This window comes from Papilio machaon, chromosome 2 (assembly GCF_912999745.1).
Source record: "Papilio machaon chromosome 2, ilPapMach1.1, whole genome shotgun sequence".
NCBI classification, from domain to species: domain Eukaryota; kingdom Metazoa; phylum Arthropoda; class Insecta; order Lepidoptera; family Papilionidae; genus Papilio; species Papilio machaon.
The window spans coordinates 6,460,910-6,605,088 of NC_059987.1; the positions used below are offsets into that span (position 1 = coordinate 6,460,910).

Sequence of the window (144,179 nt, forward strand, 5' to 3'; positions counted from 1 at the left end):
TCTCACCGCAAAGTCCACACATAGTCTTCATAAATGTCTTAAAATAAAAACTAAAATTGAAATATTACAAATAATTCTAATGAATAGATGAAGTAGATTGAACAATAATTTTAAGTCACAATAAGTAACAAAGAATAATTGTCAATGATGGTTAATACATTGAGCTATCGCCTTTTTGCCAAAAAAATCATACATTTTAAGATGCAATCGCCAAATCTAATTAAATAGACGGGGTTGAGATATGTATAAAATATTATAATTCCTTTCAAACTATAAATTTTAACATACAACGTAGCCATTTTACATGTTTTTAACAAATAACATATTTAATCAAAGATTCAATATACTGTAGTAAAATCTATAGATTTGACAGAAGGCATCTATTTGAATATCATATATTTTAGTAAAGATCATTTTCAATCAAATGTAAATTTGGTACAACTAGCGTTGTCAAAAGGCTATTGTTAGGCTATTTAGTTAACTATATCATTAGAAAGCGCAAAATAATTTACGACACTCCTAATTCGTATTTGTCTACAGTAATTAAAGTTTGTATGAGATATGAGGGTACTCAAAATTTAACATATATTTACGATTTGGCATGCATTTGGTAGCGGTGGGTATTTCTAAAAAAAAAATACTACAATACAAATTGTGAGTATACAACATTGAAAAAATGTGATTTATTTCTAAATTAATTTGGTGAAAATATCTTCATTATTTACGTTGATATCGTATTTTGACTACTTTTATATTTACTTGTAATATTAAATTAATTACGTTGATGTGGGTATATATGAAAATTGTGAGTAATAAATCTAAAATTTGTCTCATCCTATTTTGACTTTTACAGTAATTTGCCGTAGTCAAGGTAGAGGGGACAGTTAAGTCAGTATTTGTCAATGTGCTCTTCCTAATATGTGCTTTTCTATCACTTCGCTAGTAGGTATTGTGCTGAGTCAAACACTACAGCTAATAAAGGACAAGTAGGATTTATTCACACTAGGATGCTGCGCCTCTCCCTTTCATAGGCTAGTAGTGTTACGCTGGTCTAGTAGTTCTAGTCTCAGTCTAGTTAACTTCTGAGAAACGTTTTAGAATAACGCGACTACAAGCTTTATTCCCCAAATGTTTGATTTTGTCTGTTGATGTTGTATGTGGTGGGGAGTGGTGGGTTGGAGACAGTATCTAGTGTTTGGGCGCGGCGAGTGCTGCGTGTGCGGCAGGTGGGGAGGGCAAGGTGACGGCAGGCAGAGGGTCGCGCCAGTACACGGCGTGCGAGAACTCGCCGCTCGGCTCGCACTGCGCCGGCGGGAACACCTGGTCCACCAGCACCGACATGTGCGAATACCTGATCAAATATACATACATTAATGATAAAATGATAAATATAATATAAATAAATTTGTATTTAATTATTAGGTTATGTAAAAGTTATAATCCAACACCAAAGTTATAGAAATAGTGTGTTTGCTGGCGGAATAGTATAGATGTATAAAGAGTTTGTTAGCATTAGTGGCTGTTTATGTATTTGACTAGTTTGTATGAAAGAGATGTAACACGTCTTTATTGAAAATACCAACACATAGACAGCCTCTGAGAGACAATTGACAGATAGACACACACACACACCAATGACAAGTCGATGATTACTGATCTTTATTAGTGGAAATTATAAGTTAAGTTATTTTGTCAGGCTCAAATGGAACTGATGATATCGCGGTCTCAAAGTGATAAGCCCCTATATTCATGCCAACAGGCTTACCGGGGGGGAGGGGGGATGCGGCGCGAACTAATCCAATATATATTTTTTTAATTAATCTAGTAAATCTATCGTCGCTAGCTTTTAACAACGTTATCACGTTTCATAGGCGGGAAGAAATCATCGACCATGTCACTTTGCACGTGGTAACTGAAATAGAAATAGCTCACTTATTACATTGTACGTTCGTTAATGTTAGCCATTCACACAAACATAATACACTATGACATACATACAAACATAGAATATATTATAATTTAGACTGGATATTACAAGTACATAGCAAGTAAAGATACATTTTTAAAACGCCTTGTTAAATTACACTTAGAAATACTTGCAATTACGAGTATTTACGTATGCAATAAACTTTACTCGTGAGCTTTCAATGTTTCAGGAATGTGCAATATGAAGGGTGCAGTCTCTATATATATTCTTAAGCATACAACTGGTTGGTGTAAGCAAAATATAAAGCATATTGTTATTTAATGAGAAAAGCTATTAGCTAACAAGGGTTTATAAGAAATAGCTATCGCGAGCGACTCCGTCCGCGCGGAATTAAATAACTTAATAATAAACTAAATAAACAATTTAATTCCAGACTATGTTTTACATTCATCAATATCTGTTGAGGCGTTCCGGAGATAACTTCAAACAAACATTCATCCATCCATCTAAATATTCGCATTTATAATATTAAGTAAGATATGGCCTGTAACAATCACAGCAAAATAAGCTAGGATTTGATGCCTGTATGGTTATTAATAATGATATAATTTTGTTGTTGTCTATGTTTCCATGTGTATGTATGAAGTTGTATAAACTTGTATGACAATGTATGTGTGTACTCACGTGGATTGGAATGTCTGCGTGAGCTCGTGCTTCAGCTCGCCCTTGTAGTTGATGGTGAAGATCCTCACGATGGGAATGCCCACAGCTTGGTAAGCGCATACGTCCTTTTAGAACAAATTTTTGTATTATATACCTTTAAATACCCAAGTGTTACATACACTTGTTAAGAGAAGCGGCTATTAATAATATATTTTTTTTAAATAATTTATGTAAATTGATGCACAATATTAATAAATCAAAGATCTCTGAGCAAAACATAACAACAATTAAAAAAAATAGTGCTTTAACTCACATTGACCCTGTTCCCGTATCCAGCATAGAAGGGGTTGGAGTTGTGAGGGAAGAGAGCCTTGATATCCGCGAGGCACTGGATCTTGAACTCTTCGGGCTTCTTCTCTATGACCTCGCGGTGGAAGGCGCGCAGCAGCGACGTGGGGTTCAGCAGCAGCGGTCCATCCGGCAGACACACCTCGCCCTGACGGATAGACCGCAGGTACTCGCGAGTCACCTGACACAACATACAAATATATATTAATTTAACTAACAAAAGACTCTATTTTATATGTGAGCAAAAGAAGCAGGGCACTCACCCTGGCTTGTCCTATGGCCCTCGCGGACAGGTAGAGCAGCTGGTAGCCGTTGTTCTTGATCTTTGTGAAGAGCTGTGCGACACCCGACTGCGCCCAGTCCTTGCCCACCAGCGGGAAGATGTGTCCCAGCACATCAGACCTACACACGAGGAAAACGTCAAGTTTTAAAGAGTTTTAATAAAAGTTTTGACATTACGTAAATTAATTAGAAAGTCCGAAAAAATAATATTTATAATAACTGTTTTTATGCGTTGTTAATAAGTAAAGTGATACTGTTAATATTGACTAGTATTTATGAACAGTCATTTAATATCGGTTATTTTTCATTGTAAGAAAGTCTATACGTGTAAGCGTGTACGTGCACGTATACGTATAATGCGTACGTCTGTTTGATGTACTCACTTGGTGATGGTGCCGTCAATGTCTGAGATGACGATCTTGTCGTCGTGCCGCCAGCGGAACACGTTGCACTTGCAGCGCGTCGTGCCCTGGTACGCCGTCGTCACGCTGAACACCATCTCGTTCATACCCTCGCGCAAGTTCAACTTTTTCTACAAATATATGTTTTTTTTTGAAAAAAAGCTTTATAAAACATGATAAACTTCATTCATAATCACTTTTTACTAAAAATCTTCGATTTTTAAACTGACAAAGAATAAAAAAAACATGAGTAATGGACGTATACATATGAAAAAAAAAATAGTTCCATATTATCTGTCTGGGTATAAAAAATTAAATATATATTTTTTGAATTAATTACAATTTGATCGGAGGAAAGTCGCAACGTTTTGCGGAATGTGGAATGACGTCTGGAAGGTTTCTGATGACTCTCCTGCTCCGAATCAGACGAACTTTGCTCCCTTTGATCATCTAAAACAAATATAACCTCATTTAAACATTATCAATGTTACTAGAAAACAACGACCTTACAAAACAGTTACTGGTATTTCCAATTAACATTCAACCAAAATGTGGTTAGCGATATTTTACCGTGTAAAATTAAATTGTACCTACATACTTCTAACCAAAACATATTTATAGAGCAGTTCGTAAAGACTTTTTGTAAACTGGCTGAAATATGAATTTTAAGAGATCAATAAAAGAGATGATGTAATAATAACGATGGGAAACCCAAAAATACATGATTAAGCAAAAAGAAGCGAAAATTTTTATTACCTTTAATATGTGTTTGTTTCGTAACTGGCAACACTTCTGCGACATCTTCAGTCGGGGTCAACTCTATGGGTTCTATGACGTCATTAATGTTAGTCTCTTCAGTATCCCTGTCTTGTTCCTCTCCCGGGGAGTCAATTTGATCCTCATTGATGGTCACTTTCAGCTCTTTAGCTGTGTCCGGTGCTTGCTGTGACACTGTGAGATCTTTGACAATTTCTTCTTTTGCTGGAGATGGTTCAGTTCTAGAGAATAGAACGTTTTTGTACAAATTAATTTACACGAAACGAAACTGAATATATTTTGTGAACACACAGAAGGATTTAAATAAGAATTTAATTTAATATTTTTTACTTTATTTTTATAAATCTAATTCTATTTTTTTTTCTGTACCTTATCTTACAAAATAATATGAAGATTATCGAATTAAAACAATTCTTTTGTTCTTTGTTTTAATCGACCGATTACAAATTACGATGATAATCGTATCCATTGACATAATCATTATTTGTATTTTTTTTAAATTATATTATCATTTATAACATACTACTTGTTTTACTTTGTTCAGAAAACATTAATTTTGTCGATTCATACCATCAAATATGTATCATTTTTAGTGAACGTTGACAATGCTGTAAATGTTAAAAAAAGTATTTACGTTCATATCATGACTAAACTTTTGGCATTTCAATTGGAGTGTTGCCAGTATCAACAACAAAACTATTATTATTAAAACCCTTATACTTCAAAAATAACAACATACACATTTATCATTATGAAAATTTTCATTATTGGCAATATGCAATAATACTTTATTTTTTTAATGGAATGATAAAGTTTTTGGCACATCGGAAATCATTAAATTATATATGTATGTATATTAAATATAAACGAGGAAAACGAGTCCTCACAAGATTTAATCCCTGCATAAAAAGCGTACTAAAAGCGTACACGTGGCCGCAGTTTTGCGCTAAAAGTACTAACATCTAAGCCCTTAGTCCCATCATGTCTTACCTCTTGGCTTCAGCGTTGGAGCGGCGCCAGCTCCACCAGGAGTAGGAGCGCGGCTTGGCGCCCGCCTCCGCGCTCTCGCCGCCTGCGCGTGCGCCGCCCTCCACCTCGCCCGCGCCCCCCACACCGCCCCCCACCTTGTCCAGCTCCTCTAGGATACGCTGTGCACGGAAAATTTGAATGTGGCAGGAGGTCAACATTGAGCAGTAAAGCAGAGGTTCTTCTACATTTGTTTATAATGACCAATAACTTTTTACAATTACATTTTAAAATTATGATAGCTCACTAGCGCCCTCCTATCCGATGTTAAGTGTCACGAGGTTCATTTGGTAACGTGGCTGCCTTGTTTTTGATTTTACGTCATTTTCTATGCCCATATAGGTTTTACATATTTTCTGACAGAAGTAACCGCGACATTAGCGACTCTATCAACGAGCCAGATATCCTCGTTTCACTATATTCAAGTTAATATCATTGATCTATTTCATACAATCAACTTTCTTGTTTTTAATGTGACACTATTTTTTATACTCAAGTGTCCGGTTCATTCGGGACGCATGATTGTATCGTGGTGGAGACGTGCAATATTTTACGTTCGGTTTGTTCAAATTTTCAGTGATAAAGTTACCACGCAACAAACACGAGCTTGATGTATAATTGACACGTGCTATATAGATATCATTTACTGATTTTAAAAACAAAAATGGAGATTACAAAAGTCAATGCACTATTGTTGACCACATCTATATTAAAATATGTGCATCTACGAGGCTACAATGTGTCTTATCACAACCCTAATAAATTATAAAAAAAATTACAGACTTAACCGTGTTATTTATAAGGAAAATTTTTAGTGAAGCAATCCGTTTCGCAGTTTCCTGTAAGAATGTCCAGATACCTTAGGCAGAGGTCGTCTAAAGGCGAGCAGGGAGAGTATGAGCAGGCCGGCACTGCGCCAGGGCAGCCGGCGCTCGCCCACGCGCACCTCCAGCCGCCCCTCCGCCAGCAGCGAGTCGCCGCGCGCGCAGAACTCCTCGAACGTCAGCGAGCGAGACACCGCGCCCTCGCGCAGGTACACTGACACCTGGCCCCTGAACATATGCAGCACATCATTTAACAGAGGCTTAGACAAAGGAGAAGAAGAAATCTTTAACCTAGCCTTTGGCAATCATTTATAAAAGATAACCTTAAATAAATGTATGTTAAAGATGGAGAGTTATAACGCATTCTACAAAACCTCTTAACAAAGTTGCTTTGACTTTATGCAATTTTGACTCAAATTAACATTTGGCAAATAAATTGAAATATTACGGATTGTTTCTCTTGTGTTCAACATTGATAAAATAGAAGTTGCAGTTCGTCTTTATTGCATTGAAGTAGCGATGACGTCAATTGCAACGTGTGAGAACATCGCGATTGCACAATTTCACTCAGTGAAATAAGATGCGATTGCATTTCGCTGAGTCATCCAGTCCGCATTTTAAACGAGAGATGTCTAAATAATATACAAGCTATCTTTGGTTTATTTCATGGTAGGAATTTGTAGACTAACTGGAAAGTCTATTTTCATCATTTCCAAGAAATATTCTATTAATTAAATTATTAATAGAAATATTTGTATTCTTAAGCATGCTAGACATTTTTTACCACTGAATATACTTACTTGCTCAGTATCTTGTCATCATCATCAGAGTCGATAGCTGGGGGTTCTAACGAGGTCGGGGACTGCGGCAGAGAGGGCCCATTCCCTGATTCATATTCCTCCTCTGTTGGACCCCCCGTTTGCGGAACAGCTCCACTTACTGCAAACACGGTTAACTTATAAACGATAAACTACTGCTAGTAAAAATGAATATTATTATGCCGTCCAAAATTAACGGCACCTCGCAATTTCGAACGAAACACGGCTGACTTCGAACCCCATAACAGCAAACCCCTGCTTATGTTCGCCTAATTTTGTCACAATTTTCGACATTAAGTTTACGTACGTACGTATTACAAAATAATTTATACGATACTTGAAAATTAAAAATAATGTATAAGGATAGACTGAAGTGTTCGTAAGGAAAATTGTTAACATTTTCCTTCCTCGTGCATCGCACGATTTATTAATCGACATAAACGAATATCTTTTAGACAACACCTATTTTTGTGTATCATTTTAGGTCATCAACTAGCACATCAAATTATTGATTAAATCGTATTTACGTTCGAATTTAAATTAACATTTAAAATGGCAGGTGGAGCAACCATTGACCTTTAAATGGCGAAGTCAACTGTTTTTATACGACCCTACAACAATGTAATGATATACGGAGTAATGCCAGAGCTACTGAATAATTACTTAAGGAGAAACACTATGTGTAACGTTAATGAAAATTATATGTTAGTGCTGCAATTTTAAATTTAATTTGAATAATGAATACATATGACTATTTATTTTTAACAAGAAAATAATGTATGTGAATCACAATTATTATAACATCCGGCTTGTTACTTAAAATGAATGAGTCAAATATGACTAAAATACTGATATCTTTTATAAAAAATTCTACAATTGATAGTACATACAGATCTACTTTATCATATTTGAATACATAACGAAAATCAAACAGATAAGACTATATTGTAAAATACTCAGAACTTGCTTTTGGTTTTTGCTTCGACTATTTAGATTTTCAAGTCCACTAACATGTGACCGTTTCTTAAACATCGTGGAGTAACTAACAATGAGATAGTGACAGTTTTAGTATAAAATATTCTAAAAGCAGCTTACCTGAGCGATACCTTTCCGTGTGATGTTTAGGAAAATAGAGATCGGGATCGACTTGTCCACGATCCAGGTCGTCAAGGTAAACCCCTTCTGTGGTCGCTTCGTTCGCATCCTTAGTGGACATGAAGCGGAACATGCCACTGAGAACTCCTCGTCTTCCTGGCCGCTCTTCATCAGAACTGAGCGGCTCAGCGTGCGAGGCGGGTGACGCTGGGGAAGCTGGTGATGCAGAGGATTCAGGGGATGCGGCACTCGCCCCTCTCAGTGGCGGCTCGGGCAGTTCCCCCCACCGCCAGGATTGTGACGACTTGTCGCCAGATGTGGCCCGCGACAGTTCCACTTCGGTGTCGGACTGCACGGGCGTGCCGCTCCGTGACCCCTTGCTGCACATTGTATTGTACGTTATTACTACGTCACTAATTAAAAAAAGAACTTACAGAATCCTACCAAATATTTTTTCTGTTTGTGAATAATTATCATGTGATTAATTAGACATTGATAATATATTTATGGAGGATTTCTTCAAATTGATTATAAATTAACTTAAAGATAATATTAATTGTAAATACGCCATAACAATACCATATCGAAATTTAATTTCAATTTAATTTTTTTTTTACTTTAATTCTGTTTAATAATTCACGTTGATAGTGAGTAGCATCTTAAGTAAGGAAGCAATTCTTCATCACAGACTAAAATATTGCGATGTTAAGTTTTTTGTACGACATATAATAGGCATTGTGCGATATATGGAAACAAAGTTAGTGCAAGTACGAGTATACACAAGCTATGCGTTAAAATATTCTGTTTTTAGAAAAATACATACTTTTATCTTTAACACCCTAAATACAGTTTAAACTACTTTATTTATTGATATTTGCATATTTTGTTCTGTTGATAACATAAAGCAATTCGAATAAGAGCGATAACTACAATATTAAGAGCGACATACTTTTGTTTTTAATTACTTGATTTTGTACATTACGTTTAGCAATAAAACAAATATTTTCTAAATACTTCCAATATACTCAATGATCCAATAGAGATTTAATGAAAGCTTATCAAAACCAAGTATACTTTTACACGATTTAATCATACAGTGTGAAGGTGATAGCAAGCGAGGCAAGTTTGTGAGGTTATGGTAGAACAATGTTTACGCATGTCTGGAGGCTGCGTGGACCTCGAACGCTGTATCTGACAACGCCAGTGGGATGCGGTTGTCTCCGTTTAGCTTCAAATTTGACATCTCTTCGCTGCAATCAACCCCAACTCAATCAACAAACATCCAACACACACTTTAAAAACACATCGTGGCCATGCAAGATTCAACTCACCTAAGCGCAGCTGCATTCGCTTCTGTGTCACTGAAGAAATTAATATCCGCGTTATTCTGAATGGAAGCGGGTTGAGAACTGCGCGGCTCCGAACTGGCGAGATCCGACTGACTCGAAACTGAGCTTGTCGATGATTTTCTTTGGTGCTTCTTCTTCGCGCTGACCTTCCTCGTCTTCTTTTTCTTCTTTCCGTTGCCGTTCTGTTTTACTTCTTCTTGATTAGCGGGCGCAGCGTCTATCGGACGGAAGTCGTTGTTAGCGCTTATCTTTTGTACCACCTGATTCGCTTCGCTTTGCGCTTCTCCGAGCTTTGTGGCTGCGAAAGTCTTCGGCTTCGCGTCGACCCAGTCTACCGAAACCTCGTCTAGGCCGTCCATTTCAAATAGAGCTTCATTTTCATTGTCATTTTTCGTTTCTTGAACATCTATAGTTTTAAGTTTACTTAAATTGGGTTTCTGCATAGTTTGTCCATCAGCTGTGTATCTAAACAAATAAAATTAAAACTATAAAAACATGCAATCTTAAATATAAAAGCATTGAAGATCGATGAATTTCTTAGTACACTATTATTGATGTCTTCTACTATTAATAAATAGGAGGACGCTGTTACGGTGGGTTGTTGGCTCAAGTGACTTTCTCCTATAAGCGGTAATGCTATTGGTAAATCATATCATAGCGCACTTGAGGACAATGGGGTAGCTTCTTGATATCATAAGTTTGCACAAAATGCCATTGTTTACTATTTACACAAGTCATATTGTTTATGTAAATCGCAAGCATTTGTCGCTGCATGCGATTCGACTAACTTTCTACTTTTAACAGCAGTTAAGTAGGAAGTAACGTAATCGATGGCTGTTGTCGCATTGAAAGAATAAATCGATCTTTTTTTTGTGCAAAAACCCGACTTGAGATTCTGTTAAATTTATGTCGCCTTGGTAGTATTTATTCTTTAGTTTTCCAGTTTAGTTTTTGCGGTAATTTAATTCTGTCAGTGTTGTAAAAGAGTAAATAGAAAACTTTGTATATTTTTGACACACTCGTCAATATATTTTAAGGCGACATCTACCAGTTACCAGTCTTAAGGCGCTTATCCTTACGTTCTTAGGTTAATCTTCAGTAGTGACTTACCGTCGCTTCGTGTAGTCCGAGGCCTGTCCGTGATCGGGCTCGACAGCAGAGAGGGAGTTTCTGCGGCGAGGCTCGTAGAGGTCGTCGAAGCGCGAGGCCGGTATGGGCGAGGTGGCGAGGTGCGCCGAGCACTCCGCCTCGTCTTCCCCGACCTCCTCTACAAAAAATGCTTCGCCCGACTCACCGAGCTTCATATGTATGTTCAGCTGCTCACCGTTCAACTCTAAATCGACCTGGGAAACATACATTTTATTGTAATGCTTTGTGGCATCGGTCATTTATATCTGCAAGTGTCTAGCGAGAATATAGAAGTGATCACTTTTTATTTTATTAAATATTTCAGCTCAACCTCTTATACTAAATAAAAATATAATACTCGTATATGCATAGAAGAAAAATAATATTTATAAAAAATTCAAAACAGTTAAAATTTTGCATAACATTTGCAAACATTTTTAAATAGACATTTATATTAAATCAATCACATTCAAGCTTATGTTATTGTAATAATATTTTGCACTTAAGAAAGGAGAAGAAACGTTGGACTAAAAAAACAAGATGAGAAATATTCGTGCCAATTTTTTGTAGGCATCGTTCCAATTTGCACGGCGAGTCGTATTGGACGTAGTTTTACTATTCCATTTTGGCAATCGTTTTCGCGCCAAAAAGTTTTACAGTACACCTAAAAGCATATCGTCTGCAAACCTTGGCATCTAAAATTTTATAAAAATACACAGAAATACATTTATAGCCTGTTTAATTTGCAAAAAAAAATCATAATTTTAAATTTAATGCACAATATATTACATCTTCCTTAACTTCTTATCATTCTTTGCAGCGAAATTGTAACCATCTCACGGTTAAATAAAATAAGACAGACATACTTCAAGCTAGCAAGATAACTCTTTCACTGCAGAACATTCTAGACACGTATGGACTATACGGTATGATTCCGGCGAGGCGAAGCGTCTACATTTCGCTCGGTCTCAGATCGTGTCTCGTACGACATATTACGTATACTTCTTAATATCGCAATCGGTTACACACGCTTCATTTATATGTAATTTACGAAATCGATGAACTCGTCTCGTCGACATCGTTTTAGATATTGGCATACCTTCTCAAATGGTCTAACAGAAAGGAAGTTTTTTTGTTGAAAGTATTCTATTTTAGAACGTTGTAAAATTATACAGTAATATGATCGTTGGTTAGGAAACAATTTACTGATATTTATCAACTCCATTGTCGGTATTTGAATCAAGAATAATTTTAAGATTACTCAAAAACAACAAACACACCTGAGAAGTTTTCGAAATTAATAAAATTCTTTACTTCGTTCTTCGATTTATAAAATACGTTCTTTTAACTAAAATGTTTGTAACATCTTTATAAACTCATTCGATCAGAATATTAATGTTTGCGAAAAACCATGTCCCTGACGCGACGCGACGGCGAGTTCTTGTGAGGTCGGTTCCTGTTCTATTTATACGTAGGTATGTCGGACATTGACAATGGATGCTCGTCGTAAAATTATTTACTATAGATAATTTCACTATTGATATTAACTTTAACATAGATTATGATGTTAAAACGCAATTAACATTACATGTGGACGCCATTTTAGAAAAAATCCAGGAGACCTTCCACCTTGAATGTGTCTAAATAAACTGGTTATTGTTCAATTTTGCCTTGTTCTATTATCATAATATTCGTACTAAGCATACTAATAAAAGATTTTAAAGCTATCTATAGATGCTGTCATTCTAAAATTGAATTGTAGCATGATAATGCAAAAAAATATTAAATTTAATAAATAAATAAGTTCAACGTTTTAAACCACCTTTGTATTTTTATCATATCTGTGTGAATTCGACTAATATAATAATTAACAAAGCGAACGATCACTGAACCTTCCCTGTATATTAATTTTTATTCTAAGTTAAAACCAACTTGTTACATATAATTCATATTTTAAATAAACAATACCATTTGTTGGAACCGGAAAAATTAATATGTAATTCTCATCAAAAGTTCTTCGCAAGCAGAGATTGCAATCATCTTCAAAATTTTATATAAATATGAAATCAAATAAATTTAAAATTTAAACGACGACGTCTGGCAACAAACAGAAATTTAATAAACTTCCGGCCAAAAGGATTAGTATCCAGGCCAGAAAATATTAATTAAATAAATAATAAAGTCATGTGATATTTTTCTACTATACTTGTTCAGAAAATTTATTAAATTGTATAAAATTCGTTAAAATAAGATAATAGTAAAACTGATGGCTATTTGGAGAACAACAGAATCTTATATAGTAACGGAGTTTATTAAAACGGTATATAAATACATTGGCTCTAACGAGCGCATAACCTAAATATGAAGTTGGAAGTAAAGACAATGCATCTTAATTCACTATTCATAATTTTATTTGAAAACATATTAAAGTGATCTCATCCCCAACTTAATAAAGACGCGTTTTCTTATTTGTCAAAAGAACAGTGGTTATTTTCATTACTAATCACGTGTCTTTGAAGTAGTCATATAATTAAATCTCTATTCTTAATTTAAAACCTGCACATTTATTTTGTATGTGCCTATAACTAACTAAAAAAACGCGTAATACAAAAGTTTTTTTACAATAACTATAAATCGTCTCTAGCAAATGATTACGTAACACTTAGCATTACTTGAGTGAACACGACAAAGTTATATGTGAACAGTTCATTAGCGGCGAATGGTAACGTGTTTTTATTCCATGTTAATGAGTAGACATTGATGTATGTTATAATCACAAAAAAATACATTCGAATCGTTTTTTTGTCGTTCTAACGATCGAGTTTGAGATTCGTTATTATTTAAAAAAGCAAACACTCACGTCTAATGACGATGATATCCGCTTTTTATTTTTGCAATACGCATCTAATTTTCAATAACATAGAATGCTATAAAAAGTTAACACACAACTTTCTGTACATGACATTGATGAATTCTTAAAGCCGCGTTCACATTTGCCTGACGTGTTGTGTCGTGATGCGTCAGAAAGGTATCGGTCTCATACAATTAATATGGTTGCGTGCACACTTCTCTGACGCAGTGTGTCGTGATGGCTTGTGTCATGTCGCGTCAGTAGCGATCCCGGTCCGCGTCAGTTGGGTGAGGTGCGGGGGACGGCGCAGCGACACGACACAGCGGGTCGGACTAGTGTGCACGCGCACGTGTCGTGTTGTGACGCGTCAGAAGGTATGGACGACGAGCTGATCCAGTACGTACGACAATATAAAGCGATTTATGATACAAAATGTAAACAATATAAGGATCAATCTATTAAAACTAAACTATCTTTTTGTATTTACTGGATGTATCCAATATCTTCTTCTCTTTTTTTATTTTATTAGAAGTGTTGCCAGTGCCAATAACTGCATATCTTCTTCATAATCTGAATCCGAATCGGATGATTCATGAAAAAACATTGCGAATGTGTAAACTCTCCGAGAGCTATAACGGAACTGATTAAAAATGCGTCATAACGCGTCACATAGATGTGAACAGTAGCCATCACGACAGAAAGCATCACGACACGACACGTCAGGCAAATGTGAATGCGGCTTAAGCCGCGTTCACATTTGCCTGACGTGTTGTGTCGTGATGCGTCAGAAAGGTATCGGTCTCATACAATTAATATGGTTGCGTGCACACTTCTCTGACGCAGTGTGTCGTGATGGCTTGTGTCATGTCGCGTCAGTAGCGATCCCGGTCCGCGTCAGTTGGGTGAGGTGCGGGGGACGGCGCAGCGACACGACACAGCGGGTCGGACTAGTGTGCACGCGCACGTGTCGTGTTGTGACGCGTCAGAAGGTATGGACGACGAGCTGATCGAGTACGTACGACAATATAAAGCGATTTATGATACAAAATGTAAACAATATAAGGATCAATCTATTAAAACTAAACTATCTTTTTGTATTTACTGGATGTATCCAATATCTTCTTCTCTTTTTTTATTTTATTAGAAGTGTTGCCAGTGCCAATAACTGCATATCTTCTTCATAATCTGAATCCGAATCGGATGATTCATGAAAAAACATTGCGAATGTGTAAACTCTCCGAGAGCTATAACGGAACTGATTAAAAATGCGTCATAACGCGTCACATAGATGTGAACAGTAGCCATCACGACAGAAAGCATCACGACACGACACGTCAGGCAAATGTGAATGCGGCTTAAGCCGCGTTCACATTTGCCTGACGTGTTGTGTCGTGATGCGTCAGAAAGGTATCGGTCTCATACAATTAATATGGTTGCGTGCACACTTCTCTGACGCAGTGTGTCGTGATGGCTTGTGTCGTGTCGCGTCAGTAGCGATCCCGGTCCGCGTCAGTTGGGTGAGGTGCGGGGGACGGCGCAGCGACACGACACAGCGGGTCGGACTAGTGTGCACGCGCACGTGTCGTGTTGTGACGCGTCAGAAGGTATGGACGACGAGCTGATCGAGTACGTACGACAATATAAAGCGATTTATGATACAAAATGTAAACAATATAAGGATCAATCTATTAAAACTAAACTATCTTTTTGTATTTACTGGATGTATCCAATATCTTCTTCTTTTTTTTGTTTTATTAGAAGTGTTGCCAGTGCCAATAACTGCATATCTTCTTCATAATCTGAATCCGAATCGGATGATTCATGAAAAAACATTGCGAATGTGTAAACTCTCCGAGAGCTATAACGGAACTGATTAAAAATGCGTCATAACGCGTCACATAGATGTGAACAGTAGCCATCACGACAGAAAGAATCACGACACGACACGTCAGGCAAATGTGAATGCGGCTTTACATTGTGGTACGGTCTGATTGTTTTAACGAAGATTATTTTTATTAATATTGATTTAACTTTCACCTGCATAGATGGCGTCCTAATCAACTTACATACTAAACTGTTGATATCAATAAACAATATCAACTGCAAAAAAAACAAGCATCCAATAATTAGTTGAGAAAAAAAAACATCCAACTCTCTCTAAGAATATGAATAAATCGACACTTCACTTTCCAAAATCAGGCAAACCGTTTGTTATAGGTCACATAGAAGAATATTGTAAACATTATATTCAAAGTAGGCCTAGTTAAAAGGTACTTACGACTTTGAACCTGGACCGAAGCACGCCCAGCTTGCCAAAGCGCACGTGGAATGGTGAGCAGGTGAAACTGCCGTCGGGTTGCTCCACAACCACGACGTCGATGGCGCCCGTCAGTGTTGCGCTGTTTATCTCATTGTAGAAATCGCGAAAGTTCGCGATGAACTTGCCGATATAGTTCATAGAATACATGGCGCTGAATGTCTACACTCGCATACACTACAAACAATCTGTCACTATCACTTAAAATACACTCAAATGTCAATGTTTCTGTTTGATCGTCTCACCGATTACCCCATTATGTATGTTTGCTTGAAGTTGAAAATATTAAAACTCCTGAAACAAAGAAATTACTATATAAAGAATGAGTTGTGAAAATTCAATATTATTCTCGCGGAAAAAAGATAAGCCCCTGCATAATTTAGCGATTATGTATCAGTGCTAAGTGCCTAAATCTTTTTTACAAGTAGAAAGCACAAACCTCACATTTATAAATATGAAACTTTTGCTAAAATCTTAATCTGCTTCTATTTTGTTAAATATGATAGCTTATATAAATTACATTTAAATTCCGATTAATTTTAATTCCTTTACAAAAGATACAAGAAGATTAATTATTATCTAGGACGATAAAAGGATTAACGAAAATTCTTAAATAATCAATTACAATTATATTTAAAAAACATTTATGCGATGAAATATTTATCTTTATCAAATAGTTATAAATTGTTATCTGTCATGACCGTATCACGGAATAAGGTCAAAATTTCCTGCGAGACGTAACAAATTACGCACAAAGCTGTGATAACAGAATGATGAACGTTGTGTTGCTTGTGCGTTTTCCTAAACACAATAAAATTGATAAGACAATACATATAAAACGAAACAAGTAAAAAATTTCTTGGCGGTACTCATTTTTGTTGAGTTCTTCATATAAGTATCTGTGCCTAGTTGTTTTATTTTTTTTACGACTCTTTTGCTATTCTGTTGTCTTTTATCTTGCACAGTAATGTAGTTATCAATTATTGTATAAAAATAGATTTAAGTATGAGATCTGATCAGCACTATTTATGAATAATGACCTACTTCTTACCTATTTTATCAAAAGGCACAAATTTAAATATCATTAAAAATAAATTTAAGGCAACCTTATAAATAAACTTCATAAACGTGGTAAATTCTTAGTGCGGTTTTAAAATTATTTACAGTTCGGTCATGGTCGCAGTGCAATATCTGCGCGCAATATCACACAGCTCCCTGTTAACGCCCGACAGTGACAAGTGGGTCCAATGCTCTAAATTCTTTATATGACGTCATCCCTCTTGTTTATATGCTTTATATATTCATACCTAAAAGTACCATTGTAAACACTGCTTACACTTTCAAAATAATCACAATCGCATCTTTACACCATCTGTTCAATGTATCGCTTATTTCCCTTTTGGCGTATACCAAAACTCTTTAAAATGTTTCCAAACAAATCAGTGGTGAGGAATGGAGTCGAGTCATTGCACTCGGCGTATCGGGCTTCGGGCAACATATACAGGATGTTGTTACACAACGTTGCACGCACCGCGCGAGATGCAAGCGCGAATAGCACTCGACTACCGACTGCTGACCCAGACGTAAAAACCTCAATTAGTAATGAAACTATCGTGCGTGTGCATCGTACAAATTGAGGTTATACTTACTGAAATCATATTTGTAAGTGGCGTTAGAATAAATTACAACTGCAACTGAACGCAACTTGATTACGAATCACTAAGTACACCAATGTAAATTAAGCAACGGAAATGAAATCATTTAAAGTATCTCACAAACTTGTAAAAATAGCTAAACGTTACTTTTTATGACAATCGCCTAGTTTGTGTATGAATTAAACTGTTCCTATATTGTAAAAAGGACCTCTGACTAGGGTTGCCAGGTCGCCAAACCGGACATTTGGGTAGAAAGGTCGGACATCCTATATTATTTAGGATTTTGTCTCAGTAGTAATAGGTGCACTCTCGTTTGGGAAATATAAAAAGCCTAACAAAAGCCAAAACCGTTTATTTTGGCCGGACACGCAATCAAAAAGCCTTACTATGTCCGGCTTTATCCGGACACCTGGCAACGCTACCTCTGACACGAATGAAAAGAGTTCATTTCCTTTCTTCCATAAGTCTTTTTGCACCTGTTTAGAAAGATAAATTTAGATACAAATGTTTATAGGTGAATACGGATGTAAGGCAAATGCCCGGATGTAACATAAAGTAAAATGATGAATGTATTGTGGTGCAATAGCGCAAATGTGTAAATATCATTTGTAAAAGCACGTGGCAGAGACATGCGTGACGACTGTCGCAAAAAGCGGACTCTGCCCCCGCTGTGCCGCCGGTCTCGACGGGAATACGTGTAGCTCGGACAATGACTAATTCACAAGAATAGCAAACAGATAAGTTGTATGCACATTTTATACAATTACATATTACAAATCATATGATATCATAGAAAACAATAAAACAATCATAATACTCTGTGACGCAACATGTTGGAAACGAATGAAGTCGATGTTTTTACTATCGTTGCAATGAAATCAAGATACACACTGTCTTAAGAAGGCTACAAAATGTAAAAACGTGTCGTCTCGTCAGCGCTTTAATATAAACAGTACACAATTACCGCGTCGAGAGACGTCTATCAAGACGTGAAAGAATATAATTACAGAGGCGAATGTATGTTATTGCATATTTTACTGTATAATATTCTGGGCTTCATTCACAAGCGAGTTGAGAAGGGCAGGTGTCCCTGGCTCATGCGTCAAATGTTTCAAGTGCCAAATTTTATTTTAGTCCCCAAGGATTTCAAGTTCAATGTGTTATGTGTCAGAGATCAAACAATACATATACAAGCATACACAATATAGCTAATTTCATTATTGTTTGCTCATTACCGCTCGAAATAGATTATAACAAAACTTTAAAAGAATTTAGGCAAAAATTAGGAAGCTTTTGGATTTAAAAACTTTTTTCGTACTATGATTTTACATTAGAACAGAGATATTGAGCACAGAAAGCTAAATGATTTTCAATAAATTTACGTTTAATTTTTTTACAGATACAAATGTCTAGCAGCTGGTTGCCACTGAACCAGACTAAATTGACCTTCACTTTATAATTCACGTAAAAAAACGACCCACATTTCATTGGGTTGTGGCCAAATGATTTAAAGAATTTAACAATTAAAAAAAAATCGCAAACCTCCTACGTAAAAGTTATCTTAGCAACTTGTATTGATACTTTATGATATACAGGTCGATACAAACCGTATTATACGATGGATTAAAAAAATGCCCGGATACATTTTATTTTAGCTAACGAGGCAGTGAAAACAACAATTAGCCTTCTTTCCATATCATCACGGATGAATTGTGTTGGAGTATATATCTAGTGAAACGTTGCAATAAAATGAAGTCTATTATAAGTAAGACAAAAAAAAGGCAACGATATGCCACAAAGAGGCGCATGAACCGGCCAACTGCCGCTTCTTTGTTGTGAACAAATAAAATAAATCGACAAGCCGACGTGTCAACTGTATGATAACATTGTAGCCTTGAAGGTGTGGACTACAGGCATATTACAAAACCGACCGTTGCGCCGGCATAATCTCGAACGTTAGTATATTTGCACCTTTTTATGTTCTAGAAACATTTGTATACGCAACTAAAAATATATCTTGGTAGTATTATTTGTACGACGAATAATCTCGTTAACCGTTGGTCTTCACTATGGACTGTTAAAACAACCTTCCAAAAGATATTACCTCTGTTTTTCATAGACAATGAGAGCCAATAGAAACCCACGGTATAAGAGAAAAATATTTAAAAATGTCCAGCGTTGAAAATTTATGTTTCTACTGTTTTTTTTTTTTATATAAGAGAAGGGGGCAAACGAGCGGCGCGAACACCGAAGTGATCATCGACGCCCAAAGTTAACAAACAAAGAGATAAGCAGTGTGAATGATTTTTTTTTGTTATTTGATACAATAGTAGAACAACGTTATTGTAATAAGAAAATGTCATTTATCCCACCACAGTTTTACATTAACGCCAGCGAATAAATATCAGAATTCCCTTCAAAATGGAAGCCGTACAGCAATGAAATTGTAATGATAAATATATATGGCATAGAATCAGATACAGTTGCGAGTATCTGCTAAGTTGCTGTCTTCAGCTTACACGTCCCCAACTAGTGGTTACAGACTATCTCAACTTAGGGATTCTTAGTCAACCACACTGGACTAGTGTAGTAACTGTCATCTCATTAAAGTAAACTTGGCATCAACTTAATCCTATGACATAACAAAACATACGATTACTCGTGTAGATGATTAATATAATTGAATTTGAATTGCCCTGTGCGTGTCGCTATTATACAAATACGTTAATACGAAAAATAAATATTTTCATGTAGAACAAATTACCATATCAACGCTATAACACAGCAACGTCTACTCTTTGTTTCTAATGGAAAACACGATGACTTCGGTTTAATTAATGTTTGGTATTTACGAACTGAAACAATTCATTACAACTTAGTAACAATATCGACAATCGTTCTAAAAAAATAAAGACGTTATTGAATTTTATTATTTGTGTAATAAATAAATAATCAAGTCTATAAACCTATAAAGTATTTAATCACGGTCTTGTACATTGTATAATATCAACTTACTCTAATTGAATTAGTGTCTCCATAACAGAATCAAGTTACACAACGAAATTATTAATTAAATTATTTATACAACAAAGATATTTGTCATTATTTATTCTGAGTTGCCTAATCATGTAAGAGCAATTAAAGTTATAAAAGGAAATAGGTACATTTCTTACGTGCCATTCATATGTTATGTTAGTAATTGGAAATGCGCCACCTTATGATTCATTTGTCAGTAATAACAAAAACAAATGACGTTCGACGATGGTGTTTATCTATTATCTTGTTTATTTCTTTGCTGTACAACCGCGTATTCGTTGAGCAACATGGTGCGTGTCTAATAAGTTACCGAAAACAATAAATATTTACTTTACAAAGACAAAATAATAATATTGTTTCCAAAAAGTAAATAAGTCTATAATACACAATATACAAAAATGGTATATGTACGTTTAGGTTTTTCCTAGGAGCAGACAGGACTTAATGTGCTTAGGATGAAAATGTTTGAAAGAGCATTAAATAAAATGAAAGAAAAATCGCGTGAATAATCACAGATATTTGTTGATACAATTGCAGCATTGTTGAATTAAAAGCATTGTATAAAACATATGCGAAGAAAGTTACATACCCAGAAAACAATAACCAATGTTGATCACTTAAAAACACAAAGTATAACAGTTATACTTCAGGAAAACTATTGAGGCTTAAAACGTTTTCAAAGTCGTGAAATATAAACCGTCATGAGATTTCCAATTAATTGTTCGTGAGGTAAAAACTTTGCGGTGCAAATGACGAAAGACGCGTGATTACTGTACTGAATACGTTGCTATACTGGCACGATCTAGTACTCAGTTGTGAGTTGCGACAGATTGTCGAGTGTAGTTCGAGTTTACACACCCACAACACAAGGAACGTTCAACGTGGTAGTGGTATCGTCGCGACTGCCACGGCCGCGGAGTGGCGTGATGTCGCACCACCTCGTTGCGAAAGTGCGTTCGGCATAAGGAAGTGTATGTCGCGTTTACAAAACGAATTATTCACATGTGACCCGATAACAGTTGACACACTGCGTATATGACCATCGGTAAACAGTGATAAATGTTTTAATCGCCGTATATACGAATTTAATTGTATAAACGTAATTGTCAAGCACGTCTTATGTAACATAATAAAATTAATAATAACACTTAAATCAATTTGATAAGAGTTTTGTCTTTAGCATTTTAACTCAATGTGTGCTTCACATCGCAGATTACGATTCTAGAACAAAGGAACAATGCTTAATTTAAATAAAAAAGAAATTAAACTTCAATATTGCTACCTAACAAGAGTCGTTCATCTTACTCTCTTTCGATGGAGTCGTATAACACCAGAAGTTTGACATTTCTAAAAAAAATTCATACATTTTCAATGTGGAACATCCAGTTTTAGCGCAAACATGACATCAAATAACTATGGCGTAATTAACTTTACGATGAAATTATTAAGCGGTTTCATTAATGGTGCCTTAGAATAATAAAAACTAAACACACTGCTGTTGTAAAATATTTTGCAAAATTTGTCCATGAATAAAAGTAGCTTATTTTACGCGAATTATTTAACTCCATTGTTTATTCTAAACATTTACAAATAAATTTGTTGCTAACCTTAACGCCTTTAAATTTTAGATTCAAATCCAAATGTCACTAAACCAGTTCTACAATTTAAAGATTAATTTGCTTTACAAATGGTATTTATACGAAATTAAATACGTGTTTGTATGTATTCACAGCCACCTTATTTGTCTAGCGATGGGTGTGTCGTGACGTAGCCTGTTGCGTATTATTTAAGACGTCAAGGTTACTCTTAAATTACCAACAGACTTCGAAATGCTTTGAACCGTAAAACGATTTACTAAAGGTCACAATTGCCTAGGCATCTACGTCGAAAGCTAGATGCGTATGCGCGTAAACAAAATGTTATCGTCCCGATGGCCTTCTATTAATGCACATTCTTACGATAACATTCTAATGCGGAGTTATCAGAAAAAAATACTTCTAATCAATATTTGAATATAATTTTTTTTATAAAATTAAAAATAAATTGAACATACTTGAAGTGTATCAGGAAGTAAAGAGAAAACTCAGTTCAGTGAAAGCTGGAAATCGCTCCACCGACAAGTCGGAAGAATTCTTAAATAATGATGAAGATTATATCTATACTAGCTATCGCCGGAAACTCGGACTGCGCCGGAAAAAGTAAAGAAGTGGCCTATGTGTTCTTCCACGCTACGTTCTACATAATATGCCAAATTTCAGCTAACAAACATCCATCCATACATCCAAACATTCGCATTTATAACATTCGTATGATTAACTTAATCGTACAATATACTCTACCTCGATATTCCAGGTGATGTGCATAAAATATTATAATATACAAGGTCAAATTATATTGAATGGAGAATTGATCCTTGAATTAACTTAAGCATTGAAAATAAAAAATATAGCGTATTTAAATCAATGTGATAATTAATGATATCTTGAAACTAAAAAGAAACCAAAAAAATACATTTTTCTTTAATGAATATTCTGAGAATAGTGGCATTTATACAAAAGATAATCTATTAAAAATATATTTCACGTACCATTACAACGTGACTGACAATGATCTAGACAAGAAAATACAAAAAATAACCAACTTGATAAATTATAATGATAAGAAATGTAAGTAATCTAAAATTCAAATTTGATACAATTTATTATATTGTTGTATATTTATCAATCTGTCCATAGAAAAGGTATTCGACTATATTTAAGAAAAAGACGAAGATATACAATAGACCAGAAAATAGATAATTACAATTCATAGACAATACATATAAAGAAAATTACCTCACTTTTTCAAGATTCATCTACCAAAACTTATAAAGAGGAAAGATTTGATTGTCTGTTTGTAAAGTAGTGTAAAGTCAGCTGTCCACAAACCTACATACCTAAAACAGACGTATTTAAAAAAACAACAGTTTTATTACAGGCCAAACCGTATTTTATACTGATATCCTTTCTCTGTGTAAATATTTTCAATGTCAAATGATAACAAATGTGATACAAATCTATAACTGTTTCATCAACCCGGAAGTTTGGACATTAAAAGTAATAAATATATTATTTCTAATACAAACGAGAGTTTTAACAAAGAAGGACCAATGATCAGAAAAGTCTGCCTCTATGGTGTGAATACTAACTTGGATACTTGATTGGTACACTAGCTTTTTCTTGCGACTCCGACCGCGAGAAATTTAGAAAAAAACTTTATAAGTAACCTATGTGTTCTTCCAAACTTTGTTGTACATCTGTGCCAAATTTAATCAAGATCTGTTGCGGTGTTCCGGAGATACCCTCAAACAAACATCTGTCCATCCATCCAATTATTTAAACTTTCGCATCTATCTATATATATAAAAGAAAGTCGTGTTAGTTACACTATTTATAACTCAAGATCGGTCGAACTGATTTAGCTGAAAATTAATGGGGAGCTGGCTTAGAACTAGGAGATGGACATAGGAACTTTTTTATCTTGTGTGCATTTTTTTTATTCCGCGCGGACAGAGTCGCGGGTAAAAGCTAGTTTATAATATTTGTAAGATTTAATCTATGTTTAGAGAATAATGGAAACCATATTCCGTTACTTCAAAGTGGCTTTAAGTCAATATTACTCCATAATAGCACATAATGGAATTAAATGAATATTACATATCTTATTTATGTAACCATACCTTAATAATAGATTCTATGCAATCTAATTAAATTAATTGTATAATAAAAAAATATGTAATTTAGGTACACATGGTATGACAGTGGTAATGGCAATTGCACCTGCAATATTAGACAACATAAAAGTTTCAATACATTCAGTTAATGTAAGTTTTTTATAAAATCACAATGCTTACTTTAGTGTGTAGTGTAATTACAGTAGTAGTGTAATTCTTAACTTTTTTTTAATTATCATAGATAACAAGTAAACTTTGATAAAAGTTACCCTAAAGAGTCAGATTTAATTGCAAAAAATACAAAATTTATAGGTATTTTAAATTTACTATCCACAAAAAAATGAGCTTCTACAGGCAGTTACAACAATATTATTGAATATTGTTTGTACATGTGTATTTTCAAGCCGCCTGTTGATTTCATAACAAAGGCTTGTTCTACAAAAATGTGTGATTGTTAACTAAAACTATAGTTTCAATATGTTTAAATATTAAAGAATTATCAAGATATTCAAATAATTGTAAAAAAATATTAACTTTGGAGGCCTCTAGCACCTAAACTATGCAGCTTTTGATAGAGGTAAGTTGGATTAAATCATCATATTTTTGACTAAGGATTCTATTGTATAAGTTTTTTTCTCAGTATTAAAAGAGTAACTGAGTGATACATCAATGAACAGACAAGACTACTGGGCCTAGAGACTTAAAATTCTACACATAGATTTTTATTACTTCGTAGGCAAGCATTAAGAAAATAATTTAGATCTCACCGGCCTTTTCCCACTCATGTGGGCTCGGCACACAGGGTTTTATAAACCTTCAAGTTTTGGCCTAATTTTTTACAGCTTGCCACCTGCCTGTTGCCAACCCTACTCGGGAGAAATATCTTAAAATTAAATATAATATAAGCTAAATAGTTAAAAATTACTTCTAAAATACACCAAAAATATAAATTAGTAATAAAACATTGTAAATATAAAACAATTTCAAGTTCTTGTCTTGATAATCGTCCTGTATTGGTCTTTCAAAACATTATTCACTCCAATAGATGAGTTTGATCTGGTAATAAAAGTAAAATGGGGTTTCACCTCCCATCTATGGAGCAACATTATTCCTTTGGCAGAATTATATAGTTAGAAAAATATTGTTGACGTAAACACTCCTTTAAAAAATTTACTATAGGTTTTTTTGAGGCTTATTCAAATTTGTACTGTAAAGGTTTTCTGATCATAATAGATTTAATAAAATACTACACTATTCCAGAGTCCAGTGTAGGTTAACATATATCTATTGATATTGTTTTTTGAATGAATAATTGTATCATAAAAAAAAATCAATATTTAGATTGCTTTCATAGATTAAATAGCTTTATCCTACGCTCATTAGTAGCATTTGCAATGACATAAATGAGAATTGCTTTACATCATGTCTAACAAGAGAAAGTATTTAAATTTGATCTTACAAAAAACATTGTTGCATTCACCAACAACTTTTTTGTGTAGTTCTTTTTGCAGACTTGTCAAGAGGTCTGTGCCCCAGATTGAATATCTGACCTTATACACTAATGAATTTTCCAAACTTATAGGATTTTGTTAAAATATTTGCCTAACAACTAACTTTAGAATGTAAGTAGATGTAGAAAGTCTGTGTAAAAATTGTTTTTATTTACTTTTAATATGTATTATACCAAAAGCATATTTATTTGAGCACTTCTTAACTACCAATGAAAACGAGTACCAAATAGGTAATATCTTAATTTATTAATAGGCACATAAATAATTATTGAAATTTTCTTTGCTCACGCAACTAAAAAATTGATTTACTAATAACTGGAAACGTAACAAAGATTTTTTTCAGTCGCGTAAAATAAGTATCTTATTTATGTATATAATTAGTAATTGAAGGAAAGAAATCTAAATGTATTATTGACCTATAAAATTTTAAATTTTGCTTAAAATATTTTGAAAAAACAAATACTTACAGAATCCAAAAAACTTCTTGTCTCGTAATGGTGGGTAACAGGTAACAATTATTTTATATTATTCTAATTAAAATTCACTGATCGTAAAACAGCTTTTAGTTCCTATTATTTAAAATTAATAACATCAAAATACTGTAAATGAGACAAAGCACTCATCAAAGAATTACACGAAACTTGAATGTCAAATTTGGTCAAATCAAACGTCAATTTTGATTGAGGAGCGTATTGGCGTTTCTCAGTTTCCTTTGTTCCGAAGTTCCGTTCCGACTAGTTTCGAATTTCCGTCAATCAACCTCGAATCCCAAATAACTAAAATAAAACTTTTAAAATTATTCCTCAGTCATGATTTACCTAATCTTTGGATACGATATAAACTTTAATTAAATATACAACTTTTCAACTAAACTTCCTATAATTTGGTAAAGCAAATTTAGTGTTTGTCTGTATTTACGAATTAATAACATGGCAACAAGAATCTCTTGAATTTTTTTGGTCTACCAACTTTTCTTGCTGTCTTTGTCAATTTTCAATTTTCTTTCAAACTTCTTTATTGTATGACGAATCGAAAAGAAATAATAAAACTGATAATAATGAATAGATATGGTTCATAATTCATTAAGAAATAGTAATAAGTTATTTGATTTAGGAGCATTTCATTTAATATTATCACAAAAATATTTGGTGGTCGTTTCGACATTGTGCTAACTAGTTCTGTTTCGTCATTAAAGCTGGTTGAAGAAGATTGATCCAATGTATTCTACAATTGATTAATAATCGTCGTAGGAAATGTAGTTTTATAAGTAACGCATAATTATTTCATTTGTATTTTTATTTAACTCGAAATAATAAAATGGTTTGTACATACGTAATTACATTTTACAAGTAACAAATGAAGTGTTCATTATTTTATGGTTCATTAATTTTGTTCTAGAGCTATCAAGACGAATCCAGTTGTTACGTAGGGTCTTTCCCTAAGGACTTCAGCTATGGGCCATTTGAACAGAATGGCGAGAGTGACAATGCATCATTACAGGAAGATCATAAACCACGAATTTTACTTATGGGATTACGAAGGTAAGGATATTTTGAACAATTTTTATAGTGTTTATAAAAAACCTAATGTTCAGTGAAAAAAAACTGTTTTTTCTTTTCTTTAAGATCTGGAAAGTCATCAATACAAAAGGTTGTATTCCATAAAATGTCACCCAATGAAACATTGTTCTTAGAATCCACAAACAAAATAGTTAAAGATGACATCAACAATAGCAGCTTTGTTCAGTTTCAAATATGGGATTTTCCAGGGCAAATAGACTTCTTTGATCCTACTTTTGATTCCGATACCATATTTGGAGGCTGTGGCGCACTGGTTTTTGTCATTGATGCCCAGGTACTTAAGTTTAAATATTTTATGAGGTAGTCAAGAATCAATTTAATAGTTATATAAATAACCAAAGTAAATTAATTGACCTTCTATTTTACCTACTAACATTATAAATGCAAAAGTTTTTTAGTATGAATGAATGATTGTTACTACATTATTTTAGAATGACTTAAATGGTTTTTAATAGACTTTGAAACAAAGTTAGATTACCAAGTAGAATAATAAAGGCTACTTAATTTTTTTATTGCTTTTGTTATATTTGTTATAATAGTATTGGTGGTTGGTATTGTATTAAAGTAGTGCTTTCAATTTACCAAATGACTCAATGTCACTTTACCTCTTTATCAGCAATATTATTGTATATCATAATGTCAGTGTACTGTATTGAATGTGTAGGTATTTGTAAATATAAATCATATAAACTAGTAATTGATTATTTTGTTACAATGTAGGTATCTATCAACAAAATTATTAACAGTAGCCTCTTGCATTGTAATAATTTATGTTAACTATTATATTCACAAATAACTCTAATGTAGTTTAAATATCTCTAGTATATTTACATTATTTTTTGATTAAGTTATAGGATCAAATGGTTTATTATTAATAATTATAAATAATTTATAATCCAAGGATTTTTTTAATTAAATAGGTTGATGCACTTCTTTTTACATTAACTTCAACTTTGTCAAATTTTATGTTCATCTGTTCTTGCAATTTCCTTTAAAAGAGGGTACAACATGTTTGCTTCACATATTAATAAAATGATTTCATTATCATAAATAAACCTATAATACTGCATTCAAAACAAGTCTATATCAACAGTTTCATAGCAATAAAAGTCTGTTTTCTATACAGCCAGAGGTCAAATGTTATAATTGCATGTTTGTATTCATTATATCTAATTTGCAATATTTCCAATGTTGCCTCATATTACAGAATGATGACATTCAGTAAAGTACATAGTTATGTTCATGAGGTAGCAGACATTTACATTATTCATTTTGAAATTTCCTTTGATATTGCCTCAACATCAACCGTCTATAACTTTACTGCTAGTTGTTAACCAATTTCTACCATCTATTTGTTCACTATTTCCTTTGGGATGGGATGGGAAAGGGATGACCCTTTTATTCTCTCTCATATTAGTAAATATGTGTCATGGCAGTAGATTTCTACCTGTAGACTATGTGTAGTATTTTTCCAATATATTGTTGGCTTGTTGCATGAGTTGCTGCACAGAACACACTTTTAGATATAGCAAGGTGTAATGAGATAAGTGTACTGCGCTCCACGCAGCTCAAGGTCAGCCGCAAAGATATTTGTAATATGTACATAATATTGTTCCACTCTATGTGTAGTCAATTTTTTTTTATTCTGATGATTTATATGATATAATTTACTTATTATAGGATGATTACCAAGATGCTTTGGAGAAATTGCAACTGACAGTAACAAAGGCTTACAGAGTAAATAGCAATATTAAGTTTGAAGTCTTTATTCATAAAGTGAGTATATTATTTTAAAGATGTTGTTATACATTTAGACAATGTTGAATTACCTGAATTAACCTCCATCATTTTTAATCTTTTTCTAAAGTAATAGACAGAAAAGTGATGGACTCTTTCGTCCAATTAAAAAAGCATTAAGTATTTATTCTTACTCAATAAAGTTTTTTGTCAACAGTTCGCTATAAAATGTACCCACCCTTGGGGTTCGGTCCCTACCCTAAATTAGGGATTGTCCACTATCTGTGCAACAACAACTACCAGAACTTGTGTTCTATAATTATTTTCTGTTATTTCTCTTTTTTCAGATACAGGTGTTCTAAATAATATTTGTTTTCTTTTGAAATTTTGTTGTCACAAATACAATTAATCAATTTAATTAATATTTGATTTATTACAGGTGGATGGTCTTAATGATGATTACAAAATGGAATCTCAAAGAGATATCCATCATCGTGCAAATGAAGACTTGGTTGAAGCGGGCTTGGACCATGTTCACTTATCATTCCATTTAACATCTATTTATGATCACTCTATATTCGAAGCCTTCAGTAAAGTAGTACAAAAATTAATACCACAACTACCAACCTTAGAAAACCTTCTCAATATATTAATTTCTGTAAGTACAATAAATTCATAATTGTTTAATATTATATTTAATACATATACATTTGAAATTTCTTAACATGGCATAAGTGGCTGAATAACTTTTAAAGAATACAAATCAGTAATACTGAATATTGTTGGTTCAGTAACTTTTTAAAATGTAAATTCTTAAAAATTTGTTTTTGATGTCTTTTTTTTAATAGAACTCTGGTATTGAGAAAGCGTTCCTGTTTGACGTGGTGTCCAAGATCTACATAGCGACAGACAGCTCGCCCGTAGACATGCAGAGCTATGAGCTTTGCTGCGACATGATAGACGTTGTCATTGATATCTCATGTATATATGGGTATGTAACAAATTCATACGTATTTATTGCTAATCTGATGTTTATTGTGGTTTTTTCACGTAATATTTTAGGCCGTTTCATTTTGACCACCGAAGGTGACTGATTTTGAATGAATGTTCTTCCTCAAAGTGTTTTTAATTTAACCTATGTAAGGTCCCATTGAAGCAGGCAATTTGACTATAATATTTATCCCCTCTCTATTGTTTACAGAATGGTGGATGAAACTGAAGTGAACACATTCAACAGTCAAAGTTCGAGTCTTATCAAACTCAACAACGGCACGGTGCTGTATCTGCGTGAAGTCAACAAATTCCTCGCGCTCGTCTGCATCCTGCGTGAGGAAAACTTCCAAAAACAAGGTATTTTTATCATTTTATTATATACTCTCTTCATATCAATATTTGAGGTTAATTATTATAGTTAATGACGCTTTATAGCCGAAAGCTAAAGACAGCTTTTTAAGTTTTTTTATGACGCAATAATTTATTTATTTAATTCGTCGTATATATAAATAGTTTAACGGCGGCAACGGAGAAAAGTAACAAGTTGCCGTTTCTGCTTAGGAACCTAAATATGGATAAAATCCGAGGTTATTCTTCCCGATGTTTATGTTTAGCTTTTACGTTCCGATATAATTTTGCAGGTGTAATAGATTACAACTTTTTGTGCTTCCGTGACGCGATCACGCAAGTGTTTGAGCTGCGCAACAAGAGTCAAGGTGCGCTGGCGGCGGCGCGCGCGCGCGACTCTGACGTCATCGCCAATGGCGCCGGCGACTCCGTGGAGAGCACATCCGACTCGCAGCTACAACTTCTATAGCACAACACTTCTCTATGTTATTTCTATGTCAACCGTAGAAAAAAAGCTTATTACGTGTAATTTGTATTATGTTCGGTTCAATAAAATATTCATTATAATATATTGTTAATAAAAACATATTTTTTATCACAATGGAACATTTATTGCGAGACTCGACGGTTAATAGCAAACATAGGTTATCTTACCGATATTTTTGTTGGTAAGATTAAACAAATATTCATTTCTAATCGAGTCTTTATAGAAAAACATTGCGAGAAGTAACTCGGAATCTCGTCACATTTCAACATAAAATTACGTAGGCTGTATGTAAATTAAAGAACCATTTCATAAAAAAATTTAATACTTAACAATAACCAAACATTTAAACTGTTTAATTTTCATAAAAAAAACAACAAAATTTATAAATAACAATAGTAGACATTCACAAGTGATTACAATAAACATAATATTTCCATGATTTTAATATTCGTCAGATTTTTCAAAACAAAGTAAAAAAACATACACAAATAGCAGTTAAATAAATTCAACTACATTCTAAAGTATTTAAAAATGATTTTTAAATTCATAACATGATTTTATTGCTTGAGAAAAAAAAATTGCGTTCAAAAGTCATTCAAAGATGAAATATCAAAATGTAAGAATATACTATAAATGTATGAAAATAAATTACAAGAAATGAACAAATTATAACGAGGTATGTCAGGTACAAGTGGGAGGATTTTCGAGTTTACAATAGCATTCAGTTTTGGGTATAGCATGGCCAGAGGTCTGTTGGAAATAGTGAGGCGGCTGTAAAGGTCTCGACGCCGCCGCAGTCAGACGGTCGATGCTATTTTTGATTTCTGAGATCTTGTACCGGCGCTCACGTTCCAGTCGAAGTCTCTCTACGTGCTGCGCGTGCGCAATGCTGCGCTGCAACATCGCCAGACTGTCCGTGCGAGCCGGGAACCGCTCCACATTACACGACACTTCTCCCACTTCAGCGGTTTCCGTGTCCACTATCTCTTTATGGTCTAAAATCATACCCAAATTCAATTTCAAATTCGTCGTACCATCTCTAAAAGTAAGATACACGCTCGCTTGATCTAAAACTCGCAACGAAAAGTTTTCGTTCACTTTCAATGCTTTCATTTTAATTTGAAACGGTTTGAACTTTTGCGTCAGCTTTTTGCTTTTCTCCTTAATAAAGTTGTCGAACTCGATCGCTAGCATTTCTTCATTGTCAGGTCGCACAGTTTGCGTGTCCCTACCTCCAAGTTTAAGTATTTCAGGATCTTTGACAGCCATTTGAGTGTCCAACATAACTTTTTGTAGTACCGGAGGATCGTTTAGTTCGTGCCACTTCCAATGTGATACCGGGCCAATGCTTGTATCTAACACGACTCCTTCAGTTTGATTATATTTGAGTCTTGAAAGCGAACAAAAAGACAAAATTGTTTTATCCTGTCATCTAAATGTACCCTTATTAACAAAATAAAATAAAAGGTAAACTATGACAATATTACCTTGTTTTCCCAGTATGATCAAAGACAATTCCGTTGCCGAGATAGTCAAATGTCGCTAGAACAGTTATAGGTCGAGGGCAACCTTTCTCGTCCGGCTCTCCATTGCTGTACACCACATACCGTTGACCGGCATTCATCTCTACAAAATGTAGTCTATAAGTTGACGGGTAAAGTACATACATATATCGTCATAAACATTCCGTTAACAAAGTTGATGTATTCACGATCGTCTAAGACTTATCGAGTTGGTTGACGGCAATATGGGTAATTTTTTGTGATTAGTCACAATTGAATTCTAACAGATTCTCGAGATTACCTTCCGCGTTATAATAATCCAATGCTAATCTGCCATTCCTGTAGTACCAGCGCCCTCTACCGTCTTCATGGAACTCTGCGAGAATCTCACCCGTGTCGTAGTACATCACCTGTTTGCTCTTGTTGTTCTCGAACCAATCGAATTCAGGATGTGAAGGCCGCATTCGGTATACGTTCAACTAATTTCAAAAAAGAAAAAATTGTAGATCTTGTCTAAACTGTTGAGATCATTTGTTTTGAGCTGTTCTATAATGTAGCAATTTCAGAATTCGTTCATATCGCCGTAACTACCATTTTTAATTCCTTAAAATACTGTGAAAAAGTTTTGCGCCAAAAGCAGTCGGTTTAACGAAATAATCTCCTAAGGCAATAATGCTAGGTTTTTATTGACTAATATTTTATTTAACATTAAAGCCTTCTAATTACCTTCCGGACTATTTTCTCAGTGGGCAGCATAGTCCAGCCCTTGTCAATAAATGAGCGATTTGACAATGCATACCGCACAGTACCTTTAGCAGCTTCCTGATCGCTCTAAAATAGATTTTATAAAGGTTAAAGTCATGACACTTTTAGATTACTTTTAGACACTCTTAGATTTTGAGTTCCTCATTTATTTTTGGTCTACCTACTACGTAGCTTAATAAGGGTGCAATTCGTGTCCTTACATACTTGTTATTTGATCAATATTTTAAACTTACGGTTACAGATTCAGATTTTTTCTTAGACATTTGTAAATAATAATACAAAACTAATAATCTTCAAAATACATCCTACGAAATAAATTAATTTAAAAAATTATCGTCACACCTGTTATGACAAACAGTCAAGTGACAATTAGTGTCAATCTTTGTCATAGTCTCGCCTTTATTACCTGCCAATTTTTCTTATGCAATAAAACACTATAAAAACCAGTTCAGGTTCGTGCGGCAAATAGAAATATTTTCGGCGATTTCGATGGGACGCAAACTCGCGGTCATTTTTATAATGTGCAAAAAAATTCGCCATTTTGAAATACTCAAGCGCGTCAGATTAAGATATATATGGTTTATCTTTATGTTCTAAACGTACTGTCTCATAATCTGACGATTATGTAGAGGGATTCGCCTGATTTGACAAAAAAAAAATTAGAAAAACGGTTCGGCCTTATACATGGGCCCCATGTTTTGTGGAGGTACTTAACCGGGTACAAGGTATCCCCCTGTATATTAATCTGCCGTGCTTTAGGAAATCCCGAAATCCCCGCTTGGGCTCCCCTACTATAATTATGTGGTCACCTAAACTGGGATGGTCACGGATCAAACATTCCTAAATAACATTTAAACTTGTTTGAAAAAAATATTACTTACAATTTTTCTTTTCTTTTTACCTTCTGTATAAAGAGAAATGGACGTTTTTTTATCCATGACTTCTTTCTTAACTTCTGTATCAACCGCATAAAATGTAGATTCAAATAACAAAGGTCGAATTTCTTTCCTCTTATCCCTTTTATCTCGTAGTTTTTGTTTTAAGATTTTTTGGCCTATGATGATTTCATTGACTTGGTTTAATTTGCTTTTATTTAATAACTCTTCAATGTCAGTATCTAAATCAGAATCTTCGCGGCTGCCCGAGTGGGTTCTTTCAATTTTGGGAGGTGGTTGACGCTTCACAGGCGGAGGTAAAATATAAAGTTCTGATTGCGTTAATTTTTTTGCTTTTTCTTGTTGCATTGAATCTTTTAATTTGAGCAAACCTATGTTAAGATCGTCAACAGAGCCTTTCCTAATCTTCACTTGGTTTACATTTATGTTTTCCGTGTAAGCAGATTTACTCCTTTTTTCCTTCTCACTTTCTTTCGGAACTTTAGGTTCTTTTGGAGCTGTTAAGGTATCTTTAGCATCCTTCGTAGCCTTGGTGTAAGACTCGCTTACCGTTACTTTATTTTCTTTTTGTGGTTTCGGCTGAGGGGTCGGTTTATCTTCCTTCTTTTTCAGTAATTCTTTTGAAGCTTTTTTAACTGACATTATTAAACCGTCGCCGCTCTCTTCTACTTGTTTGATCTTTTCTGGCTTTACTTCCGCATATTTCATTTCAGTTTCAGGCTCTTTTTTACCAGGTTGACGATCTTTCTTACTACGCTCTTTGACATTTTCCTCCAATCTTTCTGAAGTGATTTCTTTATCAGGTTTGCGTTTTGTCTTTTCAGCTTTATCAATAGTTTTCGGACTCGGCGTTTCAGGGGGCATTTTAGGCCGCTTGCTTATGTGTTGGGCGGTACTTTTTCTTGATGAAGCATCTGAACTTTCGTAGTCTTTGTCTTGTTTTGATTCCTTTATTAATTTACCACGTCTCACTTTACTTTGTTCCACACTTGCAGGAGACGAAACATCCAATACTTCTTTGTCTTTATCTAAAGTTACCCGTACAGCCTTCTTTTTCTTTTGTTTTCTCTCCCCTGACGAGGGTTTCTGCTTTTGTCTTTTTTTTAATAACATAACTTTCTGTTGGATTTCTTTAAGCAGCTCGCTTGAACTGGCATACTCTTTTAAGTCGTGAAAGTCGGTGTCAGTTTTAGGAAAAACATATTTGAATGCTTCTTTAGAAACTCTTGTTATAATGGGTATAATTGACTTTAATTCTCCATATTCGTCGAATTGCTGGGAAAGTTCTGACTCTAATAGTTGTCCCTCTTGCTTCGTGACTTCCTCTATATCTAAATGGCTTCGAACTTCCCTGTTAAACATAACTGTATAAAATTTGTTTTAATAAAAAAAAAATAACATTTAAAAAAAAGACTAACATTTTTGGGGCATCCGTTATTTGTTTTGGTTCATAAATACGCTCGGGTGACATACATAATAAACTTGACTCATTTTTATTTATTTCTGCTTCACTGTCGAATAAAGTACCATAATAAAAATTTGTTTAATAATAAGTGACCTAACCTTAGTTAAAAAATAAAAAACCCGACTGAATGAGGCTTTAATGGATGAAATGGAGCCATCTCACCATTAGAGCCTTATACACAATGATTTTTTCAACGAAAATTTAAAAATTTAAGTAAAACTCTAATGATCTAATGTCCGAAAAACTGTCTTATTTTTGAAAACATACTGGCAAAAATCGAAAAATTGATTTAGCTATGTCTATAAAGACATGACAAGTGGGATTCGAACTCGTTTTTCATTTTCTACGTCCACTTTTTGTGTTTTTATACCCTTTGACACTCCGGGGAAAAAGACGAATCGAATGACACGTCACTCGTACAAATTAGTTTATTCGTTTAGGCCGTCACAATGAAAGTTACATACAAACCCACATATATTAAAACAAATTTAAATACGCCCGAAAAACCCTCTTGTCAGTCGCGTAATAAATAATGTCAAAATAACGAACTTTTTTAAGACATCATTGACTCGTCGTTCATACTTAATCCGCTTCTGCGGCGATAATAAATCCGGAGAATCCGGCCCGTGTGACGCTTTCCGTCGAAGAGCTAGCAATTGATGTGTGGAACTAAAAATTATTATTTAATTAGTATTTACCTTAAACACACTAAAATAATATGATGGCATAGATATATAGGTATATCAAAAAACCTTTTTTTATCCAATATCTGACGAATTTGCGAGATCCATTTCCCCGTGTACTCTTTCGTTAAACTATCTTGTAATGATTTGTTTAAATTAAATTTATCATAAATATTATGACAATATTTCCATGGTTCCACTTCACTTACTTTATCACTTATACAACAGTCACAAATTACTATTATTTCGTTTTTCTTTATAGTCGTGTTTTTAAAAACATTAGCAAGTCTTTTAAGTATAGCTCTACATCGTTGACATGTAAAATCGCTTGATTCTGGAAAATCCATATTTTTACAAAATCATTTAAGAAAAAAAAAGTCAACAACATGTTTTCATTAACATTTGGCGGTCCGCTGCTCTTTTGCTTCGTATCATTTAGAAGTATCTTTAACATAAAAAGAACAGTTACCAATTTTTCTCAAAAATTCATTGGAATTTATTGTATCATCTTGCGTATTTTGAAAAATAAAACCTTCATGTTCTAACAAATCGTAATTTTTATTACGCTGAAAAACAAAAAAGAAATAAATCATTCAGGTAATTTAGGCAATAATCAGAAATAAAATCTCTCTCGGGACGGGACTATAACTTTTTTCTGATTGCCAATAAACTTTTTAGTCTAGGGCATCGTACGATTGTTAAGTTTGAGCTGCAAAATTTAAATTTAAACTCACACATTCCGTATCTTGTACATACAGATACACTTCAAAGCCAGTTTCTGAAATAATTTTCTTAAACTCCTGGCATTCGGTACAATTTTTGCAACAAAGGCACTGTCTTCTGAAATTTTTGTATAGAAATAAAAAAATATTCAGTAACAGACTACTCATAATGACGGGATATATTGTCGGATAATGAATGCTTCTAATGTTGACTTATGACTTAAAAAGCGATATTCATAAGTTGTCTCGGTAGGGATATCGTCGGTACTTCCCAAGGCAATACTTTCTATTCGTAACCGCCTATATAGATATAAAGGTATCCAAGAATTGTGAGATCTAACAATTTGTTTTTATTATTATTAATGTTCGCTTGCGTTTGATGAATTGTAAATATAGTCTTTGTCACCTTTTCAATCACATGTACTGTGGAGCATAAGGACCTAAGCAACCTTAAGAATACATACCCAAGAATCATTTTGTATTAAATCTAGCCTTATATCTTTGCCTAATTTCCGGGACTAACATTGGTCTTTATTTTGGAATTCCAAATCACTGAATACAATTTCTCAAGCTTCTCATGTATAATTTAATTTGACATCTAGGGATTTAAAATTATTGTCAATATTATAGTGTGACAAGCTGCTAGTGAAAGAGGCGCTGCTATCGCCTGATATGACATTTGGCATAGAAAATGACATAAATGATAAAACATGATAAGACAATTACAATACAGTAAGGATCGTGTGTTAACAGGAGGGCGCTAGTGAGCTATCATAACTTAGGTTGAGTTATGCCCACTGGGTCAGATAAGTTTGTCTATCCATTGGTTTCTGAGACCAAATTCTGTATAAAACATATCATCACCCTGTCCGTCCCTGTATATGAAATAATAATTATAGGGAATAGATGAAAAATAGCAATAAAATTCATGTATTCCCAAGATTTTTCTACCAATTGAATTAAAAATTCAGACATATTTGTCTGATAAATTACTTATAAATTTTTATAGAATAAGAATTAAATAGTGATAACAAAACATTCACATCTGTAAAGCCGGGGGTAGGGTAGCGGAGATTACAGGTTTGGCTAAATCCTGGGACGCCTTTCTTATTTCATCTGAGTCTATATAGTGCACATGAAATAGCAAACATCGAAAAACACCTGTAGAATATTTTATAATTAAAGGTTAAAATAAAATCACCATTGTTAAAAACTTACCATAAGTTTATTAAATAAATATTTGGTAACCTGTAACTAATAACAATAATACTAATCCTGCTTCTTTTTAAACAAGTTCATTATCTTTTGTCGTAAAGAAATAGGGCTTCCTACAGCTTTTAATACAAGTTCTTTAGTACAAATATTATGTAGAGGTCCAAAGGCCAAAGCTACAACTGTACATGCAAGACATATCACATTATATGGCATACTGAAGTCAGGAGTTGGCAAGGAAACCATTGCCCCATTAGTTCTGAATATTGCTGGATACCCTAAAAACAAAACAATGGTAAGAATATTGAGGAAAAAGGAATTACATACAAATATTTTGTAAGTACTTACATGGTTTTGATGCATTTATTATTGAATCCATAGTACTTCCAGTGACAGGTAAGCTAGTGTAATTTCTGGCAGTGGGTAGATTTGCAGAAATCAAAGCGGATCCAATATAAAACCCATGATTAGCATCCGGAGGATATTCTTGCCATTTCAAGAACACAAATTCAAAATCGATTGTTATTGTTGTGGTAGACTTTGAAGGTAAATGCATAAGAATTTCTAAATGATAAGGCTTCTGTCGACTTCGCCCAGGAGAATAATACAAAGATTTGACTAGTTTACTTTGTGCTTCCCCATTTATTCTTAGAGAGCTCAATTGGATAGGCAACCACCAAGGAGCATTTTCTAATAAAACAATATCAATCGGTGCCCAGTAGTTGTTTTTTATTTCAGTAACTATACCACCAAACTCCTTGCCATAACCAAGCACATATCGGTTAAATGTTAGTGGTGGTGGTATTGTGACTAGTACTTTGTCTTTTGTACCATAATCAACTCCAATGTTTATCATATGACTTGTTGGAATGATATTATAAATAGCAAGTGTTGTATCGCTACCTCCTCTTTGTGAAAATATTACACTATCAGGCAAAGGATATAACTTAAACGGAAATGTATCATTTGAGGAGACATCTACATAGATTTTGCTAGATGATGATAGTGGACATGGCCCTGGCAAACCTTGACCAAACAGTTTTGCAAACGACCAATCCAATCTGTTAATAATTTTTAAATCATATACTAATGCAACAGTTTGCTTTATTTCTAGGTTTATTTCAGAGCAGTCTTCAACCTTACATATTTTTCTAACATGTACTCCTATGGAATGGTAATTGGTATTGTGTATCATTCTTGAGTTAAGAAGTGTTGCAAAACCATGGCTTGACTCACATGGTAACAATTTTTTCCATGGAGTCAAGTTTTCAGTGCAAACAATTTCTCTTGGCAATGTAGCATATCTGAGCTGTGATGTAACATTCTTATTGACCTTTATTGCTCCCATAGGCCACATGGCCATCTGAGGTGTTACAGTATTAAAGTTATCAATAAAATTGAGTGAAGCACAGAAAAGTCCAGAGAGAGTAGCACTCAACTTCCTCCAATGAGTATCAACATCAGTGACACTGGGCGAAAACCAAGCATAAAGTTCTGCACCAGAAGATGCATCTAATATAGGATAGCCCCATTTGTTGTGTCTCCATTGGCCTTCAGTCAATGTTAGATGCAGCTCGTCAACTTGATAACGAGACATAATTTCCCCCAGGGACCGTGGTGCTAAATGGGAATGTTCAACTGAAAATTTAAAAACATTTCATTTATCATAGAACATAATATAAGTACAAGATATTTAGATATGACAAATAGTAAAATATTATATTCGTACATGATGTTTCTTCATTTTGAGTAATAAATTGGAAGTAGACGTAAAGATTAGTCGGCGGTAAAGGTTTAATAAATATTTCTTCTTTAAAATCATCCGCAGCGACGTAAACAATTATTATACATACTAATAAAAGTATCTTTCGAAATCCAATCCACATTGTAGACGATTACTCTAATTGTGAATAAAGGTATGAATTTAAAATTTGCAGAATTTCAAATTATTGTAAACCCAGTAACAACAATTGTTCAATGTTTATAAGTTAGTTCAAGTAATTAAAAACATATTTTTCAGTTTTTCAGAAACAGAAATGTGATATTGATAAGCAAATGTCAACAAAAATTGCAGTGATTTTACAATGCAGATAAAAAGATGACAGTTTATTTATAGTTTTTTTAAACATCTATAAGCCTATCTATTTTTGTCGTGATGAAACTAATATATCATAGTTAATCCAATCCATCAGCCAAAAAGTCGTAGAAGATATCATTTCATAACGTTTTGATTAAAATCAAATGTTTGTGAGGACTGTTGTTAATCTCAAAACATTAAATAAATGTTTTGGGATTCTGAGTGAAATGGAAGTTAAGAAGGTGTACATTTAAGTGTCAACTTGACAATAAAAGTCTATTGTCAACATAGGTTTGTAATGAGGCGGCTTTATTTCTTTATGTGAATTAAAATTTGGCTAATATGTTGCTAAAAAGTAAAAAAAACCCAAAGCTTTTTTTCTAAGTAATACACAAAGTAATTTTCATTTCAATAAATCTAATTACAGAAAAAGGAGTCAAAAGGCAGTTTTTTTTCTTTCTGTCTAGTACTGAAACTGTATTAAAAATATTTTTTTAAAATGGATAATGAGTTTTATGATAGATCAACAAGTTTACGCCTCCAATTAGGTTATGGAATTGGTCATGTTTTAAATGATGTGTGTGCCAGTTTATGGTTTACATATTTTTTGGTATTTTTCCATTTGGTTCTTGAATTTACCTCAACTCAAGCAGGAAATTTGATGCTCATTGGTCAAGTAGTTGACGCGTTAGCTACACCCTTCGTTGGCTATCATTCAGACCACACTGATAATTATTTAAGTGCAAAATATGGGAAAAGAAAACTGTGGCATTTGTTTGGTAAGTAACACTAATATTCAATGATGTAGATACACTATTAAAGACTATTCTGACTATAATGTTGTTACAGGTACTGTTTGTGTCCTGTTATCATTTCCATTTATATTCATGGACTGCATTGGATGTTCAATGGCTCACAAATGGGCTCAGATGTATTACTTTGCATCATTTATTTTAATTTTTCAAATTGGATGGGCGGCTGTACAGATTTCACATTTAAGTTTGATACCTGAGCTTGCAGAAGACCCACATGTTAGAACACATCTTACGGCTATTAGGTAAAAAAAAATATTTAAATTTAAATGCATTTCAGTTCATATTTATAATTGCATTTAAAACTTTACAGAATTTTTAATTTTAATTTTTTTCCAGATTTGGGTTTACTGTATTTTCAAATTTATTTGTCTACATTATCACATGGATTGTTTTACACATGACTGGTGAATGTGATAAAGAGGTATGAGTAATATAGTTTATTAATGTCTTCCAAAATTTTTCAAAGACTTTCCTTAAATTTTGTTAAAAGAGGGCTATTTACTGTATTCAAATATTTTAATTTTGTGGAAATTGTGGTTAAGAGTGTACTATTATTATTCTTAAATCTTTTCATTTTAGCAAAACAAAGTTTACCTTACAAAATTAATATTTTGCATTTTGTAAGGTGTTTATAAGCTCATTAATTTATTGACATCATCTAATGTATTGCATCTGTTTTTTTGTATTGCAGCAAGTGGGACCAAGAGATGCATGGAAGTTCAGGCATATTGTTTATATAGTACTTGGTGTGGGAACAGTAGCATCTGTTTTGTTCCACATATTTGTGTCGGAAGGTAGAGGATTGAGACAACAACAACCTTTAATTGATTATAATGATAATAACAGAGTTCATTTCAGTATATTTCGCAAAGGTATATTGTACCAGGTAAAGTATAAAAACATTTATATAATAAATGTAAAAAATCTACATAATGAATACATAATTGTTAGTATTTTTCAATTAGATATTTAAATGAGATTTTAATGAATTGTGTGTTAATTATTCTTCTTAAAATTATTTTTTTATTCATAAAAGATGATTATTTTTTAGAACATTAGAGAGAACATTATCTTAATATACAGACAAACCTGATTAAGCAACAATTGGATAAGCGAGAGTTGTTGCCTGGTCATGATGGACAATCTCCATAAGCAAGAAAAATATTATGGTTGCTTATCCAAGTTTCACTGTATTTAATATAATAAAAGCGTGATACAATAGCTGTTTTTATATATAAATTAAATGAGGTTGTATGCTGTATATCAATTCCATTTCGTTGTCATGTCGCTTTAACAGTTCAACCAATTTTTATTAGTTCGGTGTTACTTGACATCGTTTTAACAAGTATTATAGGTGTACTATTCATTTCAGGTAGCAAGTATATACATGAGTACAAGGCTTGTAGTCAATATATCTCAGGTGTTTATACCTTTGTACTTACACAAGACGTTGGGTTTAGCGGCTAGATCATTAGCAGTGATACCTCTAGCCATGTACCTGGGCAGTTTACTAGCCGCTGGGGCACAGAGATTGGCTCCCAGATCATTTACCCGCAAACTTAATTATTTTCTTGGATCAGTATGTTCTCTAGCTGCATTCATTTGGATTTATCTAGATATAGATTATGATTACAAAGTCTATTACATTTATGTTGTTGCCGTGCTTATTGGTCAGTATACATTGAAGATAATAATTTTAAAACACTTGTTATATCTCATTAGCATAATGAGATGCATGTAATTATTAATAATTTGTTGACTATTAGAATTGTTACGATAAATATATTTGTTATATTTTATATGATAAATAATTATGACGCAAAAATATATTTTTACTATCCAAAGCAAACAATGTTAATAATATTATAAATTTGAGTGTTTGGATGGATGGGTGGATGTTTGTTTGAAGGTATCTCCAGAACAGCTCAATGGATCTTGATTAAATTTGGCATGGATGTAGATCAAGGTCTGGAAGAACACATAGGCTAATTATTATGTTTTTTAAATTCCGCACGGACGGAGTCACGGGCGACAGTTAGTTATTAATAAAAATAATAATTTATTTTTCTATGAGATTACTGTACACATATATATATTGTTTTAGGTTTTGGTGGATCTCAAATGCTTGTAACAAGTCTGTCACTGACAGCTGACCTGGTGGGCGACAGAACCGAGGCATCTGCCTTTGTATATGGTCTCATGAGCTTTACAGACAAACTGTCATGCGGAGCTGTAATTGCTATAATACAATTGTAGTAAGTTGACTACTACTACCTTTCTATTACTAAACTTAGTATAGGTTTCTCATGTTAAGGGATCACTAAGAGGCACGACAACTGCACGTATTACAATGTTCATAATTTCAGTGCCGATGGTGCGAGTTCTGATTACTATCGCAGTGTACTCTCCGGGGTGTGTGGAGGGGCCACTGTGCTAGGACTTATTTGTACGCTAACGACGCCAAAGTTAACGCCCGATCAACAAGTAACTGATGGTAAGTTGACATTATTACAAATTTCACGAGTTTTTGAATTTGCTAATTTTATCCAACTAGTAATGTATTTTGATTAATAAATTTTTCTCGGTATATAATAATTCATTCAATCGATTTATACATAGTATATAAGTTTGGTTTGTTAGACATAGTATGTATGAAACCAAAAACAAAATTTGCACTTGTAATGTAAAATGAAAAAGGACACACATATGCAGATTTTTTTTAATTCAAATATATTATGGCTTTTATTTATTCACAGATAATAATCCATCTATCAATACAATTGAAGAAACTGGCCCACCAACGGATTTGCTATAAAATATTTAAACCATATACACCTGTGTTATAAATGTCTAATTCCACTTAGCTGCTAGCGGTGAGACTGTCATTTCGCACAGTAATCGGCCATGCCAGTGGAAATAGGTACTATATGTTGTATTGTTGAATTTAATTTGTATACTTTATGTACTTACCACATATCATATTGGATTATATAAGGAATTATAATATGGAATTTGCGAGGTAAAGTTATATAAATTTATTTCAGTAGCTTTTGTGATATTATACATTTAAATGGCTACAAAGATATTATTAAATTAACGTAACTTATTTTACTAAATTAAGTAGCCTTATAATTAATGGGACATATATTTATTTTAATTAATATTGTTACTATTTTAAACCTGAATCATTCCAATTGTTTAAGTATTTTAATTTTCTAGCACAAATTTTTGTAATACGTTTAATATTTTAGATTAAAAAATATTTTTTTAAATACTGTCAGTTAAGAATACCAATGTGAAAGTTTTTTTAGTATTGGTAACACTATTTTTTTATATTGTATATTTTTATTAAGACATTTTTGTATATAGTGTGAAGACATAATTATGTATAATGTAATGTAGAATAATAAATATCTCAATATATGTATTCCTTGTATGTCTACTAGGTTTATTTAGAAAGTATTAAAATTATGAAATAATCTGTAAAATTAAGTCCTGAAATATTCAATATCTGCACTTGTTAAAGTAATTCTTGCAATTATAATTTTGGTTAAAACATCACTAAATAATTGTGTTAAAAAAACCTGGTTTGTAGATAAATAATGTTTAATTTTAAACTATTTTGACCACGCACATTATTCTTATCCTAAGTTTTTTTTATACTTAAAATAGAGATTTGTTTATTTTTATAAATGTTTAGTTTTACATGACAATTAATAGTTTTATTTTCATTGTTATTTTTATATTGAAGATTTTATTCATATAATTTACAGGTTCTATTATAATGCAAAGCATAAGATAAATTATGAAATTTTATTTTAATCCTTCTATCCTTATTAAATGAAAATTCATTCCTATAGTCAAATTGTTAAATTGGTTAAGAAATAAAAAATCTACAATATTGAGATGTTGTTTATTGACATCTAGATAAAGCATCTAAGAAAGAAATATCAATTATTTTAGGAAAAAATATTATGAGGGTTTTTAAAACTAAGTAAATTAAGAGAAGAATGTTAAAGCTTGCTAGACACTTCCATTTTTAAATATACAGTTTAAATTACCAATATCAGACAAAGCTGAGAATTGTAGTTTCTAGACAGTTCAAATGTTGCCTACACATGTATGATTAAACTGTAAAGTCTAACTGTACAATTAAAACTTAAGGTTTGTAGCAGAATTAAACGAGAAATCAATTAAACCAAAGAATGAAAAGTGACAGAGTTAAGGTATGTTTATTTTTGTTCTTTTCTTTTCTACAATTGTTTGTCTTCCTTATACAACTTAATTCTTTTAAAACTTAATTGGATTAAAATAACTATGATTATAATTATTTTAATCGGACTGATTAGTCAAGGTCAAAAGAATGTAACTAAAAAATGTAATTAATGTTTTTCTTTATTGTAAATTTTGGTTCCAGTTGAAATAAAAGACATTTGTGGAAAATAAATAATTTATTTCTAATCACTTGTGTAAGAATATCACATAAGCTTGCAATGCTTTACAAAATTTGGTATGAAATTATCAAAATAGTTAAGCATATTAATCAAAGCACACATGTTTATAATGCTTAATGACTGCTTGGCATCATACTAAATATTATAAAATTCAATTTGCCTCAGTCAAAGCTACTACAGTGAAGCGAACTTCATTCGGATCACGGGCAATAAATTGCTTACAAACAGTTGCAGCATCTTCCAACAGAGTATCAGGAGTAGTGGGTCCATGGTTAATGGGGAATGCTTTACGCCCATCCAACTCATACAGAGCGCCATCCAAGTGGACAAAAGTAATAAAATGATGATTCACAGGATCCTCAGCACTGGGAGTATTAGTTTGGCCCTCCTGAGCCAGCTCTTTGTGAGCATTTATGATACCTTCCGACTTCTCAAGCAAAGTGCCACGAGCAGCAGCATCCAGAGGCTTAGCTTCATCTAAGAACTTCTTTAAGTGGCCATCGGTCAAGTTAATTTTATCAGTATTGTTGGCAACACTGTGCACCAGAGCAACAGTGCCACAAGCATTGCTGATATTTTGTTTCATGTAAAATATATTGTTAGTCACTTCTTGACCCTTGGAGAGAATTTCGTTTTCTTCCTTCTGCTTATGTTCTTCATAGGCATCTGATACGGGAAACAGCAACATAACAGAAAGAACAGGGCGTGGAACCCAGGATAGCATTTCAGGTTCTAAACCCATCACATCCACAATATTCCACTTACTAGGAACACCCAACTTCTGAAGAAACTTATTCATTACTTCAGGATTGGACTCAAGTGGGATTAAGGTTTCGGTCGCCATTTCGATCTGGAATAAAGGATTTGTTCACAGGTTACCGGTGTTTAAATCCAAAGAGAATTACTATAATAATAAAGTAATATACTCACAAAGAGATTTCGGCGCAGTACACAGTAAAGATGAGTAAGTTGGCTTGAGTTTTCAATAAGATGGCAATGGCAGAATTACAGTCGATCAATAACGAAAGTGGAAACTACCGGCGATCGAAAGTGAAATGAATTTTTCAAAACTTGAAGAGTAATGACACTAATAGTTGTGTTGCTGCTTATTTGAGGATTATTTATTGGCAGCTTTTTCTTTAAACCTTACCTGGATCTAAGTTTTAGCAAAACACTGAAATTCTATTGTATTTTTTAAAAACATGTAACTATTTTAAATTATTGAGACAAAAACACAATTTCTTGGAATTTTACTTTTTCTTTCTTCAAGGCTAAAGACTTCGACAAGAGAAAAAAGGAAAACGCTGACAGTGACAGTTGACATGACATTTGTGAATCTGTGGTATGTGGCGTACGTCCTCCGCATTCCGTTGGAATATGTAATCGAGTAGTTTTTACAATGGGCATTATTCAAAACTGTAAATTATTATTTTGTAATGTAAAGAAGTAACAAATAAAACTTTGAAATGGCTGTTTGTAGCTTACGAACTGTGTTGTTGATTGTATGTATACTAGAGTTGGTAAGTGTGTTTTCTTTGATGAAGTAACTGGTTTATGTGAAGCAAAAAGTTTGTTTTTCGTCTTGGGTATAAAATTATAACTAAGCATCTTTTTCCAATTGTGTACATAAATACCAAATTTATAATTTCTTTAATATTATTTCGAATCTACCTAAAGCCTTCAAAATAATTTGTCTAATTTGACCTATTAACCGAATTGTAAGTAAATTTTGCTTATTTACTTTATTCTTTTTTCAGATTGTTACTGTACAACGTCAAGTGTTTGATTTCTTGGGTTATATGTGGTTGCCCATAATAGCAAACTTTGTTAATATTCTGCTCATAATATTTGGATCATTTGGTGCAGTGCAATATATAACAAGATATCTTCTAGCTGTAAGTATTTCTCCTTTGCCACATTAACAATAAAGTGTTAGTGTATTAATTTGAGAATTGATGATGAATCAATCAACAATGAATGAATGAATGAAGCTTTTGTCAGATAAAAAGTAGTCAATAACTGAAGAATAGAGATCTGGTTTTATTTCATTTCACATCAATGTTATTTGAGTTAAGAGACTTCTCTAGTTGAGATATTGCTAATTAAGCTATTTAGTCAATTAAAACAATTAGCAGCAACAGAGGTGGAGATAGTGAACTACTCAGTTCCAGTCACAAAGCATGCTATTGTACTTAATGGTTCAATTCACATGGGTATTAAAATGTGCCAGTCCTGCAGAACAGTCAGCTGCATTAATAAATATAAATTTAAACAACTCCAATAACCTGGTTGAAACTTAAGGTGTATAAAATTTTTGAAGCTGTGTAAATGTGTGCAAATAATAATGAGGAAATTTATGACTACACAATGTTTTTTGAATAGTTTTATCATGTTAATTGTTTTTTCATTTAAATATTCCAGTATGCAATATGGAGTTTCATGTGGCTGACATGGAATGTGTTCCTCATGTGTTACTACCTCAATCTAGGAAGTCTTAACAGAGTAAGTTTATACTGAATTAACAAGTATTACATTTAAGTCTACTATCTAATGAAATGGAAAACAGATATGTTCCTTTTTGTAAATTGATCTTTAAGTGTCTCTGTTATATTTTTGCTAACAGTAATTAAAATGATGAACTATGTACATTTGTGCTTTTGTTATATATAATTTTCACAAAGTCTAATGCTATCTTACGTGTTTCAGGAAAGCGGTTTATTATCACTTGGAACAGGCAGTGTTAGCTGGTGGGAGGGCAATGGGTGGGGATGTCAGCCAGTGTGGGGGGAAGTGGATGGCCCTGGCACTTGGCGGCCAGAGCATGTTGATGGATGTTTTCTCCAATGGCACCTTGTGGAACTTGCACAGTCTGCTGTTGCCGCACTGCTCACCGTTATAGCTTTACCAATAACTATACTTCTCACTTATAGGTCTTTCAAAAAACACAAAACTGTATCAGGTAGACAATATGAATACTCCACTTATTTTAAATTTCTAATATGACAGTATTAATAAAATGAAATGTATTTATTTGCAGATAAAAGTACACTACCTCGACGACCTGCATATTCAATAGAACTAAGCCCCACTGAAACAAACATAAGTGAAAGCTCATCAAAACCAATGACTCCAAGACGTGTCAAGAGAAGATCTGGCTCGAGAGGCACAGGCTCCTCGGTGAGAAGATCTCGACGGTCTTACAGGAATGCGGGCTACTTGTCTTCCAATGCGTCGCTGCCTCGTGACGCCAGACCGTCCCGCCCCACGTCGGCGCACTCTTCGTACTCGAACTTCCACGCGGCGCGGCCTGCCTCGTATCACCCAACGGAAAAGAACACATTGACACGCTCCCAAGATGTTTACGATCCTCCCCCGCCGACAGAATCCGTGCCAATTATGACCAATAGATTTAACTCGACGAGGAGAACTGCGGCCAACATCGGCCATGACGTAGTCGGTCCATACAACGAACCTAGAAGTTATGAATCACAACGAAACTATGAAACGAATGCACCTTCGTATGATAATATAGGACGGGGTTACGAAGTCGCCGCACCGACTTATGATTCTCGTATGGATACTGTAAGTCCGATTTCGGAGTCTGCATCGTACGGGGGCAATGATTACGGTGGGATGGGATACCCTGTGGAGGGGGGCTGGGAGGCTCCGCCGCCGCCCGCGCCGCCGTACAGCGCGCGCGCCACCCCGCAGGCGCCCGGCCCGCCCGCCTACCAGCCGACAAACGATACCTACAACGCAGTGCCTTAAACCTTCACTATCTGTGCCTTATTCCAGTGATGCTCAGTTTTTATTACAATTTCTAGTATTTTAATTGACTAATTGTTAATTATTTAAATTAAGATTAAAAAAATCACACATGTATTTTCTCGAATTTATAGGAATTATATGTTGTTTTTCAACTATATTATAGTTAAGACTAGTTGATAAATACTTACGAATCTCTTGAGTCATTGTTGATGTATGAAATACATTCCTTTTTTATATTGTTATTTTAAGAATTACCTTTAACAAAGATGTTATGTTGTGGCACAAGTTTGCAGTAGAAATGCAATTTTGTATTATTAATTTTTTTAAATAATTTTATGGTATGAATTGAAAATTAAAATGGTACTTAATTTTGTAGGAAAATCAGCAAAATATTTTATATAAGAAATTAAACTTTGTAGCACAATTTTCATTTCAGGTTAAAATGGTTATGGTCAAATGTGTTTTAACATTCCATTTAGGAAATCCACCGAATTAACCAATTTTCCGTCCACTATGGTATAATTTTATAAATTGCCTATTAAAATAACTAATTTTAGTTTCGTCTTAAAATTTACAAATTAGGATTAAAAATATGTTAAGATACACAATATTTTTACATTTTGTATATTAAATTTCTTAAGGTACCTAAAAAAAAAACGTGTTACTTTTTTCACTAAGTTGTGGATAAATACACTTGGTATAAAAGACTATATCAACATTTAGTTTAGTAAAACTGAAAAACCTTTTATATACATTGATTTATACTAATTTACAAAAAAATAACAGACTTCAAAAGTGCATTACTTATAAAGTAATTTTTATGGGTTGGTAACATCTTATGCTTTTTATATTTTTGTAATGTTTTTTAAACTATTTTATTACTTTTTGACTATATAAAAGTAGATAATTATTAAAAATTTACCTGTATTTTTGCCACAATACTTGCGAGCTTACAACACACGTACTTCACTGTATTTCTAATAGTTATTAAGAAATGAGCTTTATTAGTATAAGATTATTAATAATATTTACTTTTAGGAAAACTTTTGGGTAAATTATACCAAATATACACGACACAGAACTTCTATTTGTTGTTTTAATTTTTAACTTATACCAGCTGTCGCCCGCGACTCCGTCCGCGTGGAATTAAAAAAAACAAGTAGTCTGTGTTCTTCCAGACTATCATCTACATCTATGCCAAATTTAATAGAGATTCGTTGAGCCATTCCGGAGATATCTTCAACAAACATCTATCCAAACATTCGCATTTTTAATATTGGTAAGATTTGAAACTGCAGAGAATTAAATAAAAAACAAAATTCGAGCACTGAGTTATATTTACAAAAGAATATAGTACATACTACAGATTCTAATACAACAATATAGATTCCTAAATATTACAGGATAAAAAAATCAACAATCATACAGAGCAAAGACCGAAATACTCTTCTTGCAATTCGAAATCGCTACGAACCATTTAAAAATTGTAAGATAAACATTAAACTACAAATTTTTTGTTGTTATTTTAAATATAGAAAAAAAAATCAGTTAAAACCGTTTTATTTTGGATGGCGACTAGAAAAAAGTTAACTTTATTTAACACTTACAAATAGAATGTAAACGAAAAATATAAAAATAAGATGGTAATATCAAAAAAGACAGATTAATATCTATGGTTAAATTGTTTAAACTTTCGTCAGACATTGTTATAATTATTACCTATTTAAAAACGGCTAATGGTTACGCTTTTATCCTGTGTCGGCACCGACTAGTCAGTTAATCAGGGGTCCTTCGGTTAGTGGGACTGAGATTATTTCGCCTTTGCAATCCGTTTGACACTGAGATGACACGCAACACCAGAGAAACTGCAGATGCGTTGCCGGCCTTGTGAAAAATATACACTTCTTGAAGTACCCTAAGTCGTACTGCTTATATCTATGGTCGTTTAATGGTGTTCTATAATATCTATGGTCGTATAATGCTAGTCTATTTGACAGCATTAGATGGCTGGCAGTTGGCGGCGCTCATGTGCGGTGAGGTCGGGATGCCACACGTCCACTATGAGCACGAGGCGAGCTCCGGTGCCATTATGCCACACCTCATGCTCGAAGCTGTCGTCGAACAACAACACTTTGCCCAATTGCCACTGTCTGCGATTGAAAAAAAAAATTAAAATGACTATAGGTGATCACATAATGTGTTATCGTGAAAGCACCATATAGATTTATATAGTTGAGATTAGTATGTTTATTTATAAAGTATAACTTCTTTATAAAATTTCCTTGTAAAATATTCAAAATATTTATTACACAATTAGTTTTCAAGATTTGTAATTTATGTATATTATAAATAAATTTTTATTTGGCGGCAGAAATCATTGCCGAACTGTAGTCACAAAAGAAATAATTTAAATTTAAAAGGTAGAAAACACACCTAGTTTCCCGATCCACTCGTATGTAAGTATGTTTGGTATTGCTCAATCCTAAATGCATTCGCAATCTACAGTTGGTAGGTCCGACATGTGGCCGGACATGTGTTCCGGCCGACATCAAACTGAACTTGATCTGTCCTCTCCTACAGTTGGCCGCCGCCGGCTCCGTTCTAACAATGGAGCAAGTGACCGGCGCTCGTTTACAGCGCCCAGGGATCTCTTGGCCTCTCACAAATAAATCTAATTGAGACCACTCCCCTTTTTCTTTAAGCCCCTCCTTCTCTTTCTCATACAGAGCGCGCGCCGCTTCTCCTTCTTTCAATATCTCTTTCCACGATCGTTCCAATGCATTGGCTAATTTGATGTAGGGCGTCTCCTCGACTTGCCACCATGGTTGACCCTTTAATCTGTCCACGTTGTATAAAGAACGTTGCGCAGGCGACAAGAAGTGTCCGTGCGCTGCGCCGCGCCTGTGCACCTCGTCGGCCTCTTCGAAGCGACCGAGAAGTAACAGGGCGTCGCCTAAGTGATAGTAGAAGCGTGGCTCGCACGCGGGCCCGGTGTCATTTTCTAAAGCTCTACGGAACATCGTAACGGATTCTTCAAGTTTATTATAGTGTGTTTTTAAAACAAATCCATAGTGAGCAAGAGCTACGCGATCGTTTGGCCACAATTTCAATGTGTCTTTTAATACCTCAGCGGCTAATTCAGGTCTGAAACAATAATAGTTTACAATTTTAATGTTTTTAGGCATTTTACAATCGTCATCGTCGTTCATGATTTTCGTTTGTAGGTTATAGAATAGTAACCCTAAAAAATTGGAATATGACATCACTATATAGAAGTCACACACATTACCAGTTTTAATAAATATATAGACAGATATCTTGGCTATTACATACTTGTTGGCCATTAGGAAGGTCACGGTCAAGTTGTTTCGATGAGATATTTCGTTCGGAAACCGTTTGATTAGTATTCTGTAGACGGGTTCAGCGCTCAAGTAAGTTCCTGAAGAAAAAAAAGGCTGAATAGGATTTCTTTTTGAATCCGTAGGCGTTCTGTAATTGTTTGTTTAGAGAAATTTTGTCCAGTTATCACCAACCACTACATAAGTATAATGTTACCGAATTTGTTCGATGTTCTGAAATAGTAAGTGAAAAATCTCATTGGCACGTACCTCTAAAATATATCCTGTTTAAAGTTTTCGTAGCGAGTTCGGTCAGCAAGTTGTCCGAGAGTTGTGTGGAAGACTTGAACAGTTGCATGTAGGCAAGTATGGCGCGCGAGAGCAGGTCGTTGTTGCGCCGGTATTCAGCCTCCTCGTCCAGTGCGAGAGCAACAAGATACCTCGCCCGCAAACTGCCCGCCAACTCCGGGCGCGACACACGCGCACGCGCAGACTCCCACTCCCGCTCCAGTTAGTAACACACACTCACAACATCCACACGCAATGCATTCACTATACTAATTGTATCGACGTATGTAAGCGTAATAATTTATATAATAAAAATTAGTTCTTTAAATTTTAATTTAGGATATTTGACTTTTATCGTCTAACAAATAATTACAGAGTTAAATAAATTGAAGTTTAACTTTCGAAATGTTACATTTATTATTATTACGCTAACTACGGTCACACTATTTATAAAGACATTCGTTATCCGAATTTAAGAAAATTAAATAATAAGACATCGTAGGTGCCGCGTAAGATATCGCATCGTGCGGGGTGCGGGCACGACACGGTCCGTCACGACACCTACGAGGTAAGAGATGGGAAAAAAATGGCACAACGAGCAAGGGAATTGGCAGGGGAAATATTAAAGTGCAAAGAAAACTATTTGTTAATCCAGCCAATCCTGGAACCGAGTATTTATATAAAATAATTGATATACGTTCACTATATCTTAGTTTGGAATTTTGTATTCTTACTTATTTTGATTAGAAAAATCATAAAAGCTGAGGTGACAATGTTAAAGTAAAACGTATGTTTGAAAAAAATTCGAGCATGCGTTATAAACGTGATTTGAAAATATAATAAACTAGCTTTTACCCGGTACTCCGTCCGCGCGGAATTAGAAAAATGCACACAAGATAAAAAAAGTTCCTATGTCCGTCTCCTAGTTCTAAGCTACTTCCCCATCAATTTTGAGCTAAATCAGTTCGACCGATCTTGGGTTATAAATAGTGTAACTAACACGACTTTCTTTTATATATATAGATAAGATGTGTATCCAATCTGATTAGATTATCTTAAAACTTAATGAACAAATTTGGAAATACATATCTTAGTTTTTCCTAATACGATAGTTAGATGTCAAATCACGGTTAATATTTATTTTTAGTGATTACAACAACTTCAAGCTATTAGATATAAAGTAAGAATACCATTTTTTTCCAAGACGTTATGAACGTTTTCATTTATTTACATTGTATAATTTACGATTGATTTATTTTATCAATTTATGTAAATAACTTTTATAGCCACTTAGGATTTAAGTTCTTTCATTATATACACAAAAGAATCTAAGATACAGAGCAAAAGTTAAAATTAAATTATAGGAAGAACCTTCTTTTTCTACATAAAAACTTGATGATCGATTTGTTGCTCGTAAATCATTGTCTAGAATTAAAATTTGAGCTATTTGAGGTTAAATATAAAAATACCTGGCGGATTTCGTCTTCAGCGATGTCTAGCTGATTACGCCAATATGAGCTGCTAGGTTCGCCAGGCCATTCGTTCCCGATGCTGTTACCACCATCCTCTGAAAATTAAAAATATGTTTTTGATGTACTATTCTCTTATTCATGTTTTTTTTACATTACGACAAAGAAAAAAAACCTGAAATAAGTTGGCTAAATTACAGTAATTACAAGAGGGCTTTTGGATGTGTTCTCCTAATTGTTTAAAAGCTTTTGCCTGCGAATTCTGCGCAGAATTTAAAAAAAAGGAAGTTTTTCAAGTGTAATTCGAGACTAAGGTCAATATCTGTACTAAATTTCAATAAGATGTGTTTAACGGTTGCGGAGTTATATTGTTAATATGCGAATCAAACATATCCCACGGAAACTGTACATATTTCCGTGATCATAGTTTGTTCTTTCAGACTGTGTTCTATATATATCCCAAATTTCTGGAGATCATTAATTAAGTAACATTCATCCATATCCATACACATATCCAATACAATGTAAGATAATGTATAATATATAACAAGTTTTACTTGTAATGTAGCTAGTTTGGCAGCTAATAAAGTTCGGAAATAAGTATGAACAATATTGTTACAAACGAAGAATGCTAGGAGAATTTTTCAATCTTCGTTAAAAATTGTTCAAGCAACAAATTGGAAAACAAAATTAAAAAAAGACAAACAAAAGAACTGTACATGTCCCTGAAAAATGTAACAAAATTGAATTACATTCAAAGATTTATCCGATGAAAACAGTTACATAATTTAAGAGGTCTTATAAAAAATGTAACTGCGTCGGATGGAGTCCAAAATTTTGTTAAACATACATATATATGAGTGTATGCGGGTAACAATGCATTAGTAATGAAGCGGGCACACTCAAACATGCTGTGTTTACTGGGTCTCTGTCCGGGCCGCTCGGGTTCCGGCAAACGGCCGTATTTAGCTTCGAGACGACTCAATAATTCCGCGTCGTCGACATCCGAAATTTCTTCCTCGTCTTCTTCTTCATCTTCTATTTCCTCTTCGATTTGTTCGTCGTCGATTATTTCAACATCGTCTGGAACTTCTTCGGTTTCTGAATCGTCACCCTCCTTCTCTGGGGCAACGTTAACATCGTTCGAATTTTCTTTGTCTTCAACGATTTCTTCCTCATCTTCGACTTCCTCTTCCTCATCGCTATACAATTCTTTGTCTACAACATTTTTTGTTTCTTGTGCAACGATAATTTCCTGTATTCAGCAAATAATTGTAAATATTTTTATAACCACGTTACTAATAAAATTTGTCAGTTTACTTACCTCTTTAACGAATTCATTTTCATCTTCTTGATTTTCATCGTCACTCTCTTGCTTACGTATAGGAATTGATTGTACTGCTTCCCTAATTGAATCGATGCTTTCCACAATCTCTTGAACGGGTTCACTTGTCTTTGGGGTCAATAATGGTGCAGTTTCTCTAGGAAGGAGCGTCATACGTCTATCGACTAAAGTCGGAGTTTCCTCTCTGGTTGCACTATCCTCACTTTCTGGTGTATCTGTTTTGGGAATTAATTGCATAACATGTATGTTTGGCTTGTTTATTGTTGTGTGAATAGATTAATAATTGACAAATTCAACGAAAACGAGTCAAGATGACCTTTTATTACGATTTTTATCTATTGTTACTTTTTCTACATGAATGTATATATTATATGGGTTGCTCAAGGTAAATACTGATACGAGAATGATTGAAAAGTATGGGGGTAGTTATTATTTAGTAATACGGTAAGTTTAACATGGCAACATTTGCACAGTTAACGTATACGCACCGCTGGGCGCTGCGGAGCGTCGTATGACAGCGTGTGTTGCCAACAGCAGCGCGCCCCCCACCACCAACTTCAGCCACACTGCAACACACGCGATACGCACTTAGACCATACAACTAAATAATAACACCACCATACAAATGTTCATATTTCATAATATTTAATATGCTATAAACGTTTTGATTGATCGTTAACCTGTAGTGATGGCGTCAACGTAAACGCCACAAACACGTATAATTTTTAAACAATAATTTCTTGACATGTGCAATCCGATAGATTACGAGATCGCTTAATAAACAGTATAGAATTCTCGTAAAGCCTTTCTTGTATTTTTTATTCTATAGGTACAATTTCACTTCATTTGATACGAATATCTCGACGATGTTTTTGAAAATCACATTCATACTTAATTAAAACACTGGACGTAAACTGAAGTGCTTTGTACTTCAGTAAAATAAATCGCAAAGTTGATTTGATATAAGAAAAAAGAATTTATAATTAGGTATATTTACATACATACAAAAATTTAAGAACAATAATAAAATACAAGATGTAATTTCTTATTATTTATTTTAATAGTTTACAGTATTTTTTAATTTAGTTAGTCGTTAGTAAGAAGCAAGCGTAATAAGTTATTTTAAAATTAAAAAGGTTAAAAACGAGCAAGCAATCAATTTTAAATCATACTACAGATAAAAAATTGAAAAGTCTAAAATCAAGTCAAAAATAAATTATTTTTCACTTACTCTGTGACGAAGATTCTTCTTTTTCGAGTCGAATTTGTTCTTGTCGTTTTTCATACTCTTCCTCTTCAGCTAATGTATCGGTTGGTTTTTCTGAAGACGGTTCGTCTTCCAACTATTAGATTAAAATTTTTAAAATTAAAATAAACGAAACTAAAGACTTATGTGAAAAATATATATATAATCGCCAAGGTTAAAGATCAATAAATAATAAATTTAAGCTGCAAAATAAAAAAACTTTCTTTCAACATATATTTCCATTAAATAGTTAATCTGAGAATTATAAAAAAAATACAAAACATGCAATACTAACTTCCACAAAGGGCTTTCCTGATGGTACAGGGATTTGTTCCACAATCGGCGGCTCAATGATGTCTTCATCATCATTTGTTTCTTCTTTCTCATCATCATCATCTGAAAATTGACAAAATATAAACTGTATTCGACTTAAAAGATTAAAAAATTAACAACACAGTCAGACGGAGGACAGAGTTTTCAATATACGTTGTCTAAATTAAGTTCAGCGTTAGTATTCGTGCATTGTGATTTCTAGATATCCATAATTAAATAACTTTTCTGCATTGAAAGTAAACTTAATTTGTTTTTTACCTTCTTCTCTATTACTTTCAACAACCTCTTCATCGAAATTTTCAGATGAAATTGCCTGTCCTTCATCATCTACAACTTCCCTCTCTATTCTCTCTACTTCTTCTTCGTCGTCGTCATCTTCTGCTTCTGCTGCTTCATTCTCTTCATCATCCTGTGAACGCATGAAGTACATATCAGTCGCCTCAATTTAAGAAAATACCAAATAGAGCTTTGCACATAACGTAAACGGTGTGCTAAAAACCAGTTAAACAGTCACATGCAATTCAAATGTTGTTATGACTTTTTATAAATAGATTCATGCTTTAATGCAATAAATTGATGCACATCTGTTCAGTAAATCACAAACACATCATAAACATTACATGTATATAATAAGGTCTTTATAACACAAAATGTTAAAATATTTAATCTTCAGGAGTATTATTATACCTAAATCTTTAGCATTAATAAAAACAGTATTTTAAGTAGTACTTTCTATAGGATTTTTTTTTAATTAAAATTGACAGTAATAGTAAATTAGAGGTTATTTGAAGCTTATTTAATTTAGGCAATTTTCCTCACAAAATCAGAACACATCAGTTTGTGTCCTTTTTTATTTTTCGTATTCGTTTGTAAACTGTACGCTGTTTTGAGTTAGAGTATTATTACTTCTATTAAAATGATTAGTAGTTTTTCAATAGCTGACACACATTTTATGGGTTATATTATTTTGCACCTCATTTTCGTTGCTTTCATTTTCATCATTCTCTATATCATTTTGGTCCTCGTTTGTATCAATATCATCATCTTGAAGTTCATTGCTCTGATAATCTTGTTCATTAAAATCTTTTAAATCTTCATCATCCTGTTCTTTGGAATCATTATTTATTAAATCTTCATCATTATCCACGTTATCATCATCATTTTCGTCACCATCGTCGTCGTCGTCATCGGCTTGTTCTTCATATGTATATTTCTTGTATTCCATTCTTTCATTGTCCTGTTTAAAGGTATTGAAGAAATAAGAATAAAAATAAACATAACCTGGGCAAGCCAATTTCTGTTGCGAATGTTCAGCCAATAAAACATTCAGGAAAATAAGCAATGTAAGAAAATGTTAATATTAATATTTTTTTATTTTTATTTATCTACATTTATCACACCTCATCATCATCCTCTTCTATATTCTTCTCATCGCTATCATCTTCATCATCCTTTTCTTCATAATCATTATGATTTTTATCATCATTATCTATATCATCGTCATCATTATCGTCATTATCTTCAGCATCACTGTCATCATCATCCTCACCGTCGTCATCATCTTCATCGTCGTCAGGACCGTCGCCATCATTACCCTCCTCGTCATTTTCAACATTAAATTCTTCTTCATTATGATCATCTTCATCATGTTCTGTGTCAATCTCATGTTGATCATCATCACCATCATCGTGAATATCTTCATAACTCTAATTTTTACATCAACATGGATTTTATTATTAAAAATAATTTAGAATGAATAACTTCATAATGAAACAATAAAAGTGAATAAACAAAATATACTGAGTTAAATGACTTACATGGTGTTTTAGGTCAAGTGTATGTTCATCATGATGGTCATCATCAGGTGTATCTTCAATCCAACCATCCAATACACCGGAGTAGCGAGATTCTACTGCATTTGCTTCCACTGGTATAGTAAAGAAAACAAAATTGATAATTTATAATACTAATTATAATTTTACTTAAAACTTGAACATATTATTCCTATAGTTGGCAGTAATTAGGGTCATCTTAAACATATTGGACATGCAGGTGCTTTTGAACCTGGGTGTCCAATATGTACTCAGGACTAATTTAGTAGTATGAAAGAAGTATGCCTATTAGCTGAATGCAAAGTTCGATACCGGGCCCCTTTTGCATAACTGTGTTGAGATAGCCTAGGAAGCAATATGGAAACAAAAAGGGGATGCCTTTGATACATAAAGGTGTATGGTGCTGGGACTAAAGACCAAAATCTCATATAATACTTACATTCAGTTAGCCCTCTGTTTTCGAGAATTATGAGTACAATTAATGTAACAAGAACAGACAGTAGTGAGAAGAAGATTATTTTTGCACACCAGTGTCCTCCAGTGCCATGTTCGTGATAAGAATGCATTAACACATCTCCTTCGCCGAATACTGCCGCTGTGCCACGCGGTAGCTCTTCAACACCCAGCTCATCTATAAAAATTAAACGAATTTAAAATTATCAAACAACCATGACTATACAAAAGTATCAACTACGACTTTTTCTCACCTTTCTTTCTTCTCTTATCCTTTCGTTTTCTTGGCTGCACATCACCCGACATGATTACTTTAAGTCTGGCGCTATTGAAGCGACAGATGTGGGCCCCTTATTGTTTCATAACCCTGTGTAAACAAAGAATATAAAGTGAACGTGCCCAACTTAAGGCGCTTGATGCGTATTAATTTACTGCGCAATTTTCAAAAATGAAATTATTCGTGGCGCGCATTGACAATTTAAAATAACCTACCTAACAAAGTATCACTGCTGGATTCACAAAATTTATTTTAGATTTTAACCCTAAAAATAACCGGCGAAGTCAGCTGAGAAGGGAGATAGATATACGAAAAATATATAGGAACGTTATATGTCACACGATACGCAAGAAATTCGAAACGAAAAATGGCCTCATAAACTGTCTTTTATTTTTAAATACTTGCATTTACTGCTAAAAGACCTTTTTTAAATGTTATGCAGAATCTAAAAGAGACACTTATTTTATTAATATAATAAAGAGATAAAAGTAAAATAATTTACGTTTTTATGCACATACAATCATGCTTTGCAAAGTTCTTGTTCGGAATTGTCAAATGTTACTGTCAAAATTTCTGACAATCAGCTGGTATGGAACCTTTGATTACTGAAAAAGTTTATTTTAAAATAAAAGATGAGTGAAGTAATAGTCCTTTTCAATGGGTACTCAACTATAAATACTAGTGATGAGATGACGGCTAATTGTAGTTGTACATTAATTAAAGGCGCTCAAAATATAATTGTAGATACTATGACAGCTTGGGATTCAGATAAGATTACAAAAGGTGTTTACACGACAATTTTTTACAAAGTTTATTAAAAAAAGGGGTTTCAAAGGGGAGCAACTATTTCTCACTCACTCCAAACTCTTTCCGTTGTAATTTATTCTGATTGGAATCTCGCTGGGACTAGGGTTGCCAGGTTGCCAAATCTATTAGCCGGACAGACCAGCCAGTTTGGCCGGACATTAGGGTAGAAAGGTCGGACACCCTACATATATATATATTTTATGTGTAGTAGAGTGTACGGTGTGGCGACGGGTCGCCACGCTATACTGAGGTATACATACATATACATATATGTATATATATATATATATATATATATATTTTATATGTAGTAGAGTGTATGGTGTAGCTTCTCACTCAGTTCGAAGTTGTTGTTTACTACGGTACACATAACCTGCATTTTATTTAATTTTGATGTGAAACCTTTTTATTTTAATTTTTGACAATAAAATATGTGTGATAGTGATAACTCAGAAGATCAAAGTGATCAACCTTGTGCAAAGAAAGTGAAACTACACTATGGTATACTACCAAGTCATCAGTAAGTAGATCGTATTTTTCAAGTGTCCATCATTGTAATTATTATATTTTTATTTTTATGTAATTATATTCATATTAATCATATTAGTAATTGTATAAATTATATTAAGATTAATAATTATATAAATTATATTAATATTATCTTCAATTAATTATTTTTTTATTATTCATGAAGGAATTAATATGGAAAAATTTATTAATAAAATTTATATTTGCAAATCTTTAGTCATATATTGCAATAATTAACTAAGATTTGAGTTCATGAGTGTATTGATTTTAATATCATATTTTTTTAAATATTTCAGTTCCCAACAATCATCACAGGGATCACAAAATATTATTATTGAAACTGGACGCCACCCTGATCAGTTAAACACAAGGCATACTATCAATGTTGTGTAAGACTTTATTAATGGAATAGTACCAGACTATTTTCATTTTTATCTTAGATTTTATTAACATATTAATTTTTTTTTTCAGAGTAAACAATAGTAAAAGAGAACGTCAAAAAAAATACAGGGAGCGGAACAGAGACAAATTGAAACATCGTGAAGCGGAAAGAAGAAAGCGTATACAATCTTCACAAAGCATTATCGGACCGTCTACCTCTTCAAACTCAAATATAATGTTAGTAAATAATGAAGAACCAGTAACTGCTATTTCATCTACTCTTCAAAATAAAAGAGACCGCCAAAAAAGATACAGGGAAAAGAACAGAGAAAAATTGAGTCAGCGTGAAGCGGAAAGAAGGAGACGTCTACAGAATGCAGAAAGTATTATAGAATTATATACTTCTCCAAATATAGAAAATAGAGAAATAATTACAGAACCAATAATCATAATAGATGAAGTAAGTACAAATTCTCGAAATTTAACTGGTTTGGGAGAAATGGAGCAAGAAGTTTTTGACATATCTCAGCAAAATTTAAGTAACCTATCAAGCGCAAATATTGCGGAAATTCTGAATAACTACAGTCAATTTAGATACCATAAAACAGCTCATGAATATTTCATCGATAACTTTAAAAATAATGAATTTGGACATGCTTGTTCAATTTGTGATCGACTTTGGTTTGAAAAAGATTTAAAGAAACCATTTACATCTGGAAATTGTGGCCACTTGATATTAATATCGAATTTTTATATCAAATGTAAATGTTTATTAAATAAAGTTACCATTTTCTATAAGAAATTCGTAATACTTCATTTTTTCATTAGGCTATATTTAATTCCTGTATTAATATTATCTTTTATGCATATTACTTGTACACACACGATGTTTCACATCTGCCAGGCGTCCCGTGACGGCTCACATTTTTTTTTATATAATGCATAATTTTTCGATTTTCAGCTCTAAAATCACATGACCTTATACCTGATGACATAAATTACGTTGTCTCAACTCATGGCCACTCTGATCATATAGGAAATAATAATCTTTTTCTAAAAGCAAAACACATAGTTGGTTTCAGTATATCTTATAAAGATAAATACTATATATTTCCTTTTGATAAAGGTATGTGTTGCTAATAAAACAATTATCTACGTAAAGAACTACTTGTGTAATTAATAAAAAAATTATTACAGGAGAAGAATATGTTATTAGTGATACAGTGAAAGTAATTCCAACACCAGGTCATACACTATCAGATGTTACAGTACTTGTGAAATCTAATAAAAGTGAACTAGTAGCCATTGCAGGTGACTACAAGCTTATTTATTCAACATTATCTTATTTTTAATTTAATATAATTTTTTGATAATCACATGATCTTTTTAGGTGATTTATTTGAAAAATATGAAGATATTGAAGATCCTAATATATGGTTAGAAGCAGGGAGTGAGGATAAAGTTCAACAGGCGAGAAATAGATCTAAAATAGCTGATACAGCTGACTGGATAATACCTGGACATGGTGCTAAGTTTCAAGTTACTGAAGAATTAAGGAAAACACTTAGAAAACAGATCAAATAAAGATTTTTTTTTCTGTAATCTATAAATTTTCCTCCCTAAGGGAAATATAAAAGGTTTTGTAAAAAAAGAATATTCATAATTCAAATTTTATTACACATTTTATTACGCATTCAAATTTTATTATACATAATTCTTTAAATTAATTAAAATTCGGTGATACATGCCATATTTTCAAAAAAATTACGTTTCTGTAAACGCATCAAATTAAATTAGCACAAAGCTTTTTACATACAACCAAGTAAACAACATTGGTCAATACAACAAAAGTGTGCTTTGCATAAATATACTAATTTAATAATTTGAAAAATTACACTAACATTAAAATCGTACTTGAATTGTACATTAACGAGATAAGTTCACAAAGCTTCAAAAATCACAAAAAAAACTATTTTTAATATTTACATAGGCATTACAGTTGGGTACTACATGTCTTTTAAAACAATAAACATTTTTACAACCACTTTACCAGTAACAAATTTTATAATTCCCATTTTATGGACCGATGTATTAAGATTTAAAATTAAATTATTTATTTTCTTAAGACGAGATATTTAAAATATACTGACAAAGACTAGAAAATAAAAATAGTTGAGATAAATAGATAAGCTACATTGTATAGTGCTTGCGAAGAAAAAATAAGTGATTAACACTCAAATTATACTACGAGCTTTGAATCTCTCACTTGAAGGTAGTCAGTATGAGAAAGTATACGACACTTATAGGACTTATACAATATAAAATGTATTTTATACACAATGCATATCACAATCAGCAAGAGAACAATGGATATCGAAGTTATTTCACATAATTTGAAGCATTTAACTACAAAATTTTCAAAGGCTTACACATAGCAATCATTTAATACAATTCACTTACGACGCACACAATAACATGAAACCTGGTCGGATAACTTCACTTCGGACAGTTTTTACTAGTAGGGTTATAATGGAGGTCTTCTAATGGAGTGAACGGAAGTGGAGGCGGATGTTAAAATAATAATAGGAAAGTAAAAAGTATGTATTTCACAGACTAAATCGCATCAGTAAGTCAACGTAAATAAATTTCCGTTACAAATCCGCATGAAAAAAAAGCGGATGCGGAGGTACGTTTTAATGCGGAAGTTTTACAACTGCGAAAGCGAGGTTCCCTTACAACCTTAGTTTTTACAGTGTATAAAAGTTTACTTAAATGATCAAATGAAATTATTATTATTACAAGTACAAATAATGACGGGTTATGGAGATGTCTATGGTCCTGTGTGCAGTATCTCGGGCAACTCTTATGTTATTGTGTACACATATATTTTAAACGCAGTTAATTTAATTGCAATATTATTTAAACTTTATACTCTAAACAAAAGAAATAAAGTTCGCTTCGTATTATAATTAATCAATATAAACTATCAAGAATTTTTTGCTATTGCAACTTCGATCAACAAAATTTCTCATTCGGCCAAAGGACTTGAATCCAGGACAGAAATAAATAATAAAAAAATCTCATTGATCGAGTTCTTACAACAAGTGCAAACACTTTTTTATGGATGGCATACATAATGGAAGTTATAAATAAAATTTTTAACTAAATTGTCTAGTTTGTGTTCAGGTAAATACACGTTAAAACATTTTCTGGTTCGTAGTATTAAAGAATATGTTTTTTTTATATTATAATGTGGCAAACGAGCAAGCAGCCACCTGATTCGCCGAAATAGCGAAGCGACCGCTGTCCATAGACATCCGCAATTGCAGATGCGTCAATTGCAGTCTACCTTTATACGGAGGACATATCTGACGTAAAATAAATCACATTTATATGTTACTGCCAGTAATACCTTCGACAGAGATCCGAGTGTCCACAAGTCCGGGCCATAATTGCTGCGTGCAATCATTTTTAAAAATAAATAATTTTCCTATTAAAACAATGTTCGTTATTTAACCTTTTTAAATCACAGCCGAAGGATACATGACTAAAAAGCTTAGACATTCCCGAATCCATTCCGAACATTATAAGATAGCTGCAACCAAAAAGAAAATAATCGCACGTTTGAATTAAAATAAAACTAAATTTTGAAGTGTCGACATAGATAACATGTTACAAGAGTTAAAAATGAAATTTATACAAAAAAATAGAGTACATATTATGTATCAAGCCACAATAATTGCGAAAAGATTTATTTAAATATTTAACCAGAAAAAGAGAAATAAATAGGGTAGATAAAGACAAAAAAAACTTGAAAGCTTATATGGAGATAGTTTCACATGATCAAGTTGACAATGGGGTGTAGTATACCTGCGGGTCGATGCTGGCGGGCACCGGCTGCGGCTCGTCGATGCACAAATCTGAATCAGAGTCCGTTCTATGGAGGTTATTCTCCTGAAAACAATATTAACAATAAGTAAAAAGTAATAATAATAACACTGAATAGATATTAAATAACTAGTTCACTCGATCAACTCAATTCGTTCACTGAGCACTCTGAAAGTTAACTCACTCCTTGTGTGTATTGGCGAGTGGTAGTCAGCACTCGGGCGATGGGTCTAAAGAACGCCGGCAAGGTGTCTGTGAGCGGCGGCCGAGCGTGCGTCAGCAGCGGCTTGAGCAACTTGGAGTCCACCGCGCCCCACAGCCGCGCCAGTCGAGCCTTCTCCCCGCCCTCACTGCGCGGCGTCTCCTGCAATGTATACTATAAATAAAACAAGCAATTCTTGTACAGAACACATGAAATTTTGTTTTGAAATATTTTAAAATTACATTAATAATAACAAACATCAATGTGATGTGCTTGTTCGTTGCCGCAGTAGATGCTTCGTGTGCCAGAGCACAATTAAGAAATTGACTAATAAAATTGGAGGATATGAAACATTTTGTTAGTCATTTGTTTCCTTTGAGATTCGAACCTTTATCCCTGGTGTAACAATTATGTACTCTTGTATTTTCACTTTTAACTTATAAACGAGTAAATCGCAATAGGGAAAGTCGCAGAAAAATGTTTTACAGCCTATTAAGGTCGCAATTGCGTTGCCTATTTTTACAACATAACATAGAAGGTACATGAAGTGGGCAAATGGATTAATGTTTACGATTTACAATCAACAATTCATTAAAAAACAAAGACAAGACTATGTGTTAATATTTCAAGGAATTCTAGCTTTCCAAATGAATTATTAATATTGATACGTTATTAATTAATAGGGCGCAAGGTTAAATAAGAAAGACAAATTAAAATAGAAAGAAGAAAGTGCAACAGAACCAACACGTTTTAAAAAGGAGGAGTAGTAAGTAATAGAGCATTCAAGAGCTTTTAGTAAAATAAATTGTAACTGCAAATAAACATGTCGCAAAGGTTACATTGTTATTTGAGAAAATAAAAACAACATTTAATAATTGTTGATTGCAATTCGTTCACTCGCGTCGTGTGGCGAGTTCCTAATTTAAAAAATTAACGATGAAAAAAGAAAGAACGATTTACATACTGCGAGTTTATTTAGTTGCCAAGGCATTATCACTCCACTGTCTCCTTTGCCCCACTTAACTACCATGCTGCCATTCTAGATGTTTAAATCAAAGTAAAAGTAAAATAACATGCAAAAATTAGTAGAAAAAAGATGACACAATGAGACAGAAATATATTATTATTATTTTAAAAAAAATTAAACGTAAATATTCTCTATAGCTTTTTCGTCTCATTGTATCATTTTAAGGCTTGCGGTTAATAAGAAAATAATGAGGCTTCTAAAAAATTTTATGATGATGTTGGAAAGGTTAGTTGAAGGCTGTTAAAAATTCCATTTGCGTGCATGCAATGTTTTTAGTCTTACTATTGCCCTGTCGCAACTGGTCGGTTGCGAAGCGTCCAAATTGCGGAGACCAAACCCTAAGTCAGCCGGCTAGACAACAGATACATTACATATAAGCGCATAGAATGAATGCGGCACGCGGCTAGATCATATTATAGGTCATATGTTTAGGTCTTGTGATTATTGTTTCGCTTTGAAAATGATTCCTGAACAATGTGGTGAAGGCAGAACATTTACAGTTAACCTTATATAAAACAGGTTAGAAGATTAAAAAAATATATACATTAACGAGATTAATTGTTAATGCTCTTAATAATAAATCGGATATAAGTTGCAATGTGTAAACATATCTGCAAGAAAACGAAATGTTGCAACAATTTAAATTAAATACATAATTAATTTGGCGTTGGACTGACAGCTGTCAAAATGACATTATCTTTTTAATTGTGAAAAAATAAAACAAAAGACGTTTGAATTTTCAGACAGGTTTAACATGGCAACTATGAAAGCATGTAAAGATGTGACATAAAAAGCTCTCTGCGTGAGTGAATCGCATACATACCGGTCCGCCAGTGTCCGTGGCCTGGTACAGCTGCCACAATAATGTCTTATTAATTACATGCGCTGTACAGCCCAGATGGAACTTTTTAATTTTCTGCTATTACGTAAAGAAAGCGAACTAAACTACAGATTAGTTATAAATGTTGTGAATTTATTGTTATTCCAAAGATCTGTCTAGTCACAAAACTATAATGTCAGAGATACTAAGTGATTCATGAAATTTCAAAAGTACTAAGTCAGATGTATATTAAATAACCCTAAATCTATGTATTACAAAATTAAAACATTTATAAATAGTCTAGTATAATACCAATGCATAAGAACCTAAAACTGTTTAAAATCACATTACAATACAAATGTAAATGAATGAAAAATTTATAATCGAATAAATTATACAACACATGTAGGTAAATAATTACGTAACCACAATTGCGATTTATTTACTAAATGATGTAGTCAAAGCTTTAAAAAGCCTTAAATATATGTAATAAGCTTATGTAATGACAAAATTACATGAACTATGTACAAGTATACAAGAAGAAATAAAGCAATAAAGAGAAACAGAATATTAACACTAAATATGGATTTTATAAAAAAAAATCTTTAGAAGAATGTGCAAATTTTATTTCATATACATTAGGATAATATAAGAGCTGTAAAACACAAAGTTAATGAAATTATCTAATTATTTATTATTGAGTTGAATCTATCTGGACACAGAATGTTAAATTTATTACATTCATAATATCAATGTGTGCAACTTAAAGAAGTGTGTCAGCAACTCTTATGAATGTACCCACATATTTGAACTTTTACACCAGTGCTCATTTCTCACTTTCAACTTTAGAAATAATGGTAATTTATCTTTAAATTTCTATGTTTTTCCAAATATATTACTTCTAATAATCAATTTAATTTAAAACTTACATCACTATTCGTGTCCCACTGTAATATGACAAAAAGAAGAAATGACAAGGAAATCTATATTATTTAGCAAGTAGTTATTTTATAATCTGATCTGAATTATTTGTAATCTATTTATTATCTATATATTTTTATTTCAACAAATTTATTTATTCAAAAATATTTTTAGTTGAAATATCTACAGCTACCAGATAAAAAGTTCAAACTTAAATCTTTGCCTATTTTACTATAATAAATGTAAATAAACAATTAAGTTTACTTTAAAAGTATTATAGTATAGAATTATTGATTACTTAATTTAAAAATATATACCAAAATTGTTTCTTTACACTTTATAAATCCCAATCCATAGATATCGATTAAAATTACTAAATAAGTATAAGCGAACAAATCAAAACGTTTCAAAATAATCGGTATGAAAACACGACTGTGAAATTAATAGACTTAACATTTAAGATTATATTGTGATAACTTACGCTTCTTACATCACGGTACGGTAGTGCTTCATTTTCATCGTTTTGTCCTTGCCTGGAAATAAGATTTTATTTATTTTATATTTAGAACCAAGAGTGAACTTTGGCAGTGAGAAAACAACGCGCAGAGACAGATAGAGAGAGAGAGAGATGAAGGGAGAGAGAGAAAGAGAGAGACAGACAGAGAGAATCAGAGAGAACATACGGAGTAAAAGTTGGTTATAGTTGGAGATGAAGTTCGGCAGCGCGCCTTTGTTATTTATATGAGTAGTAGTATGATGTATAGGAGTCGCGGTCGCGCCAGTGGAAATGGAACATGTGACTGCAAAAGTCGTCTTAGTGTAAATAAGTTCTAAGAGTACAATGTAGTCACCCGGTGGGTATCCGGAGGTAGGCGAGCGCGTGCGTGGCGGCGCCGCCCTGCAGCACCACGGTGGCGATGACGATGAGCGAGGTGGTGGTGAGCATGGCCTGCCGCGCCTCAGATACCGTGTTACGTATAGCTAGGGCGAAAGACATCGCACCGCGCAGACCTACAAATGTGTTGATTTTTTAACGGATAGGATTATTTTTTTCTTTGTGAGCATCCCTTTTTAATAAAGTATAGTACAATCTCCATATATGACGCAGATCCCGAAATCTCTACCAAACATTATGGCGTTAGTTAAACTTTTATGAAAATAAATAGATTTGACTGTATTTTAAAGGAAAAAATGTCATTTGACATAATAAAAATCCAGCATCATAATGCTAGTTTACATCAGAAAGTAATTGATAAACCTGTTAACAAATGATCTGGTTTATTTTATCGAAGGAATGTTATCGGGTTGTTTTTGTGAGTGTGTGTTCTTACCAGAGAAAAACAGCATGTGTTGGAAGTTGATAGGTATGGGTGGCTTGCGGCCGAGGTTCAACAGGAAGGATAGCGGGTAGATGTTGACAGCTCGCCCCAGAGTCGATGTTATCTTTTTATCATCTAATTAAGGATATATTAAGACACATGGCACTTTCTTTACAACTACAGTGTTGTACCTTAAGAGATGTAAACATTGCTAAACTATTTTGTAAATTGATTTGTCCATTAACACAGTATTTCTATACAACAATAATTTACAAATAGGAAAAACAAGTATATGTATTTACAAGCCGTGCCAGAGACTCCGTCCGCGCGGAATTAAAAAAAACACTTAATAAGTAGCCTATGTGTTCTTCCAGACTATGTACTATATCTATGCCAAATTTCATCAAGATCCGTTGATCCGTTCCGGAGATACCTACAAACATCCATCCATCCATCTAAACATTCGCATTTATAATATTAGTAAGATTATGTTTGCTTATCAGTCTATAGTATTAAAAGGATACAAATCCAGCGATGATAAACCAGGGATCGAAGTGATGCTTAGGGAATGTGAACATGGAGACACCGATGTACGTGAAGATGAAGTTCTCCGCGAGGAAGTTGAGCAGCTCGAAGAGTTGCTTGGTGCGATTGCGCGAGTCCGCAGACAGGTTGTTGTATGTATAATGTGCCTGACATATGCCACAGAATAACACAGCCACTACACCTGTGGAAGAGAGAGATAAGTGTAACCATGAAATTTCAAATGACACTTATAAGTATGCTACTGCTTTCTCTTTTCTTTTCAAAGAGAAAGGACGGGATGGCAATAATGATTATTAGGACAATGGAGATTGACTGTAATTAATTAATATAGGAACGGCTTAAACACTCACGTATATATGTCCGATGTCGGCACCGACTAGTTTCGAGCCCATCACCGTTCATGAGCGAAGGGCCGTGTCCGCGAAATAATACCAATCCCACTCACCCTGATGAAGGGCCCCCGATAGGCTCGAAACTAGTTGGTGTCGACATCGGACGTGAGTGTTTTAGCCGTTCCTATATTCGTTAATGATAATGTCTCACGAAAGTTCGAATAATTTAATTGACCGTAATGTTTGCACATTAAAAGATGCAATTGTTTGTTGCCAAATCAGAAATGGAGAACATGCGAGACAATAACCTCGATGTCTCAATAATCGCTAGAAAAGTACAGATTTCAGAATAAAATCGTTTGTAAAAAAATACATTAAAAGTAGATTTAATTTAAAAATATTATTTTTATTGACTCTACAGTATTTCAATGTGAGAACTATGACATCACAACAAAATGCTGACGTACCAGTGAGCTCGCAGACTTCAGCAATGAGGAAGGCGGCGTAGGACATGAGCACGAAGAGTGCAGACTCCAGCAGCGGCCAGTCCCGCACGTGAGTGAACTTTGTCATGTGCAAGGGTGTTAAGGAAAACAAACATTTCATTTATCACTGAATATTTAACATATTATAAACCATGAGATGATAAACGTTACATCTATTGAAAAAGAAAGAGAAGAAATGAGATAAAGAGTTAGAAGACCTCATCCATTCCGTTGCATGTGTTTATTTGTTTGCTAAAATTATGCGATTTTGTATTAATACAACCACTTTACTGCTAAGAATAGTTTTAAGAACGTACAGTATTAAAGGTTATGTTAGACATATATGTCCATATAAGACCCAACGTAAGTGGGACAAGGTCAAGGAAATGATGATGATGTTAGACATATATGTTAAATTTTACTTAGCATACACCAATAGTCGTTCTTTCAATTATTTATACCAAATGAATTGAAGCATAAAAATATGATGTAAGTGTAAACTTCAACGAGTATTTATGAAATAATTTGTTAATTAAAAAAGGATATCAATGCGGTAAAACAGCCCATCAGAGCACCGATGAGGAGAGACAGACTGAATATCCCGATAAAGTCCCCGATCGCACCGAGAAATGCAGTGATCTCAAACCCGCCGTCATTTGAATACCTCTTCTCATAATTCTGAATGGCTCTGGAAGAATTAAAGACTTACATATCGCTGGCAAATAACTATTAAAAATAATAATTATTTATTTTCATATGTTAGTTAATACTTTATAGAATAATAGAAAATATGCAATTTGATATTTTTCCGATTTCACACATAAACAAAACACGTTTTTTAAAGTATGTTATACTAAGTTGGGACAAAACAAAATGTTTTTGTTTTGTAAAAGCAAACATTATTATATTTTTAAACCTTGAATGTAAGTCTCGTGGCATATCGATGTTGCAATAAAAAAATATCACCGTCATAATACTAACGTAAATTGTTCATAACATTTATATATGTGATTTCATTGCAGAAACACTTGTATTTAAACATATTGTTATCACTATTTTAGTCAAAGAGAATGACAGGGACAGCTGTATTCATACAAGTGGAAACACACAGTAATAAATGAGTTTGTATCATCATATGTATTGTGGAAATTATAATTATTATAACAGATATCATGTAACATATGTGCTTACGTTAGTATAATTTATCGTATGAGGATAATGACGGCAATTAAAACATAGGTATATACGTTGTTTTGACTAGTACCTTGCAACACGAGGATATATTTATTACATTACTAGCTCATGTGTTCTTCAAGACAATGTTTTGTATTATAGATATATCTATGCCAAATATAATTGAGGATCCATTCTGGAGATACCTTTTAACAAACATCCGTCCATTCATCCAAACAAACATTCACATTTATAATATTAGTAAGAGAAAAAAACATATTTCGTACACATGATGTATTTGCGTTGGTGAACGAAAAACCATTTTTTTTGTCTGTTTGTCTGTCGGTAATTCCGCGTTTGTTTCGAGTAATCACCGGAACGGACCGATTTCGACGAAACTTTGCCGATAATTGAAGACCATTTTTTTCTTTTCTTTAATGCGTTGACGAAGTCGAGGGCGACCGCTAGTAGTAAATAATAAAGTATCGTAGATAACAAAGTAGCTTACCCGCTTAGTACTAGAGCCACTGCGTCATTTAGAACACTCTCTCCGAATATCATTGCATATAAATTAACGTCAACCTGAACAGAAACAAAGTTGGTTATCAAAAGTTTTATTTTTCAAATGTTTAAAACACACCAAAACAAACTTCATCAAATATATAAACATTTTCTGTTACATGAAATTCAAACACCTTCAAGAATCGGATGCTCTTAACGAATCTCGTTCTTCCCGAATCACGTTTTTTGGTGAAAATCCATACAATACTATTGTGATAGGTGACAAATTTTATCAAAGAGCAGATTTTGTCATAATACGATATTGATACTGCATCTACTCTTGATACTGAGCGTCAATGGCTCAGGGGTTAAGCACTTGACTTATAATCTGCAGGTCCTGGGTTCGAATCCCGCCATGTACCGATGTGTTTTTCGATTTTCGATTTACATATGTAAATATATCCAACGGAAAACATCGTGATGCAACCTGCACATATCTGAGTTGAAATTCAAACATATGTGTGAAGTCAACAAACCCGTACTAGGCCAGCGTGGTTGACTATGGTCTAGTCACCCCTAACTTAGGGTAGGCTTTGAGCCCCTCAGTGGGGACGTATAGTGAGCTGATGATTACTGCATCTAACATAGTTGTTAACTTACAAATTTTCTAAAATATATTCTAATACAACCAATGTATATCATTATAACAATATAAGTTACTATATACCTTAAGCTGTGAGAATATAGCGAGCACAGTGAGTGGGTCGGTGGGTGATATCAATGCCCCGAAGTACAAAGTATCAAGAAAGGTGAAGCTTGCTGCGAGTGACTTAGGCATGAGCTGCACACATCCGTACATCAAAGAACCGATAACGAGAGCCGAGAGTGCTGTGCCCACCATTGCGAACGTTAATATAGCGCCCAGGTTGCGGAAGAAATATTTCTGAAAAATACCATTACATGTAAAATACAATAATATTTTTAAAGTCGCAAGTAATCTGTTGGATATTCTCTGCTACTTTACGTCTGTAATAGGAAAAATTTAAAGACAGTATCTTAGTTAAAACTAGCTGTTACCCGCGACTCCGTCTGCGCGGAATAAAAAAAATGCACACAAGACAAAAAAGTTCCTATGTCGGTCTCCTAGTTCTAAGCTATCTCCCCATCAATTTTCAGCTAAATCAGTTCGACCGATTTTGAGTGATAAATAGTGTAACTAACACGACTTTCTTTTATATATATAAAGATGTATGTCATAGAATATAACGAGAAATATAAATTGTTTCAAATCAAGACTTTTAGTAAACAAAGAAGAACTTTGTATCAGAACATCTCTTTAAATTAACTATTTATTTTTCCACTAACCTAATTGAAATTTGTTTAGTTAAGTGACTAATTTAATGACATTTGCAAATCTAGACATGAACACATATTTTGCGATTTCAACATTATTCTAGAGTAGACAATAAAAATAGAAAAGTATGCATAAAATTTTATTGTTTAATTTTTTTTTTGTGAATTATTAATGAACATATGTGACTAATTGGCCTTTTGTTGTCGATTAAAGATAACGTTTTTGTAATAATAGTGATAACAAGCACCTGACAAAAACATTGTAAAAAATGAATTTTCATTTGATATCAAATAGTCAAGATAACGATTAATAAATAATTTTATTGAAATACACATATAAACGTTTTGGGATTAAATAAATTCAAAGGTTTACTACCTCTTATCAAACTAGAAAATAGCTATTTAGGAGAAATTTATTTACGTGAGAAAGGTAAATCTATAGAAAAGTTACTTAGTTTTGTATTTAAACTTTAATGCTTAAACTATTTCAGTTCTGGTTTAGTTACACATAACATCAATGTTACAAATCTTAACCGTTGTTAAGAATTGTGTAATGTTTGTATGAGTCAATGTCAATAGTGGGATTAAGTGATTTTGACTACATATATGTTACTGTGTCATTGACATTTCATTAGCTTAAATGTGTAAACATCAAGTCACATGTACTCTTAGGTCATACTTTTCAAAAGATTGAATAAGAATTATTTTTAAATAAATACATGATGGAGTTGTTACAGTAAAAAAAGATTTAAGTGTTGTAAAGATTTCCTAGTGAAACCATCTGTCAATATAATTAAATAAACAAAAATTTGTAAATCAACTAGCTGTCGCCTGCGACTTAGTCCGCGCGCAGTAAAAATTAGCTTAATATGGGTATGAAAAATAGATAGTAGCCGATTCTCAGACCTACTGAATATGAAAATAAAATTTCATTAAACTCGGTCAAGCCGCTTCAGAGGAATAACTAACATTGTGACACGAAAATTTTATATATAAGATAAAATTACATATGTTTTAGATTAACTTTTCTTTAATAGTAACTAACTTACCCTCTTTAAACAGTATCCGGCATGAAATATAATAGGAGGTAAAATTATGTTGAAAAATATCTCCGGATCAAATGTTGCCTTCAAATCAATTTCATTTTGTGCCATGTTCACTATCTCACCTCTGAAGCTGTATGCATAGGTTTTATTTGGCACAGTGATACCTGAAATATAACAAAAATTATCATATGATCTAAGAATGCACAAATGTTACAATGATTAACGAACATGTAATTTTTCTTTAAATTATGTACTAAATTTGTAATGTTTCAAAATTGATTATTCATCTTTGAAATGTAAAATTTCAAAAATTACGTATTTTAATGGCTCCAATGTAGACTATCATAAGTCACCATTTCAAGATTTAAATTAATAAGATTTTAAATGTAAATTCAAATATAATTTTTGAAAGAAGAACTGTAGATTTTGGTTGACTAATGTATGTTCATGTTTGATGCAGCATAATTAATTGTTTAAAGTTTTTTCTTGCATAATTTGCGTTTCAAATATTCAAAAGTTTACATAGGAGCCATCAATGTGGTAAAATGTTTTTTTACTCTAGATAGATTATGTGCATTAATTTCAAAATTATATATGAAATGCAATTATAAATATGGTTGAATCATCTTTGTTAGACAAATGACATTCTATACAATGAAGGCTTCAAGTATCAAGGACAGCTGACCTGTTTATTGGTCCATTTTTATAAACCTATGTATGCTATTTTCATTCAACATATAAAAGAAATTACCTTCTGCAGATGTTTGCATCTTGTTAGGAAAATGTAAACGCAACATATCTGGTGGCACAGACAAATTGTAGGTTGTGTCTGCCGCAGGCATAGCGTCAATGTAGGTAACTTGATTTGTGCTGGCACCATAACGAATGATTGCACCAACAATGAGACCTAAAAGATAATATGATATACAAAATAATAATATACTGGAATAACATATGAACTTCTTTATTTTGATATTTCAACTCACCATATATAACAGCGAGGCCAGTTTCATGGAGCCAGCTCACACGGCGATGCTTAAACACCCAAATAGTGAGTACAGTAAGTGTTAGAAGACAAGTATATATAAGTAGGTTTAAACTATCTATACGATGTAACAATGTAGCCTTTGCATCGAGAGCTATATCTTCTCCTGAGGCGTAACATCCTACTATAAAGCAGATAAAAAGATTGATTCCAAGTAGAAAATTCATTTTTCTTACAAAATAATTAAAAATCACATCACAAAAAATCGATCTTGTACGACATAAAATAGTTGAAGTGGTATTTTACAAGTTGAAAGCAGAGTAATTTTTAAACTACAATTTGCGATGATATTTTATCCTTAAAAGATCTGTATTATAGCTTTTTTATTTAAATCTCATAAGGAAAATACTGGAAACGATTAAAACTGTCCTGTGACAAATAAACAATGACAATTTGACAATGTCAACTCATTTCAACTGTCAAGTCGATCTTAAACAATTTCCATTGAACGCAGCCATAACATTTAAGATTTATTTGGAAAAAAAGATGTAACAATTGCTGCGGTATTAAATAAGTTGTAACGTAAAAAATTACGTGAACACTGTAAAAATGTAGAGAACAAAATCACAAAAAGGTCGCAATTGCTCAATACTGCGATATAAAAATATTGCAAGGTTATATCTCCATATTAACTACCAATAGGAATATAATTAATAGGAAATATAATTTTTTACGTGATAAACTTTGACTAATTTTAGCTGTTAAACGATTAAGAAAATTTGATTTATTAAATTTGCAATTATTACAGGTTTGTAGGATACTCAATTAGATTACCAGCTCGTAGTCTATCTACTGACTCTGATTACCCCTTTAGATTAAGGGCGTAGTTGCATTATTGCATTTTATTATAATAGAGAGGGCAAACGAGCAGCGGGAGCACCGAGGTGATCATCGACGCCCATGGATATCAGCAATACCAGAGGCATTGCAGATGCCTTGCCGGCTTTTGAGAAGACAATGCGCTTGTTTCTTGAAGTTCTTGCTTGCTAATAAATCGTAGCAGTTTGGAAATACCGCCGCCGAGAACAGACCGCACCATAACAAGTGCGTGGTAGAATATTTCGCGACTGCCAGTCGTCGAGTTTTAGATGGTACCTGGCGGTCAGCTGTGACGTCAGATGACGCATCTCGGTGGCAGGAATTGTACCAAACAAATCTCGGAGTGCTTTCTGTGGTAGAGGATGTCGAGTTTTTTTTTGTAGAAACATTACATTCATATACATATAATTTATGTTTAAAAGACTAATTATAGCGGTCAAATTTTGAATTACACAACGTATTCATTGTGAAAGCCTGATTACATGTGTTGCATTAAACGAATCTGTTTATTTATATTTATATTAACGCAAATATTACGCAATTTTGATTAATTACAATTTTTATTATACTCATTGTAATTCTAATTAGCAAATAAAAATATTTAAAGCACTGTTTTTAATTGCATCGATTAAAAGTGTTTAATGGAACGTGGCGAATTAAATGAAAGTTATATTGTCATATTAAAGACGTCGTTGTCTGATAATTAAAAATGTCAGATGTATGAATGAATGTATGAATGTAATCTTTTGTAGAATTGTTAGTGTGGTCGTTGATTGTGGGTGGGTATTGTGGGTTTGATATATAAAAAAATCGTTGGAATAACTTGATTACCTTTACTGGTATTGCCCACAAGTACTAGTAAGTGGTGATAATAATACACCAAAATGTGTATTATCCCGTATCTTAAGTAAACTTGGTGACAAATACCTTTTATCAAGTGAAGGGCGGAAGTTTTGTCAACGGTGAAGGTTGTTTATAAACCAATTAAAAATTGTACGAAAGATAAAACAAGCATTGGCACATGCTTTTTAATTTATTTTTGAGTAATTACTAAATGCGCTTGTGAATAGCTAATGTAATATGAAATTGCTATATAATTAATTGTGTAATAACATCACCATCGCCAACGTTTAATTTTAACATATCCCGACCGATATGCCCTGAGAAAAACCGAACACAGCGCGGTATGGAGGCAGCTGGTTGACGCATAGGTCAAATCATTTCAAACTAATGAAGCATACGAAGAAGATACACACATATCCTTTCAAAAGAAAATTGCGCGCGTACGTGATTTCGCCCTGCATCTAAGAACAAGCAATCCAAAGATAATTGCTTTTCTTAAATGAAACAAACAGTCCAATAGGTCTTTGTAAGAAGTCTTCAATTAACAAATTAATAGAATTAATTATGGTTATTTTAATAATTATAGTTGACTGTCAATACCCGTGTATGTTTCGCGTGTGTGTACAATAATTTATTTGCTTAATACTAACTTATTTGCTACCATCAAAGATCAGGAAATGCTGTACACGATCAATCATTTTATGGTCTACGTAGCATTGAGTGCAATGACCATTGGCTATAGAATTGTAAATTATAAAGCTAATTTCGTCATAAACTATAAGTACAAATAAGTACCTTGAGTAATGAGTACGTACTTATTTGTACTTGTAACCATTTTAGAATGAAATAGACGTGCAGTAGACGTGCCAATGCAACTTATTACCAAGTTCGATCAAGTAGCTCACACTATAACTTTGTTATTATATTACTCAAGGTTAATGGGGTCAGAACCTTAACCGGAACTTATGTAGTAGGTAACTAACTTGAAACTAACAAATAAAAACTACGAACAAGATTTTTGTTGACAGCTCTACACTAAGCTAAGCTTTGAATAAGAATATTATATGTGTTTATTCTCATGTAACAATGATTAATTTCTTTTAATTTTTTATTTTAATTTACTAATCTGTTTATTTTTATTACGCAATCTTTTTGCTATAGGACTTGGTTACAATATAACAAAATATAGCGTAAAATGTGCGGTGTATCTGTTGTTTACAATATTTGGAACAAGTAATAAAAGTTAACAATTATACCAGACTAAAAAAAAACTTAAGTACAGTTTTGCGCGGTGCAACTAAACCGCGTTAAGGCGAATTGATTAACCTTCGCAAGGACTACCACTTTTCTTGCGACTGTTTTACTTTAATAATAGATTAAGTGCGCATAAATATAGTACAATAAGCTTGTTTGGGCCGGCAAGAAAGATGCGAGACCTTTTAGCCAATTTTATTTCTTGTAACGGCTCAAAGGCAAACTTGAACATGGCGGACTATAAATATTGTAGAGTTTTGATTTGGATTTTTTGCCTTTTTGCATAAATACAGCAAGTTGTTTACAAATGTTCTGTATGTCGTTACGACGTATTTCATTATATAAAGAGATCAAAAAGTGATATAACAAGACGAAATCCACTTGGACTATTGCATCAACTCAAAGCAATTATTAAATAGTCTCGAGAACTCTAGTATTGACCTTTTACTAATTTGTTTTATTTGAAAATAACAATTTGTTATCTTTACCGCGCAACAAAAAGTACTACAACGGGATTCGGAGTTTATTAGAATTATTATATATCAATCACATGGGTGAAAACCAGCATATTGACGTAAAATCAATATATAATTGTTAAATGAAAGAGATCTATATATATTATGATGTAAAATTACGAACAATTTAATTATAAAAACTAATCGCATAGTAATATTGTTTAAACTTTTCTGACACATTTTATAACTAAAAATTAAAAAAACGGCTACTCTCCCTAAAAAGGTTAAACTAGTTGGTGCCGACACCGGATGAGTTGTGCGTGAGTGTAACTTTTTTATTTCGTTTCATGATCAATGTTATAATAATTTTGTTTAGAGTTGACCATTGTAAATAAATAAAAAATCTAAACACAGCCAGCATTCCCATCAAGCATCCCATTCCCTCCTCCGTCAAATCCACTTCCAGCTATCCGCACAGGAGTAAAATTAGACCTACTACACACAAGCTTATTGTTATTAGTCGCATTGATAATAGATTTCGTTAAATTATTAACAGTTTTATTTGCACATTTCAATCAACATTGACCATTGAATGGCTTAATAAGGTTTGATAAATCTTGCTTTTCGATAAAGCACAGGAATCACTCACTTAAGGAATTTAAAAACCACGACATAAACTTTAGTACGTACAGTGGGTCTAGCACGAATATTTGTGATAATTGCCTTGGTATCGTCATCGTCAATTATGTCAATAATAGTATCAGATTTTTTGGGTACTTTACGCCCCCACAGTGTTGTTTTAACAATGTGTTATTAATTTATAAGGGCGCAGTTTCATTAGTCGTTAGCGCAAGTATGCGTGATGCGAGAGAATTCCTGTTTACGCATGCCACAGCGCTCGCATGCGAGACCTTTTCCATTAGTCTTTACCCCATATGCGGAGGCTCTTAAAATTGCGTCTTAAGAATTTGTGTACAATCAAATTAAAGATCCTAAAACGTATATTTCTTTCTTTAAATAAATTAAAACCTTGATTATAAACTCCGAACTTCATTCATGTCATTATCATTTTAATGGTATTATTAAAAGTAGATAAACGTAAGAATTGATGGAGAATAAATTAAATGGTTGGTATTTTATAATTACCGCAGAACTCAAGGTTTCTTAGTACACGGTCATGTACTTTGCGACGATAACTTGTTACTATTTGATGGATTATTGTTTGTTATTAAATTATCTTGATTGTGTTGTAATATCGGATTGTATTTTTGTAGTCACGATCATAGTAAGATTACTAATTTAGTTTTAGAGTAAAAGCAACCATCGAACCGGAAAGTTCGCTAGTCGGAGAGGCACCTTAAGAAGCAGAATAAACCAGAAAACGAAAATGTTTTTTTTATGTTTTTTTTTTCAGTAACTAATATAAAGAGAGAACTAAGACCAAGGAGATAAGAAAAAAAACAATAAATTCAACTGCATTTACTGTATTCGAGAAGAATGTATTACGAACGAACAGAACGTTTTTTCGGTTTTCATAAATGTTAAGGTACAGAGGAGCTGCAAAGGAGCAAGTAGCAATTTTTATCTCTGTTTGTTCTCATACAGTCAGTAACGATTAAGTTAAAAGTGACTTGAGTGATTCTGTTTAAAGAATTGTGGGACTGGAAACGCACTTACGCATTTCTTATCAAAACAAATGTAAACGCCTACGCATAGACCGCGATGCAATTCGTGGTTTTCCCCTGTGCCCGCTGGCAACAGAAGGCTAAAACGCCGGATATGTGAAGCGTGACGACATTAGAAGCGGATATTTACGTGTACCTCAACACAATTCATAATCTTTTATAATAAAATAAATATAATATAAATATAAAAAAGTTGTAGGAAAACAAGAAACGAAAGAAACATGTAGAGGACATTTTCGTTACATAATAAAGACCGGCATTTCAAAATAAACAGTATGTTTAGCAAACAAAGTATTTGGCATAATCTAAACAAATAGGTCATTTTTATTGAACAATTAATTTTAAAACAATGTTCTTGTTTTGCATATTTTTTTTATTTAAAACAAGTATAACTGGTTACGCTGGAAACCTTTGTTTTTTATTTTTTAAAAATTGAATGGGTTCGGATTGCCTGTGATTTGCATATCTATGGTTTATATAAAAAGATTTTACTATTAAGATATACGGTTACCTCTTATTCTTAACGTTAAACTTTTATCATATGTGTTTGATTTATGTTTGTTGAATCAAATTGAAGGCTTCTTTCATTGATCTAAATGTCCTTCTAACATGTTATTTTCTAGTTATATCTGTTTAAAAATAACGAACAATTGCCTAATTTATTTTATTATTCATCAGCTCTTTTTTATTGGACCTGCGTTTATAGTTCGTAGAGTGCGTTACATCTATAAGTTTGTAGCATTTCGGTAATCTCTATAAGCCCGAAATTGTGGTTTAAATTGAAAAGGAAAAATTGTGAGTTTTGAACACTGATCTCTACAAATGAATAGGCGATTGCTTGGCAATATGACAGCTTTTGCTTTGTTCCGATTTAAACGCGGCTGTTGATGTTACGTGAAAGTTAATTCTATCTATAATATTAGTTGATAGCCACACCACCGCTAAAAACCGCTACCATCAGCGCCAAAATGGCGAAAATAAAATATTCGCAAAATACTACTTCTAATAGCCAATCCATTTACAGAGGTCAGTGGTTTTAAGTTATCGTACACAATATGTCATGTCTGGGAATTCACATACGTGTTTAGTAATGCACGTAACGCCCTACAATCAAAATGCATAAACATGTGTTGCACATTTATTAAGCATAGCTATTAAATAAGGAATATTGTCACTTTCCTACAATATTCGATCAAATACAAGGAAAAACATGGGCGGAAAGTACCTGATGCCATAATTTTAGTTACGCACTCATGTTAAAATAATTCTCTATGGTCTGAAATCCCGATACTGTTCTGACGCACAAAGGAATCATCAAATATAAGTTTAATTACTGTCTCGTGCTATTTCGTCTCGTTTTTTAAATCCAGCACCTTTTTAATCAACATAAGTACAACTTGTAAGGAAAACATTTGAAAAACAAATTTAGAAAAAAAATGTGCACTTCTTTTTATTTTATAGTATAAATGAGGAAGCGACCATCTGAATCAATTGTTTGTCATATATGTAATCGGTTAACCTCATATAATCGGTTAACCTCATCAAAAAGTACCGAATGGGTTATCATGAAATACAAATATCAACAGATGTCCACTATTGGATTTCGGACTTTCACAAGAGTCCCTAAAATCTATATCTTGGCCAAAAATTAACACATAATTTTAAAGTCTGTGGCTATGCAAATACGACGCCAGCCGATAATCCAGGTGCGGGAAGGGGAGTAGTAAAAATTATTATTTTCTTCAAAGAGAATGTTTTTCATCATGGTCAAAATGTTAATGAAATACTGACAAGTAGTTTGAGTTTCCAAAATTTATACACCTACTTTAATTTTTTTCGAATATCTAGAGGTTCGGCAGGAGGATTTTCCTACTTTGCATTGAGCTCGCCTGTCTGCGGACGTATCCTAATAGCTGCTGCTTTGACATGAGCGTGAGGCATACATTATCACTGTATTAGTTTAATCATCAGCCCCAATGCGGCGTATTTAATGTTATAGGGCTGTTCAGACTCCGAGAATACAGTGTGCGGTCGACGTTTGTCCGCGCCGCACGTCAAATTGCTAAATCGGCCTTCGGGTCGTAATACGACAATCACTCGCATACATTCAGTCCTTTTATTACGTAGCTAACTTGTAGTATTTAATTGTAATTCCTAAGCTGAAGTGATATTTGAAAGTGATATTTTTTGTTATATTTTAATAGTTTTAATATAAAATAGTAAAATGGAGACGTACAAATTAATATTAGTTTTAGCCGCTGTGATTATTGAAGGGTAAGTTTTTAATTTATATTTATTTGAGAATTCAGTAAAAAATGTTCTTAAGTATTAATAAAAATGTCATATATGTAGATCAGTCATGAAAAAGTTAAGTTTTACCATCCTTCAAATATTTCAGAATGTCCATCTTACTGAAAAATATTATTGCATTTGCATAACAAAATGATATTTGCTTTGAACGTGTATTACACAAAATAAATAAATTATCGCTATTAACTTTAACTATAAGTGGCTTCTTCATGCTAATTTTACAATAACCAAATACATACCCACTTTGTAATGTCGTTCTTACAAATGGTCTTATTGAATTAAGTTGTAGAGGACACGACACAAAAGATAGTACAAACGAACATGTCTTGGACAAAAATTGAAGGACAATATATTTACTGTGATCAAGTAAAATAGAGATGGACATTATGCAAGTAAAGACGCGATAGAAAAGGAAATTTAATACATCAAACGCTAGAAAATTCGAACCAAAAACGGAAAAATACACATTATTTAAACAGAAGTCATTTAATTCTAAGTTATAGTGTTTCATTGATAATCTGATCTCTATATCCATGACCTAGAGCAATTCGCAAAGGTTGATAATTTCACATTTTAACGCCCTTTCAATTGTATTAAAACTAATCCTGTTATTGGAACTGCAAGTTCTTGTCTATAACATTTGTATCTTATCATTTAATATCAAATGGAAATCATTGTCACCTTTTGCATTGTTCAGTACCACTTTCTGTAATCTTTCCTTATAGTTTTGTGTTATTCAGAAGATATATTAGCAATGCATTTTATTTTTATTAGTTAGTAGTCGATGTTCATTAAGCCCGCTTTCCTTCTTTGAAAGTTTTTAAACAATCGCACATTAGCCATCATACGTTATACAATGCATCCATATTTACATTAGCGTAGGATCAGCATAGGACGTCGGTGGTTCAGGGGTTAAGCACTTGACTTGTAATCTTCAGGTCTTGGGTACGAATCCCGCCATGAACCAAAGGATTTTTCGATTTTTGATTTACATATTATTTACCCGATTTTCTTACGATGAAAGAAAACATTTTGATGCAATATCTGCTAAGAAATTTAAAGATATTTGCGAACTCCTAACTTAGGGTCTCGGTGCCTCGGTGGGGACGTATAGTGAATTGATGATGATAATGATTATTTACATATTTCAATCCGATTAAGAGTTCCTGGAATTAGTGTTCAAACAAATAAATTCTTCCGATGAAAATTAATATAAGTATTGACGGATTAAAAAACTAAAATAATTTTAAATTCTTACAATGACTAAAGTTCATTTCAGACTCTGCTATTGCTATGTATTCGTGTAGCTGTGCAAGACCAGTTCACTGCTGTTCGTAGTTTTTTTAATTTATTCTTAAGTCTTATATTTCTTTTATTGTATTATAAATTTTAAAACGGATTTTTTATTTGCGTTATTTAAAACGACCAATTCGTGCAACAGATGTTGTTGTGCTGTTATCTACCACTGTAAAAAGTAATATATTAATGTAAATTACAATAATGATAACATCAATTTGTTTTTCGTAGTATTTAATGGTTAAAAATCGGATCGATACATTTTCTTCATAAAAATATGGTATATTTCAAATTACATCTTGATAACTTTTTTGAAACGAGGTGAACATTTGTTGATGATTTACAAAAACTAATGACATATCCTTATTTATACAAAATCATTGACAATAAATACTTATGATAATGAATATTTTGAAGAACACAAGGCAATCAACATGTCGAATTTTAAATTGCTATTCAAAAATTTGAAGGCCTTCTAAGGCGTTTTGCATAACCAATTGTGTAATAAATTGTAAAAGATGATATGTTTTTAAGAAAATGTAGCTCAAACAAATTGATACAATGCCTAAGATTTGTTTGAGAACCGACCCGCCTTCCAAACTACAGTGTTAGTGTAAATTTCGAACTTTTCCCTGCGGTGGGTAGTCACAGTATTTTACTCTTCTAAACTTCCAATACATCTCTATATAACCGTTATAATTTGAATACATTACTAATTAATAAATTATTTAAAGTTATAGGTATTTAATTGTCGTCGGTTTATATAGGTCCCTACCGAGAGGCTCGAGCTTACTCTACATATTAGGGACGTAAACACAAATAACAATAACGATAAGTAACTGTGCTTCCTTCATCAGGGTGCATTACTATAAAACTATTATAAGGTCTTCAATATCAGAAAGACTTACACATAAAAATTAATAGGATGTTTATAATTATTTTTCATTAGTCTCGGACTGCACAGATAATTAAATTTTGTAACGATTAATTATTGTTATAATTTATTTTACTCTTTGTCTATTATATAAACATTCCATCGGAAGACCGAAAAAACTATGGGACGTACTATGTAAAAAAAGTTTATTCCGAAGTTAGTCAGTTCAGATATGACGGCTGATAGAAATACATTTATGAAATATGAAAAGTGGCACATGGTCCGATATTATTTTATATCACAAAAACATCAACAACAATCTTTAGATTAATAAAATTTGAAATTAAAAAAAAATAACTCTAAAATTAGTTGGCATTACGTTGCTTAGTAAATCTCTTTAGACAGGAAAAAATCTTAATGTGCATTATTACCGTGAAATTCTTAACAAAGTTGTTAAAGCGAGACATTATCCGAGGACAAATTTTATACCTCTGTGTCTAGGTTCTTTTGCGATACTTTTTCCGCAAAAGGGCCAATCGGTAGAAGGTTTTCCTTACGGAAGTGAGTACGCCCTGTACGAGCTTTGACAGTGACAATGATCGCGTAAGACCTTTGTATAAAATACATTGTAAATGTATAAATAAATATTTACGTTTTTATCACATGTTTTGAAATCTTAGATGATAAGCCGTCTATTTTACTTATTTCTATTAAGTATATCAAATGTAAAATATTTGCAAGTTTATAAACATAAGATATACGTCTAGATGGAGTGTTTCAATTTTTTTGAGATATAAATGTAATAGAAATTTATTGGCGCTTAATTCGTCGAACGACAGGTTTAAGAGGAAATCAAAAGGGCAGATTAAAAATTAACAAAACTCGACGAATGAAGTCTTTTTGTTCAGTCACGCTGTAGTTTTATTGATTTAGTCACGTGGCAGATAGCAGGTAGGATTCCTTTCTTATGACAGAAGACCTTGGGCATAACATGACTGACCACGAGTTCATATATCTCAACAATCCACTAAGAAATGGTACATTTCCTATCTTTTAAAAGAGGTAAGGATAAGATACTGGTCTTATCGTCTTATTGCACTTTACACTGTATCATTTATAAAAAAAAATACAGAAATGTCTTTTAAATCCAGTTATTTTGCTGTTTTTATGATTCTTTAATAAAAAGTAAAAGCTGTAGTGCAGTAAAAGAAAGCAACATCATCTTTACTTATAGCATTAACTTTAGATAAAGAAGATTTATAAAAGACTTCACAAAACAAATTGAGGACATTTTAACATTTTACACAAGCTAAAGTGATAACGTAATTTCATTTTATTGCACTTTTGGAATGTCGCTGAATACTGAATACGAGCTAAATGCATGTTTACTTTGTATTTCATTCCTCGAGTTTGGTGTCTGAAGTTTAATAATACTTTAATCACCAGATTAATATAAGTCACAAATGAATGGTTAGAATCTGGAAGAATTATAGTGGTACAAATTATGCATTTACACGTAATGACGTTAAAGAACATGAACACTTTAAATTGTAGGAACGCATAGTTGAGGTGCAATTGTTAAGGCTAGATATAATGTGGAAAAACTTGAGTCGTTTCCTTATTTAGCTACCAAGGTCATTGTTTCCTTTGCAAAATAGTGCATTATCTCGTACTACGTTTGATACGTATGGTGACAAATTAGCAGAATATTACAGAATACAGACATTATTGTTGATGTGTAGTTAGTGAAAAAAGGGTTTACGTTAACACAATTTACGAACGTTAACGAAAACGAGGTATCCTGCTGTAACAAGGTCTCAAGAAGCTGAACTCTTTGGAAAAAATGATATTTGAAAAAGAGGGTACTTCGCTTGCACTTTGAAAGCGAGACGTCAAACACCTTATTCCATCCCGTGTACTTACAATGCGAAGTTAATGTACAATATGATATGCTTACGTATAAAATGTTTGTTATGCTAAATCCTTTGATTGTAGTAAAACACCTGTAACAAAGAAGGTCGTTATGCTTTACTCATATTAAAATCTCGTGCATTATTGTCACCGGTTTTTATAGCCATACTTAAGCTATTTAAATATGTTGGTAGTTAATATTTCGATTTAAATGTAATTTATTGTACATTTTTCCAGACATGCAGCGATGATCAACTTGGCTGGCGGTCCAAAGTCGAATTACACTTTTCCTAAAAACTTCCTATTTGGTGTGTCCACTGCAGCTGCACAAATAGAAGGAGCTTGGAATGAAGACGGTAAGAGTTTTTAATGAAAAGAAATAAATGGATTATAATCCTACTGATAGCTTACTTTTTACTAATAATATTACTTTATAATAAATGGGAAAGATGAATGAATGTTATATTTCTTGATAGATTTTGTATTGGTTAGGAATACACCTGCCCGAAGCTTAAAATGAACTTGGCACCGCCGTGATAAAAACCTGTTATACTACATAAATTTTGATAACTTGAACATTTTGTCCTTCTATTTTTTGTTTTTGTACTAAAAAATCAGCCTTGCTTTGAATATGAATACTTAATTATTAGTTTCGTTATAAATTAAAAAAAAAAATTGTAAATTCAAAAAAAAAAAATGTAAATTGGCCAAAATATAAAATAAAAACCAAATCATAACAACGTAATCATAACATTGAAAAAAAATATCATACTAGCTTTTGCCCGCGACTCCGTCCGCGAAATTTAAAAAAACTTTACAAGTGTGTTGTATGTGTTCTTTCAGTCTATGTTCTACATCTGTGCCAAATTTCATCAAGTTCTGGAGATACCTTCAAACAAACATCCATCCATCCATCTAAACTTTAGCATTTCTAACATTAGTGAGATTTATTCCATACTTGCTATCGCCCGAGGCTCCGTCCGCGCGGAATTAAGTAGCCTATGTGCTCTACCAGACAGAAATTTCATCAAGATCCATTCCGGAGATACCTACTAACAAATATCCATCCATCCAAACTTTCGCATTTATAATATTAGTAAGATATTATACAGTTTATGGAATATCGTCAGTTTAAATTAAACATTAATAAGCATTTTCATTTTTCAGGTAAATCTGAGAGTATATGGGATCACTTAATCCACACAAATCCTAGTTTTGTTAAAGACGGTTCTAATGCGGACGTAGCGGCGGATTCCTACCATTTGTATAAGAGAGACGCTGAAATGGTCCACGAACTGGGCGTAGATATATACAGATTTTCAATATCATGGCCCAGGGTGTTACCTACAGGGCTCGCAAATTTTGTCAACCCTTTAGGCATTCAGTATTATAAAAACTTGATTGATGAACTTTTAAAGTACAATATTACGCCTATGGTTACGATATACCATTGGGATTTGCCACAGAAGCTTCAAGATATTGGAGGCTGGACGAATGCACATATAGTCGATTACTTTACTGATTACGCGAAGGTGTTGTTTGACAATTTTGGTGATAAAGTAAAATACTGGGTGACATTTAATGAGCCGATGCAGACTTGCCTGGAAGGCTACGGCGGTACCTACAGAGCTCCAGCATTAAACCGCCACGGTGTTGCGGAGTACTTATGTACGCATAATCTGTTGAAGGCTCACGCGAGTGTCTACCATTTGTTCGATACGAATTATAGGTCACTTAATGGAGGTAATTAGAAAAATATTTTAGTTGATACTGTAAGAATTTAAACTCTGAGGGTAAAAATTTTAGTCAGTTCAGTAAAAAATCAATAGCCTTACCCCTGCTGAAACTACTTTAATGAAAAATAATAGCTTTGTATTATTTTGCGAATATTTCTGTGCAGTGGAATTAATTTTAATAAGCGACATTATATTAAGAGATATTAAATCCTTTCACTTTTCAGGTAAAATTGGAATGTCGCTGGATTCTAATTGGGCAGAACCCAAAACTAACTCACCGAGGGACAGGGAAGCGGCCGAATTATATTTAAAAACACATGTAAGTTGTTTTGTTTTATTTATCACCTCGATGTTGCCAATTTAAAGTTCTATTAAAATATTAACAAATACCTACTAATAATAAATACGAAGGTATTATTTTTAACTTAATAAAACAACGAAATATGATGAAAATGTTGGTGTAATTTTGAATAACTGAAGGTTATTATGGATTTTCAATTCATTTATCCTGCATCCTTTTGTGCGACCTTCATTTATCATATGGACAAGGTTACGACCACGATATTACTTTGAGTTTTCACTGCAGACAATTTAGACTTAATTTTTTATGTCTCATTTTATTTGAAAAAAAAAGATGACGATATGTTTACATGCAACTTTTTCGAACATTATTTTTTTTTGCATATACTTTATAAATGGAAATTACAATTTTAAGTGTAATGCAATGCTATAAAATATTTAAAAAGTTATGACAAGGCCTGTTGTAATATCTTATATACAGAATAAAGTAATAATTGTTTCGATTCGAACGGGGAATTGGAAAACCAGATTTACGTTGCAACTGCCGCATACTTTTGTGCACCGACCAAAGAACACCTATTTAACAATGCAATAGTTTCACGACATTACCAGACTTAAAAACTCTGTTTATATTTGTATATCAAATTGCAATCATAATTATATTGAACGTTTCGTAATATTTGGAAACTGCAACTGTCGGTCAGTTGCAGTCATTAAGATTATTATGTTAATTAACTTAAATAATTTTCAAATGTAACTTCTATGCTTAGCTTGTATGTGAATACAAAAAGATTAACGCGTGATGTAAAAGAGAATAAAATTAACTTGTAGCATGTTTTCTTTACTTTATAGGTAGGATGGTATGCGCATCCCGTATATTCAGCTGAAGGCAACTATCCTCCAGAGCTCATAAAACTTGTAGATGAGAAGAGTCGACTTCAAAATTACACCCGCTCACGTTTGCCTAAGTTTACACCAGAAGAAGTTGCCTTTATCCGAGGTACTGCTGACTTCTTCGGTCTGAATCATTATACAACGTATCTTCTTAGTATGGCTGACAAGGAAGTAGGAGCTATACCGTCCCATGAAAACGACGTAGGCATTGTTAGAGTACAAGATCCAAAATGGCCTTCGAAATCTTCGTCCTCTTGGTTGAAGGTGAGAACATTTAATATTATTCAAATAACTGTTAATGTTTTTTATCATAGAGGATTATTAAGAATCTTGAGGTCACATTGACTGCAGTTTGCCGAGCTTAAATAACGTACTAAATATACATCAGGTGTTGATAATTTTATATAATTGCACATTTATTATCTTGCGCCATTGTAGAGATAATTTGAGATACAACTGTGTTGATTCGCACAAATGCATTGCCTTGTTATGTGCAGATCTTAGTTGCGATCTTATCCTTTTTGTTATTGTTAATAGTGATATTAACCAGGTTTACATTTTTCGTGTCAATGGCATTGCATTGTACAAATGACTTTACGATAACTACAATGTTGGAAATACCGCCCGTTAAATTCCGGTTTTCCTTAATTGTAGACCTCATTTTAATTCAATTTTACAAATCTATCAACGTTAAAACTATCGTCGTTGGAACATTTATTTAGATCTTCTAGTAAAGTCGAGGCCATGTTAATTAACCCACTAAAACAGTTTAGTAAAAAGTCTATGCTCATTGTGGAAGTATGACATATCTACATGGATAGTATACAGTAACAGTACTTGGAAATGATAATGGGACAGGCTCTAGCCATTGAATACTGGTGTAGTGAGGGTCAATGTTGGTCGTGGCCAAGGCGGAGTTTTACCGACCAGTTTGGTAAAATGCTCAAGATTAAGAACGGTATTAAGAGCTCGTGATGCGCATGTGTTGTTAAATTTGTTTTCTTTAAGGTCGTACCATTTGGTTTCCGACGTCTGCTCAAATGGATCAGTAAAACTTATAATAACGTACCGATTATCGTGACTGAGAATGGGTACGCGGACTTCAGCGGTATTGACGACGCGGCGCGAGTATCGTACTATAGCCACTACCTGAACGCGCTACTGCACGCTATCCACGAAGACCATAGTAACGTGCACGGCTATTTCGCGTGGAGTTTGATGGATAACTTCGAATGGGATGACGGTTACGTGTAAGTATTTTTCATTATTGTTGCAAACCTTAAGACAAGATATTTTATTACTTTAGTACTGTCGTCTCAAATTATACTTTTTGACAATTTCGGTCTAGACAAACGAGGAAAAGCGTGACAATGTAAGAAAATATAAATTTTAATTCTAGAATTTTTAAAGTTGAAATCTTATTATATAATTTTTTTTGTTTTTTTATGATCACAAAAAATGGCATAAAATATACAAAAACTCATCAAGCATATCATCATTACTGTAGTCTGTATTGTGTTGTTTTTTCCCCTTATGTTGCTATTCCAAAATATCATTGTCTCCGTTCAAAAATAAGTGGGATAAGGTATATGAAATAAAACACAGAAATGTGTCAAAACCGCGTTATAATTTTCACTCTGGTCATGATATTGTAAATGCATTTGCAGGTCCCGCTTCGGTCTTTATCTGGTTGATTTCAAGAGTCCTAACAAGACGCGGACGGCGAAGCACTCGGCCAAGCTGTACGCCAGCGTGGTGGCGTCGCGCGGCCTGCCGCCAGACTACGACCCCGAGGACTTCACCGCCTTCTCCGGCGCCAGCCTCCTCATGCCCACCGTCCTGCCACTCATACCTCTATACAGGCTAATGGTGTAACCTTCGTCAGCGCTAGTTATTTTTGTATATAAAACGCTAAGTACGTATGTAAAACTATCATTAAATCTTAAGTATCAATATTTTTAACACTTTCAACTTGATCCCTACTCCGTATAGCTTATTAGCTACGTTTAATACTCGACAGTCATCAGTTTGCTCGCGTTGTCGCGGGCCACATCCCTCTTGAGTCCTGCCTGAATGTTGGCGAAGGATTTTCCTTTAGTTTCTGGTAATGCTATCAACATGTAGACCAGGCCGAGGAGCGAGAACGCCGCGAAGCCCCAGAACGCTGTGTAAATACCCCAGGAGTCGGACACAACCTGAAATCATTACAAATTATCAAGTCACAATCACGCTTTGTATGATAGAAACATAGGTAACTGGAATAACGAAGCTGGGCTAATAATATCAATAACTAGCTTTTACCCGCGACTCCGTCCGCGGGGAATAAAAAATAGAAAACGGGGTAAAAATTACCCTATGTCCGTTTCCTGGTTCTAAGCTACCTGCCCACCAATTTTCACTCAAATCGATTCAGCCGTTCTTGAGTTATAAATAGTGTAACTAACACGACTTTCTTTTATATCTGCTTATCAGGTAGCTTAGAACTAGGAAACGGACATAGGATAATTTTTACCCCGTTTTCTATTTATTTTTTTAATCCGCGCGGACGGAGTCGCGGGAAAAAGCTAGTATATAGATAATGAATTCTAAATAATCGTTTCCTTGTAGTAATTATTTTTAAGATATGAATGATGAGAACAGATCTGTTGACATTTGACAATAAATACACTTGACTTGGCATTTAATGGATTATAATAAAATTAACTATTGTTTTGCAATTATAAATAATATGTCTAAGATGAACAATGTGCGATATTGTGAGAACTAGCAATATGACAAGCTTGAAATATCACATATCACAAGGTAATAATTGACTAAAAACGTACTTTATTAAAGCTAATAAATAAGTTTATAAGTTGTGTTTTAGAACAGTACATTTCAAAGAAAAAAATAATATTAACTAGTAACTACTGCCTAATATTTTAAATAAGATACTCGTAGAATGCCGAAGTCTTCACTGATTAGAAACGCAATTTAGAAATAGAATATTTTAGAACAAAAATAACGGAATAAGTCAATATTACACATGACCCTACTACGAGTATATCATATGTATACATTTCGGATTCGGACTTTTCTGCAAACATCACCAATGGAAAATTATACTATGGGCTATATACGCATACGTCTTAAGTGGTTTAGAAATTGTTTTTATTATTAATTACCTGGAATAATTTCTGGACTGCGAACATAGAGAAGCCTGTGTAGATGTGTGCGATGCAGGAGGCGTACAGCTTCACGTTGGTGGGGAACATCTCCCCGATGATGACGTAGGGTACTGTCGACAGCCCGATGGCGTAGCACACGATGTAGATTACGATGGCCGCTAGGGGGACCCAGTGCAGCTGCCCTATAGAACTCTTGTGCCACACGCTGAAGTAGAAGTAAGTCCCTATGGTGCCATTCATCAGGCCTACACCTAGCGCAGACAGCAGGAGTAGCGGTTTCCGACCGACGCGATCCACCAGAAGTACCGATAGCATACATGTAGCCACTTGAACGCAACCGAGTATTATCGATTCTTGGTACGGCTCTATTTTACTTTCGGTACTCTTAAATATTGTTTGTGCGTACGCTACAACTGCGGCACTACCGCACAACTGCTGGATGGTGAACACTCCTATACTTATCCACATGGCTTTTCTATTAGTAGCTTCGAATATCAAATCGCCCCACGAGCCTTTATTCTTCATGTCTTCTTGGACGTTTATTTCAATGTTCTTAAGTTCGAGCCTGATATCGCCGGTGCGGAGATTTCTTAGCGATCTTTCGGCTCTTTCGGTGCGTTCGAATTTCAAATAGTAGTAGGGCGATTCTGGTAGAAAGATAAATGTGAGCACGAATGTGATCGGCAGGATCAAGTTGATGGCGGCGAGAGTACGCATGTCTACAAAAGGTCCAATGCAGTACTGGGCAAGAATACCGACCTGAAATAAAGAAATAAAAGTACATTTAATGAAAGGTTTTATGAGGACAAATCTACTGAAAATAATTTTTTTCTGTTATTTTTTACCGGTAGAAGTGAAGGTTAGATGAGATTAATTTCTGTTTTTATCAGGTGCAGTTGATGATTAGTGATATTATTTTTATATTTCTGATATATGGTGTAGTATGCAATTACTCACACGTTTTATGTTATTTCAATCAAAAATTTTTTTGGATTTCATGGCGTGAAAGTGTGATGTAAATATAACTTGGTGCGTTCTCAGCATTATCAAAGTAATAGTAAATAAAATTGGAATTATATACATACAGTGATACTTCAGTGAAAGGTGAAACTTTATATGACTGATGACACAGAATAGCAAATATCGTCAGTGTTTAATTTAATAAAATCGATATGATACGTGTTCGTGATATTTCTGCTTAGTGAAAATAATTCTATGATGTTAAATTTGTAATTAGTCACGTTTCGCGGCTTGTTAGTTCGTTTACATATTTGTTGACGCCTTAACATTAATGTTAGACTTAACATTGAACAAGGAAACGAAATCATAATGAATAAATTAAAACGAGTACGACAATATATACTAATATATGTAGGACCGAAATCTAACAGGATAATTGAACGGAATAGAAGAGTTACGTTTAACAAATGAAGGAATGCAAACTATATTCCAATTTTATAATTTTTCCTTTGGTGGTCACAAAACAGGGAGTGGTCAGTTTGCTTGCCAATAATAAATATGATATTCTATTAAAATATACCATTTAGTTCCACAACTCTACATTTAATTCGTTACTTCGCTAAACAAACGTAGAATGCGACAAATGATGTAATTATTTGTTTCAACACTGTTTGAACAGGTGTTGTCTTTAACCTAAATAGTAACAATTCCATTACCTTATTCATTAATGTAATGAGAGTGGATAGCGCGCCTCTGACTTCGTTTGTGGCGATCTCTCCTGTGTACATGGGGGCGACGGTATACACGATGCCGTAGCCCAGACCGGAGAACATTCTGGCGACGTACAGCACCGCGACAGACTTCGCCACTATGACCAGCACCCAGCCCATGATGAAGGGGATAGCACCTAATAGTAGCGTAGTCTTTCGACCAAATCTGTCGGCGAAGTACGCAGAAGGTATGGGCGTGAGCGCAGAGCAGAGGATCATGATAGATACTATCCATGATCCCTCGTCTTGTGAGGTCGGTATAGAACTCTCCTTGGACCGTAAGTAAGGCAAGGTCGGCGACGGCCAACCGTAGCAGGTTCCCGCGGTAGCGGTGATGAGTGTCGCTGAAATAGAGAAAATAATAAAGATTAATAAACGTTAAGTACTTTAAAGAGCGCAGGCGGCTTGGCGGTTAAGCAATTAACTTGTAATTTACAGGTACTGGGTTTAAATCCCGCCACAGTGGGTTTTTCTATTTACATATGTTCATTTATCTGACTTTCTTACGATGAAGGAAAACATCATGCAACCTGCGATAAAATCAAAGATATGTTTGAAGTCATCCAACCCGCACTGTGCCAGCGTGGTTGTCTGTGGCCTTGTCACCCTGGCTTAGGGTAGGGCCGACCCATCAGTGGGGACGTATAGTGGGCTAATGATGATTGCAAATGCCTTATAACGGTTGCAATCCATTTGTGGAAGCGCACGCGTATAATGCTAAATATTCTAAACATTAAGTACAACATGTAATGTGAGATGTATTCTCATGTTACAAGGAGCAATGTCCTTCATTTTTCTACAGTTATATTTGATGTATTTATCAGAGTTTACTCAGATAATGTAACACTTGACTTTCAAGTATAATTGTTACTTATCGATATATATCTTTACGCTTGTAGACAATAGAGATGTGATGTAAACTGCAGATTATTGTAATCTAAAATGTTTATACTTTACAAGAAAAAAATGTAATGGAATACTTTATTATTTGTTGAAAAATATCATGACGAATCCATAGATAACCACCTATCTTTCTCAAGGGAATAATACAATACGCAAAACTCCGTAGTAGAGATATCGATTTAAATCACAATCTTATTTGCACAATGAGCCCTATCTTCTCACAAATAGTTAAAATAAAAGCTACCACAAATCAACTTGAGATCACCAATTGGGCGAAAGTTAGTTATATTTTTTGAATGATATAAAAATCAGTTATTTTACATAATAACTATGTTATACATGATACTACTACCGTGGCGTACAAATTCGTCTGGTTATCTCGTCGGGCTCTTATCGCTACACTTATGGAAACTTATGGCCATACGGACAAATTGTTTCCGAGTCACTTGTGTGAACAATAAAACAGTAGATACCGCAAACTACGTATCAGTCTGGTAGATAAACGTATTTTTTTATTTATGTCAACTTAAACAATTTAAAGTTAAGCTAGATTTGAAGATTCTGTCACTTGTTTTATCGACATTTAAACGTTGACGTAGGATTTTTGAAGTGTTGGGTTTTTACCGACACCATAAGCCATCCTTTAAAGATTAGTAACATCATGTATGTCAATAGAATCTTCAGTGTAAAGATGCTAGCGATACCGCACGCTATAATCAAAAAATATTTTCTAATGAAAAAAAAAATCCAAATCGTATTGAATACAGACACTGTAAATATTGACGCATTAGTTTTGTACGGCACTTATAGTGATAACTAGCTGTCGCTCGCATCTCCATCCACGCAGAATTAAAAAAAAAACAATTGTGTTACGCGTATGTGTTATTCCAGACTATGTTTTACATCTACGCAAAATTTCATTGACATTCCTTTAGCTGTTCTGAAAATACGTAGTAGCAAATATCCATCCATCTAAATTTTTTCATTTCTATTAGTAAGATTAGATATATATTTTTATAGCGAACTGTCTTTTGAATATAATTTTTGAAGAAAGTTCATTGATCTATAAAGCTTGGTAGTACTGACGTTATTCCCGCCTACGCTCATTTACATGTTACATGCCTAAATTTTTGATTTCATATACTAATTTTGCATTTTACACAATGTATATCAACGCATAGTAAACATTATGACGTCTTTGCTGTCCAAATGCCTATAAATGTAATACTGAATTGTAATAGTCCTGTCTTCTTCTAGACTATGTTCTACATCCGTGCCAAATTTTATCCGTGCAGCCGTTCAGGAAATACCTTCTAACAAACATCCATCCATCTATCTAAACATTCAAATTTATAATATTAAAGATTAGTGTGCATGATTAAACAGTTTCTTGTGCTCTTTATACTTAATTATATTATCAATTATGGTGATAAATTAATTATTTTTGAAACGATTTTATTATTCAAGTTTAAATCCAAGGAGAGTGAGTTTTATGTTGTAAGATGGAAAAAAAGCGACACTGTCTAGGAGCAAGGATGTTAACGTAATATAACTTGTTTTAATTCAAGACTCGTGGAAATGTTACTGTCGATATTATTTATTGAAAGTGTTCGTGATAAATTATTGTGCGTATCTTAATTTGCTTTGTTAAGAAAACATTTTCATTGCAAACTTATTCATTTAACGATAAGAAATCTATTATTTAGCATTGAAAGAAAAATGTAGAAATCGCCTTAATTATGATGATTACCATTTTCCTTCTTGTACTTACGCCTCTTTGAGTTTTTCCAATAACTTATAAGAAAAACCAGTTGTTTTAAAGGTTAGTCTTTATCTACCTAAAAATACATTGAGAACGTTGCGAAACCGTTGACATGAGTCTTGATTTCTGTTAAGTTACCAGATTTAGTTTAAAATAGAGATTGGTTGCTAATTTATAACAGCATTCTTTGGAAATCCATCCTCAATGAATAATCATTGTTAAAGCGAAAATTAGTAATAAACTGTGTACATTTTATTTAATCAAACTACGTAATTATATTATTTTAATCTATTAGCTGTACTATCTTAAGAAGTAAACACAATGTAAAAAAACAATAAAGTCTTAATAAATATAACGAAGTTAAAAGATTACAGTTCTAGGAATACAATGTAAATAAATATTTACAATACCGGACAATAAACCCTATTTTTATATGAATTATCCTTCACCTTTATCTTATCATTAATACTTAGGTATTAGCAATGTTTGTGGAATAACTATAGAATTTGACTTTAGACAACAATGTAATTGTAGAGGGTAATATAATAATGAGATTAATAAATTCAATATATGACCAGTCATAAAAAAACATTTACGTGCGTATTTCATTGTTTATGACCTCTAAGCTACCTAATGTTTCCATTACGGTTTTTAAATCTTGGATTAGTACTATCAATATCTCAAACCAATATCACTAAGCACTGTCCTAGATAGATAAAAAACCGGTTTTAATTAAACTTCAAAAAAATTTACATTAGAAAAGTACATACACATTATGCACGTAGTTTACTATGAACTTCTACCTAGAGTGCAAAGGATAAGGTAAAGAACACAGTTTGTAAAAATACAAACAGGGAAAAATTCTCGTTTATATTATTTTAGATGGTAACCCTAGTTTTTATACTATAAATTGTTTGTATGTGACCTGCGTGCGAGGTCGGACGGGGCTGGCGGGGCGGCGCGGGGTGCGGGGTGCGGGGCGACGTCCCGCTGACGAGTGACGCAAGCCGCGCCGGCTAAACATGCGTTCACAATTCGCAGTTTTCAGGTTGTTTACACATTTATGTTTGTAATTGATCTTAAAGTTTAACCTATATAAGTTGAAAATTGAATGAAAAGCGATTATAAGGTGACTACACAATAGTAGAATGCTAAAAATTATGGTAGTTTTAACTATACTACTATAACAATTACGATAAGATTAGACCATTGGCCGTTGGAAATGGGGCGCTTTAATGAAGCTCAAGTATTGCGCGTAGTTTTCAATTTAAATATGACTAGAGAGTTCTTTTAACAGTATTGTTATTGTGGACAATATTTTTACCAGTTATAATTTAAAAGCTAACTTTTACCCGTTTTAGTTGTATTTTCACACAAAGGTAAGATCGGTGTTGCTAAGACGTAAGCAACACGTATCAAGCCTACATCAACTTCGTAGAGAGTTACAAAATAGTTTGTAAATGAAGCACAAAAAAAATATTTAAAAATAAGAGTGTATCTATCTACAATTATTTTCGTATAGGTCGGTCAGTTTTTCTTATTTCAGTACAATTATTTTTTATTATAATTATCTATACCTACAAAAAGACTAAGACTAGAGCGCTATTGATTCTACAATAAATATAAAGGCCACGGATGTCTTGTACAGTAATGAAAGGAAGTGTTCTATTTTCGTATCAATAAGTATAATGATACTTTTATTGAAAAAGAATACAAGTTATTGACTTTGCCAATTAGCTTAGTCTATATAACCCGGTTATTTAAAACACTAACTAAATATGTAAGTTTGTTGCGTGATTAAGAGATTGCGAAAAACAACTCTTTGGTAGGCCAATATTTACTAGTACTACTTTGGTATTATAAACTTTATCAATATGATTGACCCTCTAAAAAGGAAAAGTTAATTTTAAAAAAACAACCGTCTGAAATACACAGCACAAAATAAGAATGGAATGACACATGACATCGGTCATGCTGCGTAAGCTACAGAAGGTCGTTATAGAACGGGTACAAATTATATGCGGAAAACATTAGCCTATTGTCAGTTTGGCAAAAAATACAGTGGAACTGTGTTCTAATTATATAAAATTGTAATTTGCACGAAAGTAAATGTTATGTGCGATGTGTTACAATATATAAATAGCTCAGTTGCACGTGTCCCTATCACGTGCCAATGTACGAAATGAAATGCTGATTGGAACATTGTTCACTTTTAAACATCGTTCTCATTATATTTTGGATAATTCCATAATTTTAAAATAAAGGAATAAATTTAACACGCCTTCAATTTCAGAATTAGATTATTTGCTTATATTTGTAAAGTGTTAAATCTTACTAATACTATAAATGCGAATGTTTAGATGGATGGATAGATGTTTGTTTGAAGGTATCTCCGAAACGGCTCAACGGATCTTGATGAAATTTGGCATATATGGAGACCATAGTCTGGAAGAACATGTTATACTATATTTATTACGTATTCTTTTAATTCCGGACGTAGTCGTGGGCGACAGCTAGTGTTACAATAATTATTTAAAACAATACCATATTGAAATTTTACTTCCAATATGGTATACGTATATGCCTTATTAAAGTTTTAAGACTTTTTATGTTTTATTGGAAACGTCACATTTGATACATAGAAAGTAGAACTAACTACATAATATTTGAATATCTGTAATGTCTAGTCGTCACGTATTTCATAATGCACATCACTTACAAAGTGTATGTATTTTATTTCATTTTGATGTCCGTATTAATTGTTTATAGTACTTGATTTATGTTTATTCATTGCCAGTTGTTTATTGTAAAAGCTTGACAGTTTGAATGAGTCATAAGTAAATCTATCTCCCAGTTACATATTATCATATTAAATATTGCACCGTGTTGAAAGACGTTGAAAGATACATCAAAGAGTAAACATGTATACACCACTGCTGCAAGGAAGAGATAAGTCAAAGTTTCCTTTAATAACTGACAACTTAGTGTAACAAAACAATAAAAAAAAAAATAAGGATAAAATTAAAAAGTTTTTTTACTCCTTTCCAAGGCAAAGAGATTTCTTTTGTAATTGATTAGTTCCGCTGATCGATACGAAGGTAGGGACAAGGTCCTTACCTTATTTTATTATGCAACCAATTTGATGAGGTGGTGAACAATGCAAGGTGCTAGCTGTACCTAAAGTAATTTGGTGTATGAAGTTCAAAGTGGAAGTGATAATTTCTAAGTGGCGTTCTGAAGACGACTTCTGTTTCAATTTGTGAAATATTTCTTTTCATTTGCATACAATCTGTTCTCGGTAAGGTATCGTTTGTATGTTGGCAGTAACAGTGAAGGTTAAACAATTAAGTTGTATAACGAAACAATGAAAACTCAGGAATGTATATTTAAAACATTAATACAACTTCTACATTCTTAAATTGGTTTGAAATGAAATTACGACAATAAATTAATGTTTGTGGTTGGGGATCCATTGTATTTGGCCTTTGCTCTTTGCGTTGGGTCAAAGTAGAGAGCAGTTCAATTGATTAACAAGATAATCTCGCTGGCAACAAGCCTTAATAAAATAATTCTCAATTTCGCTTCCAATCAAAAGTGCTTCGCCAATCTCATTTTTGTAGATGTAATTTCCTCTTTGGAACTTTCAATCAAATATCTTTCTTAACAACGTCTATTAGCATTCTGTCCTTTTCAGACATTAATGTCTTTGTGTAAAATTCACTACAATTTAAAATGTCTCTTTCGTCTTATTCATATAGTATTTTTGTTTTTTATCTTGCGAATATGATTCAGGATTTGGCGGTTTAATTTTTTTTTATTGAAAACAGCAGATCGATTGAAATGGCGAAAAATGGGCGAGGCCTATGAGTGCTAATGGGTGAGTGCGACTCACGGTCGATGAAAATATGATTATTCTTATTAATACTAAATATTGATAATTGTTGAAGGAGAAATCGATAAAAAAATAGAGAATTTATTAATAACGTTGTGAAACGAAATTATAAGTGATATAGATCATTTTAGTCTCTTTTATAAACATTAATTTTATATAAGACATCAATTAATGCCGCTCGCACGATGTCGCACGAGGTACAAGTTTTGCCAAACCGGCGATCGGGTGACGCAAATTGTACTCAAGTTTATCATTGTGTGCTCGTATCACGAATGCAACGAACGTCTTATCGCTTCATATGTTAATAATTGTATTTTAATGTTTAATTTAACAGTAAAACGAAAATAACATTTACGAGTATCATCAGCCCATATCACTATGGGACCTACAATCTTTTTAAAGTTTGCGTTAAACTCAAAGTTACGACCCTTTGTACATTTAACGAGCATAAACTTATCACCCTTTCAGTCTCAATACAATGTTTTTTTTGGCATTAGTACTGCATACACTTCATGCTAAAATTAACTTCAATAGCTAAAACCTCAGCACATTCGACGGTCACGAATGTCATTTGTGCGAAAACTTTGGCATCCTAATTACTGTCACCTCAATTAGTACGGTAGTTGACGAAAAAACATGTATAGTTGGAGCTAAGGCCGTTTTGCGGCCATAACCTCATAATTTAATTTATGATTAGATTAGTTCCAGACTTTTTTGATAATATTTAGTATTTCTATTGATTGGTATCCCTAATTATAATCAGAAATATTATCCGGTGCTGGAAAACAAATTCACTAGCTAGTGAATTTGTATTTACCTATGCCATAGGTTCGTATACATGTTTAATGTCTTCATACATATTTGGAGACAGAAGTAATTATTCTAATCATTTCAAAGTATATGTTTATTAAAATTTTTGTATATTGTTTCAAAATCAGTTTGTTTGCAATGTGACAGAATGAAGACTTGTCACACGACTGTTGTTTGTAATATTGTGCGCGAATGTATAGATAACTTAACGTTTTCCAAGAACAATCCGGTAGAGTGTATTCGTGTGCAAGCTATGTATGAAGGAGGCGATGTTTATAAACTGTGACTGTTCACGCATTACTCTTTCTTGTTCGGATGGGTAGTATGAAGAAAATTTTCACAACTCCTCCGATATTATTGACACTTAAAGTTTGGTGATTCGTATCACTTAGCACTAATTTTTGGATGATCATTTGCTTTTATTAGATTTTTATATGGTTCTATCTCCATCTAGATATTATAGTTAAACAGAATCAGATTGTTATGTTAAAATCTCGTTAGGATTCCAGCTTCCGAATGTTTTGAGATAATAATCAATAGTTTAATGAAATAAAAGTTTTAAATAGTCGTCACCGGTAGACCTAGTTTAAATTGTTTGAACCCACGTTAAAACAGTAGTTATTTAGACTAACGTAGGTAATGTTATGGGCAGCATTGTTCATCATGTTAACGATAAATCATTACATAAAGAACGATTACGAAAGCCATAGACACGTTCTTCTATGTAAAAAATATAGGTACTTGATATTTCTAACAAACAAAGTATTTCTTTACATTTCTCATACTTTCTCGCGAAAATGTCGAAACAGAATAATATGCCTCTTACTTAGCATACATAGATTAGTCTCAGTAATACAGTAACTTAACACAATATTGCTCGATAGACCCACGCCTTACGAGCGTGGCAAATAACAGATGCCTCATTCAGTGGATGACTGGTCATGACGATAAAACGTATCTCTTATCGTGTTTTATGTATCTTTTTTAGATGTAAAACAAGGGAATCTGCCAAACTGGTCTTCCTTATTTTCATAGCAAAAATAACGATAACAGATAAAACGTATCATATAGGTTTACACAATTGATTGTTTGAGAGTTGAACTAGTTCCTAACAAATTGGCGAAAGTTCATCTATTATTGAAAGGCTAACTTCAAGTTACATTAGAGAGCTCTTTAGCAATAAGACGATTGTGATTATCCCTGTCTTCAAATTCTTTTTATAAACGCTATAGTTTATAATTATCTTTTTTTATCATAAGGTGGCAAACAAGCAAGCGGCCACACGAACCCGCCGAAATAGCTAAGCTACCGCTGCTCATACGATACCCGCAATTGCTACAGATGCGTTGCCTACATTTAATTGACAGAAGACGCACAGATATGGGATATTTACCCTTCAGACAGGAAATGGGGGGGAAGGAAAAGGGAACTAAAATTAAGCCTCCACTTCTTCCACTTTACGCCTGCCTTCATGTTGTTATTGCTGGCGTCTACCACTATTAAATTACTGTAAATTTCACATGCATACTAATCAGGCGTATTGTATGACGTTTTTATTCGAGTTAGTAAACAAACTAAGGTCAGTTGTTGATGGGGTTATCGTAGGCAGATTATTTCTATCATTATGTTCCCCGACAAATTATTCTAGACGTTTTTGTTTTGTTACAAAATTTTATTACTGATAATTATTAAGTTAATATATAGTTACTTGTTTACCGTGGGTTTCCGAGTCCAAAATCTTCCATGTCATTATATTTGACAAAACAGAGATAACAATATATTTTAAACGGAGTCTTTAGCCTCAGAAACCCACGTCTTGAAGGCTTTTTGTTATTTCCTTTCTCAGGAGTAACGGAAATAATATTTGTGTGACGAGAAATAAATTTGATACATAATAGGTTAAAAAATAGCTTTAAATGAAGTGTTCAAAGTTAATATCTATAGCCGTATTAAAATAATTGATTTGAAACCGTTTAAAATTATCGGATTACGCGTACTATGTAACATAATAATGTACATAATGGGCAATTAGTAATTCTTCCGCTAGCCAACGTTTGGACAATAGCATGTCCAACGTGAAGTGATTGATGACATGCTCCAACAATACAATCTTCAATATAACGACAAACCGAATCAATTTATTGAAAATTGTACTTATAAACGTTAATTTGCACATGTTATATTTACAATATTTTACTAATCTAAGTAATATTATAAAAGCCAAAGTTTAGATGGATGGACGGATAGATGAATGTTTGTTAGAAAGTATCTCCAGAACGGCTAAAGGGATCTCGCTGCAATTTTGCATAGATGTTGAACATAGTTTGAAAGGACACATAGGCTACTTATTAAGTTTTTTTAATTCCGCGCGGACGGAGACGCGGTTTATACTTTTATGTTAATAAAATTATAGCCATTATTTCTTCTGCCATTCGGAATACAATTTTAAAAGTATATTTCCCTTCCCTATAAATCCCGGTTAGTTAACTGTGAATATTTGTACGTATTTTTTTGTTTGTATACAATCGACCAAATTGCGTTTTAAATTTATGATATCAATCTATTATATTGGTGTAATCTTTTTATTACAATCGATAACAGAATTGATCTGTTAATATTGACACTTTAACAACAAATTATAAAACAATGTATTATTTAAAGCTTGTAATTGCCATTGATATGAGGAGATTTTGTTGTAAATCTTCCGATGACGCAATTATTACATTTATAAGTACCTAAACATTTTTAAATATAAATTTTGTAGCCTTTTTACTTTGTGATTCCGAGGTTACATTTGAGCTAAATTTTAACACGTTTTCACCCAATGTTTTAAATATTAGACTTTTTAGTAATGTTATCATCGATTTAGCTACATTGAAAAAGAAAACATGACAACTGTTTCATTGTTGTAGATCAAAGATAATTTTAAACATAGACCCCAGATGCGCCTGATACGATTTTAAGAGACTTCCAAACTTTAATTTTTCACAGTTTGCAGTATTTTTGAGAAGTAATTAATTACGCCATCTTATTGAGAAGTTTGTCGTCTCATAAAATAATTGTGTAATTTATTCTACATTATGTTTAAGTTTAAAATTTTTATTGAGTTCAGAATGAGATAGTGTCAATTGATTCTTCACAAGTCAGCAATTTCTTTTTCTAATACCTTTTCTAGTCTTTTATTCACAAAGTACATTGGTTGTGCAACAATAACCAACTGTATGATTAAAGTAATAGAGTATATTTTCTGTTCTCAGCTCAGGTTTATAAAAGGTTTGTTGAATAGTTTACATTTTTATACCTGAGTAAGTTGGACACGAATGCATTGGTTCCTAAAAACTATTATTAGATGTTTTGTTCTGCTTGATTTCTTCAAGGAAAAACAAAAGAGTAAATTTTATCGTGATTGTTATTTATCGTTTATCAGTATCATGTATGATTTAGACTCATTAGCCTTTATGCATTGATGTTTATTTCCTTATGGGCGCAGCGCATGTTGTAGCAGAAAAATTCTAGAGATTTCTACCTTAACAACATACTGCAAATGTTTAGAATATTCTTTTATGGGAACATAGAGTGTTGAGACCCTGAGATATAATAAGGATTAGACTTAGTTTAGACCAAAAACTAATAAGTTTATATATTGGGTTAGGGAGCTTTTGTTTAGATTGAAGTTGATCCAGGCAGCTAAAAATGTAACTGGAGATTTCTTTTTTATGTTAAGTAACAAGTAATTTTCATATTAGCTCTTTTATGTTCATGATTATATCAGTTAACAATATAAAATATATTAAAGGAGATCTTGATGTGTAAACAATGCAATTAACGAATGTTTATTTCAGTTCGAAACAGTCGTTCTGCGAAACTGCAAGTTTGTTTTGCAACCGGCTCCGTAAACTTAGTACATATCGAATTTCTGATACTATTACATTGTTATTTGGAGCTATGCATAATTGTAATAATAAAATGATTCATTATAAAACATTGGTAGACCTAATTTTATGGAGATTAACTAAATATTAAACAAAATGTTGCGGAAAAAACCTGATTGATTAAAATACATTTCATTATTTTAAATTAATTCGTAATTTTCGTGACTTTATCAACAACTAATGAGTTACGTGGAAGAAGTGAAATTCAATTTGCCTTTCTACCGAGTAGCATTTTTTTTTGGCAAACGAACGAGCGGACATTTGGATTCGCCGAATTAGCGAAGCGAAGGCTGCCCATAGACATTCGCAATTGGATTGCTTAACTTTGATCGCATGCATGGTACATTGACGTCACACATTTTAATCATTACTTCACATAGAATAACGAAGTCTCATGGATTATTCGGGTAGTAAAGATTGTAAAAGCCTTAATGTAAACATAGTAACAATTCATTACACAGTACACACTTCATCATTTTTTGAAGCGTCAATTAAACTAAAATAAACAATATTGTTTACAATATGTGATGGATTGTGTAATGCGTAATATCATTCATAATGTAATTTATTAACCAATTTATCTAATTCAAAGAAACTGTAAGTTGAGCATTTAACTATGCGTTCACTGTCGAAACACATATTCAGAAAATATGTATAGAGATAACATGTTTTTGTACAAGTTTTTGGCAGTGATAACTACGGTAAGATAGTTTATCATTTCTATAGATTAGAATCTGAGCTGTTTAACGATCGCTTCCTTTGATCACCTTAAGTTTTAAAAATGTAAGTGTCATTTTTTTTTTCTTCATTTCACCAGTTTAGTTAACAAAAGCTTTTGTTATTTCACAGTTTATTCTATTTGGAACGGCCCAATCGCGTGTACCACGTTTTTTCCGACTGATGGGAGGATTCTGATGTGGTATGATTAAAATGGTCTGATTTAAAATAAAAAAATAAACTACATAAACTAAAAGGTTAATATTTTCTTTGCCTGTACAGTCAGCTGCATAATAAGTATACATTTACAAATCTTCAGAAACTTATATATGGCTTCAGTTTCAAAAATATGTATCCAAATATTTGTCGGTATGCTCCAGACGATGAAGAAATGCTATTGACGCATAAGTGTAAACGTATCCTTAAAACCGAAGGCGTACGTACAGAGGTATACATGTTCCTGAATGTTTGTTTATAATTATACAGGTGACTGTAAACAAAACTTAAAAAAAAAACAATATTCGTCTATTAAAATCCATAGAAACAGAAAAACGACATTGAGATTGAAAAAAAATTGTGAACTAAAAACTGTAAACAAGTTTAACATAATGAGTAAAGTCCAATGTAAACTATTTTAAATACCTATCCCTTTTTTTTTAAAACCTTTTCCTAACAAAATATTTTGTTTATTTTACGAAGTCAAATAAGATTAATAAAGTAGTAAAAACAGATATAAATTCACACTTTGCACAATTTTTATTTTTTATTATTTGTTACAATGATACGCAATTAATTTGTGAAAATTGTAAAAAAAAGTGCTTTAGGTGTCAAAAAAGTGAGTATGTGTTTTTAAAACTTCATATTGTAAGCCAATATCGCAAACATGTACACGTTTCACAAAACAGACCTAACCAAGCAATTCATTAATATTAATTAAAACAGAACAAACCAGTGGCATTTTAGGTAGAAGTAACAATTTTCATATTGGAAAATATTTATATGGTATTAAATTAATCATAAAATTAGTATTGATTAGGTAAACACATGGTTTATAATGTAACAAATAGGTTAGAAATTAACTTACCACATAGTGCGGTTCCATATTCCTTCCAATGCGAACGAGTTTTGGCTGTCATTGCAAATGTTAAAATATCAATTAATTCGAATTAAAAAAATGAATTACTGGGTGTCTTGGAATGAGATTATCTTGAGCACTGCTTTTATTTTAATAATTAAAGAGACTATATAACAAAATTTGAACCCATGGTAATAATATAAATAATAACAGTGAAACCTAACTAAATATCACAATAATAATAATATTCGAACTAAAATTTAATGGGTTTTGAAAGTATTAACGTTATAACCGATTCGGCTTCATTTTGGAAGGTTTATGTGTTGTTGGTTTGCTGGTACATAGTGCGACGGAACGCGTGCGAGAAGTATCAACGCGGCGGCGGCGAGTGAACAACTGAACGAAAGTTTGAATTTGACCGAATCGAAGCGAACGAACTATTCGGAACACTCGGAGCGGAATGGAATGAGGCAAAACGGCGCGAGCGCACGCTTTTGCTCTGTGTTTATCGGACAGATTAGTTCGGCGTCACGCCATGTAGTTCTTATGCCATTGTAATAAGGGTGTTAAGGCGAGCTCGAGCACGCGGTTACGTTGCACATGTGTGCTTTAGCAACGCGTTGTCCGGCGCTGTTGGAGACACCGGGAGCCGGAGCGATGCCATGTCACGAACGTGCTTCTGAACAATTGCCGAGACATGCGTATTTTTAGCCTGTATAAACCCAAAAATAATACGGATAATGGTCCGAACTCTACACTATTGGAATTAATGTTTATTTTTTTAATAATCGATTAAAAAGTGAAGAGTTTATAGACTATACCTATTTTGTATCAGTTAAATAAACTATATATAACATGAAGTTATATTAAAAATACATATGAATGAAGACATTTTAAAATGATAAGATGTCGTTTGTGGTAAATATTACTATCGATACAGAGATAAAAATCAAGATTGTAATGATTTAATTAGTAGAGACAGTCCGTGTAATATTGTTTATTATATTTTACTTAATCGAGACCAATATTTAGTCAGCCAGCATTCAGCCAGCGTACATATTGTAAGTAGTAGGTAGCTATCTACATCATGGGCGTCACCAGGGAGAAAGGTGGCAATGGAGGCAGCTGCTCCACCTAGAGACACGAAAAAAAATAGATATATGTATAAGATACTTACATATTCCTATACAACCAGATAACTCAAAAACTATTTGTTAGTTTTTACCATTCACTAGATAATAAGCATTACCTTTGAATTAAAAAATCTACTTGCCTCGTAGATTCTTTAAAGTTCTTTGATAAAAATTAAAGTCACAGATGAAAAGTGACAGCAGACAAAATCGCAGATAAAAGGTAATTCTTAATCTGAGTATGTGCAATATCAGATTCTTAAGTATAACTCGGCTATGTAAAAACGTGATTTCATTGCATGCGCTGAGCGTGCTCTTGCATGTTTTGAAAAACTGCTATGGAATTGTACTATAATGTCCGATGCGTGAGACGTGTTTCTCACCTGGACACGCTTTTCTTATCTTTACATACTTTCTTGACAGTATTTCCCGTTATGAGCATAAAATAAATTATCAAATTATCAATAAATAAAGTATCAAAAGAACACCTGAAGGTACTCGTACAATAATTATATTCAACGCTAGCCTTCAACCAAGGAAGAGTGAGATATTTTTTGTAAGTCATCCTTTAGATAGCGTCCCTTATCTTGCGACATTTTTGCGTCTCATACTGGCGCCTAGATTAACCGCACCATTCGCTCTTCCCTACCTTACGGCCCTTTGGACAATTAAACTACTCCTTAAAGTAAAAAGTGTCAGTTTCAGAAGCGCATTTTTTATCCATTCGAATTACTATGAACGTTTTTAGCTGCGTTAGGGCTCTTAAATGCAACAATTATCTATGATTTGTTATGAACAAATAATAATTTCACGATAACATTAAATTAAAATAATTAGATAACAATCATTTTACGGATTTTTCTCTTATCGCAATAAGTGAAAATACTTTTCCAATTCAATAATTATTATTAACAAACGATAAATTTAATGTAAATATTTAAGATCTCTAACACGGCCTCTAAATATATAACAATGGCTCTTTGTTAACTCATCCATCGATTATAAACTTAAAAATATGCTATAAACTATTCCATTATTCATTAACTAAACTTTTCATGTTGTCCTAAAAGGTCAGTTACGCAGCTGCAGTTCCTCTAATGTTGAAGATCCATGGCCGTCGAATTACTAGACATTAGGTTAGGCGTTTCAATTCGAAGTTTAATGGCGATATTTGTTATTAATGTTTGGAATTAAAAATGATATTTAAAATTAGACTTTCAACCAAATGAAAAAAATATGTAAGAAATGAAAAGTTAATTCGTTTGGAACTAAATTCTGATCAATAAAATGTTTGTCATGGGATAGCATTCGCAGTGAGCGTGTTAAAGTGAGTAATAAACAAAAGACAAGTGACGTTAGTACCTTTATCTTTACAATGCCAAGAAATTATTATGCAATGCCATAAAAGATATGAGATATTTTTTATTAGGGGGATGTGAACATTTTTATACATTTATAATATACAATTAAAGGTGGCGTTTGACCTTTGGATACACTCAGTTGACATTGTAAATGTGATTGACAAAAAATATTAAAATAAATTTTCTTATATAGATATTGTTAAAGTCCCTATTTAGCAATCCGTATAACAAATCAGATATAATAATTTGAATACTTTTAAAAAATACCTTTGTCTCTTGTACTTTTGTTGTTGATCTTAGCTCTACCACTAGTGGTCATAAAAAAGTTGGACGGTATGGAAATGCAACATTAAAAAAAGAATATGTAAATATACGAATAAATTTATAAAGATTGTACAAATAAAAATAATCTAGCAATCTTATAACACAACACGTTTAGTTGTTTTGTACATAAAGTGCGACGATTTTAGAAAATTCAAGGTTGTCAATATTTAGTTACGTAAAACCTGCAAATAATGAGCTGTAAATCTTTAAATACAATGAGTTATTTCTGTTATATAATAATAAAGAATTTTATCAACATTTTCCGCAATAAAATGCTTAACACTCTATTCGCCGAAACTAAAGTTAAATTTTAAAATATTTTTTCTATTTTGTACAGATTATACAAGGATTTGTACTTTTTATATTTCTTTTTATCTTACTAATATTATAAATGCGAATGTTTGGCTGTATGGATGGATAGATTATTAGTGAATTATTTATGATTTAGTGAATTATCGAATCAATCTTTTCATCTAAACTTTTATCAAAATGTGTCCCATGTTTTACGAATGCATATTTGCAACATTGCACAGATTTTTACTTCACTTACTTTTTTTTTAAAACAAAATACTGTGTTAAATTGTGTCTATTAAGATAACATGTATTAACAATATACTTGTATAATAACTATTTTTTAATTTTTATATTATAATGAAGCTTTTCATAAATCTTACGTTACAATAATTAAGACATATTACCGTTAAATGATTTAACGTTTAAACAATGGATTGTATTTTCTGATAACATTATTCATCTTACCGTAAAATATATTATAAAAACTAAATCATAATTGCCAGTAATAAATAAAATCAATCCATATCTAATTGTAGGAAAAATTCAGGATATAATTTGCAAAGACAATATTACAGATGTTAAGAATTTACAGATTAAAAAAATGTCTATTGCTAGCGGTCACTTCGCTATTTTAGTGATATCAGAGGGCTTAAGAAATTATTTGTAACCTCATATACTAAATTTGTAATAGATTTTGTATTGTACGTAAAACGACAAATCTCATACAAATTTTGACATATTTTATCGACGCAATATGCATACTGAAAATCTTTGTGACATAACCTCAGGTGGCCGTCATTCATATGCCACCTTGTACTATATAAAAAAAATACAGTGATATTGAAAACGACGCAATCGTAATCGCAAGACCTTAGTCGATCTTTAGGGATACAACTGAAGAAAGATCATTCTGAGTCGTGATTAGAATTTAGTTACTAAATAAATCAGTCGCATTTTTTGCATTGCAGTATAATAAGTCGAGTGCGCTTTAGTACTCGTTCGTTGTTGAGAATGTGGTTTAAAAATAAAACTAGTCTATATCTAGCGGCGCGCTACTTGCACTGAAGTAAGTTTATTAAACAAAATAAACTTTAAGCAAATCGTTTTTTGCAAATGATGCTACATTTAAATATTATCTACAATAATAATAGAAAATTATTCATAATTTTAAGATGGCACCTTAAGTCTTATCTCGAGATGGTAATCTCTTTTTATAAGGATGTCAATAAGTAATATAGTAATTCTACATTTAAAAGCGCCTTGTTGGATTTTAAGAAGATAGATTGTTTTATACATACTTCAATTATAAATTGCATCGGTACATGTATTGCGTTACTTACATTTTCTGACAGTATTGACATACTAATATTAAAAATAATGATTATGTTGATTTGTAACTTAGTCTAAACGTGGGTTTATACTACCGAAGTCTGTTTATAAAGGAAATTACCTCTCATCTTATCAAAGATAATAATAGGGATGAAAATATATTTTTGTAAAGATATTTTAGCAATGGAAGCCTACGCTAAAAAGAGTGATTGAGATGATTGTAGTTTTGATTAATAACAGAGATTTATGTAATCCACGAGGATCTTGCGCACTTTGCTCTTCTAATTTGCTTTCTAGTTCCATTGGCAATTAAGAGTCATTTGTAGCTCCTGTATGCGAATGAATTTAATTTTACTGCGTAATTGCATGTCTAGAATTAACAACGTTTATTTTTAGATTCAACGGAAATTTACATTATGAAGAGTGGCTTTTCAAATACTGAGCAACAAAAAACTTAATACTCTTAGCTGTCCAGTTAGTACTAGCTAAGGACGCAATAAAATTGCATTAGTTAAAGTATAATATCTATGTTACTTCTATATATTTACATTGTTCGGTTTAAAATACGCCAATAAATGAAATGTCAAGTGAAAATTATTATAAACATTTTAACTCTATATTCGATCGTAAAACTTTGTAATGTTGATGTCCATAGTAGCAATATACATAAGTACATGTCATGTAAAGCATTTCCTCTTGAGCTTACGGATTACGGAAGTAATGTTGATTTATGTAAAGTTTGTTTATAGATTTTTTCTGGGATCATGAAGTGTGCAATTTAGAATGTCGTAAAAAGTACATTTGTATTATTTGAATTGAATAATACCTATTAGAAAAATAGCGTTCAACATTAGGTAGACGTTCAATAAATAAGCACCACACGAATAAAATCGATACTGCCGCCCTTAAACAAAAAAAAAACTCTAACCTCAAATCAAATTCTATAAGGAAATAACTACTTTTTTTTAATGTTAAATTCTACTGACCTAACACTTGACAGAGTTAGACCATTAGATAAGCAATTTATAAGTTTGATAGGCTTCCCGTTTAGCCGACTTTTAGACTGAAGGAATGACGGGCTGTTTCTTACGAACAGTATGTAATTAAAAGCTTTAAGGAATGTTTACGTTTTTTTTGATATAGCATTGCTTTTGACAGTTTGATTTACTTTGCTTTGATACCTAATGTATCAAATTAAGTAAGAATAGCAAGAAAATTATGATGGCAAGAATAAGATCTCAATATAACTCCTTGAGACTTAATACTGTAAATCTTAAGATTGCAAAGCACACCTTATGTTGAAGACTGTTTACCTCACAAATAAAACATTTAAGAAAACAGGATTTTCTTGTTAATTCAAATTTCTAAAGTGGGTCAAGCAGTAAATGTTAACTTGTGATAAGGTAAGTTTTAAATAAACATTGAAAAAATAAAACAACGAAGTTCTTTTTCACATCATCTACAATCAACTCGGAATGTGGACATGTGATCAGGCGAATGACGCGTGAAGTATGCGCACACATAAGAACGTTCGCGTGTGCGGACAGCCACAGTTACCGTTGGCAGCTACTTGTGTTGCATACATTGTTAGTGTGCGAGACATGCGAATATAGAGAGAGGTGACTTATGAAGAACTGAGCGATTTCACTTTACAAAAAAAGTATATTACAATTTACATATACAGTTTTCTAATTTAAAAGGCGTTTTATAATTCAATATAATTAAATTTTTTATTTATTCCGACTTTAAATATCCACACTTGTATGTTTTTTAAAGCGTATGCAATAGCTTCTATAATGATGAAATCGTTAAATATTGTTCTAGTACATTTAAAATTTTGCCTGTCTAAATTAGAGCTGTAGTTTGACTTCAGACATTACAAACCCTTTGAGAATATATTTTCCTAAGTACATACTTAAAGCATAACCTATAATATGTTTATTAGAAACAATAATGAGAAGAGAATTGCTTTCATACACACAAATAAGGTTACAATGTATGTACGGGAACTTTGTAGTTGATTTAACAACCATCACAAAACAGGCTGAGGTTACGGATTTACGGATCGAACAATTGATAAACGTATCAGATATGGGAAAAAGGAACAATAAAAATGAATCATTCTTAACTTAATATGCTATTTTAAAAGTGACTAATAGTCCTGAATTTTCTGTAGCCTCTGTGTATCTTATCACGTTACACACACACACACACGCACATAAGCATAACGTAGACAAGTATATGTATGTGTGAGTGCAAAGGTGGCGTCATCCAGAACACACCCACAAAGATAACAAGAAATCGACATGAAATTGCGCGCTTTATGGCATTATATTAGCTGTAGTGCGTTGCCATGGGTTACGGGGCCTAATAATGCGCGGGTTCTGCACGATCTCAAGATTAATCTTACGATTCTGTCATTATATGAAATTATGTTTAAACGTGACGCTTACATCACAATCGCTCTAAAAAAACAGACACCAAAATGTTTCAATACAATCGTTAAGGCGGCAGTGGACTTTGTGTTATTCAACTTACGCTCCTGTTAAGTTGATCGATTCGAGCAAACCAAATTTTGTTAATCAACCTAAAGATTAATCGTAAATTGATTATATTTTTAAAAATCGGGACATATTGGGCCGGTAGAATTTTAATTTTCTCTCCGCGAGTTTTATTAATCTAGCGGTAATTTGATAGCAGAAAATTATAACTAAATACATAATGAGTTGATAAATGTTTCTCTGGCAAATATAACTACGTAACTCGATATACAATCGTGACTAACTATGACTGACTGATTTGACGGGCATTTGAGTGTGTAATATTGTTTTATTGTCTTGTCTCAGGAATGACATTGCTACTTATATCTTCATCATCTTTACTTAACATTTTATCTTTCAAATGGAAAGTTCCCGGTTAATAATTTAAGTAGCTCTTATATACTTAAATATGAATTTGGCTTACCTGTTGACAATTACTTCACTTTAGGTATCAGTTATTTATTCTATTTTTAATTTTGTCTTTGCAATTTATAAAACATACTAGCTTTTACCCGCGACTCCGTCCGCGCGGAATAAAAAAATAGAAAACGGGGTAAAAATTATCCTATGTCCGTTTCCTGGTTCTAAGCTACCTGCCCACCAATTTTCAGTCAAATCGATTCAGCCGTTCTTGAGTTATAAATAGTGTAACTAATACGACTTTCTTTTACATATATAGATAATGCAAACAGTTATTCTTAATTGCAATTATTCTGAAACAGTTATTTCTATTCTACGACATTAATTTGTTTGCAAGAGTATTGATTTTCTAGAAAGTTCTGGGTAATCCACTTTCCTCGGATTGTCTGCAACATTTTCATTAACTTAATAAACCTAATAACTAAATAATACTTTTGTCCTATCATCCTATCCTCACTTTTTCTAATAAAATCGAGAAATTTCAGCGTCAGTCCAATTTATCTCTTGAAACAAGCACGTTTTGATGCAAAGATTGAAATCTTCGCAACTACGTATTTTATCAGTTGAAGAAATTTTGATATAAATACTGCGTAGATAGAATTATTATAGTAATGATGAATTATAATTGTTTTGATAAATTAAATGTTAATTTACTTTTAATATTCTTTTATTCGACAATCGTATCGACGTCTTCAAAATCTGGATTGTGATCTCTTCTGAATTATTAACGTCATTGGTTTCTTATGTTTTCACTCCTGTAATTATGTGACAGCCATCATCTTTTATTAACAACTAGCTTTTACCCGCGACTCCGTCCGCGCGGAATAAAAAATAGAAAACGGGGTAAAAATTATCCTATGTCCGTTTCCTGGTTCTAAGCTACCTGCCCACCAATTTTCAGTCAAATCGATTCAGCCGTTCTTGAGTTATAAATAGTGTAACTAACACGACTTTCTTTTATATATATATAGATATTCATACCTATCATCATTCGTATACTGTATCCATCATCACGTCTGTAGTTTTTTGTCCCAATTTATTTTTGATTATAACGAGTAGCAGTGTTCAGTTTTCACTTAACATTAGCTGAACAGTTTGAAACAATCTTTCACAAAAATAAATATTATCGTTGATATCTTTTATGGTTTCTGATCCCACCGTGAATTCACAGTATCGAAACATTTAACTAAACTATCTTGTGTTTATTTGTTAGACCTCAGAAATAGACACATGTTTAACTAACTGTTTTGGCAGTAAGAAAACGGCTAGCTATTAAACAAAATATACAATCAATGTTTCTTTTATTTGTATGTCTCTCTTCTCTGCCGTTGCAGTCTTGTCACTGGTCGTGGTTAATTGTCATCAAGTATTAATCTTATTAATGGATGAATATTTGAAGGTATCTGCGGAACGACTCTTAGCATTTAATGAAATTTGGCACAGATGTAGAACATTATCTGAAAGAACACATAAGCTACCTACAAAGTTTTTTTAATGCTTCGCAGACAGTCTCGTTGTCAAAAGCTATGTAATTGTATTTGACGTAAGAAAATAACTATTAACCTATGCGCATTCAGTTGTTTAAATTTTCTATGTCAATTGGCTTGCATACGAGATATTTTTATAAGAGTTTCTCAGTATTTCCGAGTATAATATATTGCGAAGAAATGAATCTTACGAACTTAATAGAACGTCGATGTTTTATTTACGGGAGCTCATTTTTATAAGCGAGCACAGTTTTCATAGCAAATAGAATAAATCTATTAAATTTTTAATTTAAAACTTGTTTTTTCCTTAAAAAATAAAATGGACAATCGAGCAAAGCATCGTAAAAAGTTATCTATGTTCAATGACAATGCACATTAGTAAGAGAGGATCTGCAAAAGTATGACGTACGCTAACTTATTACAGGACCTTCCTTTGCATTGTTTTGAAAATAGCACTGTTGGCAAATAATATCACAAAGATGTTAATGCAGTTATAAAGATTTGCTAATCTCAAACAATCAATCTCTACGTCATATTCTTTTATTTGGCAACTATTGTTTCGAATGTACAGCACCCTTTAAAATATGTAAATGATGAAAAAACAAACATTAAAATATTATAAGCATTTATTAAATATCGTAAGACGATATACAAATAGAAAATTATCTTCAATTGACATACTTGGTCAATCCAGTGACTTTTGAACAATGGCACATGGTATATAAAGGCACTCGGAATGTCGGCTTTTATCACAATTACATATTTAAAAAAAACAATACAAATACAAGTTCACTAACTGCCTATTTCCACTTAGGACTTAGCCGCGCGACTTTAGATGGCGTTTGCTATTTGTATAGCAGTTACTGCGCCAGTGGAAATTGGTCATCCGGCTAGTGGAAATATGCCGTAAACAATTCCCACTATATCTTACAAGTACATTGAAAAGAGGTCATATAACCTAATATTATTCTACACGCCTTTCAGGCATTTACACTAATATATTATAATCTAGAATTTTTTTTACTTATATAACTATGTGATGTTTTAATATAAAATTAAATTATCTATAACTAAGTACATTATTAATGCTGTTTCAGCTATCAAAGACAGGAGATTCAAGTTTAAAATGTTTAAATAAAAATATCACGCAGTATAAACACTTGCTTGAATACCTTTTTAAGTAGACTGATAAGTTAAAAATAACTGGTTTTCATTAACTAGCGAATTAAAATAAGATTTAAGAGAACATTTCTTATTACTTTTGAACGTTATCGCAAAATGCTCCAAGATTCATTTGTACATTGTATGAATTCTCAAAATAATATTAATTTTATGTTACATTACACCGTCCTAAAATTATTATGATTATTTAGTCGTATTACAAAATACATTAATTCAGTAAAATTAAAAAAAAAACAACAATAAAATTTTGGAATACTATTTCAAATAATGGTGGAATTTTTATGCAAACAAATAATACGTATTAAAAGTACGTGAATTGAAATGGAAGTCTTGATTTGTCATAATTATGTGTATTAAATTTAATGTACGACATGCTATTGTAAAACATTAAGGCACAGAATGTTCCACCGCTGAGGACGGATAATAAATAATGATAGTAAGTACATATATAAAAGATACTATCGGAAAATTGCACCTTTATTTAAATTTGTTACTATTTGGAAGACTCGTATTAAGTTTCGACATTGTCATACATTAATTTTGACCCTACTCATATGATCATCTTGCTTCTCGTAAACAACTTTTTCATTTGAATATAGTTTTTCTTGGATGGCTGCAAACGATTGCCCTTTTGTTTCAGGTAAAAGAATCAGTATGAATATAACACCACCCACAGATAACAAACCGAAACACCAAAACGCCACGTAGTTTCCTAAATTATCAGCAATCACCTGATACAACTTGGTGACAGCGAATGTCATTAAAGCTACGAATATTTGTATCACACAAGTGGCTTTCGATTTGATGTTCGTTGGAAATATTTCCGAAGTTATAGCGAACGGTACTGTAGCTAATCCTATAGTATAAGAAAATATAAAAATAGGTATCACAATGACAGGTATATAGCTAAGATTAACAACGTATTCACTGTTTTCGTGTTTCATAAAAAAGTAAGCTCCTATAATAATATTAGCTATACCGACTCCGCACGATGACACTAACAGCAGTGGCTTCCTTCCTAATCTATCGACTAGCTGTGAAGATATCGCAGAAGTTAACAACTGTACGGTTCCGAATAATATACAAGATTCTTTAGCTCCCAGCCCACCTTCCGCAGCTCCGAATATTTGCTGAGCATACGCTATTATAGCTGTGCTTCCACAAAACTGTTGTGTGAAATATATACCTAATAATATAATAAGTCCTTTCTTATTACCACCCACTGTTACTAAGTCCTTCCATCTGCTCTTCTCTTTCATATTTTCATTAACTAAATGTGACATACAATCTAGTTCTTCTCTCATGAAACCTCTTCCTCGGAGTTTCTTTAGAGATATTTCTGCTAAGTTATGTTGCCCCGATTTCAAGTGATAATATGGAGATTCGGGCATTGCGCTGAACGTTACTACGAAGAGTATCGGTATCGATATATTGAAGCTAGCCAGGCCGAGCATCGACACGTACGGACCGATGCAATACTGCGACAGGATTCCGAACTGAAATTGAAAATATGGAAATTACTTAAATTGCATCTTCGAATCGTAACAATTATAATTTTAATAATGATTTAAATATATAAATAATAAAAGTAAAAAATCAAAAATATTTAATTACATTTTTGAGAACTATAAAAAAGGTTGTTTAAAACTATAAATATTAATAAAATTGGAGTGTCTGTATCGAGAAAAAATCATATTTCGTACACGTGATGTATTTACGTTAAAATAGAGAAAAACCGATTTTTTTTTTTGTCTGTCTGTAAGTTTGTACGCAAGAATGCTTTTATTCCGGGATATCAACTGAAGGGCTGAATCGACTTTGACGGTACTTTCACGGCAAGTTAGCCAATGCACGCGGGCATATTATAGGCTACCTTTTGTTTAAATTCTGCGTCGACGAAGTTGCGGATGAAAACTAGTCAACCATTAAAAGGGAAAACTAAGAAATGTATATTTTAGTTCCAACAACAATTACATCATCCATTGTTTACTTTTAAAATAAGGACAAAGAAGTAATTTAAGTATTTATCATTTTTTTTTATCCTTTTAGAATCTATAACAATTACATTTCATGCTAAACAAAATTAGACAATTTTACCTTAGACATAACAGTGATAAGGGTGGCCATTGCACCTCGGACTTCGTTTGATGCAATTTCACCCAAATACATAGGTGCGGCGGTGTAAGCTATGCCATATCCAAGGCCCGATATCAGCCTGGACACGTAGATTGTTGGCACATTGCTGGCTAACATCACCAGAATCCAGCCGACGATATAAGGTATTGCCGCCAAAAGTAATGTCTTCTTCGTACCTATCCTATCTGCGAGGTACGATGCCGGAATAGGACTGACAGCTGGAATTGATAAAAAAATTAATTGAATTTCATTTAAAAAAATCCATAAATATACTAGAACATGTTTTTTCAACATGGAGGTATCTTAAAATTGACCATTGAGCTTGCCTATTGTAGTTAATTCCAAAACCAATATTCAAGGAATTTCCGATATGATCTACGATAATTTGCTTGTAAAGAAGTCTAAGTGAATGATGCAATGTTTACTGTTCGTGGCAAACAATTAATATTGAATAATTAAAAGTTATACAATATTAATATATCTTAGTTGCCTTAAAGAATTTCTTTAAATATTGATTTTTTTAATAACACATATATCATCATTAAAATCATTAAAGTATTCTTATAATTGTTATTGGGAATTGCTGATCTTGAAATTTCTGATTAATATTGTATGTGCATACCTGCATTTGTCGATTATTCCTTTAAGAATAGAAACATTATGTGAACACAAAGATCTTATATTACCCACGAGGAAACACATTGTTCAAACCACACGTTTTGCTACGCTACTGACGGAAACACGCTATAGACCATGTCTCTTACAAATCTATAAATTTCTAGTATTTGTGGCTAACTTTTAAGATAAGATGCACTCTAATTTGATATTCTATTAAAGTCGAAACTATACCATCAATTTTTAAGTGGACATCTGGTCATCTCTCAGCGCAGTAGCAGAGATTTCAGGACCTTTAACGGTGTTTTGATGGAATATGGGATTAAGATGTAACACATAAGTATTGATTGAGAGATATACCTGAGCAAAGTATCATGAGTGAGGCGATCCATGAGCTCTGATCAGCTGTGGTCTGTATGGGCGAATCTTTGTCCATGAGGAGCGGTAGCGTCGGTGACGTCCAACCCACGGTAGTACCCGCCGCCGCCGTGATCAGCGTCGCTGGAACATTATTAAGATACAATTAAAAATAAGGTAGGTTTCTCTATCTCTCGTGTCATGACCCAAGAACACGTAACATATGTTAAGAACACAAATTCGATTCTAGAAACATGAACTGACAAATATCTATCTTTGATTTCTACCCGGCAAAGTATGATAAATCCGTGACATTTACACGTTGACACGTGGATTTCTCATTTTTGTTAAACTAAGCATGACATTCCACTGCCACCTTTGTATTGTTGTCACTGTTTTGTCGAAAAAAACGTAAGGTATGACAATACGTATCAATATAACATTTGTATGCTTTAATATTGTAGACAATACCAGTTCTGGATAACAAAAACTACAAAATGCCGTCAATAATTGAGGGTAAATTGTTTTTACAACCATTCATTAGTTACATTAATATATTTCCATGGAAAATTTCGGATACATAAAACAAGTAACCTTTATCAACTTTTTAATAACGTATTTATCAACAGAGCAAAAACTGGTTAATTTAAATTAGGTTTGATTGCCTCATTAGGGAATATTAATCCTGTTCTATTTTAATCTAGATCTATATCATCAAAGTGCCAATTTGTTTACGTATTATATTAATTTTTTAACCGAATTATTTTATGTACATTTTAAAATTAATTTTAAGTCGTTGTATTTTTCTTAATTACAATTTTTACAAAGACCGTTTCATTTTTATTGTATTTTTAAATTAAGAACATTTTAAAACTTTATTTCATCTCATTACTTTCTTTTCTTATTATTGATATTGAGGTAGGTAAATAAGCATTATATGAACTTGTTTCTCTCGACTAAGTGGAAATGTGTTATCGTTGAAATAATTGTAACGTCATTCTAAACAAACTATGTGTAATAAGAGGAAATCAAACGTTTTGATTACAGTAATATACAAGATATGACAGATAATTAAGGCAGATCATCATAGAGGAAGCTCCAGTAAACATTGAAGATAAACAGTGAATTAGAACTGCGTAAAATGTTTATTTGTATGCTACCTACAATTAAACTATGATTTTATGCCGTTGACAATGTTTATATGTTGTTTTAATCTTACTTATATTCTAAATGCAAATGTTTAGGTGTATAAATGAACGGTTGGTTATGGATGTTTAACAGGTATCTCTAGAACTGCTAAGCAGATCTCGTTGAAATTTGGCATAGATGTAGATAGTCTAGTAGAACACATAGGCTCCTATACTAAGTATGTTCTTTTTGTAATCACTGGCGAACGGAGTCGAGGGAGACACCTAGTATTAAATATTTGCAGACGGTCACTACTGCAACTATAAGGTTTCGAAGTAATTAAGAGTAAGAATGTCACACTTATTCAATTTATTAGATTTAAAAACACACTGGCTCCGTTCGCCGCGAATTAAAAAAAAACTTAATTAGCCTATCTGTTCTTGTAGGCTATGTTCTACATCTATGCTGAATTTCAGCAAGATCTGTTGAGTCGTGCTGGTGATACTTTCAAACTAACATCCAAACTTTCACATTTATTAATATTAGTACAGGTTAATATTAGAAAGAAGTAAGAGTAAGGACACATGCTTATTATGTAGGTATAAGTTTTATGAGGCCCCATCTACATATATTGCCAGGGGGAGCCTTTCGAGAAAAGGTTCATGAAATTGATTAAATCTTAATACTACATTATTGAAACCTCAAATTAAAGCTGGAAGCAGAAAAGGTCGTGGAATTTATACAAATTAATCTCTTATAAAAATGCCACGTATGCAAATTTACTTAATAAAAATTTCCTGTATATATGAAAAATTCTAATAGAATGTATTTACATTTTTTAATATTGTGTTTTATTGAGTAAATGTGACAAATAATTTAATAGTTGCCAAGTACTAACTAGTAATCAAGTTATTACCAGCGCAGTGACAGTTTATTTTGTCCTTGCTTCGCTAAGCTGACTTTCTTTTGCCACACTTTTATATCAACTTTGTGTCTTGTACGTGTTTTATATGTGGTAATAAATGTTTTTTTCTTTCTTAATTAATACGGTAATCAATATAAGTATTTTTTCTTTTAATAAGCTGCAAGACAGTAATACACAATCTTTTAATAAATGTATCGAGGTCGTATAATCAGTTATTAATTGTGTCGCATATTTTGCCTGTCTGTGTTCAGAATGACTCAGTAGTTTTTTCGGTTGATGGCTAAATATGTCTGATGTATACTCAAAGTTGATTCTAGAGCAAAAGTTGAAGTTAACAAAACATATTTAAAGACAGATGTTAACGTCTCAACATAAGGCGTTAATTATAGATGGGCCATTGTAAAAGGTTACATTTGACATTATCAAAATCCAACAAAGTAACCTTCTAACAGCGGACATAAGACATTATTTATTTTTTAAAGTTAGAACTGTACTACTGTTTACCTTTTTTGAAAGTCCATTACAAATTTATTGTAATAATGTCAATCGAACGTTCGTTACAATTTTGCGCCAGTGAAATCTTTTTCTTTTTAAACACTAAGGACGTTACAAAAAATAAAACGAAGAACATGTATTCTTCTTAACAACTGTATTCGAGTCATATATGTTTGAAGTCCGAATCGATTCATTAATTGTAATTGATGTTTTACTCAGCGTATCTCACTATAAGAATAAAATTAATAGACGTCAAATGTGACTTTTTAAATTGGCCCATCTATATTTCTAGTGACTTCTAAAGATATAATGAAAGATGTAACTAACATAAGTAGTACAGGAGAAAATAAACATGCAGCTAAACTTTTTTTTTAAATTAATTAGCAGGAATAGCCTAGACTGAGAGCCATCCGGTTTCTAACCCGGTTGATTCACTAAACAAGTTGACATTATATCCGTTTAGCCTGTTACAAATACGCCCATAAAAGGCATTATACATACTAGAAGGTTCTGAAGACCGGACAAACCATTGAAAAACACATTGAATAAAAAAACATTGAGATATAATTTGCAAACAAATTATCTTAATCTAAAACAACTTAAATGTAACATTATACGTGGGGACTTGCTGGATATATTTTTTGAGAATTTACAGTCTCGTAGTGATTTATAAAAGAAATGTGCAAAATGTTACTGAAGAAAAACAGTGGTGGAAGCCAGCAACATCTGTTGCACGAATTGGCCGGCTCGCCTGGTGCAATACCGCGACCACACAGAAGACTGACATGAAGTGGAAGTAATTCTGGGTTTCGTGTGAAGAGTGTGCGTTCCTGAGGCCTAATTTTAGTTCTAGTTTGTTAGTTAATAGTTAGTCCCAGTTAATAATGGATTTGATGGAGGATGGCTGGGGAAATGTTCCGTTTCTGTGTGTCGCCTCCTCCGTCAATTAAAGATAGGAAGTAGTCGCTTTGCCATTTCGGCGAATTCAGGCCGCTTGCTCGTTGTACGTATAAGATGGCAACCTTATAATATAAAAAAATAAATAGATACTTTTCTTGTGTCAGTAACATTTAAAAGGTCAAGTCAGGTATGGAGATCGGCAGGTGAGAAATCAACTAGAAAGTACGTGAAACTTTGTGCCTAAGGATAGATAAACATGTTATACATAATATGTATTTTAATATTAAGTATTATATTTAACAGATGTGACGCTACAGGAAATATTTAACATTAAAAATAGATTTCGTTTTTATCCCGCGTCAGTGACCACAGACTGTCACACGATATTATCGCGAACGAATTTGTGGTTCACCTTGATTTATCTCTGATTATTTTGCATGTTTGATAAATTGATTATTTAATTTTTTGGTTATGGTATGCTATATATAGTGCGACATACTTATTTATTTGGCGTGGAAAAGTCTGTGTATGCTGTATAAATTAAAATCATATTTGGTGTAAAATTTAAAATAAAAATATGCATGTAAAATGCAGCTCATATAAAAGCCAAGAAATACAGCCATTTAATTTAATAACACAAGATTATTATTCAATGGCGCAACATCTTCCCATATTTTTTAATGTAGAACAAGTTTGCAAAGAAACGTCTTTTATTTAATCGATATAACTTTTGATGTTAGGAAAGTCATGTATTTATTATTATAAACTAGCGGACGCACGCGACTTTGCAAACGCAGAATAAAAAAAGCAGCCAATAGATATGACAGCGTATATATCAGCTATATTCTCGTCAAAGTACAAAATCAGTCCAGCCGTTTCGGAGATACAAACATATAGACCAAAAATTAAAAAAAAATTTTTTTTAGTTGTAAGCAACGCAAATACATCACGTGTACGAAATATGATTTTTTTCCCGATATTACGTACGGACATGCCAATTTAATTAATATGTATAGATTAACTCGTCTTATTTTATTTTTTTGGTTTACCATACGCTTATTATTAAAAGTAAACAAATTATAGGTGTCTTTTATAAATAAAATATTATGAAATATCCCGTCAATAGGACTTTTATTTTATTTTGTTCGTCGTGTATACAGATATCGAAAAAGTTTAGAGATTAAGAAAAAATAGTTTGTTTTAAATATATACTACTGGAATTACTGCATAAAAAAAATTAAATAACATGTTTTGTTTGTCATAGTTTCTGAAGAAATTTGTATTAAGAAAACCGCATAAATTCATATGACATAGAATGAAATTGGCTTTAAAAGTTTTTATAGTTTTGTTTACAAACACGAGAACGATAATGTAGTTAGGAAATTGAATCGATTTTGTAGTTTTACTTTGCATATAACTTTGTTTCAGTGTGTCGGTAATTAAAATACATTTACGCGAATTTTAACGGTCGGTTTCCTTCGTTGAAACAATTTATTAGTGTCATCCCTTTCACTCTTTTAAGAAAAGAAAGAGATAAAAATATGTTTTTCGATTGCAATGTTTTTAGTTTAAAGTTTTTTTTATATTTTCTTAACTGTAAACATTATAAATGACCCTCACATCTCCCTGCATTTGTCTAAAACAGAGCTAATAAATTAGTGTTTCAAATTAGTATAATAGTTATATAGACTAGAACTAACCAAGAATTTAAAAATCCTGTCACAAGGGCGCTTCAATGGCTTCCTTATTACGTCACTTTTTAATGTGCACAAATAAATTAGGTCCATTATTTTTCGCAACATGGCGAGGGATTTTATTTTTCTAGTCAAGGTGTAATCTAACTTATTTTCCTCACTCATCGTTGACATTTATTCATACATAATGTTAATACAAATCTAGAACATACATACTAACTGTGCCCGCGTGAAATACTGTCTTCGGGTAGCATTTTTAATGACTAAGGCTAATTAATTTACTTATTTTACTTCAAATTATAAACTTGATATTAAAACTTTAACAAACATTGAATGTTATATTTATTTATATCAAATTAACAGCGTAAGAAATTAGTTTCAAGCTTCTCACGTATCCCTCAATGACGATACTTTTACCAAATTTCCACTCCTATAACCCTATTTTTGCGTTAAAAAGTATCCTATTTCCTTTCTCAGGCTTTAGAATATCTGTGTACCAAATTTCGTTTAAATCGGTTCAGTAGTTTGACAGAGTGAGTTACTTTAGCATCTATAATATTAAGTAAGGATTAAATTATAAATTATCCTCATTGTTATAAAGACAAGGCGATCTATAATCCATGTGTATGTAATTAACTAATAAGATAATATGTTTTTACATTATCATAGGTATTTTTATAATGATTGGTGTTAACAAATGATTGCATAATGTCAGATAAATTATAACAAATGTCTCGTGAAACACTTAATTGATGTAATATTTTCCTCGTGTTGGATTAAATCATTAAAATATTAATCTTCTATAACATATTAACAGGTTTATATTAAAAAAAAGGCTTATGTTAATAACTAACAAGAAAATAATTGCTTGACAGTCCGAGTTAAGTGCCGATTTTTTTTCTAATTTTATGGACTCTAAAGCAAATACTAATGTTATCACTAAATTTATTTTTACTTAAAAGGTTGCTTTAAAGGTAAAAAAAAGTATTGGTAAAATTTGCATAAAGCAATAAAAGCATTTAAAAATGTCTCATTTGTTTTTTACACAAAAAACTTTAAGGAAAATTAAAGTCATGTTTTTTGTTATTTCAAGTATTGATTTTTATTTAAAAGTTTTTGTTTAATAAAAATTAAATAGTATTATTAATCATCTCCGTTTTCACGTATTCGTAGCATGATGAATAATAATTTTATATACTAGTGACTCATCCTAGATTCGCTTAGCTAATCTTACAATTATCTATCTTACAGTTATCAGCTGTCATACAATTATTATAAATGCGAATGTTCGGATGGTTTTAGATTGATGGATGGGTGGATGCTCTTTGAAGGTGTCTCCGGAACGGCTTAACGGAGCTTGATGAAATTTGGCACAGATGTAAAACATAGTCTGGAAAAACTTAACAAGTAGCCTATGTGTTCTACATAGATTACTTGTTAAGTTTTTTCTTCTAATTCTGTACGAACAGAGTCGCGGGCGACAGCCAATTAATAGATAAATAAAAACTTTAAGGTGAAAGATCTTTTCAAATCTTTAGTTATTTTTAAGTTGAAACAGAACAAAAAATCAGTAAATGGCCTCTTTATAATATTGGTAAAAACTATTTTTGGTTAGCGTATATATAAAATCATTCCATTTTATTAATGTTTAAAGTGTTTAGTGTTTCCATATTGTGACACATCATTGACCTACTTCTTATTTATATATTTTGAATCAATTTAGTAAGGCTTCCATTGAAAAACAGTTGTACAAAAACTCATCATCCTTGTTTTTCTCCTTGAAAAAGAAACAGAAAACAATATGTTTTGTAGGAACCTTGGGTTGGGAATATATAAAAAAACGTTTGATCAATGTATGTTACAAAGGAAAATAACCTGTGATCATATGTGTGTTGTGGACAAAACAAAAAAAGCGATAGATTTCTCCTCAACTTGTATACTTTGTACGTATTTTTCGATATCACATGGTTTCTTTTAATACCTCGTTATCAGACAAGGTAGAAAATAATTGTATTATCATATCAGTATTAATTACCTTTAGCGATTATCGACAAATGTCATGATTTACTTAAACGAGGTTGGCGAACATCAGACGATTCAGGTCAAGGACGGCACACCAATAATTTTACACGCAATTATTGGCCTTTTGACATTTACAGTTCCTTATAATGGCTATTCATATTTTTTGAACACACTTTTATTTAATTAAAACCTTACTGCGTTTAATGAAATCATGTTTTCGCTTCGTTATTTCATAGAAATCTTTTGTTTATACTTCGAAATATAAGGAAAAGTAAATATGATTTTAAATATTGTTGGAAATTTTCTTGGCAGTTGCGTATTAATTTATCCGAATACGTGATTTACTGAACATTTGGTTAAGCGTATTATACTGTTGAAAAAACAAACACAACAACATTGTCACAATCTCTTTGAAAAAAAAGATATAAAAAAAGTTTTTACACAGGTGTTCGTCAGAGGAAACACGTAGTTATGTGTATGCGATAGGCGTATTGGAATAATTTAAGTAGGAAAAGATGTGTTAGCTGCCAAACGGAAATAATTCTAAGTAACTATCAAAAATTGTTTATATTCAACTGACGAATCTTATCCTTGTTTATAAAGTTTCGTGAAAACCTCACCTGTGAGATAAAAAACTTGAGAGGTGTCAAGGGACACCCGGATGGAACGAAGTTCCTTTCGATTAATTAGTGAAGGAACCAATGTTTATTCTATGAATAAAAAACTTAAGTCTTCACAAGAAGTACTTTTTATTTCTATGAATTTTCGTTATATATTGTCACGTCGTTGCCATGGTGAAGTAGCGAAAAGTGTCGTGACAACTTTTCGTAAGAATTTTTTCCGTCTAGCCCCCTTTCACAACGCGCGATAAGGAACTTCGTTCCAAAAGGACATTTTTAGATGAACAGTAGTTTATTTGTGTCAATGGTTTGATATGATGTAAAACATAGATATTTCTATTTCGCAACGAGTAAAACTAGTAAGTAGTGCGTATACTTCACTATCATAGTACGTTATAGATTGTGCATCATAGATAACCTAAATAAACCTTACACGATACTGCTGTTTGCTTATTACCACTGGTTGGAGTTCATAGAATTTATTTTGATGCCACAACTTTTGTAATGAATTCGTTTTAATGAATTTGTTTGAAAAAGATTGTAATCTCCCTTTTTTAGATTTGGGATGTGAAAAATTCGCCGCTTTGTTAGATATTATTTATTAATTAAATATTTAAATCTTTCTGTGTGTAGCAGCTCTGTATTAGTTTGCAAACGCATGTGTGACACACTTAATTAAGAGAAATCGGTCAAGAGCGCGAACTTGGTGCAAGATTATAATGTTGTAAAGGTAAGATTAGACAGGTACATAATGTCCTAAGCTGTTTAAACTAACCTAGTACAATTATAAATGTAAATTAATTCTTCAATTAAAAATGTTTTTATTTTTCCTGTGATGACCCCAGCCTTTTTATTGCGAATGTAAATAACTGATCCTACAAATAGGTTTAAATAAATATATTTTTATTTTAAAAACTAACTTCGTTTAGTTTTTCCTTGTGCTTGTTTTAATCACCTGTAATAACTTAACTTATTTTAACTATAGCTTTTGCCCGCGACTTCCTCGGCGCGGAAATTGAAAAAAACTGGTTAAGGTAAAATTACGATGTTTTTTTTCTGTGTTCTTAATCTGAACAAATCTAAATCGCCGTTCGGAAGATACATATTAACGAATAACAATAAATCCTAACATTTGCAATTATAATATTAATTATGCTAAGTGCCTTAACGGCGATTTTATTCTAATTAGAGTAAAATAATCGCATCACACGGTGAGTAAATTTAGAGACAAGATAATGACTATAAAACTCTAATTTCTGCTTGCAACAGTTTATTTATTGCCTGCTTAGAATTTTTATTGACTGACGAACAAATTCGATTATATTTTAGACGCTAATAAAAATATGAAAGTGGGCTTAGTTTGACAGTAATTGTACTTCGTATAATGCGGTTACAAGACAATAACGAGACAAAAATCTTACTTCTTACTAATATTATAAATGCGAATGTTATGATGGATGGATGGATGTTTGTTTGAAGTTATCTCCAGAACGACTGCATGGATCTCGATTAAATTTGTCATAGGCTATCTTTGATTCCGGAGATATTTACGGTTCCCGTGGGATACGTTCACATACTTCATCTTTATTTGGCATAGATATAGAATATAGACTCGAGTAACACAGTAGATACTTTTCACTTTTTTAATTCTGCGAAGACGAAGTCGCGGGGCAAAAGGGCGAGATCCAGTTAGCTGTTCTGGAGATACCTAAAAACAAACATCCATCCATCCATCTAAACACTGACATTTATAATATTAGTATGATAGTATGAAGTATGACGTACATACATTAATAAGTAGTAAGTATGCTTGTGAAACAGATCACTGATACATTATGACCACAACCTGTCTGGAAAGACTAAAGCGACGAAGAAATAATAAGATTAAAACAAGAAAAAATACAGTATACAAAAAAGAATCACAGTGTCGTTTTAGCTTGTCAATAATTTATGTATGTCTTGTCTGTGTTATAAAAGGTATGGTTTTTTACAGCTCCAAGTTATCATGTCATTAAAGTAACTATTGTCATTGAACTTTGCGAGTTGCGAGCGTTTGATCGACTGAGAAATTTAATTTAATGTTAAAGAATCAAAAGTACGATTACCAACATGGTAAACAGGAAATCAATTTTACCGAATAATTTGTAAAATATTGCAAAATCATCGTGACCATGAAAAGTTCAAAAGTAAATTTAGCGTACAAGTAATTTCAATTATTTCATAAGTAGAAATATGCATGTTGTAAATGAGTTTGATTCAAAAGTCAAAATGTTGCATGTAACTTCCCTTGTTTAACAAAAAGTGATACGTAAATAATAACTGTGTACAAACAACTGTAAACAAAACGAAACATTTTGTCGTTTTGGTCTGTTACTAGCTGGCTGAGACAGAACGACAGTGTTGCCAGTAGGGATAACGCCTCCAATTTTAAAACAACAAAAAATATTTATAAATTAAAATAGAAGTAAACACTAACCACTGAGTGCAGCGACATATTCCCTCCACTTGCTCTGGATACTCATTATTTCTGTTCACTGAATATATTGAAAAAAACATTTATGATTTTAGCACGGAAATATTGTCCATGTGGGCGCGCGTATTTCTTGGTGTGCGGTAGTCGTGCGGCGATCCAATAACGTATTTACTTTCGGTCTAATATTAGACAGGCACGTGGTGCACGCTTTTCGTCTGGCTCGTGAATGCTTTGCTGACTGTGTTTATGAACTTTGGAGTCCCGTTGTGTTGACGGTTTCGAGTGACAGACGCCGTGTCGTCGATCCGAGAGCAACCGCCACTGCTGTCGTCCGTTGCGCGCCGCCGCCGGCACGCTTGTGCTGTCGCTTTAGATAAAGCCACGCTTTGTTATTTGCATTATCATACATTGAGCTGCGTTCGACCACAATGATAACGTCATTTTGTAACTCGATTGGTTCCACTGAAAACCTCGAAGAAGGCACAGGGCTAGTGCCAATTCAACAATCGTAACAAAGCAAATGCCATAGCTTACAGGAAACTCAAGACTGACGAATTCTTTTTTTGCGTAATGCTAACCATGTAAGGAAAATAAACACAACACCTTCTTGGAACCGCGTATAAACTTATTTTACATACTTTATCAACTAAAACTATTAAATTAAAATAGCTACAAAAATAAGGTAAAAAATCCACTATGACATTATAAGACAGGTAATGTCAAAATTTCTTATGAAAATTTACCGTCCAGAAAAGTTGGTTCATTAAAATAAAAATTATAGTTGATTAAAGATTTACTACGAACAGGCACTTACAAACTAGCGCATACCATATTTCGTTATCACCACTAAACATCTGATTGACTCGTGGTCAAACGCTTGATAATTCATTTTAAAAGAAAACTATGTTAGTCGTTACTGATTTAAGATAAGATTTAATCCGAAAGTAAGATAGGTGCTTTTTTTAAATTATTGTGCAACATTGCAGACATATTAAATTCGGACACGAATACGTGTTTATTTATAAATAACTAGCTGACCTGACAGACGTTGTTCTGCCTTAACTATGAATATTGACTTCTGCTTTTATAAGAAGTTTCATCTGATCCAGCCGTTCACGCATGATGCCTTGACCAAGCGAAATATTTTTATACATAAAATAGCTCTCTCGCGATACCGTCCGTGCGGAATAAAGAAAAACATAATAAGTAGTCTATGGGTTGTTCCAGAGTATGATTTACATCTATGCCAAATTTTATCGAGATCCGTTGAGCCGTTCTTGTGATACCTTCAAACAAACCTCCATCCATCCATTTAAACATTCGCATTTATGGTACTACTAGTAATACAAGATAGATATCATAATAAAATTAAGGACTACATCTACTACCTACCGCACAAAAGTTGCAACATATTATTAAGATTTTTTTCTACTATGCTTCCCTGCCAACAAGTTTTTATGTGTTGGGTATCACAATTATAGACGTCAAATAATATTTGTTTAAGAATATTAGCTTGATAATATAGTAACACGTCAAGTAAAGTCAGTAACGGACATCCCGGCGTGCTATTGTGTGTTCTTATTAGTAACTATGACGTAATCTGATACTAACGTGCCCGTTAATTGCTTATCCAGGCCGAAATGATTCAACTCGTAATAATCCTGATGAATTTCACAGACGCTTTGTTACTATGTTATAACGTTAGTAAACATAAATTACATAAAAATGTATTAACATTACTGTTGTTATTTAGTCTGTTTGATCGTTTTAACTGAACAATGCTTGTATTGTTATTGTTATGAAGTAGGTGCATTCCTTCTTTTCACCAAGATTACGGTATTTAGGGTAAAAGAAGATTTAAATTTTAAACCCCTTGGGACAGTGATTTTGTTTATTATGATTTTCGTATTACGATGTCTACATTAAACTTTAGTTATAATTATTTGTGATGAAAAGCAATAAATAATTGTAAAGATTGTAGTTTCGTTAATAGAAATATATTTTTGGTCACCGAAACTCAAAAGTTTACCATAAAGTAATATATTAAAAAGGTAATATCGACATATGGATATAAATACAAGCATTTTTTTAATATAGATAATTCATTAAGATTAAATAAAATTAACACCTATTACATATTTTTATCAGTCGTACAAATACTTTTGGTGTGAAATGGGTTTTAATTTAGTTATGGATTTTCCATCACATATATTATATTTGGATGTTTATTATTTGATAAAAATTCAATATTGAAATACTTGTTAGTCACCCTTAATAATACCTAAATAAAGACATTTCGTGTGTTCGTTAATTATTCTACGGCTTTTACAGTTAAACAATAAAATACAAATTGAAGAAAACTTATGTCTTAAAACTATAAGTTATTTTGATAAAATTTTGTATAGATTAGATTTAGTTAACTAAACGAAGTATTTATTTCAATTAGAGTGATTCTAAATGTAACGATAATCTTGAATTCTGTCCTTTTTCAGGTGAAATACTGTGATATATTTTCATTTTATTAAAAAAATGTATTGTAATATACTCATAAACACCGTTGCGCATAATATACACATCAAAAAAGTCTAAGCAACACATATAAATTTCAATTTTACAATGTGTTTTCGGATTAAATCCTTAGTATTTTCGTACTTTTATTATTTATTAATGCTTTTTTGATATTAAACAACAATTGTTTTTTTTTGTTTACTTTTTAATAATCTTAATTACCAATAAATACGAGTTAGGAATGTTTGTACGTAGTAAAAAGTAAGGTGCCCTAATCAACTAAACTTAAAGTAAAATTTAATGGTTGTACAAAAATTGCATAAATTAATACAAAGTGTGGTCTCCTCTGTTATGGAGAACTTGTTGGCACTGATTATTCATGGAATCGATGAGACTGTTAATGTGATCCTGCGGCAATTGCTCCCAATGAAATTTTAGTAAGTCCATCAGTTGTTGGGCTGTTGTCACTCCATCCAAGTCATTTAAAACACGTCTCTGGAGCATGTCCCGTGCATGCTCGATGGGGTTGAGGTCTGGCGATAGTGCAGGCCAAGGCAATACCAGGAAGTTTTCCCTTGCCAAGTACTCCCGTGTGTGCAAAGCTGTATGCGAACGCGCATTGTCATGCATCAAGGTGAAATCGAAGCCAAGCGCTTGTGCGAATGAACGGACATAAGGTCTTACAACATCCTCAACGTAATTTACAGCGTTCATGTTACCATTTACAAAAACGAGCTCTGTTCGTCGGTTCTTCATAATACCCGCCCATACCATAACTGTTAAGTCGTTGTATGGATCCACTTCCTGAAGCCACCTCAGTCTTTCAGTATTTCCAGGACAACGGTACACTCTTACCCTTCTAGTATCAGACTAGAACCCAAATCGAGACTCATCGCAAAATAAAATTTTATCCCATTGTTTCCGGGTCCATATAATGTGTTTCCTAAACCATCCATTTCGACGAGCGCGATTCCCGTGACGTATCGGTAGGCACCTAATTGGCCGTCGTGCTCGTAGGCCATACTCATGCAATCGATTTCACACAGTTTGGCAGCTAACAACAACACTACTTGAATTTTGTAGCCTTAAACCTATCTCTCGGGCGGTTAACATCGGCTGGCGTCTTTCAGTCAGTTGTATGTATCGATCTTGCCGTGTTGTTGTACACCTTCCTCGACCTGGATGCTGCTCAGCAGGATCTCCCGTGTTAGTTTAACGCTGATGAACACGGCAAATAACGCTTCTGTTGATACCAAAATACCGAGATACCTGAGATTGAGTTCTTCCTGCTTGCAACATCCCTACAGCTCTCTGCATTTCATCTGCGTTCAAATGACGTCGCTCCATAACGTAAAAAATGTCTCAAAAATCAAATTTGTTCAAATCTTTTTAAATTATTGTTTGAATCTTAAAATTGATAGCGAATACTAAATTTTAACAAGCAAAGAAAACGCTGTAAAATTCGAACAAATGCATTCGCTTTTGAATTTGTGAAAAAAAAAACAAATGATACTCTATTTTTTTTCACAACCAGCCAGTATGTCCTATAGATCAAAAAAGTTTACATAAGTATTACCTACTTGGTAAAAAATGATAAAATAATTGATTAATAACTTGAAATAGTATGTGTTGCTTAGACTTTTTTGATGTGTGTATATTATAAACTTGTACATTGACTTGTCAGTTTGTAAAAATATGACTTTTCGAGGACGTGATTTTTCATTGAATCGTAAAAAGACTTTATGGATAAGATAACCGTTTTATAATGTATCCAATTTCTCAACATAGCAACAGGCAAGCTGGAAATGAGCTGCTACAATTTCTGAAGGGCGTTGCTGTTCATGTCACCGTTCGACTTTGAACTTCGGCAGTTTAAAATGCCACAAACCGTATTACTTCACTAATAATGTAAGCTGAAATTTCTGAATTTTTGTTAAATGATTTGTTAAATCTTTCGCTTGAATTCTTATGTCATAATTACAGGTTAGGTTCTTTAGTTTGGAAATTAAAAATAAGGAATTAGAATATAGCTTGTTTGGAATGATATGTCAAATTTTCAATGATTTGTTCGGTGAATAATTTACTGATAATTTTATTCAATTATAAACTAAGTTTCATAAATACGTGCAAAAAAAATCAAAAATTGTCATGATAATGTACATTTTTTAAATTACAATACATTAGTTGTTAATATGCAAGTTTTAATGATACGGTTGCCATACCAACTAGAATTTATCAGGTCAATCGGCAAGTCATGCCAAGTGCCTGCTTTAGTCATGCTTAATTTTAAAATTTAGTTTCAGAAAGATTGAGTGACGAGGGTGTTTCCAGTTTCTTTTGACACAAATAAAAATTACAAGGCTAACCGTGGGTTCCTGAGACCAAAATCTCTGTTTAAAACATATTGTGATCTCTCTTTGTCAAAGATGATGGATGACGATATATGTAATGCAGAAATTTTGGTCTCGGAAACCTACCATAAATGAAACCGATAAAAATATATATTCAGCATTTTTCAGATTATTGTTAAACATATGAAACTAATATTAACTTAAAATAAATCGCTGATGTGCTTAAACACATTTTAAACTTTTAATCATGGTACTTCTTTAAAAATGGTAAATGTGCAGTTTCGTTGTAGATACGGGAAATAAAAAACTAAACCGTACTATGCAAATAATAAAATAACCATTAAATTTATATTTAAAATGTACTCTTAGCATTTCTTATTGCAGTTTTGTCACGCGAAGTCGTTTCGAACAATGACTAGTTGATGATAAAAGAGTAAAGGACTTAAACATTAATGGATATTGTACGTGTTATTTTTCTTAGATAGTTTAAAATTGTAAACAAAACAGTTATTTCACAGGTGACAGATATCTTGTGATTACTTGTGTATGTCCAATAGATTTATTGCCAATGTATTTAACTTCCACATTTTAATCTTAATTTAACCTATATGTATTCGCGCAGAATTAAAAAAACTTAATTAGTATCCTATGTGTTCTTCCAGACGTTCTATATATTTGCCAAATTTCATCACGATCCGTGGATCCGTTCCGTAGATACCTTTAAACAACTATCCATCCATCTATCTATCTATCCATCTTAACTTTCGCATCTATAATATTAGTAAGATTACATAACACAATAACAATATAACATTACAAAACTAATTGTTATTCGTAAAAATATGTTTGATTCATAAACCAAACCGAATATAAACTGAAAGAAAGAATTAAGTACGAGGATATTAAAACAATAATAGCACAAAATCAACATTGAAAATAGTTTATCACATATTTCAGTTTTGCATCTACATATCTGCTAATAAAATCGAATAGGTTTCGTCGAAAATACAAACGGCTCAATCTAAATCCAATAGACTAAGTAAATGCGCACTTTGCTGCAATTCTATTGCAACGGCTTGATTTAAGCAACAATTTGGCAATGGGACTCAGTACTCGGGTTTATTAACGGTTCTACATTGATAAAGCTGTCCCGTTTAATTTAAATATAAAATTATAATCTGTTAAAAATATCCATAAAATTTTTCTAGATTTTGGGCACAAAGGTTTGACTTGCGCAATATCTTTGTGCGATCCTGACAATAAACCTTATTTAATAACCATAGGTAAATGTTGATCTAAATATTAAGGCTATAAATTGTTTACTTTTTTCCGTTTATTCGAAAATCTTTTTTTCCCGAGTCAAATGGAATATTCTCTTCTGAATCTTTTATATTACCGCATTTCTTTGTTTGTAAAAGTTATCTATATAATTACTACAGTGATTGTTTTGTTATGTTGTTGGTTTATATTAAAATAATTATAAATATATTTTCTGTATCCATATAAACTGATTTACTTGCCCTGTGACTTACGTTCCTATTTTTTCATTTACTTAGTGTGTCACAACATGTTATAAATAAATAAAATGTAGAATTTATTTCCCAATCATAAAGTTTATTTGTTTGTTTTGTGAAGACAATATATAATCCTGTTAATATAGTGTTCCAGCTGCTCGTTTGCCCCCTTCTCTTATAAAAAAATAAAAAAAATTGTGAAAATTACTGTGCTCTATGGTGGCCGTGTATGACGAGCGTCAACGCCGACTGCTCTTTCGATACCGATTCCTTGATATAGTCCGTGTATGTCCGTTTATGACAAGGCAGTTTTTGTCAATACTTTCTATTGTGTATCCGTTAGTAACATTGAATTTATTTCTGCATAAAATATCTTGTTATATATTTTTTATTCCACATTTCTACATGGTCAATTCAAATGTAAATGAATTCGAGATTTCTTTGTATTCAAATTGGGATGGGTCAATGTATTCCTTTGTAAATAAGTGACGCAAACAATAAGTGTTGCTCATTTTTATTTATATGATTCCTTGTATCAATCACGCAGCTGTTGCATGTTTATAAAACGTATTATTTACTTTGACAAGTAAATAGTTTTTACTTATTACATGTGTGATTATACATTTTAATTAACTTGGTGATAAGTAAATAAAAATAAGCGAATATTAACGCTCGCAGGTCAAAGCTGTAGGCAGAGATTATGTATCTACAGGCATTTACAAATGATTTGGTCGTTTTAAACCAACCATACGTATTGTTTACTTGTACATTTAATCTAATTTCTTTGTTCGTACACTTAGATAAGCGTTTAGTGGGTTTATCATTTCTAGACCCAATCTCACTTTTTATTTTTCAATTTTATTAAAAATGTTTCTTCTATTACAGTTCATGACGATTTAATGACATTTTAAATTAATTTTTGACAATTGTCAATCGTTTATACAATCTTCTAATATATAAGATTTTCAAAAAAAAAATTTCATTTTCATTTTCATAAAATTCTCGTGTCACAGTTTTCGTTCCCGTACTCCTCCGAAACGGCTTGACCGATTCTCATGAAATTTTGTGAGCATATTCAGTAGGTCTGAGAATCGGCCAACATCTATTTTTCATAGCCCCCCCCCCATTTTTTAACTGCGCGCGGACGGAGTCGCGGGCGACAGCTAATTATACATAAATGTGTTAATTTAAAAACATTTCGTGAAGCACGAAACTAATGCAGTTTTATAAACTTTTCTCGCCGACTACTCGTTGGTTTCTGAAACAAAAATTCCTGTATATAACATTGTTTGTCTTTGTTTTGTCAAAGATAATGAGAGGGATGACTGTATTTCATACAGGAAATTTTGTTTTCCGAAACCAACGTTAAGTCATCTTTACAGTACATTTCACGCTAGCTGTGTTATCTTTTTGTGACAAAGGCACTGTTGTTAAATGTTGAAACAGATGTGGTTTTGTGGCAATGTATATACACGTATACCGGAAAATACATTAACGTACCTATTCACAATCGATATTATGTTGAATTAAATGAGTTTTATTCATGAAGTTCTGTGAATCTTATAGAGACTTATGTATTAAATAATTATTTACATGTAATATTTAAGTATAGATATCGGTATGTTCTTCGTTAAAGTTCTTTTGTTTTTTATTTGAATTAATCGTTTTATGTTTTAGATATTAGTTATTTATTTTAAGTTTTATAAATAACTAGCTTTTGCCCCAGAATTAAAAAGAAACTTAATAACATAGTCTGGATGAACACATAGGTTATGTATTATTCCAGACTATGTTCTACATCTGTGCCAAATTTAAGTAAGATCCGATCAGCCGTTCCGGAGATACCTTCTAACAAACATCCATCCATCCATCCATCTAAACTTTTGCATTTATAATATTAGTAAAATGGACACGTTCGTCATAATTCGTGAATAAAGGTACTCTCCCAAATTACTAGATAGACGCGTTTAATTCATCAGAACGCTAATTTTGATAGGTATTGAAGGAAACAACAACGAAAATTTGCTATGATGTTTCTCACAGGCTAAATGTTAAAACTTAACCTGTAGGGAAAATTGTATTATCTGTAATTAATAAGCACCTCATGTATGAGATCTTATTTGAATTGACGTACTTAACTACGAACATCATTTATCGAAGTACTACAGAACAACGACTGCTCGCGCCCCCTCATGCCCGAACACAGACTTCAAAGCTCTGTGGTATTTGCAGGAATGTGATGATCGAAGTTTGAGCCGAAATGTATACTAGTAAATGTTACTCCACATAGTTTCTCTAACGTAAAAATAAAGGAAAAAGAAACATAAAGAACTTGCAGCAATTTGGTTTAGTGGCCAAAATAAAATACAAGGAAAAAAAATATTGCGGTCGACTAAGTTGAAAAGACATTCATTTAGCTATTCATCGCTATCCTCTATTGAAAGACATGCCGTTTTAAAATTGCTAGAACTTTTGAGAATTATTCAAGTGTGCTTGAATGCTTTTGAATATAGCAACTTGTTTTTGTTGTGGAACCATAAATTCAAACAGTTTAAAGTTGGTTTGCCGCAAAGGATGATGAATGAAAAATACTATAGGTTTATAGTACAATGTATTGAAAGAGGTTTTTTCTTGCGGTTTCAATTTGTTAGAGTTTTTGTTAACGAAGCGCCACTTTATCAATTTATTTAAAAAGTAAACGTAATAATGTCGAAATCAGTATGGAGGATGTTACAATACAAATTTTAATTTGTGTTATTGTTAGTGAATATAATTGAATTACTACTGCAAACGCGCCGTACTCCAAGTCACCAATTTGAATTATATATTGTACGACTAATGCGGCAAAGGGGTCTGAAGTGTGGGAAGAGAAGGATGCGCCTGCACACGTTGCGGGGAGGGGTTTCGAGGTCACTTGTCCAAAAGTTATTGTAGCAGACGGATAATTCCAGGAGTCCAGGTATCCTCAACAACAGTTACACATTTACATTTCATGCCGATAAGAGTTGTTTACTATTACAACCTTTATAATCCGAATTTCTCGTGAAAATATTCCATTTATGTCTGCGGTAGACGATTTTTGTATAAATAAGACACTTTTTACTTGAGCATTAACATAAATGAATCATTGTGACAACTGTGGTTTGATGGTCGTAAATATATATTTTTTGCGGCATTGGTAAATAGTGCACGTATAATTTTTATAAAATTTGATATAAGTTTTAATAACTTAATTAATTTCAGTGTTTACTCTAACGTAAACTTATTGCATTCGGCTCTTCGTTTACAGCGAAAATTAAATCGTCAAATTAATATAGTGTGGTCGAAATTAATCGCGAGAATTGCGTTGCGCGCGCTCAGTACAAATAACATTGAATCGAAAATGCGAATCGTCTATTCGATCAGTCCTGGCATAGCGACTATATGTCAACTGTCTAGATTTCCTCCGGCCATCTCGAAAATCGCAGCGACTTTTCTCACGACGCTCTTGACAAACAGGTTACGAGCGAAATGCTTTGGCGTGCGTAACTCTATGACATTGTATTGCGTAAGTTCCTTAGCAACTAAAATCTAAGGGTTTCGAAGATTTACGTTGCCTTGTGTTAGTATTTTCACTGACAATTCAGTCAATTCCTGCGTAAAAATAACATATATGAAATGTTCGTTTAAATAATAGTATCCGAGTATTTGGTGCAGGAAAAAAAGTTCTAAAGTTCCAGAAACTTCGTCCACACTTGCTCAATTAATGCAAATGTGACTTTTATTGTTATCATCTCGCTGCATAAACCGGTGTGGGTTTTATTCATTGAATATTTATATGCGAGACTGATTTTATCAGTTGTTTTTTCAATCTTGTTCTGGTTAACTAATAAAACTTTTATAATTTACCCCATACCGATTAGGTTCACACACACACATTAAAAATCATAACAAAAACTGCGTAACGAGCTCCTACAAGTCCTACATGCTATATATGTAAATATTGCAGTGACAAGACCTGGTTGTTCTCATCCCTCTATTTGTTGACTTTTTTAACCCCATAAATATAACTGTTAAACATAATTAATTTTTAAGTACTTAATATGCACTTTACCACTTGTTTATAACTCTTTTCATTTTGTTTTACATTGTATAATCATGTTGTGTACACTCAGATTGGTTTATAACCTAGTTTCTTGAACTTACTTTATGTTATTTTTTTAACTATGTATTGGTTTTAAACTGTATTGTGTACCTATTAAAATAAATAAATAAATAAATAAATATTTATTTTAATATTCTGAAATGGTGCAAACATTGGTTATCATATGGTGATACACTAAAATATATACAAATTCGAACTATTCCGAAATACCTTATACATTAAAATTTATTATTTCATGTAAAGTAAATACATTACAAGCTCAGACATGTTATTTACATAATATACTTTAAAGTTAACGATTAAACTAATGAGGTGGTAATGAATATTTTGCACGTAATAACATTTTAATAAAAGCTTGCATGATGGTATTTTCAGTGAGAAATTCATAAATTATGTTGCCATGAAATTTTAAACTATGTGGTCGACCGAAACATTACTTATTCCCACAACAAAGATCCTTTTAATTACTGTAGCTGATAATTTATAGACCAAACGCGCTTAGGGTAATGAATTCTTAGATCGTACAATGTACACCAGCCCTTATTTCTAAAGTAAGTCAAAAATTGTAATAACACTGAAGTTAAATTTTCAGACAGTGGAACTTTCCTTATAAATGTATAGTTTACTCTTGTTCAAGTAAGATTTAGGCAAATCACCTAATACATATGCCAAATTACGCTGACTCATTATTGGGAACAATACAATATAATTAGCGATGAATTTTCTTATTATACTTTTTGTAATAAATATATGAATTTAATAAATTCGTGAAATTCAAATATAAATTGTAGCATTTTATTACTATATTAGCAAAATTAGCAATTTTAATACGATGTTGCGTAATCAAATAATATATTTATTTTTGATACTTTAAACTAAAAAAATACTTTTTTTCTAGTAAAGTTGGCGACATTGTTTGAACAAGAGTGGAAATGTTTCTCAGTACGAATGTAGACCATTCTTGTTAAATGGGTGTAAAATACATTGACGCGTTCTATTTGCCGGGTTTTTTCTCCATTCATTGTTATTTTATATTTTGCAACGTTAACAATGAGACCAGAATAACGAAACAAAAGTTTCTGAAGCTTGCATCTAGCAGCTTCATTTGTGTCGAACAAGTACATACGAGTATAAGTAGAGCAGTGCATTTGTGAGAAAACTTTCAATTCGTTGTATAGCTATTTTAAGTTGCATATATTATTTGTTTGTTCTTATTTCTTTTTAGTAAAATTAGTCTAAAAGTATTTCTAACTACTATTTATTTTACTTCTTACTTATAAATGCGAAAGGTGTTAGAAGGTATCTCCAGAAACATAGGTTACTTTAAAGTTTTTATTTAATTCCGCGTAGACGAAGTCGCCGGTAAAAGCTAGTTGTCAATATCAATAAACATTTCGTTACTATATGGAATCAGTTTTAATCAAAGTCCTTTTCATTATAAATAATGTAACAATTTATCCATTATCTAAGAATTGCTTTTCTAAAAAAATATAAAGCAATCCTATTAACTAAAGACTTTCCATTTTCTGACGATAGAGAAACAAATAATGTATACAACGCCAATTCTTACACTGTATGTGTTTTTTTGACTAATTTTAGTAAACTTTTTAAGATGCTTAGAACTTGTGTAGTATTTGGTCTTCATTCGGTGGATTTTCAACTGATATTTGAACGAAAAAAAAGGAA

The 144,179-nt window shown here is 32.7% G+C and overlaps 12 protein-coding genes across 18 annotated transcripts; 5 read left to right on the plus strand and 7 right to left on the minus strand.

Annotated features, from left to right (window-relative positions):
* Positions 1-865: 865 nt before the first annotated feature.
* LOC106708947 (phosphatidate phosphatase LPIN2) lies at positions 866-22,123 on the minus strand. 4 transcript variants are annotated; one of them, XM_045680790.1, is made up of 16 exons: positions 22,105-22,123; positions 15,768-16,100; positions 10,621-10,853; positions 9,493-9,975; positions 9,316-9,411; positions 8,162-8,541; positions 7,049-7,187; positions 6,284-6,476; positions 5,389-5,546; positions 4,378-4,619; positions 3,962-4,071; positions 3,604-3,752; positions 3,202-3,340; positions 2,904-3,119; positions 2,612-2,715; positions 866-1,351 (listed from the first exon to the last, which is right to left on the minus strand). In XM_045680790.1, exons 2-16 carry the CDS (start codon positions 15,954-15,956, stop codon positions 1,189-1,191), a joined length of 2,994 nt encoding a protein of 997 aa, XP_045536746.1. In that variant the 5' UTR covers positions 15,957-16,100; positions 22,105-22,123; the 3' UTR covers positions 866-1,188. The 4 variants fall into 4 exon arrangements, with proteins under 4 accessions (XP_045536746.1, XP_045536740.1, XP_045536756.1 ...); XM_045680784.1 differs by lacking the exon at positions 22,105-22,123 and adding an exon at positions 21,087-21,629; XM_045680794.1 differs by lacking the exons at positions 866-1,351; positions 22,105-22,123 and adding exons at positions 1,456-1,912; positions 21,087-21,630.
* A 4,615-nt stretch (positions 22,124-26,738) lies between these two features.
* On the plus strand, positions 26,739-30,922 carry LOC106708993 (ras-related GTP-binding protein C). Its single transcript, XM_014500627.2, has 8 exons — positions 26,739-27,040; positions 27,119-27,261; positions 27,346-27,574; positions 28,981-29,076; positions 29,477-29,695; positions 29,886-30,028; positions 30,239-30,387; positions 30,672-30,922. The coding sequence occupies exons 1-8, from the start codon at positions 27,038-27,040 to the stop codon at positions 30,845-30,847; spliced, it is 1,158 nt and encodes a 385-aa protein (XP_014356113.2). The 5' UTR covers positions 26,739-27,037; the 3' UTR covers positions 30,848-30,922.
* Positions 30,923-31,534: 612 nt separating this feature from the next.
* LOC106709101 lies at positions 31,535-40,050 on the minus strand. Its single transcript, XM_045681375.1, has 13 exons — positions 39,840-40,050; positions 38,459-39,748; positions 38,190-38,388; positions 36,911-37,016; positions 36,646-36,742; positions 36,246-36,510; positions 36,043-36,162; positions 35,447-35,539; positions 34,014-35,379; positions 33,094-33,198; positions 32,669-32,846; positions 32,353-32,491; positions 31,535-32,255 (listed from the first exon to the last, which is right to left on the minus strand). The coding sequence occupies exons 1-13, from the start codon at positions 39,994-39,996 to the stop codon at positions 31,547-31,549; spliced, it is 4,824 nt and encodes a 1,607-aa protein (XP_045537331.1). The 5' UTR covers positions 39,997-40,050; the 3' UTR covers positions 31,535-31,546.
* A 580-nt stretch (positions 40,051-40,630) lies between these two features.
* LOC106708945 (major facilitator superfamily domain-containing protein 12) lies at positions 40,631-44,066 on the plus strand. The gene is made up of 8 exons (XM_045683266.1): positions 40,631-40,966; positions 41,037-41,244; positions 41,339-41,423; positions 41,694-41,888; positions 42,375-42,672; positions 43,107-43,257; positions 43,369-43,496; positions 43,759-44,066. The coding sequence occupies exons 1-8, from the start codon at positions 40,687-40,689 to the stop codon at positions 43,815-43,817; spliced, it is 1,404 nt and encodes a 467-aa protein (XP_045539222.1). The 5' UTR covers positions 40,631-40,686; the 3' UTR covers positions 43,818-44,066.
* Positions 44,067-45,445: 1,379 nt separating this feature from the next.
* Positions 45,446-46,735, minus strand: LOC106709005 (ubiquitin carboxyl-terminal hydrolase isozyme L3). The gene is made up of 2 exons (XM_014500646.2): positions 46,387-46,735; positions 45,446-46,306 (listed from the first exon to the last, which is right to left on the minus strand). The coding sequence occupies exon 2, from the start codon at positions 46,298-46,300 to the stop codon at positions 45,608-45,610; it is 693 nt and encodes a 230-aa protein (XP_014356132.1). The 5' UTR covers positions 46,301-46,306; positions 46,387-46,735; the 3' UTR covers positions 45,446-45,607.
* Positions 46,736-46,804: 69 nt separating this feature from the next.
* On the plus strand, positions 46,805-49,251 carry LOC106709009 (DNA-directed RNA polymerase II subunit RPB1). Its single transcript, XM_014500650.2, has 5 exons — positions 46,805-46,976; positions 47,214-47,351; positions 47,878-47,958; positions 48,163-48,415; positions 48,494-49,251. Exons 1-5 carry the CDS (start codon positions 46,923-46,925, stop codon positions 49,222-49,224), a joined length of 1,257 nt encoding a protein of 418 aa, XP_014356136.2. The 5' UTR covers positions 46,805-46,922; the 3' UTR covers positions 49,225-49,251.
* A 1,607-nt stretch (positions 49,252-50,858) lies between these two features.
* On the minus strand, positions 50,859-60,162 carry LOC106709062 (aspartyl/asparaginyl beta-hydroxylase). Of its 3 annotated transcripts, XM_045682108.1 has the most exons (16): positions 59,783-60,014; positions 59,515-59,706; positions 59,061-59,170; positions 58,644-58,949; positions 58,217-58,480; positions 57,502-57,652; positions 57,206-57,306; positions 56,896-57,007; positions 56,153-56,230; positions 55,644-55,879; positions 55,241-55,574; positions 54,320-54,417; positions 52,833-53,067; positions 52,558-52,663; positions 51,658-52,368; positions 50,859-51,374 (listed from the first exon to the last, which is right to left on the minus strand). In XM_045682108.1, the coding sequence occupies exons 1-16, from the start codon at positions 59,832-59,834 to the stop codon at positions 51,224-51,226; spliced, it is 3,237 nt and encodes a 1,078-aa protein (XP_045538064.1). In that variant the 5' UTR covers positions 59,835-60,014; the 3' UTR covers positions 50,859-51,223. The 3 variants fall into 3 exon arrangements, with proteins under 3 accessions (XP_045538064.1, XP_014356223.2, XP_045538060.1); XM_014500737.2 differs by lacking the exons at positions 50,859-51,374; positions 51,658-52,368; positions 52,558-52,663 and adding an exon at positions 60,021-60,162 and having other exon boundaries at positions 52,993-53,511; positions 59,783-59,895; XM_045682104.1 differs by lacking the exons at positions 50,859-51,374; positions 51,658-52,368; positions 52,558-52,663 and having other exon boundaries at positions 52,993-53,511.
* Positions 60,163-60,348: 186 nt separating this feature from the next.
* Positions 60,349-63,208, plus strand: LOC106709017 (metallo-beta-lactamase domain-containing protein 1). 2 transcript variants are annotated; one of them, XM_014500661.2, is made up of 4 exons: positions 60,349-60,588; positions 62,483-62,647; positions 62,719-62,832; positions 62,912-63,208. In XM_014500661.2, exons 1-4 carry the CDS (start codon positions 60,438-60,440, stop codon positions 63,103-63,105), a joined length of 624 nt encoding a protein of 207 aa, XP_014356147.2. In that variant the 5' UTR covers positions 60,349-60,437; the 3' UTR covers positions 63,106-63,208. The 2 variants fall into 2 exon arrangements, with proteins under 2 accessions (XP_014356147.2, XP_045539338.1); XM_045683382.1 differs by lacking the exons at positions 60,349-60,588; positions 62,719-62,832; positions 62,912-63,208 and adding exons at positions 60,934-61,132; positions 61,437-61,529; positions 61,612-61,981 and having other exon boundaries at positions 62,483-62,550.
* A 1,591-nt stretch (positions 63,209-64,799) lies between these two features.
* Positions 64,800-76,457, minus strand: LOC106714345 (sodium/hydrogen exchanger 6). The gene is made up of 16 exons (XM_045684310.1): positions 76,121-76,457; positions 75,886-76,041; positions 75,138-75,298; positions 73,463-73,678; positions 72,743-72,816; positions 71,608-71,749; positions 71,044-71,149; positions 70,223-70,425; positions 69,711-69,822; positions 69,231-69,390; positions 68,861-68,912; positions 67,462-67,491; positions 66,576-66,650; positions 65,594-65,773; positions 65,392-65,475; positions 64,800-64,976 (listed from the first exon to the last, which is right to left on the minus strand). Exons 1-16 carry the CDS (start codon positions 76,344-76,346, stop codon positions 64,911-64,913), a joined length of 2,043 nt encoding a protein of 680 aa, XP_045540266.1. The 5' UTR covers positions 76,347-76,457; the 3' UTR covers positions 64,800-64,910.
* Positions 76,458-83,477: 7,020 nt separating this feature from the next.
* On the plus strand, positions 83,478-92,465 carry LOC106714425 (myrosinase 1; the record flags this gene model as incomplete). Its single annotated transcript, XM_014507472.2, has 7 exons — positions 83,478-83,509; positions 87,864-87,982; positions 88,794-89,369; positions 89,587-89,681; positions 90,515-90,820; positions 91,565-91,806; positions 92,224-92,465. Coding segments are annotated over 7 exons (1,578 nt in total), but the record flags the coding sequence as incomplete, so codon positions are not given.
* Positions 92,466-92,544: 79 nt separating this feature from the next.
* Positions 92,545-108,750, minus strand: LOC106714426 (facilitated trehalose transporter Tret1). Its single transcript, XM_014507473.2, has 4 exons — positions 108,554-108,750; positions 95,400-95,797; positions 93,721-94,482; positions 92,545-92,751 (listed from the first exon to the last, which is right to left on the minus strand). Exons 1-4 carry the CDS (start codon positions 108,603-108,605, stop codon positions 92,563-92,565), a joined length of 1,401 nt encoding a protein of 466 aa, XP_014362959.2. The 5' UTR covers positions 108,606-108,750; the 3' UTR covers positions 92,545-92,562.
* Positions 108,751-118,885: 10,135 nt separating this feature from the next.
* Positions 118,886-132,386, minus strand: LOC106714369 (facilitated trehalose transporter Tret1). Its single transcript, XM_014507403.2, has 4 exons — positions 131,980-132,386; positions 121,723-121,863; positions 120,709-120,965; positions 118,886-120,107 (listed from the first exon to the last, which is right to left on the minus strand). The coding sequence occupies exons 1-4, from the start codon at positions 132,023-132,025 to the stop codon at positions 119,139-119,141; spliced, it is 1,413 nt and encodes a 470-aa protein (XP_014362889.2). The 5' UTR covers positions 132,026-132,386; the 3' UTR covers positions 118,886-119,138.
* Between the last annotated feature and the right edge of the window lie 11,793 nt (positions 132,387-144,179).

Bases quoted from the DNA above. Each gene is read 5' to 3' on its own strand.
- LOC106708993 (XM_014500627.2), top strand. The intron at 27,262-27,345 runs GTAAGGATATTT...CTTTTCTTTAAG, and splicing joins TTACTTATGGGATTACGAAG to ATCTGGAAAGTCATCAATAC. The intron at 29,696-29,885 runs GTAAGTACAATA...TTTTTTTAATAG, and splicing joins TTCTCAATATATTAATTTCT to AACTCTGGTATTGAGAAAGC.
- LOC106708945 (XM_045683266.1), top strand. From the start codon at position 40,687: ATGGATAATGAGTTTTATGATAGATCAACAAGTTTACGCCTCCAATTA. The intron at 41,424-41,693 runs GTATGAGTAATA...TTTGTATTGCAG, and splicing joins CTGGTGAATGTGATAAAGAG to CAAGTGGGACCAAGAGATGC. The intron at 42,673-43,106 runs GTCAGTATACAT...ATATTGTTTTAG, and splicing joins TGTTGTTGCCGTGCTTATTG to GTTTTGGTGGATCTCAAATG.
- LOC106709017 (XM_014500661.2), top strand. From the start codon at position 60,438: ATGAGTGAAGTAATAGTCCTTTTCAATGGGTACTCAACTATAAATACT. The intron at 62,648-62,718 runs GTATGTGTTGCT...AAATTATTACAG, and splicing joins TATATTTCCTTTTGATAAAG to GAGAAGAATATGTTATTAGT. The intron at 62,833-62,911 runs GTGACTACAAGC...TGATCTTTTTAG, and splicing joins TGAACTAGTAGCCATTGCAG to GTGATTTATTTGAAAAATAT.
- LOC106709005 (XM_014500646.2), bottom strand. From the start codon at position 46,300: ATGGCGACCGAAACCTTAATCCCACTTGAGTCCAATCCTGAAGTAATG.
- LOC106709062 (XM_045682108.1), bottom strand. From the start codon at position 59,834: ATGTCGGGTGATGTGCAGCCAAGAAAACGAAAGGATAAGAGAAGAAAG. The intron at 58,481-58,643 runs GTGTGATAAATG...ACCTTTAAACAG, and splicing joins TAGAAGAGGATGATGATGAG to GACAATGAAAGAATGGAATA. The intron at 57,307-57,501 runs GTAAAAAACAAA...GTCAATTTTCAG, and splicing joins TGAAAGTAATAGAGAAGAAG to ATGATGATGATGAGAAAGAA.
- LOC106714345 (XM_045684310.1), bottom strand. From the start codon at position 76,346: ATGAATTTTCTACTTGGAATCAATCTTTTTATCTGCTTTATAGTAGGA. The intron at 75,299-75,885 runs GTAATTTCTTTT...GTTATATTTCAG, and splicing joins GATGCAAACATCTGCAGAAG to GTATCACTGTGCCAAATAAA. The intron at 67,492-68,860 runs GTAAGTTATCAC...TTATTGTGGCAG, and splicing joins CGTACCGTGATGTAAGAAGC to CTGTACCAGGCCACGGACAC.
- LOC106708947 (XM_045680790.1), bottom strand. From the start codon at position 15,956: ATGTATTCTATGAACTATATCGGCAAGTTCATCGCGAACTTTCGCGAT. The intron at 10,854-15,767 runs GTAAGTACCTTT...TATGTTTCCCAG, and splicing joins TTCGGTCCAGGTTCAAAGTC to GTCGATTTAGAGTTGAACGG. The intron at 5,547-6,283 runs GTATCTGGACAT...TTCCGTGCACAG, and splicing joins TTAGACGACCTCTGCCTAAG to CGTATCCTAGAGGAGCTGGA.
- LOC106709101 (XM_045681375.1), bottom strand. From the start codon at position 39,996: ATGTGGATTGGATTTCGAAAGATACTTTTATTAGTATGTATAATAATT. The intron at 36,511-36,645 runs GTAACTGTTCTT...TGGATTTTCCAG, and splicing joins TGAATTTTTGAGAAAAATTG to AATCAAGCGATTTTACATGT. The intron at 32,847-33,093 runs GTAATTAGAAGG...TTTTGAAATTAG, and splicing joins CTGAGAAAATAGTCCGGAAG to TTGAACGTATACCGAATGCG.
- LOC106714369 (XM_014507403.2), bottom strand. From the start codon at position 132,025: ATGAGTATCCAGAGCAAGTGGAGGGAATATGTCGCTGCACTCAGTG. The intron at 121,864-131,979 runs GTTAGTGTTTAC...ATAATGTTCCAG, and splicing joins ATATGTCGCTGCACTCAGTG to CGACGCTGATCACGGCGGCG. The intron at 120,966-121,722 runs GTATATCTCTCA...TATCAATTCCAG, and splicing joins ACTCATGATACTTTGCTCAG to CTGTCAGTCCTATTCCGGCA.
- LOC106709009 (XM_014500650.2), top strand. From the start codon at position 46,923: ATGGCTGTTTGTAGCTTACGAACTGTGTTGTTGATTGTATGTATACTA. The intron at 47,352-47,877 runs GTAAGTATTTCT...TAAATATTCCAG, and splicing joins TAACAAGATATCTTCTAGCT to TATGCAATATGGAGTTTCAT. The intron at 47,959-48,162 runs GTAAGTTTATAC...TACGTGTTTCAG, and splicing joins ATCTAGGAAGTCTTAACAGA to GAAAGCGGTTTATTATCACT.
- LOC106714426 (XM_014507473.2), bottom strand. From the start codon at position 108,605: ATGACAGCCAAAACTCGTTCGCATTGGAAGGAATATGGAACCGCACTA. The intron at 95,798-108,553 runs GTAAGTTAATTT...TCTCTATTTCAG, and splicing joins ATATGGAACCGCACTATGTG to CGACACTCATCACCGCTACC. The intron at 94,483-95,399 runs GTAATGGAATTG...TCTTTATTTCAG, and splicing joins TCATTACATTAATGAATAAG to GTCGGTATTCTTGCCCAGTA.